Source organism: Zootoca vivipara, chromosome 10 (assembly GCF_963506605.1).
Source record: "Zootoca vivipara chromosome 10, rZooViv1.1, whole genome shotgun sequence".
Lineage (NCBI taxonomy): Eukaryota > Metazoa > Chordata > Lepidosauria > Squamata > Lacertidae > Zootoca > Zootoca vivipara.
The window spans coordinates 49,270,512-49,386,799 of record NC_083285.1 but is presented as its reverse complement, the minus strand read 5'-3'; the positions used below and the strand labels follow the sequence as shown (position 1 = coordinate 49,386,799).

The window sequence follows — 116,288 nt, the reverse complement described above, 5'->3', positions numbered from 1 at the left end:
GGCTTATAGGTTCCTTTCTCTCCACGCCAAAGTCTGTTAGGAGTTGGTCCAGCCAGGAAATCTCTCTGCACGCTTCTGTAGCCGCAACATATTCCGATTCTGTAGACGATAAAGCTATACATTTCTGTTTATAACTGCCCCATGTGATAGCTCCGCCCCCATACATAAAGACATGCCCGCTTGTGGATTTATAATCAGAATTATCACCCGCCCAGTCAGCATCAGTGTACCCAATGAGCTTAGGGTCACTGACAGCTGGTAACTTTAATTTACAATCCATTGTACCCTTAAGATATCGAACCACCCTCTTCACACCAACCCAATCATGCTCTGTGGGACTACTCACTTTCCTGCTGAGAATCCCTACTGCATTGGCTAAATCAGGTCTGCACGTGGTAACTAAATACAAAAGTTTACCAATTGCTGAACGATACTCTGTGTTGTTTGGCAGCAGCTTCGAATCCTCTTGGTTCTTTAAGAAGTCTGTAGCCATCGGGGTGTCGACGGGTTTTGCATCCTGCAATTGCATACTCTCCAACAGTTCAATTATCTTTTGCTTCTGATTGAGTAGAAATGAACCATCCTGTTCTCTTTCCACTTGAATCCCGAGGTAATACTCAACTGGTCCTAATTCCTTCACTTGCACTTCCTTGTTGAGGTGCTGGACTACATTTTTATAATCCCTGTCATTTGACGTTGCGATTAAAAGGTCGTCAACGAAGGCAAGAATATAAGAAAATTGTCCATTACTCTGCTTAGTGTACAAACACTTGTCAGCTTCACCTTGCTTGTACCCAAGTTTCACCAGCATTCCATGCAATTTCAAGTTCCAGGCTCTGGCTGCTTGTTTTAAACCATACAGTCCCTTTTGAAGCTTGCAAACCAAATGTGCCTCATTTGGCTTTATAAAACCTTTAGGCTGCTTCATGTAAATTTCTTCAGAAATTTCCCCATGCAAAAACGCAGTAGCTATATCGATGTGTTTCACCTCCATCCCTTTAGATGCTGCGATGCTTAAAAGTAATCTTACGCTACTGTATCTCACTGTCGGTGCAAAGACTTGGTCATAGTCGTGGCCATATTGCTGTGAAAAACCTTGTGCCACTAGTCTTGCTTTGTAACGTTGCACCTCCCCTTCTGAACCCCTTTTAACCTTGAACACCCATTTGCTCCCAATTGCTTTCTTACCAGCAGGTAATTCTGTGAGTGTCCAGGTCTTGTTCTTGTGCAGTGCGTCAATCTCCTCCTGCGCGGCTTTCCTCCAGAGACTGGCTTCGGTGGCTGGCATCTGCTCTACCTCTTCCCAAGTGGAAGGTTCTGGTGGAGACGCCGACCCTGCAAAGTAGGACAGTCGTAGTGGCGGAACGCCCTTGTTGGTTCTGGATGAGCATCTGACCTCTGGTTGTGCAACCGCATCAGCATCCTCATCCTCCTCCAACGCTGGCATGTCCACGTACAGCTCCTCCTCTTCGTCTCTGGTGCCGCCAGGGGTCTGGACCTCTGCGTCTTCTGGGGTGTCGCCTGTAGGGGGTGTTGTGACACTAGAAGGTATATTAGTTCCTTGTGCTAAAGGAAAACTTATAAACTCTTCATCTGGTGACTCTCTAGAACAGTCAATAACAGTGTTCTTTGTATCAAACTTTCCTAGTTCATCAAAATGAACCACATGGTATGGGTCTACTCTGCCACTCTTTGGATCTAGAACTCTATATCCCTTTCCTCCAGGAGCATATCCAACCAGGATACCTGCTTTTGCTCTGGAGTCAAGCTTGTGTCTGCGCTCTTTGGGCACGTGGTAATAACAGACACTTCCAAACACACGTATGTGCTGCAGACTTGGGACTCTCCCGTGCCAAAGTTCAAATGGTGTGCGTTCTGCACCCTTTGTAGGCAATCTGTTTTGCAAATAAATCGCCGTATTCGCCGCTTCACCCCATAGCTTCTGTGACAAGTTGGCCTCTTTTAACATGCACCTTGTCATCTCCATAATAGACCTAAACTTTCTCTCAGCAATGGAGTTCTGTTGAGGCGTGTAAGCAACTGTAGTTACATGTGCTATGCCTTCTTGTGCCATGATGGCCTTCATCTGCCGTGAGCAAAACTCTCCACCATTATCCGAAATTAAGGTGGAAGGAGCTCTCTGGAATTTGTTCTTCACCATGTTTAAGTACAGTTTGAACAATTCCGGTGTCTGACTCTTTTCTTCTAGAAAATATCCAACACAATATCTTGAGAAGTCATCTATAAATATCAGAATGTACTTATTGTTTCCTAGGGAAGGTACATTCAGCGGACCACATAGGTCAGTATGAACAGTGTCCATGACTTTTGTGCTTCTCTTCTCTGTACAACGTGGGAAGGAAGGCTTGACTGCCTTTTCAGTTATGCAAGTTGTACAGTTTGGCATTGGTGTACTGCAATTCTTTACCTGTAGACCTTTTACCAGATTTTCCTTCTGCATTTTCAGGATAAGGTTGGTATCCCTGTGTCCAAGCCTTTTGTGCCAGAGTTCCAGATCTGGTTGATCCTTTTTGCTGGGTTGTGCAACCCTTGCAGACTCATTCTCTGAAATATCAATCTCATACACATCATTGATTAGTTTGGCTTGAATAAACACTTCACCATCTTTTATCACATTGCATTGTCCATTTTTAAATATAATTTCAAAACCTTTCTTGTCCAAGCTAGACACACTTATTAGATTACAGTTCAGCTTTGGTGCATACTTAACATTACTCACTGTAGTATCAAAAGACTCATTGTTCACTTTGAAATTCAAGTTCAAAGATCCTGCACCTATTGACTTTATAACATTTCCATCAGCAATTTCAATCTCAGACTGTTTATTATTGTCTATTTCATTGAAATATTCCCTTTTATAACAGAAATGGCTGCTTGCTGCACTGTCCAGAAGCCACTTATTGCGCTTTCCTTCACAGCTTTGGAAAGCTACATTTCTTTCTTGCAATATCATTGCACGCCCATGACCCCCCTTCTTTTCGCCTTTTGGTGGAAAGGGGCGGGATTTATTCCTAGGTGCCCGGCATTCCTTTGCCATGTGCCCTTTTAAATTGCAGTTAAAGCAAATTATTTCCTTTGGCGTTTGTCTGGACCTTTGGAAATGCTTGGAAGCATAATTAGTGTCCTTTCTCCCTGTATTCCTTTCTAAAGAATCAAGGTAATCTCTGCATTCCTCTCTCAAATGATCAATCAGTTCTTCAAAAGTCAGGTCCTTTTTGTGATCCATGCAACTCTTGAATGAACTGAAGCTTGGTCCTAGAGATGCTATCAAAAATGAAACCTTTGTTTCTTCATCAAGGGCTTTAGGAGTAAGATCAATCCTCTGAACAATTTCACTAAATTTGCTGATATGGTCAGTGAATTCTTCTCTTGAATTCATCCTCAGCGCAGTTAATTTGCTCATCAAATTTCTGTAGGAGTTCTTAGTAGATGCTCCATACCTGCGCTCAATATCTTTTAAGATTTTAGCTGCATCATCTTTGCTATTAACTGATGTTAGATGCCTGTTGCGAAGTCCACTCAAAATTATGTATCTGGCCTCGCTGTTCATGCGTTTCCAAGTTGCTATCTTGGCTAAACCCTCTGCTGTTGTGCCAGTAGGCATAGGTTTTTCAATGGCATCCAAAACATTCCTTGCATCTAAAAATGCTATCAGGCGTTGTTTCCAAAATACATAATTGTCATCATCTAGAGCCATGAATCCTGGCTTAACTCCACTATCAAAATCTGCAAAAGCCATCTTGGAATCTCAAAATTCTAAAATTTTGCCAAAATTCAAAAATCAAAATCTCTAAAAATATCTCAAAATGCAAAATAATCTTCACTGCCTCTGAGTTCTCAGTGCTGTAAACTCTGAGGGAGGGGAGGGGTAGCTAATCCCCTAGGCACACTGGAGAACAATAGACCATGTGCTCACCAGGAAGTTCTAACTGAAAAAATCCTACTCAGTTCAAAATCACAATCCAAAGCAATCCTTCAAAAATACACAAAAATACGCAGTCCTGGGCCGTAATAACCCTTTATGGGAATGTTAGGGATGTGGATTAGGATATATTATTAGATAGATCCTATCCAAGCTTGTGTTAGCAAGCTTCCAATATCAGCAGAGTGACATTCCCCTTTTGTGCGCAGCAAAGCATGTGCGTTAGATTCGCTAGAATCTCTATAACAATATTACACTTTATAGTTCAATATTACACTTCCTGGCAAAGGTCCCCTTTGTCCCTCTTAAAAGAAATACACAACACAGTGTTTATAAAATAAGATAAGAGTTTACTTACAGTTTCATCCTGAGTTACAGCATAATCTCAGAAAGGCAGGCTTGCTTAGAAAAGTTACAAGTATATATACATTTAGAGACTACTTAGTAAAGTAAGACTCCATTTGGTCTCACTCTTGGCTGCAGGCCTAGAGTGAGAACCATGCTAACTGGAGATTCTCTGGAGATGTGTCCCCATCGAAGGAGGAAGTAGCTAAGAGAGAGAGTGATTGCAGGCTAGGGCTTTTGTCTAATCCAACTCATTTGCATGTCTGAGGGAATAGGAACTGACCTGTAGTCAGGTGTCCCTCCAGGTGAGTTCCTGTTAGTGGACACTCTAGGAACTGTTGTGACTTGTCTGCCCCAGTGTTCCATCCCACACTATTTTCATTGGAGCAATGTCGGAGGATATGTCATCCTCCTCCCTGAGAGTTTGGCAACAGTAGTACTAGCAGGGGAAACAGGGACATTCCGGGAACAAACCAGAAGCCGGAATGGCTTTTTGTAATTCCAGGACTGTCCCTGGAAAATAGGGACACTTGGAGGGTATGTACCGGCCCTTGGACATTTTCTCTCATTGACTGTTTCCTGGTGTTCAAAATCCAGTATGTGCAATAAATATATGGGGGTGGGGGCAGTGGGAGCAAGTCCCGCTACTCCCCTTGCTTGCAATGATTCTTTGTTTGTTTAGTAAATTTCTACCCCAACCCAGTTCTCAATGGAGACCCCATGCATGAGCTAGTTCAGGGCTGGGGAAACTGTTCTAGCCTGACTGGCTACATTTCCTCATGGGCAAGGAAGGACTTTCCAGGGGCGGGCAGGGGCATAGACAAAAGAGCCATGGGTGTACCGGTAGTCTCTCACTTGGACTCTCCTGTTTCTTTCTCCCATCAAGCGTGGGGGCCGCAAACCCGTGGGATTTGTAACCGCACCCTTCTGCAGACCCCTTTTTATTGAGATTGCTGCAACTCTCTTTCAGGAGCACTAACTGTTCGTTTTGGTCTGTTCTCGTTAAACGAGGGAAGTTGTCCCCTGCCAAAGCATTGAAGGTTCCTGATCTTTGCTGCTTGGACCCCGAATTTGTCGAAAGCCACCCAAACAGAACTGGCATAAACACAACCCAGCTAATTTGCCACGGGACAGAAGCCAGATTTCGGCGTTCCGTAGGTCAGTGAGTCCCTAATCTTTCCCTGGCAACAGAATCGCAGGCACTAATAATTCCCATCTTCGGGGGGGGGGGGAGAGAGTTCCGTGGCTTATGGGCCAAAATGGCACCACCCAGCTAGACAAGAGGGAGCTATCAGCAGACTCAGGGGAAGCCAAAAGGCTTGCAGAAGGATAAGGACACTTTAGAGAGGGGAAATCTTTAAAGCAGTGGTGGTGGTGGTGGGGGAGTGAGACCTCTTTACCTTGGCTTCTGAAACCTGAAATGTGTATCCTTATTTCTGTGTTTGTGAGTTGTTTTAAACTGCTCTTAATGTTGTGTTTTGAAACATTATTGTGTGCCTCGGTGCATAGATCCTATGCCTGTGGCCTAGTTTTGTACAAGGGTCAAGAAGAGGAGAAATTCAGGAAAAGGAGAGAGAGAGAGAGAGAGAGAGAGAGAGAGAGAGAGAGAGAGAGAGAGAGGGAGAGAGAGGGAGAGAGAGAGAGAAGGGAGAGTCCCATTAGGCAGCTGACTTATACCAAATCAAGCCACTGTTCCATCTAGCTCAATGCTGTATCTGCACTGTATGGCAGCAGTTTTCGGGGGTTTCAGATGGGGTGTCTCCCAGCCCCACCAGATGATGCCAGGGAGCTTCTGCATGAAAAGCAGGTGTTCTGCTGCTGAGTTCTGGCCCTTCCCCCTTTGGTTCCAATCCCGCTCACTTTTAGCTCTGGCCCTGCCTACCAATGGCTCCAGCCCTGCTCATTGTTGGTGTGCCCCCCTCCAACACATCACTCATCAGGTAATGTGGCCCCCAATAGAAAAATAATTCCCCCACTCCTAATTTAAATGGTGTAAGACTTAGAAATGGGAAATTATTATGAACATTCTTATTTTGCAATTTCAAACCACCACTAAAACCAGGCTTTTGGAATTTCATTTGCCTAGTAGTAGTATCCTGCCCATCTGACTGCGTTGCCCCAGCCACTCTGGGTGACTTCTAGCATATTAAAAAAGATAATGAAACATTAAACGTTTAAAACAGGGCTGCCTTCAGATGTCTCCTAAAGGTTGTATCTCCTTGACATCGGATGGGAGGGTGTTCCACAGGGTGGGCGAGATTACTGAGAAGGCCGTCGCTGATTTTAAGATGTTTGCATTTGAACTGCCATGTCTTCTGTAGTGTCGGGTTGTTTTGCAGAGCAGTGATCACATCAGCATAGAGATTTTGTGTTTTCCATAGTGCCCTAGCTGCGTGTTGTGCTTCTGGCATGAGTTGTTTCAGTGTAGTGTAGATTGCCACAAAACGTCATCACCATCACGCACACAATGCTAGGTTTCACATGGCAAAGTCAAAATGTCCAGGTAGATCAGAGATGGTTAACCTAGGTCCCTCCAAATGTTTCTTGACTCCAACTTCCATCACCCCAGACCATTAACTATGCTGGCTGGAACTGATGAACTACAGCATCTGGAGGTCCGGGGGTTAGCCACTCCTGATTTATGGGATTTCTAGCTTGATCCATCAAAAGCCTGCCTGATTTCAGAATGGCCACTTGATGTAACCAGCACATTCCATCTTTCTCTCCTTTTTAAAGGCAATCCCAATTTATATTACATGGTTGTGTTTCTGTGTATTTCTCCCATTTACACTCATTTGCCCCATGTCATTCTTACCCCGCCCTTTTAAACAAAGCAATCACCCCAAATGTATCCATTCCCTTTTATGGTGGTGTGGATGTGTGTACCGTGCAGCAGACAAAACACTCTGCAATATATTTACCATGTTTTGACGTTTATTCCTGTTTTAATTAGCATGGAACTTCTCCCACATGGATTTGCTCCAGAATACGTTCCTCTAACTGGATAATAGGCTGTCACAATTAACAAATCATGTCTTAGAGCCAGCCTACTCCTGGTTTGTCTGTTCCCAATAAAATTCTTTTTAGTTCTAATCCAAGGAGTCAAGAAAAGCCAGTAGTAACTGAGACATACTGCCCTTTCAGGACGCAGGTAAGGGAAGAATGCGATAAATTTATTTTACTGCTCTTTTTTGTTGTTATTCTCCTGGGGGCTGCACATGCTCCTTCCCCATGTCAGAAATGCTCTGCCTGGGAAAAGATGGCACATCAAGAAGGACTGCTCTAGCATCATGTCCCTGATAGGTGGTATCTGTGTGGGATAGTATTTTTTTATGTGGAAGAGCATTCAAATGTGCATTCTGATGCAAAAACCAGTTCCTTCCTTTCCTTCACTCAAATAAACAGCAGAAGGTATACCAGTGGTACTTTTAGACCTGGGTAGGAAACCTCAAGCCTAAAGGCCAAACGTGGCCCTCTGCACCCCTCCATCTGGCCCCTAGGACTCTTCCCCAGGCCACACCCCTCACAGATCCTAGTTTGCACTCCCTCTTTCCCTCTGATTATGCCCTTTGCTTGTCCACATTGTGGACAGAGGTGTTTGCAGGAACTAGTGTACTGTAGAAAGATACATTTCACATCTGTTGCTGCTCCCATTCCTGCCTTTGGCTCTGCCCACCACTGCCATGCAGCTCCCAGAAAGTTGTCAAGCAGGGAATGTAGACCCTGGACTGAGAAAGGTTCCCCATCTGTTTTAGACCCTGGACCTATTGGTCTTACAGCCAGCCAGCCTGCCTGCCTTTAGATGGTCATGTGTATTGCTTCATTTGTGAAGCCCAGGAGTGGGCGCTCTGTTCCAGTAATGCAAAAAAAGACACATTCCTGGGGTGATCATAGAATCATAGAGTTGGAAGAGACCACAAGGGCCATCCAATCCAACCCCCTGCCAAGCAGGAAACACCATCAAAGCATTTCTGACATATGGCTATCAAGACATGTGGTCTTTTCCAACTCTATGATTCTATGGTGATCTTTGTTTTGCATCCTGTGCCACTGTATTGCACCTGATTGATGAACCTCTAGGTTCTAATAAAAAGCCCAGTGGATGTACAAACCTGAAGTCTGCTCCCGCCTGGTCTAACAGATCACTCATATGTGGTCTCTCATGCACTTCTTTCAATATCAAGTTTTCAGATCAGTTGGTATATTGCTAAGACAGGGTAGAATGATCAGTTGTTTTGTTGTAACACAATGGAGACATGTGGTATAAAGTTCCCACCAATCAACTATCCATAGCTCACTAAGCTGATGCGTCTAGGATTCAATTTTCCTCTCCCTGTGCAGCTTTCTTTCTCTTTTTCTTCCAGGATGCAAACAGTTAGGAGGGTCCAGAGGGACAGCTTAATGGGGCCAGCCTTAAGGAGAACCGGACTCTTATTTTTCATGCAGAAAAGTGGGGGACAGGAAGCAAATACTAGCCCACTTCCCTTTCACTCAGTAATCCAAGTTGAACTTCTCCTATTCATAACTGGAAAATGACACAGGAGGAGCGAAAGAATGTCTTCTTTCCCGTTTGGGAGGAGGTAGAGAGGGTGAATGTTGATGTTACAGTTCCATCTTGTGGACAAAGCAGAATTATCGCCGGGATGCCAAAATAGAATACAGTGGAACCTCGGGTTACAGACGCTTCAGGTTACAGATGCTTCAGGTTACAGACTCCATTAACCCAGAAATAGTACCTTGGGTTAAGAACTTTGCTTCAGGATGAGAACAGAAATTGTGCGGCCCCATTAGCTAAAGTGGTGCTTCAGGTTAAATAAGCAGGGTTTCAGGTTAAGAACGGACCTTCAGAATGAATTAAATTCTTAACCCGATGTACCACTGTATGCACAATTGTGGAACATGCTGCCTAATCAAAGAGGCGTCTTTGTCTACATAAGTGCAGTCTCACACGAGGCTGTGGTTGCAGACATACTATATATTTAAAGCACATTCAAATCACACACACACACCTCAAAGATTTCTGGGTGCTGTAGTTTATCCCTCACAGAGTTACAATTCCCAACAAAAACTTAACTACGACACCCAGGATTCCATGAGGGGAGGAGATGTGTTTTGAACACGTTTCAAAGGTATAGTGTGTGTGCAGCCTGTGTTTTGAGCCAGGAATTCTATGAACGGAATGATCATTGTCCATAGAATCATAGAATCATAGAGTTGGAAGAGACCACAAGGGCCATCCAGTCCAACCCGCTGCCAAGCAGGAAACACCATCAAAGCATTCCTGACAGATGGCTGTCAAGCCTCCGCTTAAAGACCTCCAAAGAAGGAGACTCCACCACACTCCTTGGCAGCAAATTCCACTGTCGGCAGGTGCCAGAATGGATTATCCCTTGGTGTGATACAGCAGGGTTACACCAAAGAAGCCACAAGCAGAATGGAGTACAAGTGGCTTGTCTGTAGCCACTGCAGAGCATCTAATGTGCCTACAAAAGGTCCTCTGCTCAATCTCCAACAACTTCTGGCTGAGACCTTGGTGATCTGCTGCCAGTCAATGACAACTTTGAGCTAGATGGACCAATGGTTTGACTTGGTATAAACCAACTCTATCTGTTGTTGTTGTTGTTGTTGTTGTTGTTGTTGTTGTTGTTGTTGTTTACATTTTCTTCTAAGGAGCCCAAGGTGATGTACGTGGTCCTCCCTTCCCCCATTTTATCGTCATAGCAACCTTCTGAGGTAGGTTAGGTGGAGAGGCAGGGACCAGCCCAAGTACTTATGCTTCTGTATTGCTTTTATATTTTTTAGCGGGTGCATCTAAAATATGAATGAGTCCAAGCTGTGTTTGGAAACAAATGTATTGATACAAGCACACACTCTCTAGGATGGAACTGGCAATCTTAACACTCAGGGGACTCTTCCCCCCCCCCCTGATTATCATTTTCACAAGCCATGATTAATTACAGATTGACTACTAAGCAGGCCCGGCTCTAGGGGTAGTCTCGGTGGCGCGGGGTGCCAGGGTGCCAGGCCGACAGGAGGGCGCTGCGCAGCAAAGCTGCATGGAAGCCGTGCTGCGCGCTGCGCCCGCCCACTAGGGCGGGGGCACCGGAGCGATCTCCGCGCCAGGGCGCCCAACCAGCTTGAGACGGCCCTGCTACTAAGAATACTAACTAAAACATTTTCTCTTTGACCGAGGAAACATCAACGACTACAAATGCACTGTAAATCACATTTCTCTAAATAGTATCTTATAACTGCGATAGCTTAGGCCAACTGTTTTACGAAAGCTTTTCAAAGGCATGGCAGAGAGTTTTCAGTTCTTCTTTCAAGTGGGTAACAATTTCCTTCACTTTCTGTGGTGAGTCAAGAACCTCGACATTGCAGGTAAAGGGGTTATAACGAAGAGTAAAAGGTTTCTTGATCTTAACAGTGTATTTTCTGTATAGGGAAAAAAATGATCAAAAGAGGAGTTTTTACAAGTGAAAGCAATTTATAGGATCTGGAGAAAAGTGTGTTCTTTTCCAGTTTTATGATTGGCACCACTGGAAAATTAAATAAGCAGGGTTTCATAAATAAACTGTGGCCTTAATGTTTACCAAGTAAAAGTTTTGTATGGGGATGATCCTTCCAACAGTTGGTGCATCCCCTGTGCCAGGAGAGATCCCCATATAACACAACTCAAGACCTCAAGACCTTAAGGACCATCTCTTGTCATCTGAGCCCCTTTTCTATGTCCTCCCTCCACAAGAAGTCTGAAGGGTGGCAACATGAGAATGGGCCCTTTCTGCAGTAGCTTCTCATTTGTGAAATGCTCTCTCCAGCTGGCTTATTTATTGGTTTCTTCCCAGAGGAAAAAGAATTTACTTATTTGGCATGCAGAAAACTGGGAAATAAGACCCCCAAGAGATGGCATAGTTGTCAGTGCTGTGAAATAAGGGGTGATGCTTTGTCCCTGTGTGCCCCCACTCCACAACACCACTGCCATGACGCACACACCAAGTTAAGAACTCTGAAAGGATAACAACACCTTCTGAGATCTGTGCATGACTCCATGCTCCCATCAAAGGTGTTCTGAAGGTCAAATCATCCTCATTTGGTGATGGGCTATATCTGCTTTGAATGAGTGCCATTGCCATACTTACTGGAGCTGAGACTTCATGTCTTCAAAGTGTTCTGCTACAAAGTAGACGGGCTGGAAGGAATGGTCCTGGTAAGGCTGGACGGCCATTGCGTCTGTGTCAAAGGGTTTGTACTGTGGCTTCTTTGACAAAGCATACTATTAGTAAAGAAAAGCGACAGTGTTCATGTTCGGAAATGGCAAAAATGTAGGCTTAGAATGCAAGGAGGGGGTAGCAACCAAAGCGAAAAATTAAATGGTTGTGGGGAGGAAGAAAGGAATCTATGGGGCTTCAAAGGGGTGTGTGTGACAATGTTTAACTTTAGTAAAGAGGGGAGAGTTGTCCCTTCCCATCAAATATCAGTGTTTCCCTCACCTTCAATCACATGACCTGTTCACCTGGATTATTTAACCTTTGGAGACAATCTCGTATCTACACTTCAAGTCTGTATATTTCTAATGATGATGAACTCCTCATTGTGTGGCTTGGGACTGGGGTGAGCAAAACGTTTTCTCCCTAAAGTGGAAAGAATTGCTGCTTTTCCTTTTCCTTTTCTTTACAAAAAAAAGCTCAGTTCTGAAATTGGATTAGTAGTGCTGTCAATGAATTAGTTGTGCTACCAATGTTGTCATCATGGGTGCAGAGGGATCTGACCAACTCCCTTCCCCAAGCCCCCCTATTCCTGTCAAGAACTGCTTAACTCTGCTTCTCGTTCCCTTCCTCTTAACTAAGCCGATGGCAGTAGGACACTCGACAAACACACAATGACTTTGATATACTACATAGGAACATGTATCACTGATGAAGCCCATGAGAGCGAAACAAGGCATTATTCCGGAAATCCTTGTCAATGAACTGATCTATTGGGACTTCCGTCTATATTATTGCACTTTATGTGTTGTTTATGTGCAAGATAAACATTTGATATTGTGATAAGAATATGCAGAAGAGTATTGTTTATGCGAATGCACAGCCGGTCACGTCTTGTGTGTTGGTCAAATGTATTTCACATAACACAAGGTTTGATGTTGTTTGGCAGTAGGACACTAGCAGCAGGTCTCGGGAGCTCTGGGGAACTGCATTTCCCAGGGTCCCCGGTGCCTGGGATACTGTGGCTTCCATGTCCTTAGAAGCCAGGGAAGCCTCATGCAGAAGCCTCCAGAGAACCCTTGCATTGCTACTGCCCTGCCACTACCCTATGGGTTTGGAGGAAAGAAAAGAAAGGGGGTTTGTGATAGCTAGGTAGTGATAAGGGGAGATCCCAACATGATCTTGCATTTGGGTACAACTCTGCTGTTCGTATTCCAAATCCCCCAAGCTCTTTATTTGCCTTTGCTGCTACTTGCCATTTCTTCCAAAGATGGTGTAAGAACTAAAGGAGAAAAAACTGCTTTGACCCAAAGGACACAATTTTTTTAAAGGGGACCCAAGACTCTAGTTGCTTGATTAGCAGTGCACTCTATGTGGGAGATCCCTGTGTGAATCCTCATTGAATCTAAACCAGATGCATCAGTAAAAACATGCAGATATATTGTGTTTCAGGCCTTGGGAAAGCCAGCTGAAAGGTTTCAGAACCTCAGGCGTGAGTTTTCAGGCAGAACCCTTCATTCTTTGCTGTGGGAAGTTCTGCTTGAAAATAATCAGATGACCCGATGTGACCTGTAGGGAGCTAAGGGAGCCCTGCTTTTCTGCAAGCGAAGCATGCCAAGGGGTGAGCTCTGCCAATTGTGAAGTATGGGCCATTACATTTTACTGTACGTAGGCTAGACTCCAGCCGGGGTGTTAACATGAAATTCATTTGATTTAATGCAGAACAGCTGACAATACAGTAAAATTACAGTGCAAAACTCAGGGTCTCGGGTGCATTCTATAGCTCAGAAAGCATAAGGTTGGCCAGCAGGCAAACTCTTTCATGCTAGTTGGGGATTTGAATATCGTCGTATAGATCTCACCTCCTATTCTGAAAGGCAAAGCTAGGTTTCTAGGCCAAGTGATGGTTGAAAAATAGGATTGAAGTTTGCCTTAAGGATTCGGCTAAAAAACCAAAACAAGAGCTGTCAATTAAAAGCACATGGTATCCATTGCTTAAAACAAATACATATTTTGAAAGCCATCTTTTGAAAGCTTTGCAGAGAGACAGAATTACATACCAGGTAGTGGATAGATTGCTGGACCGGAAAGGTGCTCTGACTTCCAAAGGGTGAGTCCAAATTAGAAGAGGGTGTTAGCCGGGCGCACTGTGGTGGACCCCCATATTACTGCCCCCCTCTGCATATTTCAGCAGGTGGCTGTTCTTTACACTGCACAGGGAGTTGGGTGGGTTGGCTTACCAAGTGAGTGCCAGACTCTTCCATTATAATTGCCCACAATGCCCCAGAGCAATTGCAGTAGCAGCTGCCTGGCATTTTTATGAGATGATGTTGGACCCTGGAAGCCAAGGTCCAGCTTCAGGGCAAGCAAACCAAGCAGCAAATAAAAGTGTGGAAATAGAGGTTGTAAAACCTTTTAAATGTGCCTTTCCACTGAATCCCAAAATGCCCCAGTGTTGCCCTTGCAGTACTCAGCAGGAGGATGAAGACAAAACTAGAATTAGTTGGCTCTGCCTTCCATTGGTTCTGAGTCTGCTTATCATTGACTCTGACTCCACCTCCTGTTGGCTTGCCTTTCTGCTCTATCAGTTCCAATGGTCACCGGTCACCACTGTGCATTTCCGTCTACAGTGGTGGGCCCTGGTGCAGGAAAGCAGCACTGCAACCAGCAATGATTGGGGCACCTTAATCAGTATTGGCATTCCACCGGCTTTTGAAGACACACCTGCTTGGATCAGCATTCCCCTGGAACATCACCTTCTGATCTTATTGTTTTAATTGTTTTTAACTATTTTATGGTTATGGTTTTTAGAATCAGGGATGTTTTGATGCAGTGGTGGAACTGTTTTATTGTGCTTTTTAAAGAATGTATAGGTTTTATAATCGATTTTATAGTTGTGAACTGTTTAGAAGCCATTTTGGCATGTAAGCAGTATATAAATTTAATAGAAACAGCAACAGTTGAGTGGGAGGGGAACACACACACCACAGCAATGTTTTCAATATCCTGACCTCATCATTTTATTACACTCTGTTGGTGACTTGGTAGCTTCACCATTAATTAGAAACATGAGGGACAGATTCATTTTAAAATGAAGCACATGAACATTAGGCATAATGCTGCCCTCTAGCGATCTCAGCTTGTAAGTTTATCTAATGTTAAAATAATACTTGGGGAGAGGGGGAAACAAACTTACCATCAGCTCCCCATAGGAGGACAGGAGACCTGCTCCATAGGCTTTAATAGTTCCATTTTGTTTGCAGAGTCCAAACTCAACAGTAAACCAATAGAGCTGGTAAATACAAAGAGGAATGGGGTGGACTATGAAAACTCCTCTGAGAAGCCCCATCCCCACCAGGTTATCCTGTGATTGTATGTAGTCACTATGTCCCTGGAAATACACAGCATAAGGTGGCAAATTTTATTTATTTATCTGCATTGATGTTGCTCCTCAGAGGCAGCTGCCTGCTGGCGGCCATTTTGATTCCCCACAATGTCAAACAAATGTCAAACAAAATGGTGGTTCTTGAGGCCAACAAAACCTAGTCCTCTGGGGTGGGGAAGTTGAGGGCAAGCATCTGCTAGGCCTACCTTGGGTTCTGTTTCTTATGCTAGAAGACAGGTAGCCAATGCCGTGCCCTCCATATGTTGTTGGACTACAATTCCCATCATCCCTGACCATTGGCCGGGCTGGCTGGGGCTGATGGGAGATGGAATCCAATAATATTCAGAGGGCAACATCTTGGCTACCCCTGTGTTGAAATGTGATTATATCACATTGCAAGAATCACACAAACTTTGGGCAAACAAATCAGGATGAATGCTCCATGCATAAGTCATTGGGATGCCATCTGGGTTTGTTTGGGAATAATTGTGTATGTGTGATGTGTGTGTGTGTGTGTGTGTGTGTGTGTGTGTGTGTGTGTGTATCCATGAGGAGGGTGCAATTTGCATTTTCTACCTCAAGACACCCAAATGTCCTGACATTAAAAAATAAAATAAAAATAAAAACCAACCACTGAGCATTTTCTAGGGGAGCTTGAAATAGCTTGTATTTTGAGCCTTTGGTATTATACCTGCATTATGAAAATACTGTACATAAATATATATACTCACTGTTGACAGTTTTTCTATATCAGCATCAGATGCTCCAAGAGAGGCTAATCCAATATCCTAGATCAAGGATCAATATATTTATTGAAAGGCTGGTTTATGAGAACATACAGTCCTTTTCTGTGAATTACTATTACACTGAAGGTATGATCCTTAGCTTAAGGACAAACATCTGTGTAGTTTTGTATGCCTGTAATTTCCCCCAGTTTAATCTTAGTATATCATGTAGGTTAATAATAACAACAATGAATTCAGAGCTGAGGCTGCATATTTGGATTATGGTTTAGCCAAGTGTGCAGGATATAGGGAAGCATAACACATAAATTTCTAGTATGAAATAGTCTTTCCTGGTCCACACCCATGTGATTTGAGACACATCTGGCAACATCAGCGCAGAACTAGGAACCAGATCGCTTGCACTTAAAAAGTGATGTAATCCAACCATGCTCAGCTGAACATAGAATAGGAAAAAACTTGACCCATTTCCACCTTAATGAAACCTAGCAAAACTATGTCATGTTGAGTGCCATCATTACCATTTGTCCATTCTCAAGGAGGAAGTAATGCTCCCTTTTAGTGCAACTCTGACACTGCTTGAAGCAAAGGTTTTTGGGGGTTTTTTAAGGTAAAATAAAGGCCATCTATAACCATAGCTGCCAAGTTATCCCTTATTTTAAGGGATTTTCCCTTATGCTGAATAGGCTTCCTCGCGAGAAAAGGGAAAACTTGGCAGCTATGTCTATAACCCTCTGCCACATATCTATCAGATAAATCCCCAACTTATTTTTTTCCTCTTTAAATTGCCATGCCCCTAAAGAGCACAGGCAATTCCAGGATGCCTTTTCTGTCTCATCCAACCCCTGAAACCTTTGAAAATGGTTGGATCAAATAATTCAGCACCCCTACAATCTGGCATAAATAATTTGGAGTTGAACTGAACACTCAGGGTTGAACTGAGCTTTTCGACCAGACCAAGTAACTGTGCAACCTCCTCACACTTGCTGTTTAGAGCTCTCCAGACCCTGGTCCCATAAAAATAGGTCTAATATCTGCATTGTTCCCTTCTTTTAGAGTCCTGGAGGCTACTGCATGCCACCCCTCCTATATAATACATCCCACCTGAGTGAATCCTGTAACTCATTCTGCTTTGGGTGGGTGGAATTAGGTAGCAAGTCCAGTGGTTTCCTATCTGGCATAAATGATTCTACAGAACAGGAGTCATTCCTGACCATTGACCATGTTGGCAAGCACTGAAAGGATCTGGGGTGCACCTACATTTGGGGGACCACAAGTTCCCCACCCTCTAGATTGAGGACAATCTTTTATAGGAGACTCCTGTATATCAGACTATTTGTCCACCTGGCCCATAGTTATCTACTCTGACTTGCTGATGCTCTGCAAGGTCTCAGACTTTCCTTGTTGTTTGCTTCCTGTTCCTTTTGACTGGAGATACCTGGGACAGGTGACTTCCTGCATATAAAACAAGTGTCCTTCCACCAAGACACCTTTCCCTGTCAGAACAACAGAAACGTTACCTGAGAGAACTGGGCAAATTCTTTGTCAGCTAACATGGGAACGTGGCCCAGCAGTTCGTGGCAGCAATCACTGTGAAAACGAAAACATGTGCTGTTGTTTTTTAAGAGTCATAAGATGTGTCCCTTGCGTCTACCTGACAATCCTTGGATTGCCACATCTCAATCCAGAGAATGTACCTAAGAATGTACCTCCACAACACAGCAGGAGATAGTGACAGTAGCTTTAGTGGACTGTTCCTTTCTTAGTCCTCTTGACGAAAGAAAGAAAGAAAGAAAGAAAGAAAGAAAGAAAGAAAGAAAGAAAGAAAGAAAGAAATCAGGGGAGGGGACTGCATGTGATCAATGCCAAGTGAAGTTTGAACCTCAGACACTTTCATACAACTTCTAACGAAACAGGAATTTGGCATCTCAAATGCTGATGTTGGATCCTGATCTCAAGATTTGAAAGCCAGTGGAACGTAATAAAATACGGGCGGTGGGCGGGGTGGGGGGTGGGGAGAGATGGATAATACTGTGTGGCCAGAGAAGGGTGTTGCGTGTGAACATATCATAATAGATTGATGCTGACAGTCAAAACTATGCTCATGCCAAATGGAGTGAGAATCTTGAAGACTTCCTATAACCTTTTCCTGCTCCCATTAGCTCTCTGAGAAATAGAGTCCTCACGTCCCCGTCCCCCCCAATCCTAGCAGAACAGAAATATTGTGCCGCAGTATATGGAAGCACTGGACCAGCTTATACAGAGCCACTGCTGGCCTCCCTGGCCGCGACCTGAGAATGATTACATGATCGCCCGACTCCTACTCACGGTTCTGGGGAATGCATTGGCGAAGACGAGTGCCTTATGTATTGGGTTGTCTGAAAGACACGGAATGCCAGGCTAGCAAGGAAATCCCGAGCCGACAGAAGCCCTGCAGCTGGTCTCAGCTTGAAGCCACTTCTTTCTGCAAGGAAAATTAAAGGAGGAGTAAAATTCGGAATAGGGTTGTGGTGGAAATAAGCATTTATTTATTTATTGCATCCAAATTACTTAGGGCAACCTGCCATGCACTACTCGGTTTTCATGAATGCCATCATGCCATGGAAACATGTCTTTACCTTTCTCTGCCAGGGCTCTCCACTCTAGCTCCACTCTAGCTCATGTGTTCTTCTCACTAAATGATTCTGTAACCTTCTCGGGTTAATAATTCATTGCAAGCAACTTGCAAAATTGTGTAATATAAAATTGTAATTACAACAACACTGTTGTGTTACACTGTTGAAACAACACTGTTACAACAACATACACACGACACACAGTCGCGTTCTTAAACATGGATATCTCAAGACTTGATGGGGTGGGGTAGAGGAAGGGAGAAGGATTTAGTAAGAAGAGTAACTTGTAAAAACTTTTACTTGTGATTTATGCCTCTCCAATAAAAGTTGGGCTGCAATAAAGAATAAGGGAGGTGGGCAAAGGGCTCACTTGGACTGAATGCTTAACATCTCCTGGAAACCCAAAGAGAGTTGAAAGGAAATTCATGACCAGTTGCCCTAGAGGAACTTACAGGAACAAATTTCTACTCATAGCCTCCAAATACAGCTAAATAAAATTGTTTTCCCTTTTTGGCTATAGGTTTTGGTTCCTTGGAATAAAATCATGTCTAGTATCTGGATAGATGCATTCCAGGAACACAATATTCTCTCTCTCTCTCTCTCTCTCTCTCTCTCTCTCTCTCTCTCTCTCTCTCTCTCTCTCTCTCTCTCTCTCTTATGACTTGGAAAGCCATTCTTCAGTTTTGTACCAAGGTAGTACAAAACCAGTTGCCGTATTGTCTATCGCGGCCCCGTGACCACCCTGCTCCCTAAGGTATAAATAACTAGACACCACACAGCATATTGGTTTGGGATCAAATAAGGCCACAACTTTATTGGGTACACATGTGAGGTTTGGCCATAGACATTGTGGTAAGCAACTGCACATGTCACCCACGTTCATCCGCTGGGAGTGTTTCTAAGGGTGAAGCTGGGGGCGTCCCCCAAGCGGTCCCTGTTGAAGGAGTGGTATGGCCCTAGCCTCCATCTGGACATTGGGCAGGATCCATTTAACAGGATACCCTTACCCGTGGAGGGGCAAGCGGAGGCTACAACCTCCCCTCCAACCAAGATTATGCTTAAAGGTAAAGATAAAGGGACCCCTGACCATTAGGTCCAGTCGTGACCAACTCTGGGGTTGCAGCGCTCATATCGCTTTATTGGCCGAGGGAGCCGGCGTACAGCTTCCGGGTCATGTGGCCAGCATGACAAAGCTGCTTCTGGCGAGCCACAGCAGCGCACGGAAACACCGTTTACCTTCCCGCCAGAGTGGTACCTATTTATCTACTTGCACTTTGACGTACTTTCGAACTGCTAGGTTGGCAGGAGCTGGGACTGAGCAATGGGAGCTCACCCCATCGCGGGGATTTGAACCTCTGACCTTCTGATCGGCAAGCCCTAGGCTCTGTGGTTTAACCCACAGCGCCACCCAATGCCCATCTTCCATACAAAGTTGTTATGATTGCGATGAGGTAGGCAAAAACCCAAATAGCGGTGCCAATTAGCCAAGTGGGGGAAATTCCTGCCTGACCCCTGAAAGATTAGGTGACCCACATTGTCCATAGCGAGGTCGAACCATCCATGAAAAGCCGTAATCTGAGGGATGGAGTGTGGGAGAACTGGCACAGCAAGAGAAAGGCCAAAAGGCCATGCTGGCCAGGCATTTAAACTTCCCCTGGGCGCAACACCAAGGGCTGCAATTGGTCAGTTGGTCCTGTGCCCAAGGGAACACTCCTGCCGCCATTGGCCCATTTGGCAGCAGGAATACGATCTGGCCGGTGATAGGTCAGTTTGCTAGGAAGGCCTGGGGCCCACCCACAAAGCCACCCGCCTGAAAAGGGGGCAAATGGACTTTTAGGGTGATGCATGGAAACCAGTTGCCATATTTTAGGAGGTGGAGGATGTGATAGGTGAACTCATCCTACCTCAGTTTTGGATTTGGCTCTGAAATGGGCTTGAGCCAATTCTGAACTATTGCTGGGTGTGCCCCATTACAAACCTCCCATTTCCGGACTTCACTTCTGCCACTCATAAGAACACCCTTACTTGGCAGCAGTCCTTGTGCCTTACTGCCTTACCTGTTAGAAATGCAGAGACATCTTGCAGCTGAGGGATATGGTCTGCTTGATACCCGCAGTATTTTTCCAGCTGATGAAAGGCCTCCAGATATTGGTGGCAGGCATGACTGGGATAAAGACTGCTTAGCTTTTGGTAGACTTCTCTCCTGAAAACAATAGCAGGGTTAGCTTACAATGGACCTCTTTGCAAACAGCATATTTTAAACGATACACCACACACATAAGACACGCTGTTCTCATAACAGCGACCGGGCTGCAGGGCATGTTGACATCATGTGCACATGTTGCGGGGCATGCACAAACGGTGTGGTGACATTGTGTGGTCCTGGGCCCCCTCAGCTCCAGAGGCAATGCTCCAGTGTGCCTGCCCCTTGAATGCAGGAATCTCAACTAAAGCATCCATGACAGATGGCCATCCAACCTCTGCTTAAAAAACTCCAAGGAAGGAGAGTCCACCACCTCCTGAGGGAGTCCATTCTTACTGTGAAAAAGTTCTTACTGATGTTTAGTTGGAGTCTCCTTTCTTGTACAGTGGTACCTCGGGTTACAAACGCTTCAGGTTACAAACTCCACTAACCCAGAAATAGTACCTCGGGCTAAGAACTTTGCTTCAGGATGAGAACAGAAATTGTGCTCCGGCGGCAGCAGGAGGCCCCATTAGCTAAAGTGGCGCTTCAAGTTAAGAACAGTTTCAGGTTAAGAACGGACCTCTGGAACAAATTAAGTTCTTAACCAGAGGTACCACTGTAATTTGAAGCCATTGGTTTGGGTCTTACCCTCCAGAGCAGGAGAAAACAAGATTACTCCATCTTCCTTGTGACAGCCCTTAAGATATTTGAAGATGGCTATCAAATCTCCTTTCATTCCTCTTTTCCAGGGTAAACATACCCAGCTCCCTCAACCATTCCTCATAAGGCTTGGTTTCCAGACCCTTGATCATCCTGATTGCCCTTCCTGGATCCATGGGGGCACCAAATGGACATGTACTGGACACCTGCCACTGGTATTTCACTGTGGTGAACACCAATATGTACATGGAAAATGATTTGCCATGTAAAGCAGATATGAGGAACCTGTTGCACTCCAGATATTGTTGGACTCCAACTCTAGCAGCCCCAGCGAGCAGGGCCAGCAGTCAGGGATGATTAAAGTAACTTTCTTTAAAGGGAAGAAACATGTTTAGTTGTTGGAAAGAGAACATGTAATTATCATGCAATGGCATGGAGCCTTATGGAAGTAGGTTTTTATTCAGCTCTGGGGCTCTCACACATTTGTAAACATTGTTTTATGAAAATTGAGATCATTCTTGGAAATGCTGACTAAGCCAATAACCTTTCCTGTTTGAGTATTGTATTTCTCTCTCTCTCTCTCTCTCTCTCTCTCTCTCTCTCTCTCCTGCTCGAGTGTTGCTATGAAGGGTGAAATTCAGCATCACATAATGTTTGTCTCTATTTTCAATAAATATCAAGACTAGGGTGCAGTTTACGTTAAAGAATGAGAAACAAAAGACATCTGCTTCCAATGGTGGCTATTGTTGGTACTGTTTTTTTTTAAAAAAAACCCAAAACGCTTTATGAGCATTAGACCATTTCCACAATCAGTCAGGAAAAGTTCAGGAGAGCAAGAAACCAGACTTGTGCTTCCCACGCAGCATGGTTGAATATATTTGGTCCATTATTCTGTCCTATTCCTTCTTATCCAAAGCAGGGGTGAATAATCTGTTTCAATTCAAGAGGTGCATTCGCTTGTGGGCAACCATACCAGTGGTGAGGAGAGCCAGAGGCAAAAATGGGGAAATGCCGTGCAGGGTGTAGGGTAACACAACATCATCTAATCCTCCCTGTGAGGAAATCAGAATGATTTCTGATTTTGACACATCATCAATGGTCCCTGGAGGCATCCTGTCATGGCTAGTGGTCATGAATTTCTCTAAACCAGGCATCCCCAAACTGTGGCCCGCCAGATGTTTTGGACTACAATTCCCATCTTCCCCAACTACTGGTCCTGTTAGCTAGGGATCATGGGAGTTGTAGGCCAAAAAACTGGAGGGCCCGCAGTTTGGGGATGCCTGTTAAACCTCTTTCAAAGCCATCCATGTTGGTGGCCTCATGCAAGTATTCCTGAGAGTAGTGCAGTTACATACTGCAGTAATTAGACTCCAGACTAACTGTGGTGCCTTCCTGGTGTTTTGGTGTCCTCCAGATCCTTAGACTACAGCTCTCAACAGCTCCAGCTAGCATGGCAATGGTTAGGGATGATGGGCATTGTAGTTCAAAACATCTGGAAGGCATTATATTGTCTGCAACCAGCTCTAGACTGAGGGCTCATCCTTTTGTGCTGTGTCTTTAGGCACAGGTCTGGGATTTCTGGGTGTGACCCAGGTTTTTTTCTCTGTTGCTGCTGCTGCTTTCCACAGGGGAAACTGTGTTTTACTGCCGAATCAAAGCAAACAGCAATCGGGTTTTCATTTGCTCTGATTCAGCAATAAAAAATGAGCTTTCCCAGGGAAGGCAGCAGGACAAAACAAAAACAAAAAACCCAAAAAAAGTGGACCTGGAAATTCCAGACCTGTGCAGAAAAGCAAGTGTGGATGCCTCAGCCCTGCTGCTCATTCTGTTATGCCAGGCTTCTGCCCTAAAGACCTGCTCTGATGTCTCCATTGTATGAAAGTGGTCCCTTTGAAGTGTGTAGCTAGAACAGAGACCTATTGAATTGTTTGGAAAAAAATATCAGCCACTTTGCTGAGCTACTGAGCCGGCCAAAGAGTGTGATGTCCTGGAATCTGGAATAATAATTTGTGGTTTGTTGGAATATGGGGTGAGGGTCAGTATACCCATCTCTTCTTCAAACTGTACCCAGGCACAGACTGTAAACTTGTTTTGCATTTTGGCCACCAGCCACCTAACTGCGTCAACAGTCTACAGCTGCTTAATGCACTTTGTAAATCCCACTGGTTGGTTTTACGCTAGATGTGTACATTGCACAACCAACGTCTTTTTTATTTGTCACCTAATACAGTAATACGAAATGTCTCTAGATGACTTACAGGGGTGCCAATTTGAATAAAATATTGTGGTTGGGCCCAGGTAAGCCCCACCCCACATAATCAATCAGATGTTGCATTGCGCACACACCATTTTAATGGGAATGCCCATCAACTTTGTGGAAGCCTGGCCCCCTCTAATATTTTATTGTGGGGGCTGAAGCCCCCACAGCCCCTAGGAGTTGGCTCTTTTGATGACTTACTACAATACCACCCTCCACCGAGAAATGGCAATAAGCAGGATCATCAGTGTTCTCAAAGCCACCAACATGAGTCTGACCAAACTGCGGGAGGCAGTGGAAGACAAGAGTGCCCGGTGTGTTCTGGTCCATGGGGGTCACAAAGAGTCGGACACGACTAAATGACTAAACAACAACAACAACAACAGGATCATCATATTACCTCAAAACCTTGGAATAAGAGGCATGTCCTAACCTGGGACCCAAAGGATGTTCCTGTCAGTATCGAGCAGGCAGCCTCACTGGGATAGGCATTCTATAAAAAGGGGCCACCACTCAAAAGGCCCTCTCCCTTGTATGAATCTCTCTTTGAGAGGGGCCTCCACTTCCGATGTTGGAATCAGATGTGCAGTGTTGATATGGTTCCAGGTACCACTATTATTTTCCATGCTGGAGAATGGAAAGGTGGGAAGGAGCCATTTTACATTCTCACCTTCCTCCACATGTTATACAGTTTTTGTGGGCCATTGTGACACCAGGCACTTACCATGTAGCTGTTTCCTGGGCTGTGTACTCAACTCTTGGCAATGGGTCACCCCTGTAAAAGAGCACATGTGATTAGAAGTCCCTTACATGCTACAGGTATAGGAGATACTAAGGATCTTCTAGAAAGTGTCCCTGAGGCCTATTGTGTGTTGATCAGGGACAGAGCTACCAACTTGAATACAATAGTTTAATATATGTTATTATTAATAATAATAAAATAAGCCAAAATATTCCTAAAAATAACTACAGACGTTCACTATCTTTTAAAAGTTCTCCTTTTTCTTCCTGTTTTCCAACAGAGGAGGCCACAGATGTCTGCAGAAAACTATACTACAACTGCATGAATGTGTGAGCGGTGAAGAAAAATGAAAGAATGGTTATTGCTTTTGTTTGTTTTATTGTGCACTTACTGTCTGAAATTGAAGGCCAGGTCAGCAATAAAAGCCCTTCGCTTCCTGTATTCAGCATCGCTGAATCCCTAAAAAGGGATACCCTGTTTCTCATATTTTAAGACATACCCATAAAATAAGCCATAGCAGGATTTTTAAGCATTCAAGGAATATAAGCCATACCCCGAAAATAAGACATAGTGATAGGCGCAGCAGCAATGCCGGCCGTGGCAGGAGGAGGAGGAAAAAAATAAGACATCCCTTGAAAATAAGCCTTAGTGTGTTTTTTTGAGGAAAAAATAAATATAAGACATGTCTTATAATATGAGAAACACGGTAAGAGACAACACTTCACTGCAGTAAGCAGAATAGCCAAAATATATAATATAACAAGATCCAAATTCTTAGCGTATGAATGTAGTTCTGATAATGAGAGCCTGTCTAAATTCAATTTACTTGGCCTAGGAGGGCAAGGATCTAGCAAGACTCTGACAAACCCCAGCTACAAAGGTTGCAGTCAAACACACCACCCAGGGAATAAGCTCCAGTGAACACTGTGGAACTTCCCTCCAACTAAACATTATAGGATAGCACTGAAAGACTGCTAAGGCACCTACAATATTTTTTCACATGTTTTGATGGACATTGCTAATTGTATTTTTGTTAGCTTGCTAATGCAGATATAAAAATGTTTCTGAAATGTGTTTGATATTTTATTTATGTTTAGGACTCTGTTCATGTTGTATCTATGCTGACCATATATTTACAGTTCTGGCAAGTGCTTTGGAACACAAAGCATATAATTAAATTGGAGGAGGAGGAGGAGGAAGTGAATGTTGAAATGCAAACCTGTAGTGCAAAAATTCTGATTTAAAATTTAGGGTGGTGGCTCTCGAGCATCCTTGCAAAATGGAGTTTAATGGAGACGTGGTGAATAATCATCACAGTTCCTGGTCATATGACAAGCTGAAAATGCCCAGAGGATTGAGCAAGCGAAGTAGTTTCAATTTCAAGTTTTTGCTATATTCCTATTCCTGATTAATTAACACATGCAGACAGCATCTTCAATGTGCAGGGTGCTTTATAGAGTTGTCCTTCCTCTCAAAGTAGCTCAGGGTAATGTATAATGTATCGGGGGGGGGGGGGAATCAATGATTAAATCAGTGATTTAAAATGATTGTATATATACATATACCTAAGTCCTTCTGTTTCCATAATACAATATCACATCTACAGTAACCATTAAGTACCCATTCCCTTTTATTCCCCAAAGCCTAAGTGTATATTCAACTGGTGCTCATATGTCAACACTGAGGGGGGGGCAATGTCAATCCATAGAATTGTAGAGTTGGAAGGGACCCCAAGAGTTATCTAGACCAACCCTCTTCAATGCAGGAATCACAGCAAAAGAAATCCCGGCAGGTCCAAGTGGAGCAAATTCCACAAATGCAATTACTTTGCTGGAAGGAACTTACAGTCTACATTTCAGCAATGGTTGAGATAATAAAGAAAGGCTTCGCAGAAGAGGACAAATGAAGTTAGCAACTGTCTTCAGTTAGATCTGCAAATCATAGCGTTTATTAACTGGGCAGCACTCAGTTACCACCAGGTCTAAATAACTCACCGGATGGTCATGATCCAGATCAGGGTCAAATTTGGTGATCAGATGATGGCAGTTGTCAAGGTCTCGTATTTTCTTTGGGAACCACAGTGCTGCAGCCGAGGGTATAAACCACAGATTGTGAGTACATGATACCTCCATCATGTGGGGGTTGAACAAGAGCTGGAGTCGCTGCAGCTCATATAATTTAGATGGAACACACCAGATACACCTGTGGAACACCCCAGATTTGCTGGCCAGGGGTGATCACTCCTGGAGGGGTGAAGGATTCCCATACCCAAGACTTCTGCAATCATAAAACAGTATTTTTGGTATTACAGCTTAGTAAATATTGCACTACTGATTTTAAAAATGTTTATATGGAAAAGTGCCTGTTGTCTTTGTCCATGGAGTTTTCTTGGCAGGGATACTGGGGTGGCTTGCCAGTTCCTTCTCCAGGTAGATCACGTTTAGTCAAAACTCTCCACTATGACCTGTCCATCTTGGGTGGCCCTGCATGGCATAGCTCATAGCTTCTCTGAGTTATTCAAGCCCCTTCGCCACGACAAGGCATTGATCCATGAAGGGGTCTGGAGGAGACTCTTGAGAGTCCCATGGACTGCAAGAAGATAAAACCTATCCATTCTGATGGAAATCAGCCCTGAGTGCTCACTGGAAGGACAGATCCTGAAGCTAAGGCTCCAATACTTTGGCCACCTCATGAGAAGAGAAGACTCCCTGGAAAAGACCCTGATGTTGGGAAAGATGGAGGGAACAAGGAGAAGGGGGCGACAGAGGACGAGATGGTTGGACAGTGTTCTCGAAGCTACCAACATGAGTTTGACCAACTTGTGGGAGGCAGTGGAAGACAGGAGTGCCTGGCATGCTCTGATCCATGGGGGTCACGAAGAGTCGGACACGACTAAACGACTAAACAACAACAATGGAAAAGTGAGGCAGAAGCCCAACAGATTGCTTACCTCTCTCTTCTTGGTTGGCTTTCACATCCTCTGCCACCTTCTTTAAGGAATTAGTGAGGCTGCTGACCTCACAGTTAGGAACTTCACATCTCACGAAAAATTCAAGGTCATCTGCAGTGTTTCTAGATACTTTAGCTGGTCTGCTTTCAAGGTGATAGATTTTAGTATCAAACACCTGTAAAAGGCAGTCCTACATAAGCATGTATTTTGTGTGTGTGTGTCCAATTGCAATGCACAGGGTTGTTCACAAAAGGAACAAGCAAATCAACAAAAGTTGCAAGCAGGTAAAAGTAATAAACTACGAATTCGACTTCCCCTCCTTCCCAGCTCAATTGACTGCCGTGAGCAATCTGGAACCAAACCTCTTGTTTAACCGGAAACTGGGCTACACAATCTTATACATCTCTACTTGGGAAGTTAAGTCACATTGTATTTGAATCAGATGGGTGCACATGGGGATTGCAGCTCTAACAAAAGCACCATTAAAAGTATGGCCACTAGCCCTAATGGCCATGTTCAGAGGCAGTAAGCCTCAGAGTACCAGTTGCAGGGACCCACCAGTGGGGCGAGGGCTGTAGCTCTCGGCTCCTGTTAGTGGGCTTCCTATAGGAACCTGGCTGGCCACTGTGTGGGTACTGGAAAAGATGGGTCCTCCTTGGCCTGATCCAGCAGGAATCTTCTTCTGATAATGAGGCTCATATGTAAATATTCCTCTACCACAATCATTGGTAAGGGTGTGTTGTTAATTATCTCCACATCTCTTCATCACCCTGCTCCAAATTAACATTTGATGCACAGTTTTGGGCAAAAATGCTGGGAGTTTACTCATAAAAAAATTAATTATGTTGGTAATGATCATTGAAAACTATTATGCTGCCCCCTACAGACATTTATTATTTTTCCATTGCTAAGATCTTAAAAACATTTTCATTGCTTTCTTTTTTTAAAAAAAAAGGAAATCACTATCAAAATAAGCCTCACAAACCTGTATATAAAGCACTTTTTTAAAAGAAAGGGGGGAATCAGAGTCTTGTAGGATGAAAAGAGGCAAGGGTTCAAATCCCCACTCAGCTATAATGGCCACCTCCTGACTTTGAGCCAATCTCAGCTTAACAGGGCAGGCTAAAAATGGGGACGAATAAAACTCTCAAGCTCCTTGGAGGAAAGGTGGCATATCAATGTGATAAAGAGATGTACCTCGAACACTTTGGCCGCCCTAGAAATGCCAGCTTTTCTCCCGTTGCGGAGGGCGAAGGTTAGGGTCAGCGTGGCTATTTTCCCAGCCTCTCTTTCCCCCGCAGAAGGTTCTTTCTTGGTCGACGGCTCCATCCTCGAGGGCAACTCCTCGTCTAGGTTCGTGCGGGTCTGCCGGAGAATATGTCCTGCGTCAGCCTTTCAGTCGAGGCAAAGCAGTTGGCTCTTCCTGAGAGGAGGCGGAGAGCACCCACCTGCGAGATGCGCCCTGCGCCTTTCAGGAATGGCAGCGGCAGCGCCTTTACGCACCTGGTTCAGCTGTTCGTGGGGAGAGGGAAATCTGCCCACGACGGCTGGGGACTTGTCCTCCAGCGCTTGGGACGTGGGCTCGGGTAACCCAGAGGGGCGAGAGATGGCGGAGTCTCTGCTCACGCGTGGCCAGTCAGTCCCACCAGGAGAATTGTAGGGGGGACCAACTTGGGAAGGTACTCCAAGCAGTGCCTTAATAATAATTATCATTCAAAGCAGGGCGAGTTCCCCCCTCGACTGGATATTTTGACCTTGCCGATGGGTGAACTTTATGCTCGCTTTAATGTTGACGGGTGTTAAATTGCTAAAATGTCTGCTAAATTGTGCATTGTTGGGGGTTCTGTTTAGTTATTGGTTCTAGATTTGTATTAGGTCTCCTTGTTGTACAACTGTTTGGGGGTTTTTTCGGTTTTAAAAAACGCCCAGAGCACAGATATATTTCCTGGGAAATGGGGGATATAAATAAATGGATTATTGACTAGTATGTATGTGTTATTAGGTATAGATTACCTATTCAGAACATAAGGACGACCAGTCGAATTATTCTTTTTTTAAAAACGACAAAGAGCCAGAAGTACCGTAGCTTGGTTATAGACTCTGGCTAGGATTTGGGTTCAAATCACAACTCATCTATGAAGCTCATTGGGTGGCCACTGGCCAGTTTGTGTCTCTCCTCCTAGTCTACTTCATAGGGCTGTTGTGAGGATTAAATGAGGAAGGAGAACCACGTGCGTCTCTTGGAGCTCCTTGAGGAAAGGTTGGCTATAGATGTAACTATATGGATTTAGGTAGTGTTTTATTGCAGTGTGTTCCGCTGATTTTATGTCATGCTTTATGTTCAAGGGACTGATAAACTGAATAGAAATTAATTAATTAATTGGTCGTTTCATGTATAAAGCAGGCGTCTGAAAACAACGGAGTCCGTTTAGCTATGATAAACTTCTGCACCTTCAAATACCTGGGCTGTCTGGCGTGGTCCACACACGCACCCTACCCTTGGTATGGATCTGTGCAATTGTGTGTTGCCTTGTGAGGAAGAAAGTCCTGCTTGGATGCCAGCTGTGTATTTGTGAAATGTTTTGCGCTGCATTGGTCGCTCACCTTGACATAGGAGAGAAGGTAAGCCGCCTTGAGCCCCTGTCAGGGAAAAAGGCGGGGTATAAATAAATATAATCAGTTCGCATCCGTCTCGGGAGACGAAGAAGAAAGATTCCCCGGCCATTGAAAAATAAAGATCTGCTCTCCAAGGTACCTCCAGGAAGGCAGAGAGTGCTTCACCTAGCGCCAAGTGCCCCCAAACAAACACCATACGTATTTAGGGAAACTGTAAATGACTTCTTCTTCTGCTGCTGCTGCTGCTGCTGCTATCGGACTTTTTAATCCTGATTTTTGGAAAATCAGTGGTTGGAACGATAAAGCTGGCTGTAAGAGAAGGAGGCTGATAGCTAAAGATGGGAGGGTTAAAAAAAATAAAAACCCGTCCTTTATTTTAAATATTCTCACTTGAAAGCCAACCACAAAGGTATCTGAAGAAGTGTGCATGCACACGAAAGCTCATACCAATGACAAACTTAGTTGGTCTCTAAGGTGCTACTGGAAGGATTTTTGTTTGTTTGTTTCCACAAAGGAAAGGTTTGCAGTGTAAAAACGGACTGAGATATATTACCTCCGTTTAACTCAATGCGTTTGGATAGAGAGCGGGGCAGCTTGTTTTGTTCTGTTTAAAAGCTGTTCATTCTGCCCTCCCAATTTCGTTCTTTCTTAACTTTGTGAAGAGATGGGCAATGCAATCTCGTGTGTGTGTGTGTGTGTGTGTGTGTGTGTGTGTGTATGTGAGAGAGAGAGAGAGAGAGAGAGAGAGAGAGAGAGAGAGAGAGAGAGAGAGAGAGAGAGAGAGAGAGAGAGAGAGAGAGAGAGAATCATAGAGTTGGAAGGGATGCCGAGGGTCGCCTAGCCCAACCCCCTGAAATGCAAGCATAGATATAGATAGCAATAAATGTGGATGCTTCTTCCTTAGACAATTCTTGTCCGAGGTCCTGAAACTGGCTCCTAAAAACCCAGTACAGATTCATGCCAAGCTGGTATATTCCAGCTACCCCGATGTGAGGTGATGCTAGTTTTCCTCTCATGACCGGTTGTTAACCTCCGATATCAACCAGGATGGAGTCATTCTAAAAAATATTTTTTTAAAAAATCTATTTATCTTATTTTAAAACTATATAGGCACCTACAATTAAGCTAGGGATGGGCAAATATATCACCTGCGGGATATACCGTAAATGCCTCTAACTGGGGCTGACTCAAGACAGAATGAAAGTATTGGGTTTTTTTGGTTTTTTTTAATCTGTCCTACTACTAAAAAGACAAAGAAAGAAAGGTAAATGGCGTGGGGGGGGCGTGTTAGAGGGCTGGGCTAGGATCTGAGTGACCAGGGTTCGAATTCCCACGCAGCCATGAAGCGCATAGGACGGTGATAGTCTTCAGCCTAACCTACCTTACGGCGTTGTTGTGAGGGTAAAATGGAGAGGGGGAGAAACGTGAATGCCGCATTGAGCTTCTTCGAGGAAAGGGGGGGTATAAATGTAGTGCATATATAAGAGTTAGCGGCGAGACTCCTTTAGCTGAAATGTAAGAGGGGTTTTTTAAAAAATGTTAGTTCAGCCCTACTGCTTTGATGGTGATAAAATCAGCCACTTTTAATTTAGAACTCAGGCACGATGTAGCTGGTCATTTTTAGCATAAAAGCTATGGAAAGAATCGGTGATATTTTGTTGTTGATGTTGTTTTAAAAAAGTAAGCTGAGTGTATTTTGAAAGCTAGATAGTGGGGGGAGAGACGGAGACAAAGCGAGATGCTGTTTTTAGAAGACGTCAGTTCTAAATTAAACAAGCAAACAAAAACCCCGATGGTATATTTTTATTTCTTGCAGTGGTGTGTATTATTTTATTCCTATCAAGATCTGATTCGGTGATCCTTGAGTCTGACAGTGAGGTTTTATAAGAATAAAATACAATAAAGACAGCTATCACTTTCTTCTTCTCAGTCTCATCTTCAGAGTGGGCCACTAAAATGCCTAATAGTAATTGTGGAATACAGCCATCATGGATAATGTTAGATGTTATAGCATGTGCGCCTCCGATATTTTTTTTAACGAAAGCTCATAAGGCTTAGACGTGGGGTGGGGTTAATGACATTTTTACTGTTGATTTTATTGCTTGTTGACTTTTACTTGGATATTGTCTATCTTTTTTATTATGGTGTGAACTGCTTTGGTATTCCTTTTGTAAGCGAAAAGTGATATAAAAATCGTTTAAACTAAATGGATGAAATAAGAGGCATCCAGGAAAAGCCCAGCATTGGGAAGGTGATCTCCGCAATGAAATCGGTACGCATGTCATCGATCAAAAGACCGAGGAAGGATCTTCTATCACAGAATCTTAAATTCCATGCCTGTCCTAGCGGAACTCCAGACCCTGCGGTTTGGGGGAAAGTGGCCATTTCCACCAGAGACGAGAGTTGGTCCAGGAAATCAAGTAAACTGTAGTCCGGAGGTGCGAATTATCGCGTCTCCCAAACCATCTAATGAACTAAGCGTTTCTTTGAATCCGAGGTCCTCCCAGACTTCTACTGTACTTTAATTTTGCTGCAATAGCATTGCCCACCGAGATATAATATAGCTGATCTTTTCGGATATCCCCAAGCTTTCGCTCAAATCAAGACTTCCTCAATGTCTTTTTTGTCTTCCGCACTACAGCTTTGCACACCAGGGGCGCGGATCAGCCCAAGTTCAGCACCACCATGTTCCAGGAATTTCCGTGGATCTTAGTAAGTGGGCTGCAGCTCAACAGGACCCTGTCTACTTAGAGGTCAGCCCCATTGAGTTCAGTAGGGCTTACTCCCAGGCAGGCACCCATAGGCTGCTCTCCTTCTCTTTAAAGCCTTTGATTTAGATTGGATCCTGCCCAGTGAAATCTGTTCCATTTCCACGCGCGCGCGCACACACCCCTTGGCTTTTAGTCCCCTCGATAGCTACGATTACTCACTGCAAATGTATTATGCAAATAGGGGAAAATATTTTCCAGCAGCATCCAGACTTCAAAGCGTTGCCTTCCCCTCAGTTGTGGAATCGTCATAATACTCCCCTATGCTCAGTTTTTAGCTCCCAAGAGGCCGTTTAAAAGAACTACAGTACTGGAAACTGGTTTTAGGCGCAGAGGCTCTTCCTCTGCCCTCCTGAACGTTGGTGGCTGTTCAGGACAGACCTGCTCTCCCCACTAGGCTCAGATCTCTTTGGCTTCCACTGTGATTTCCTGTCTAGGGAGAATCCAAGGGAAGCAGCTGCCCCAGGGAGTGATATGTGCAGGGTTATACAGAATCATAGAATTGTAGACCTGGAAGGGACCACGAAGGTCATCTAGTCCAACCCCCTGTAAGATAAGATAAGATATCTTTATTGTCATTGTCCCCTTGAGGGAACAGCGAAATTACTTGGTTGCTACAACCACTCAGATAAAGCATTCTGCATAATCCAAAATTACAAAACCTAATTAAAAACAGTAAATATAATACAAAATAAGCCATGAGACTAACACAGGAATCTTGGATGCAGGGGTGCAGCCAGGATTTATGTTGGGGGGCAGGCTTCATGTTGGGGGGGGGCAGAACCTCAGTTGTTGTTGTTGTTTAGTCGTGTCCGACTCTTCGTGACCCCATGGACCATAGCACGCCAGGCACTCCTGTCTTCCAGTTAAGTATTTTTCTTGATTTACTTGATTTATGGCATCTGCGCTATGCCCAGGCTTTGATGCTTCTTCATCTCCAACAACTCATTCATGGAGAGAAACTATTTGCACCGCTCCTCTGGGAGGATCCTGGCATTCAATGAAATGCTGGCATGTGGGGTGGGGGCGGGGTGGGAGTGTTAATGTAGGAAGGTCCGAGACAGCACTAACAGGAACTTAACAGGAAGAGCAAACCATCTCTAATGCTTCATGGGTTTTTAAAAATTGTAATTTATTGATTGTTCAAAACCATATAATCAGCTTTAGCATATCATTGCAAACAGCTTTAAACGACGATATAAACAAACAAACAAGAACGCAAAGTAATTTAAAAAAGTAAAAGCTGAGAGAAATAAAAGTTGCAGGTGAGGCTATAGCTGTGTATTACCTAGCAATTTATTGATTGTCATTTCGAAGAAGAAAAATAAACTGTATGAAGCTGCAAACAGGTTAAGGACCCAAGAAGAGCCTGCTGGATCAGGACAGGAGCCCATTTAGTCCAGCATTCTGCTCTCACTGTGGTTGAGCAGATGCCCTTAGAAAGCCCACAGACAGGGCATGAGCACAACAGTGCTCTGCCCACATGCCATTCCCAGTCACTGGCCTTCACAGGCATCCTGGCTCTGAAAGTGGATGGCGGAAAATAAATTAGGAGAACACCCCCTGCCATGCTTTGTGTGTGAACTCCTGGATGGAGGTGGGCGGCACCTTAAACAACAAAACAAAGGACTTTGGGCAGGATATGTCTGGGCCTTCACTGCCAAAAGATCCACTTGCATTCCCAGCTGTGTTTCTTCCCAAGACTTTAATGTATAAATCAGATCGGTTCACAGGGAAGGCACAAGTTATAAGATGCAGTAGGTACATAAGAGGTATAGCATGACTAAGTGCATGCTAAGATGGCTGATCCAACAAGCAACATGCCCTCTGCAACTTCCTTTTGAAGAGCAGAGTGGATTCAGCTCTGAGTGTGGCAAGTGGCCAGAGTCCTGGGAATAGGGAAGCAAACAGGCTTTCCTTCCAATTGGTTGGGTCTGCAAAGTTTGTCCGTGCCACCTCAACATCTGATCTACTCTCAGTTGCCTCCCCAGGTGCAGGGGGATCCTCACTCCTAGGAGGAGGCACCTGGGGGTGGCCCCACAGCAGAAGATACCACTCTTGGAGGCAGCAATCCTTCTGAAAACCAGTCACTGGAGACCACAGGAGGGGAGAGTGCTCTTTTCCTTGAATTCTAGTTCCAGGCTTCCCAAAGGCATCTGGTTGGTTACTGTGAGAACAGGATGCTCTTATATTCTTATGTACTAGGGGTGTCCAATAGCACAGGGTGGAAGATTCTTCTGTTAACCCACTCGGCCCCTGGAGCCAGCTCTCCATTCCCTAGGCCACTGGCCCCCTTCCCAGGCTCAGACACTTCTTAGGGTCCCAGTTTCACCTCCCCCATCCTGCTAGGATCCTCTCCTAGGTTGTCCCACTCTATCTCGGAGCTCTTCCCATTTCTCTTCAGGAGCCAACCCCTCCCCCCCCCATGAAACCTCCCATGAGATTCATGGATGTGGATTTTTGTGGGGGAACTTGCTGAGACCTTTTGCACGTGCCATATGATATAAATCTAGATTACAGACATCTAAACTGTCACCTGCCTTTATTATAACTGTGATGACAAGCACATTAAATATGTATCACATTTCTACATGCTATTAATTATTGGCAGACTTTCTTCATTTGTTTTTTAAAAGTTTGATATTTGTTTCACTGTCCAGTCCCGTCCCCCGTGGCTCTTGGAGCCATCAAAAGGCATCTGAGAGCATCTTCACTTGATCTTCTGGAGAGCGTTGCAAAGAAGTCCCAACTCATCTGCAAAGAAATTAAGGAAGTCAGTCTTCTGTTTTGCTCTTTCTTTTACTACAGCTTTATATCCAACCCTTCATCCGTAGAGCACAATAGCACAATGTGTACATGGAATCATTCCCATTTTATCACCTCAATGGCACTAGGTAGACTCAGTGACACAGGTGGCTGTGCATAGATTTGAATCCTGGTCTCCTCAGTCCAAATCCTGCACTCTGCAGAAGCCAGCCTCTGATGAACAGAAGGAGCCAAGAGGGCACAAACTGAATCCACTGGCACCCAAGAAGTCTTAAAACAATGAATGTTGTTGATAATGTGATATAGGATGAAGAAGAACATTGCATTTACAAGGAGGGAGAACGCCATCATCAGGCATGACCGCAGCCTACTATTTGCTGCATTTATGTCCTGCCCTTCCTCCCCAATGAGCCCTATCTGGAATCTAGCAGAAGTCTAGCCCTCATTTCACTGTTGAAAATCCATTTGTAAGCCCATTCAACTCGGATGATTACAGAAATTTGGCACTGAATGAAATTTGTAGTGGTACGGATTTGTGGCCATATCCCAGCATACAGATATATGGCAAGGTTTGAACCAGGGAGTGGCGTTGCAGGCAACCAGATTCTGGCGAAATATTAGTTGAAACTCCCCAAGACACTTTTTGGACTGTGGAACAGATTTCCCTAGGAGTTAGCTCCTTCCACTTCTCTGACATGAAAATCTGCTGAAAAGGCAATACCTTACATGCCACAGAATTAAGCTTTTACTGATGCTGTGTTTCCAACATGTATATATTGGTGCATGGAGAAAAATCATGCAAATGATACAGCCGTCTCAGCTGTTTATTCCCCATTTTTCATTCCCACCTCTGAGTTTCAACACTTTATGAAATTCTTCAGACCACATCCATACACAACGCTCTTTCCACTGCACCTTACTATGTTTTGTTCAGAGAGGCAGATTTGTCCCCTGCAATGAGATGACCTGTTTTGACTCCCAGTCCCTGAACCACAGTAAATCTCTTAGTGTGCAGTAGGATCTGTAGGCTCCATTAAAACTAATGGGGCAAAAAGAGATGTGCAAGAGTTCTCTGCGGACACTGAGTCAGACCCATAAAGAACTCAGGGTTTGGGTATTTTCACAGGAAAATCGTTTTATATTAAAATACAGTTACTTACTGCTGATGGCATCAGCTAAATTCTTGAGCTGTTTTGTGTTGTCCAGAACTTCAATCCGTTCAGTGTACGGGTTGTAACGGACGGAGAACGGACGGGAAATTGTTGAGGCATATTTCCTAAAGGAGAAAACAGAAACTTTGTTGCATTGTTTATGGATTAATATATTGACTGAGTGAAGAATTTGCATCCTGCTCTTCAGCTAAGCAAGCCCCTTGTAGCAACACATGTCTTGAGAAGGGATCAAGGCCCCTCCCTTATTTGAGATGGAAGATTAAGACTGCAATCCTATCTAGAGTTGCCATATTTCAAAAATTAAAAACCAGGACACGTCAAAAGTTGTTGAGTTTTTTTTTCTTTCTTCTTTTTTTGTTTAGTAAAAGCTACAATTATTTGAGTTTAGGAGCTTTTAAAGATATTTTCAGCACAATTTTAGCCCCTGTTACCAGTTTTCCAGGACACATGCCCGATTTCCAAAAAATAATCCAGGACACCATTTTCGGAGGTGAATTCCAGGACATGTCCTGGAAAATCAGGATAAATGGCAGCCCTATTCTATACCCAGTTTCCTGAGCATAAGCAACACTGAACTTAGGTCTCACCTCTGAGTACACATGCATATGATTGCATTGTATATTTTCATCTCATTTTGCTATTCTACCTTCTGCCCATAGCTTTGCATTTCTAGCCCCCATCAACATGTTCTTTCTCCACCATTCCAGGTGGCATTTTCTATCAAACACCAGTTTAGATTAACTACAGATTAATGTTGATTTATTCATTTCATACAAAAGTTTTAAATTCCCAGGGTGGCCGGCAGGTGAGTTTCAAGATGTAGCACTGACCTCTGTGATATTTCTGTATTATGGACACATGGAGGGACACTGAATCATCCAAGCAAATCCTAACGGAGGTAAAATTATTACCTTAACTTTTGCTTTGCATCTTTGAAACTTTCAGCAACATAGTAAATGGGTTGGAATTCGGTGACAGGATATTTTTGAACTGCTGTCCTTTCCAAATTGAGAGGTTCAACGGCAGGCTTATTTGATAAGCAATACTAAAGAGAAAAAAGCAGATAGGTGTTACACACACACACACACACACTCCCTCATGTGGTAAAACCTTGAAGCAGTTGACATTGAAAACAAAAATCACCAATATATTATAAATATTAGTATCCTTATTATTACTGTCATACAACAGGAGGACAAGCTTTTTAATTCTAATTATTATTTCTAGCAGCAAACTCCTTGTGGTAACAAAATAAAAAAAAATCCTTCAGTAGCACCTTAAAGACCGAGTAAGGTTTTATTTTGGTATGAGCTTTCGTGTGCATGCACACTTCGTCAGATACCACACGAAAGCTCATACCAAAATAAAAACTTAGTTGGTCTTTAAGGTGCTACTGAAGGAATTTTTTTTATTTTGTTTCGACTCAGACCAACACGGCTACCTACCTCCTTGTGGTAAGTGCCACAAGTATGGTAACCAAATGGGAGGGAAATATCAGCAGGCCTGAGGTTCACAGAAGTTCAAGATATCAGAACAAAACAAAACAAAAGAAAAGAAAACAACAAAACAAAACAAAACAAGGACCAGTCTTTATAAAAATCTTCATAAAAAACAAGGACCAGTCCACCTAGGACTGAGCAGCCTTCATTCTACTTCTGCTGATAGAGGCATTGTGCCTCTGAATACCAGCTGCTGAGAATTGCAGCCGACCCACACCCAGCATGAAGGTTTCTCACAGGCATCTTGTGTGAGAACAGGCAGACAAGATGCTGGACTAGACGGGCCCTTGGTCTGATTCAGCAAGGCGCTTCTTGGGTTCTTGTGTTCAGAGACATGGAATGTAGAGAAGGGAAAAACAGGAGAGGGGGCCCCTGGTTGCCATGTTCTACTGCCACTGCTGGAGATAATATACTTTTGAATTCCAGGGGCTGGAAATCGTAGGAGGAGAGAGAGAGAGCTGTTGTGCTCAAATCCTGTTTATGTAGGCCAGGGGTTCCCAACAAAATTTTCTCGAGGACCCCTCATCGAGCCGCTATTGTGACAAGGACCCCCATTAATTCCTAATCCTAAAATTAAAAAGTGAGAGCCAAATTAAGAGTCTTTTTATATTTTATATGCATACGTTTTTTACAGTTACAACAGAGTACTCCATCAGTATACAGTTTGTTTTAATTTTCAGTTCTTAATGAGATGAACCACATTTTAACCAACGGTCCATTTTTAACTACGCGAACTGTAGCTTCCGCGAAAAACAACGCTTTGTTTACAAACACTACTGTTTTGCAAAGAGGCAGCGCGCGCCAGGGAGGAGGGAGGGGAATGGAGAAGACAGGGTACCGGCGCAGTAGCGCACAAATGAAGCCGACGCGCGCAAAGCATCTTGGGGAAGTGAGCGTTAGTAGAATGCGCGCGCTGCCTCTTTGCAAAACAGTAGTGTTTGTAAAGCGCCACCTAACGGCATACAGCAGAACTACTGCCTCTATCTAATTCTAGTTTTGCGCTAGACTCTGCTCATGCAGGAAGCGGCCAAAACAAAAAATCTGTTATCATACGAAATATATTTAATATATTTTTTATTCTAATAGCATCTTGAGGACCCCTCTGGCATAGCTCGCGGACCCCTGGGGGTCCCCGGACCACCTGTTGGGAACCACTGATGTAGGCAATCTGGTTGGCCACTGTGAGAACAGGATGCTTGACTAGATGTGTGCCCCCTGGTGGCCTCATCCAGCAAGCTCTTCTGATGTTCTCACTGCAATGTTTAGTTGCAGGCCCTGCTTACTCTTTCCACTAACAAGGGTTATATTCTCTTTCTTACTGATACCCCTTAACGCCGGAAGCAGGACAGGGTCCCTATTATATGCTATACACACAGGTCCTAATCTAGCTCCATTCACATGCAACTAGCATGGAACACACTCAAAGGGCCCAACTTATTTGCTGAGTGGGTGCAGGGCTGCTTGCCCATTTCTGGAAGATTATAAGACTTAGAATCATGATCTTGGAGTTGGAAAGGACTTGGGTTTGGAAAGGACTTTGGCCCATCCCCTGCCATTTAGGGATCTTTTTGACCAATGTGGGGGTTCAAAACCACAACCCTGAGATTAAGAGTCTCATGCTTTACTGACCAAGATACATACAAAGCAGACCTACATAAGTACCTTTATACGTATTTTTAATTTTTTTAAAAAAATAGAAGATTTGATTTGCAGAAATAGGACTGTGGATTCGTACCTGTAATTCTCCAAATGACGACAGAAGCCCTGCTCCGTATGCCTTTATCTCATTGCCTTCTTTACACAGTCCAAATTCCACAGTAAACCAATAAACCTGGCATAAAGGAAAGTGCAAAGATTATATTTCTTGTGCACGAACTCCCAGATGATCCCATTAATGTGGCTATGAGCTAAATAAAGGGGGGGGGAGGTACCATGATGGAAAACTACAGGGGTGGCCACATTTAAGCCAGGGCTGGCATAACCAATATGGTGCTCTGCAGAAGTTGCTGGACTACAACTCTTATCTTTGGCCATCGACCATGCTAGCTAGGGCTAATGGCATTTGTAGTTTAGCAACATCTGGAAGTTGCCACATTGACTAACGGGAGATGGAAGAGAGAGGCCACACAGCAGCAACAGAGCACATGCTCTACATCTGGCCAAAGGACCCAGGTCTTGGGTTCTGATCTGCATGCAGAAGGGTTCAGAGTTCAAATGCTTGGCATTTTCTGTTTGTATAAGATTTTGGCCTTAAACTGGATCAATATAATAGTCCATATTTTAAACATTTTCTCTAAATGAAACTAATATTTTACAGGGGGATTTCAAGAGCATTCTTCATCCACTGAGCCTGGAGCTGTCATTCTGAATCTGGTGCTGCTGGATCAAACTGGGAGGCGGGGGGCGGGGGGGAGGCAGATGGCACCTGAATTCTAGAGTTACCGTAGCAAGTTTCTCAATGTATTCATCTGGAGCACCCAGGGAAGCCAATCCGATTTCCTGTAAAAATGAAAGATGGTTGTTTTCGGTTGTTCTTTTTTCTAAAAAGCATTCCCCACCCCCAGTTTTCTTTTCTTTTCTTTTCTTTTCTGTTGTGTGTGAAGCACAAGAGCTAAAATTAATTTGGGCAAAAAATTTAAGGAAACTTTCTTCCTTACTTAGTTATTAATGAATAATTCCACCACTCCCCTCCTGATTATGAATCGTTATGAGTTCATATAGGTAGGTGGGTTTTAGGAAGAAGAAAACTCAAAGTGTAAAAGTATGTAGTTTTCATACCTGATGGCATTACGACCAATTTCAAGGTGTTAGTACTAACATATAAGGTCCTATACAGCTCGCGACCAGGTTATCTGAGAGACTGCCTTACCCCTTCTGAGAGTTTCTCCTATTGACGGGGCTTGTGTTTTTAACTGTTTCAATGTACATTGCCTTGAGATGGTTGTATAGCAGGTGGTTAATAAATCAGTGACAATGATGATGATAACAACAACATAACATTAATGAGGCAACTTTTAAAGATCGAGCAAAAATTCAAATTAAAAAAAATCTAAATTCTGAAAAGTTACTGAATCTCAAAGTCATGCAAAATGTGATTTTAGGTCTAAGTGACACAATCAAAGAAGATCGTTTGAGTCTCTATTCAGGAGCATACCCACCACAAAAAACAGTAGTGAACATAGTGTGCCAAGTTCATTAAGGCACAATCCACAAACAGAACATTTCATTTCAGAAGCAAATGAAAAGTTATTTTGCTGTGTGTCCCCCTGGGGGAAGTGTGTACTATATTGGATTTCAGTCTTAATCAAGGCTTTTTTTTCATCCAGAACTCAGTTCCAGCACCTCTCAGGTGGGCACCATTGGCATTATAAGAAAACAAGGCAGGTGTTCATGGTGAGTTCCAGCACCTCTTTTTCTAGAAAAACAGCACTGGTTTTAATCCTAGAAACTCAATCCTTTGGCAGCCATATCTGGAGTGTTTGTGCTTAATCTCGATCCTGTATGATGCTTTTTGATTATTTTCTGAAAGGTGTTGTCTGTCAGTTGACATCTCTCTTTTTTAAGGGTTTTACTTACTTGAGAAAACTGAGCAAAGCTGGGGTCAGCAAACAGAGGGACATGTCCTAGGAGTTCGTGGCAAACATCACTAGAAGAGAAGCAGTATGAATAAACCTAGAGTGTGAAAAGCACACTGCTCACACTTTGAACACAAGGAGGACAGGCAGGGGGTCAATCACAGCCAATCACAGACTGCAGATCGAGCAGGTATACAGCTCACCTATCCCCAGCCTTTCCCACTACTGTGAGATGGGTTGTGCTTCTATTTCAATCACAGCCATTCTTTCTAAACCTGCATCTCTACATAAAAATTAGCACATGTAAATGTTACGCAAACCAGCACCTTCTTTTGTACCCGATATAGTTCTTCCTTTACTGACCCACCCTGATTTCATAAGGTGCTTTGCACATTTTAAAAAACCAAACAAACCACAAAACCAAAACTTGGCCTTTCACTTCATTGGCCAAATACTTACGGTTCTGGCGTGTACATTGGCCGCGATGAATGGCGGATGTATTGAGTAGAGTGAAACACCCTGAAAGCCAAGCCAGCCAAAAAATCCCGAGAAGACAGCAGGCCAGCTACAGGGCGCAGGCGGAATCCAGTGCAGCCTTTAAAGAAGAGCGGAGCTCTGCGTTACAAACTGGTTGGGTGGCCATCTGTCATGGATGCATTAGCTGAGATTCCTGCATTGCAGGAGGTTCGACTAGATGACTCTACAGTTCTTCGGTTCTGTGGTTGAAATCACTTTTGCACTTGTACAAAATGCAAGAAGCTGCCTTTTACTGAGTCTTAGCATTAGTCCATCTAGCTCACACCAGGGGAAGACAATGTAGTGCCCTCCAAATGTTGGTGGACTACAAATCCCATCATCCCTGGGCACTGGTGGTGTTGGCTGAGGCTGATGGGAGTTGTAGTCCAATAACATCTGAAGGGGAATCACATGGGCTACCTCTGGTCTACACCAATTGGCAGTGGTTTTCCAGGATTTCAGACAGAGGTCTGTCTCTCCAAGGCCCTTCCTGGAGATGCTAAGGATTGAATCTGAGGCCTTTTGGGTGCAAACCACATGCTCTACCACTGAGCTAAAGCCCTTTTCATTTATGGATCATTTATGCAATAAAATCCTATGCATGTTTACACAGAAGTTAAGTCCCATTGAGATTCCAGAACTGTGGGAATCGTTGGATTTAATGTGGATAGGATTGCAGCCTTAGTACATTCAAATATTAGGAACACAGTTATAGCAATTGTGTTGACAATGTCGTATCTTGGATCTTCACACCTTTACTTACTTTTCAAGAAGTTTGAGACATCTTCCAGCTGCGGGATGTTGTCTTCCTCATAGCCACAGTATTTCTCCAGGAGAGGGAAGACATGATTGTGTTCATAACAAGCGTGGGTGGGATACAGGGTCTTCAGCTCCCTGAAGACTGTGCCCCATGTTCTCTTCTCTTCCTCAGTGTATGTCACTCTGGGAATTGGCTGCCCACTAGAAAAAAAGAGGAAAAGGCAGCTAGCTTAAAGCTACTGCATGAATGCACCCCATTCCTGTTAACACCACCACCAAATAAGGTGCCTTTAATCACTGTATAGAAGAGGGGATTTCCTCCAAAGCCCTCAAGGAAACGTATCTGACTCCCTTGGATCAGCACAACAACTCAGTGAGGGAGGTGCCAGTGTGCTCACTGATACTTCCTATAGTGCCCACAAAAGGTCTCAGCAAATATACATTTCGTGATATGCCTCGCCTCCACAGCAGCCATTTTGTGTTTAGCCACATCCCGGTGGCAGCCATTTTGTGCATGGCACCCACAACGCTTCCTCAAAATTCCAAATGTGACTCAAAAAGATGGGCCACCTCAACCATGAGGTAACTCTTTCTTGTAGAAAACAGCACTGACTTTATGCACAAATAAACAAGCAAGCATAGCTTGGAGTCAAGTAATAGTGAGGCAAGGTGACACACAGGGGGCAGCAGATCAGACTTCCAAGAAATGCTCCCGCTGCTACGTCGTGCTCCTTTGAGGTAAGTTCTGCTGCCTCCTTAGCAACCCCCCACCCCGATAGCAGCCTCTCAGGGAAGAAGAGGTGCTGCTGGTGTCCTTCCACCCCTATGAAGGAAATGGCAATGGCTGTCCTCGGTGGTCTCCTCAGGATTGCACCCACCTGGTGTGATTCAGAGTGGTCCCCTTTCCCTTCACAACAGAGGCATTGTGGGAAATTCTAATGGCAGCTGGATTTGGCTACCTGTTGCTGCCTGGAGTTGCCAAGCTGGGGAAATACATTTAAAGGGGGGGGGGCTGGGTGGACCTTAAAAGGCTGCTGGGCCCCTGGCCAGTATTGTGGGTGCTGATGCCAAGCGTGGCCCCACCCTGGCTTCCGGTCAAGCAATAACAGTATCCCTCAAAAGACAGCTTGTTACCAGCAGAGAAAGTGTGCACAACACAGACATGGACACAGCCAACTCCAAGAGGCCGAGATCCCTCCGAGGCCCCCAATAACAGATGTGAGGGGGCTGCCCTCCCCTGAAAAGCTGGTAGCCATTGCATGGTGTGTCTTGTGACTGAATATGTGGGGTGGGGTTTACCTGCCCCCCATATTTTGGCTCTCCTGAGCATTGACCCTTCTTACCAAGCACATTCAGCTCCGAAAACCACAGCGACATGCACCCCCATCTCCCGCCTCATTTTTCTTTCTACAGGCAGAAAGGCTGGGCCTTTTGCCCTGTTCTCGCTCCACACAGCTCTCGTAATCTGGATAAGCGCTGGTCTCATGTATATAAGCCACACTACAGCCACAGAGGACTGGCCATAGGATAACTCTCCCCTCAGATCTCCCCTGGCCCTAAAATTCTGCGGCCCTCTGAGTCAGCTGAGGTAATGGCTCAGCAGGAACAGCAAATCTGTCTCTGCCCTCCATGCAGTTCGCGCGCTGTCAGTCTGGCTCTGCCTTGAACGAGAAGGGAGTCCTTTGGCCTGCTTCACTTTATTGCCTTGACATTAAAACAGAGGGAGGCTGATTCTTCAGAAAATAATTTCAAAAATGGACAGGCAGCTCTCTCCCCACCCCCGCGCGCGGGGGGGGGGAGAGTTCACCACCCCCCTCCCCAAATCAAAGAGTCTTTTCCAGCAATTTAATAGGGTTTTGTGGCACTGCTGGGATAATGCGAGGGATTTCTAGAGCCCCAGGCTCTTTGTCGAAATACAAGCGATACCCCACCATCCCCCACCCCCTTCGTTTTAGCCGGGGCCTGATGGCAGCCCCCCAATAATTGTGCAATTTTCTGTGTCTCTGCACCAGTCCTCCTTGATCTCTGGAGCTTTAAACGTGATTGTGAATTAGAGGGAGGGGGAACCGGGACCACTGTGGTTTCTATAGCATTGACCTTTTCTAATTAATCCTTAGGCCACCTTCATGGGCCCAGAGAATAGAGTAGAGGCTTAAGGCACTGCCAGACACCAATTCGAAAGCTGCCAAGATCAATAGACTAGTGCTCAGGGTGGCAGGTGAGGTGGGGAAGGGGAAGGGGGGAAACTGGGATGCAAGAGGGGAGGAGATAAGCATGAATGCCTGAGGGTGGTGGGGGAAAATGGGGCTTGCACAGCACCACCCTAAATTGCCCATCCTTTTCTGTGTGGGCCTTGGGAATGCTACCATTTCACTTTCACAACTTCTACCATATCTTGCTTTAATCTATCCTATCTTATCTATCTATCTAGAGATATCTATGCTGCTTTTCGCCACAAATGGTCCACTGGGGCAATTTACAGCAAAATAAGGCAGTATAAAACATAATAACATAATAAACAAGCACACTATGAATGATTCTCATAATATACATTCCTTGGTTGTGCAGAGATAAATTTTCAAAAGGAGGGGGGAAGCAGGGTAGGGTTGAAGGGGGGAAATCATTCCTGCCCATGTTAATTGCTACCTGATCTGCTGCCTCTTTTAAGGCTCAACGAGAAAACATGGTGTATCAGCTGGGGCTCATGGCAGCTATAGTCACAGCCATGCTATACATTTAAAGCACACTGAAAACACACATGACTTCCCCCAAAGAATCCTGGGAACTGTAGCTTACCCCTTCACAAAGTACTCAGCTCAGTCAGTAGAACAGGAGACTCTTAATTTCAAGGTTGTAGGTTCAAGCCCCATGTTGGGCAAAAAGATTCCTGCATTGCAGGCAGTCAAACTATATGACCCTTGTGGTCCCTTCCAACTCCACAATTCTATAGTTCTACAGTTCCCAGAATTCCTTGAGGGAGGCCATCTGCTTTAAATGTATGCTGTCCGTGTGGCCTTAGTCCAAACCACCTGGGGGGGCATCCAGTTGGTGAAGGCAGGTGTAGATGTATCCCGCTCTAGAGTTTGCAAGGTCCATTCGCATCGCCCTTCACAATGGTCAGAGGAGTTGGGTATCGGTGAGGAACTCACACCCATCCGCCACTCTCAAGGGGCTTGGAATCAGCAACAGACTCGCACAGGTAGGTCACTGGGCCCTGGCATTTACCTGCCTTGGCCGATTTCTTAGGTGTGGTCCTGGAGTCCTGCTCTTGGGAGCAGCCAAGGGATGGGGCAGAACCAGTGTGCCTGTTGGCTTCCACATCTGATGAGAAAGGTGGCTGGAGGGCATCTTTACGAATAAAATCCTAACCTAAGGAAACCTGCAAACCAGGACAGGAGTGCCTGTGGCTCTCATGAACAGCAGAGAAGGGTAAAGGGATGGTGGAAGCAGGACAGAGGTTTGCAAGGACCCCTTAGAGAGGTGTTGCGTAAAATCAGTTCTAGATGAATATGGCCTCTTCAGCCCCGCCCCCCAATACCATGCAAAACAGTGGAGGGGAAGCAAGCCATTAAAAAATTCACAATGCAGCTGGGCCAGGAATGACAGTCACAGAGTATGAGATCAAGACCACGAGTGATGAATTATTCCAATGCTGTTTACAGCTTCTACTTTAATGTACATTGTGCGCATTCCCCATCTCTCCCCTGTTTAATGGCAGGAGCATAAGAGGCGCTGCTTCATTTGGCACTCGATGCTTTGTAGTTGCCTCTGATGTGCCATTAAATAACAAAGCTTTGCGAGGCCAGAGCTTGGTCCTCATCTGAATCCAATTGATTTCCGGTAAGATGCAATTTTAGGATAAATGCAGTCAAAGGAGGATTTAAGCACAGAGAGGAAAGGAAAGCCAGCAAGGGAAAATAAACACTTTGGGGGAAAGAATTGGTTTGATGAAAAGGTCCCTGGCCAGTTTTATCTGGACTGTCAGGCAGTTCAGATTTGGTGCTGTGACTGAGCCCTGAGTCCACATGGCAGTGCTCCAGTTTCCCCATCTCACTTTTAATTTAGCAGCAAACCATTCACCTAGGTCCTAAGAACATTGCAGGTTTGATCCCTGTATGGGGCAGCTGCATATTCCTGTATTGCAGGGGGTTGGACTAGATGATCCTCAAGGTCTCTTCCAGCTCTACCATTCTATGATTCTGTGTGTTCAAGTAGGTTGCCTTCAACCTCTTATATATGCTACCAGTAGAAAATAAGTTGCCTTTCTACTCGAAGACAGCCAGCGAGTGATGGCACAGGTTAAACAGAGTCATTTTATCCATCACGGTCCTTCTTTGGATAGTTCACAAAGTACATTAAAGTTAGCATATAGTTATGAAACACACTTGAACAGGGGTGTGAATCTCTGCCTGTGCACCCACCAAACAGATGGCTAACTATGCTTATTTGTTGTTCATTTGGAAGTGAGTTGGGAAATGCTTTATATATATATCATGAACACAGGGCTCATCTATGAGGCATCAAGCCACACTTTGGTGTTCAGAGAATTACAGAAATGTAGAAATGTTGGAAGGGAGCCCAAGGGTCACCTGGCAATGCAGGAATCCCAACTAAAGCATCCATGACAGATGGCCACCCAACTTTTGCTGAGGGAGTCCGTTCCACTATCAAACAACTCTTACGGTCAGAAAGTTCTTGCTGACATTTATCTGGTATCTCCTTTCTGGCAACTTGAAGCCATTGGTTTGGGCCCTACCCTTCAGAGCAGGAGAAAACAAGCATGCCCCATCCTCCGTGTGACAGCCCTTTAGATATTTGAAGATGGCTATCACATCTCCTTTCAGTCTCCTCTTCCCCAGGCTAAACATTACTCTCTACGCAGCCATTTCCTCTCCATCTTCTTCCCCTTCCTTCCTGGTCCTCAGCCTTTAAGCTTCCCTTGAGGACAGGGTCAGATGCCTGTCCCCCTCATTCGCACCCAAGCCCCAATATAACTTTTGTACTCATCCCATGAGAACTGGAGAAGAACCAGCAGGAACTCAAGGACTATGCAACACTCTCATTCACCATTTCTAGGATACATTTTGTCCCTTGCTGTCTTTTGCACACTTACTGTCTATAGTTGTAAGCTATATCAGCAAACTCCTTTCTTCTGGCGCGGTAAACAGGATCTTTGAAACCCTGGGGGGGGGGAGAGAATAATAAAAAGCACTGGTTTGTGAGTGTCAAAACAGAAACACAGTTTTAACAAGAAGTGCAGAAGCAACAAAGAGTCTTGTGCGCATTTTAAAAATGAAGGAAAGCGTAACTTTTTGTGGACTAGAATCTATTTCATCAAATGCATGAAGATTATCCTAAACTGACAGGTCCACATGGAGTGAGGGAGAGAGGAAGAAATGTTGGCAGTGAGGTCGGAGGGAAATAATATACAAGAAATATAGATGGTACCCATTGTGCTAAACCATAAATGCATGTAGAATAATGGCAGTGATACTTCACAACGCTTTGTTGATGGTAACACAGCCTATAGCATTGGGGAAGTTACAGGTGCCCAGTGAGGAAGAGGAAGAGCTTTGGCCCATAAGCCTGTGGGTTTTCTCCACTGCAGTCACCCCAGACAATGTAATGTTTCCAGATTCGCTTGCTTCTTCACATCCTAAATTACCTAATTGCAGCTTGGTTCCCCACCCCCCAAAAAATCCCGGAGGAAAGTCTCATTATCTAATTAATACTAGCTCATGCATGCAGGATACAGCTTTCATGTCAGTGCACTGAGGTTTTGTTTTGCTGATGATTTTGTCCTGCTTTCAACTACTGCGCCGTTTTTTTTATCCTGACCGAAGCTCTGAGAGGATTCTTTGATTCACTCATTCAGAGCAATTGAGTCTCCATTCACCCTGCTTTTCTTCTAGGACTCTGCCAAATATTTGTGTGCCAAGTGACTGTACAGAATACATAGCTCATTTCGGATTAAACTACATCTAGTGAAAGACAAATCACACTGCCCCAATTAATGTAATAGCTGCAATTTTATTTTATTTTTTAAAAAATTGCTGCATTGCGTGTAATTTATTTGCAAGTATCCTGCATTTGTTGAATTAATAGCAGTAAATCCTGGCTGCTGAGCTTCGTCTCCTGACATCAGAACAAGGTGCTATTAGCCTGAAAGGATAAGGCAAGTTGTTTACTTGCTTTGGGGTTGTGTGTTTCATTCTTTTTTCAAAAAAAAATTACCTGCCAGAGAGTCACATCCATAGGCTTAGAGTAAATTATAGCCTTTGGAGTGGCTCCAAGTTGTTGTTTTATAAATTGTACGAATTTGGGATTGTACCATTTCAGACTACTGGGGGGGGCATGTATTTGAACGGCTCCCACACATTACCCACACATTACCAAACGCTGAATTATTTCCTATAAGTAAATCCAAACAAGTGACCTATACATCATGGGTTCGTTTTGAAAATATTTGTCCCAAGTTTTTAGGAACATAGGAAGTTGCCTTAAACCAAATCATACCATTGGTGCATCTAATTCACTGTTGTCTGCACTGGCTGGTAGAAGCTCTATAGGGTTTTTGAATAGAGCTGTAATCATCATCAACAAAAGAAAACCTCAACAGTATCCAAGATAAAAAGATTCAGAATCCATAGCAGGGCATTACCTTTATTAGGCCAAGAAAAAATGTCACAAAACAGTGAAGTAGCTTTCAAGTTCTTCAGAATTCTCCATTAGGCTGAATGCTAAGCAAAGGCAGGGAGGGGGAGAAAAGGGTTCTCTGTGCTCATGAGGACTAGAAACATCATTTTTTAAAAAGTATGTAAACAGAAAGACTTTTTTTTTGCCTTACGGGGTGGTCGGCATCCAGTTCTGCTCCGTAGCTGAGAATTTGATTGGCAAATCTATCCAGTTCTTTAATAGTTCTTGGGAACCATGGAACTAGACAGTGGGAAAGAAAACATGAATAGTGTTTAGCTTCTTGTTGCTGGCTCCCTTCAGTGACTTTCTGTCACTGAGCTACGGTCTTTGCCATCTTCGCCAAATATAAATCAGCGAAGTGTTAGCCCTTATTTAATGTTAATGCTAGGTAATAATAATACTTGCATTCAAAGCATTGACAATACCAAGTCTTATGGCATTTAAGAACTAGCATATTTATTGATGGCACAAGGAATCAGTTAGTGTTTATGGAGTCACAAGGCTACTTTTTTTGATGTAACAGTCTAACTTACAGCTGTGCTGACTGTGACTGATACTTGTAGCCAAAAATATCTGGAGGGCACCAGTTTGATGAAAACTGCCTAGGATGACATTTTTTGAATTTAGCATTTACATGGCATATAAGAAAAGCTTTGTGCGCTGAATTTCTGTCTCTTACATAGCCTCTGTCCATTAAAACACGACACTTCATATACAGCAATAAAGCAAGAAGGATATTAAAACGTGTTTCCCCTAAAAGCTAAGAAATATTATGAATTGTACCACTAGAGGGCAGCAGAAGCAAAATATTACTGCCTCAATCACACACCCTTTCTCTTAGAGTTCTGTTTACTAAAGCAGTGTTTCTCAACCACTGTTCCGCGGCACACTAGAGATGTTGCCTGGTGTGCCGTGGGAGAATTACTTTATATATAGTCAATATAGGCACAGAGTTAATTTTTTTAACATTTTCTAATGGTGGTGTGCCTTGTGATTTTTTTCATGAAACAAGTGTGCCTTTGCCCAAAAAAGGTTGAGAAACACTGTACTAAAGACATTTAACAACAAGCTTGTCCACACACTACAAAGAACACAGACACAAGCTGGCTTGACACGCATACAAGTGTTTGCATGAAAGAGCCAATTATTTGTTGGTTTGAACAGCTCGGCGTACACAAGCACACAGATTGCACACCCCTTAAATGCAATGGGTGGATACCTCTAACATAATAAGCACAACCAACTCAGATTTCCACCTGTGCAAGGAGATTTATGGGTGGAAAAATTAAAAAGAGCAAACTTTCTCTCCTGCTGTTAATAATAGCATTGTGGAGGAGTGTGATTGTGTTGCTAACCAGCTCGCCAACATGCCCAATCCTCATGCACGGCTCAGAGGTACATCCCACAGAGTGGTCTGAACGCACAGGCCAGACAGGTCTGGGTCTGGGCAGTGACTGGATGGGAGGCCACCTGCAAACCCCACAGAGCACATTTCAGTGATGGAAGGAAGCTGGAAGACTACGGTTTGAAATAAATAGGTGCCTTGTGTGCAAGCCACTTTTAGCCACATTGCACACATTCTAGCACATGGAGGCTGGATGCGAAGAGGGATTCCCACAGTTCCAGGGACTACATTCCTAGAACCATAGAATTGTAGACCCTGAGGATCATCTAGGCCAGTGGTTCCCAACAGGTGGTCCGCGGACCCCCAGGGGTCCGCGAGCTATGCCAGAGGGGTCCGCAAGATGCTATTAGAATAAAAAATATATTAAATATATTTCGTATGATAACAGATTTTTTTGTTTTGGCCGCTTCCTGCATGAGCAGAGTCTAGCGCAAAACTAGAATTAGATAGAGGCAGTAGTTCTGCTGTATGCCGTTAGGTGGCGCTTTACAAACACTACTGTTTTGCAAAGAGGCGGCGCGGGCATTCTACTAACGCTCACCTCCCCAAGATGCTTTGCGCGCGCCGGCTTCATTTGTGCGCTACTGCACAGGTACCCTGTCTTCTCCATTCCCCTCCCTCCTCCCTGGCGCGCGCTGCCTCTTTGCAAAACAGTAGTGTTTGTAAACAAAGCGTTGTTTTTCGTGGAAGCTACAGTTCACGTAGTTAAAAATGGACCGTTGGTTAAAAAGTGGTTCGTTAAAACAACAAAGGCCTACAGATGAAGAGGAAGATAATGCATTTGATGTTCAAGCAAGTAAGTCAGTGACTCTCGAACCGATCTTGTCAGTGTCCATTGAACCTAAATCGTCGGCGTCCCTTGAACCTAACCCTTCCAAGATCAGTGTTAGGCTTACTGGAAAAATTAGATTAGGAATTAGGAATTAGATTTAGGATTAGGAATTAATGGGGGTCCTTGTCACAATAGCAGCTTGATGAGGGGTCCTCGAGAAAATTTTGTTGGGAACCCCTGATCTAGACCAACCCCCTGCGATGCAGAGAGATGCAGCTGACAAATACAGGGATCGAACCTGCAACCTTGGCATCATCAGCACCACGCTCTAACCAACTGAGCTATCCACTTCGAAAGAATGAACTTCTGGAGTTCTTTTATGTGCTTCTGTCAGTGCTGAGGCATAGAACCGTTGGTTTGTCCTGCCCAGATGGACAAATGGGCTCTTGATAAAGCAGAGATGCTAAGGACTGAATCTGCTCGAGACATTCTGCATGCAATGCATCTGCTCTGCCCTTGAGCTAGGAGACCTCTCTTTATTGGATGCAATAATACTGCAATCACAGTAAGGTAAAAGGAAAAGGACCCCTGGATAGTTAAATCCAGCCAAAGGTGACTATGGGGTTGCAGCACTCATCTTGCTTTTAGGCCAAGTTTGTCTGCAGACAGATTTCCAGGTCATGTGGCCAGCATGACCAAGCCGCTACTGGTGCAACAGGACACCGTGACAGAAGCCAGCGTGCATGGAAATGCCATTTACCTTCCCGCTGCAGTGATACCTATATATCTACTTGCACTGATGTGCTTTCAAACTGCTAGGTTGGCAGGAGCTGGGACAGAGCAACAGGAGCTCACCCCGTCACGGGGATTCGAACCATTGACCTTCTGATTGGCAAGCCCAAGAGGCTCATTGGATGGCCATTGATTTTTTCCAAGAATGTCTTAAGGGCCATGGGGTCTTCAACCCCGGTCCACTTAAAATTAAGTGGGGGCTTACAGTCAGGTAAGAAGGTACAGGATTGCAAACTAAGGCTGTGCTTGAAAAGCCTTCCCTATTCTCATGTCCTCCAAATGTTGCTGGATTGCAGTTCCCATTAGCTCCAGCCAGCATGACCAATGGGGTGATGGGAGTTGGAGTCCAACCACATCTGGGGGGCACTAGGTTCCCCACCCCAGGACTAGGTGGGGCTTTGGGCAAATAAATTGTTACAAGGGCTAATTTGGGCTCAACTGCCCAGCTTATGCCAGAACCATTGGCCACAAAGAGCAAACAACAACAGCATTCCAAGAGATCCTTTTTAAAAATAGAAAATCACATTATCCGCTTGCTGAGATGTTCTTTGGCCCATTCGATGGGCCCTCTCCTCCTGCCCCAGTTAGCCAGACATGTTGTCTCTTCCTGCTGCCATTAATGAATGGCCAGAGCAAGCTGTTGCAACACTGACCCTCTGTGAAGCTCTGCAGAGCAAATGCAGGCTGATCAGTAATAAATATTGATTTGTCTGCAGGAGAAACAGCAGAGTTTTATGGTCCTGCGGTGAACACCCAAGTAGTGACCAATTTAACATGGGGTCAGATGCTTAATAGGATGCTAATCAGCTATTTATATGAAGGGGCAACAAAACCGCTTCAGAGGTTCTGTGGAACTCTGCCCATTCTGGGGAGGGGTCAGAGACAGGGCTTTAAAATTTATTGTCGGTCCTAGGCACAGGTTGGAGCCTTTTAAAACATAGCCAACTGCTCAGCTCAGCCCCAGGGTCCTAACAAACAAGGCTTCTACAGACTCTAAGCCTCTAGCTTGTCTCCGGACAGCAAAGCATTGTCTTTACTCACCCCCACCCCCCCAAACTCCCACTGAAACAGAATCATATTTAATTCTTAGATTCAAGGCTACTGGGGGGGCGGTGTTCTAAACTTTTTGCCCATATTAAAAAGGCTTGTGAACAAATGGCACCATGGCTTAGTTGGACAATAACAAATCCTGAGTACAGCTCATGGCTAGTCTTTTCCCTCTAGACTGGAAGAGCTCCATTTTTAAAATGGCACACAGATTGGAGACAGGGAAGTGGTGACATCCTGTTTGAAAGCTGCTCCTCAAAGCACCTTTGTCTGCATTGCTTCATGGGAAGGTTGGCTGCTTATGATAACTTTGCAATATACAAGATTGCTGTGTAAATCAGCTTTCTGTAAACCCCAATCCTAACTGCATCGACTTGAAACTAAGACCCAACAGCTTCAATGGGTCTTACGTTTAAGGGAACATGCCATAAGATGCTAAAAAATGACAGAGAAGTAGAACCCTCTTCTCTTTCTTTTTTGGGCCAAATTATAATTAAGAAAGATGAAGCAAGATAACCTCCCCCCCCCCACACACACACAGTCCCCAAAGTAATTAAACCTTCACTTTTAAGTGATTGTGATTCCCTGCCAAGCCATAACATTTTGCCCCTTTCCTGAATGGAGGGCTCCAAATATTTTCCTTTTTCTCAATGCAATGTCATGGACAGGACACAAAGGGAAGGGTAAGGAGATTATAAGGATTTATTCCAGGAAGATATTACTACCCTTTCATGTTGCTCCCGGGAAGGAAGAAGAGGCAGCAGACCTAAAGCATTTTAAGCCAGCCTTAACTGAAATCCTATTAAGATCACATCTGCTGCTTGAGAAGCCAGGAGGGCATTAAGATTTGGATACGTGTACATGTGTATGAGACATAGAGAAGGGTCTCTATGTGGACACTCATGGAATACTGCACTGGTCATTGAAAAGATACCTCCAGGTGACTGTCTTACTCCTGTGTGGTGGGGTCTGCATATTTATTTCTATATACTGTAATGGATAAGGAATCCATAAGTGACGAATTCTGAATGCAAACAGGCACCATGATGGGACTCATGTTCTGATTGTGGGATTCTCTGAGTGCCTACTCTTGGGAACAGGAATTTTGACTACATGGTCCTCTGGTCTGATTAGGTTATGTCTTTGTGAATATCACACATAGCTGAACCATTTGGCACAGTGATTGTGGGGAAATGTTCGCCACTTAATTTGTAGACTCTGCACCCCCCTCTATACCTTTAATTTCCCTATTTCTCCTTATATTTTGAAGCAATGTTTCTAATGTCAAAATGAACAACAATGGAGATAAGGGGCAGCCCTGTCTAGTAGCTTTTCTTATTTGCCATTTGTCAGAGAGAATATTGTTTATTAGTATATTATTAGTATATTTGCAGATTGATCAGTATAACTTACCTTAATTCCCGCTTAGAAAGAATTATAGAAAGAATTATACCTATCTCCATCTTCTCTAACACCTTGCTCATAAATGACCAAGAGATCTTATCAAAAGCTTTCTCAGCATCTAAGAAAATTAAAGCTGCTTGTTTTTCATTTCTTATTTCCAGGTACTCAATTAAATTAATTATATTTCTTATGATGTCTTTCATTTGTTGACCTGGTAGAAAACCTGCTTGATCCCTATGGACACATTTAAAACTTTTTTTTCAACCTGTTAAGGCTAAAATTGCAACAAATAATTTATAGTCACAGTTAAGTAGTGAAATTGGTCTGTAATTTTTAGTCTTTGTTAAGTCACAGTTTTGTTTAGGAATCAGGGTAATAAATGCATCTTTCCAGGAAGCCGGAACCACTCCAGTTGCTAAAATTCTATTCATAGTGTCTTTAAGTGGTTCGATCAAAGCCTCCAGATGTCTTCTAAAGGTTATATAGTTACTCATCTCCTTGACATCTGATGGGAGGGTGTTCCACAGGGTGGGTGCTACCACTGAGAAGGCCCTCTGCCTGGTTCCTTGTAGCATCACTTCTCACAGTGAGGGAACTGCCAGAAAGCCCTTAGAGTTGGACCTCAGTGTCCGGGTTGAACAATGGGGGTAGAGATGCTCTTTCAGGTATACAATAGGGCTGGCAGTTAACATCTTTGCTGTAGGGAAGGAATGTTGTTATTCTGAACAATATCTCCTTACCAGCATCCTTCCTCTTTTCACGCGAAAGCTCGTGGACATTTGCTCCAATGTCGTCTCTCAGTGTATGGATGATTCCCTCAAGAGCTGGGATGTTCTTGCTTTCCAGATTGATGAAAAATTCGTACTCATCTTTGTTCAGCCGGGAAGGTCTGGATTCAATGTGGATCAGGTTTATCCCCTTCTCCTGGAACAAAGATGGTAACACAGTGAAGAATGAAGCACGATTTTGGCTGGTGGCCTAGAAAGTGGCTGGGGTCACTGGGTAGTTCACGGTGCATTAAAAAAAAATCAAACTATGTTTATGAAGACTGAGCAGGCACACAAGTCCCCTGGTGTCTTCCCCACTATGGCAATATGCATCATATTTTCTAAATATGAATCCTATTTTCATCAACGAAAGTAATAGTACCACTCTATTCTGCCGTGGTCAGATACCACACCACCAGGAATACCATGTCCAGTTCTGGGCACCGCAATTTAAGAAGGTTGTTGACAAGCTGGAATGTGTGCAGAGGAGGGCAACTAAGATGATCAAGGGTCTGGAACCTAAGCCTTATGAGGAATGGTTGAAAAAGCTGGGTATGTTTAGCCTGGAAAAGAGGAGACTGAGAGGAGATATGATAGCCATCTTCAAATATCTTAAGGGCTATCACATGGAGGAGGGACCATCCTTGTTTTCTCCTGCTCTGGAGGGTAGGACCCGAACCAATGGCTTCAAGTTGCAAGAAAAGAGATTCCAGCTAAACATTCAGGAAAGTTTTCTGACAGCAAGAGCTGTTCAGCAGTGGAACAGACTCCGACAAGAGGTGGCGGACTCTCCTTCCTTGGAAGTTTTAAAACAGTGGTTGGATGGTCATTTGTCATGGATGCTTTAGCTGATATTCCTGCATTGCAGGGGGTTGGACTAGATGACCCTTGGGTCCCTTCCAACTCTATGATTCAAAGCGATGGACTGGATATGGATAGGACACCCTTATTTTCATTTTTGGAAATGTTGGAGGATATGTTTGCCTAAATTACCATATGCAACTTTTATGCCCATTCTCTCCTTGTTGTCATGCAAATCCTCTTTTTCGGTAATGCCTAGCTGGCCACCTGAGCAACTTCTTCTTTCTATCAAGTGACTATTGTAAGCAATTAAATGGACCGGTATCCTCACCGCATGCCAGAAGCACAAATTCTTTTCTTTCTTTGTTAAAAGAAAGAGGACTGCTTGGTCTGTGTTGAAAACACTGCTATGGTCATTATAGAAAACAGTCACCTCCAAGAATAGTCATGATAAATGCTGGGGTGTGTTTTTTTTTGGTACTTTAACCTTAAATAAATTCAAGAGCAGACCTCTGAAGTGGCTCCCCACCATCGCTTGCCATGAGCATTGCTGTATGTGCCTTTCTCTGAGTTCTTAGCAGATGAACTTAAATTGTTTGACCAGATACCAACACAATAAGTTGAAAAGGTCAGAAGTGCATTCAAATCCTGCAGCTCAGGAAAGATGTTCTCCTAATTGAGCTGGTCTCCATGCAAATAATGCATTTAACTAGGCTGGTCCCCGAGGTCAAGTTGTTTTAGTTCTCTAAAGGTCTGTATCACACACAGACAATGCTTTGTGTTTGCTATTTAATTAGGCGCTCGCAAATCATTAGAGGGCTCCAGCAGTAGGAAAACTTAAAATTACTCCCAGCAAGATTGATTATGATTGAGACCAGGCTCAAAAAGTCACAGCCTGCTCTCAGAAAGGAACCTTCCTTGGATCATCTTTGATATTAAGGCTTTATATCGGAGATGTATTTGTCTTCACTGCAAAAGGGCTATGGAGCATCGCACTCAGTTGTATCGCATCTTAAGAGCCACAGCAGCCAGAAATGTTACAGCATCTCCACCACTTAGGGTTTGGTGCCAGAGTAAAGTTTCAGCACCCATCACCAAGGAGGCCAAAGTAGAGGGCAGAATGAAACTCTTTTTGACCCTTCTTATGTGAGAGTCCCTGGACTCGCTGCAGAGCAGAATGAATGACTGCAGGGCGCCAGGAAGGGACAGATGGCTGAAGCTGTGGAAATAGAGAGATTAAAGGAGTGCCTATTACTGTTCTAAAAGCCACAAGGCCACACAAGGAGGAGGTTGCAAAGGGTGCTGAGAGTTGTTGGGAGAACAACACTCTCTTCCCCTTCCCATAGCTACAATTCCCAGATTTCCCTGTGATGAGGGACAGAATGTCAAAACCACTCTGAAAATTGCACCACCAGAGTCCCCTATCAACTCTTAACAACTTTAGCAAACTACAACTCTCAGAATTCTTTGCGGGAAGCCATGACTCTTCAAAGTGGTATCATAGTCATTTAAATGTAGGGCATAAATGTGGCCGTAGTCACAACTAATTTGCTGGTCTGTATCCATTATGTGTTGCTTTGGGCTCATCCAGATTTTCTTTTGTGCTGTGTTTCTTCTAGGCACAGGTCCTAGAAAGTGTCTGAGCATGGGTGGACATTTCCCTGCAGAAACCCGATCTTTGCCAGTGAATCAGAGCAAAAAGCAATTCGTGGAAAACCTGAATTTGTTTGTTCTGATTCAGAATTAAAGAGTGGGTTTTCGAAGGGAAAGTGCCAGGGCTAATAATAATAATATCACTAGAACATGGTACTTTAAAGCACAGTCTTGTGCCTAGAAAGCATGGGGCAAAAGCTAAGTGTGATAAGCCCTTTGAGGTTCGCTCAAAGATTCACTGGGCAACCCCATACTTCTTATGCAGATATAAACCCCATCAACTTCAGTGGCAGTTACTCCAAGGTAAGTGCACTAACTCCAAGTTAAGTGTGTACAGGATTGCAGTCTAAGGATGTAATGCAGTACTCACTCATGAGTCCCACTGAACACACTGGAATTAATTCCAAGTAGACATGTACAGAACTGAGCTACAAAAATGGTTTTGGGGCTTCCTTAACAACATTTAGTAACATTCAATTAAATCCGCAGGGTTGTTATAATTCTGTGGTTATTCTGTGAGCCATCCTGAGATTTTATGATGAAGGGTAGTATATAAATTTAATAAACAAACAAATAAACGTGATCTTTCTGTTACTAGTAATTGGTTTAATTCAAAATATTTATAGCTGTTTAGAGCTAGATAAATTTTTGAAATCCTAATAGCATTTCAGTACTCATACTCCACCTAGTGCCTACTGCGAAACTTGCAACTAATTGTATATAAATTCATTTCAAAGTGCTTACAATTATAAAATAAAAGAGAGTGTTTTCCATTATAAAATAAAAGAGAGTGTTTTCCATTATAAAATAGTGTTTATAGTGTTTACTCCAGGGTTCTTTGGATGCATTATTCTGTAAACCAAGTAAAAGAAGCAGAAGGAGTCATACAGGCCTGTTGAACCACTGCACTATTTTTACCTATTTTTTTCTTTAAAAAGCCTAGGTGACCTATTTATGGAGCATTCATCCCAATTTGTTTGCACATTTTCAGGGTGGTTAGACAATGTCGACTATTTACAGAGAATCCATTCTCATTTGTTTATGGGGAAGTTATACAATATTGCATCAAGCAATTGTTACCCCATACTTCTTCCCAGTGCATTTCCCTAACCTTTTCTTTATTGTGGGGGGGGGGGGGAGAGAATGATGGGGAGAGAGGAGCAAGTTGTGCAAGTGCTCCATTATCAGCTTTAACTGAACTCAAATTTGCTAGCATGTTATTGAATCCAACTTGGAAATACTGAGAGTCTAGAAGCACCCTGAATCTATGTTCACCAGCTAAAGTAAAACAGACATGAAGTTGAGAATTGTCCCCTCCCATACCCTGTACAACAATATGTCAATGAACAAAGCTCTCTCCCCCCCCCAACATTATATTAGCACCAACATCTGTTTCCAGGATGCTCTGGAAAGTGGGTGAATTTCCTGAGTCAACACTTTCTCTCGTCTGGAATGACCCTGATTCCCAGCTAGTGAAATGGAAGGGGACGAGCTATAAAACCCATCTGTAGCTCCTTCGCTATTAAAATGTCTTCTTTCACATCCATCATGGTAAACCTCTTCAAGGTTTTCTCAAGGAATGGTAACCAAGTGTAGTGCTGAGCAGAGTTGTCTCTGTGTCCTTAATGATAGTGATATTAAGCACCGTTGTTTGAACCTTTTGCCACCTCATAAGAGCATAGGAAACTGCCTCATGCTGAACATTGGTCCATGTAGCTCAGCACTGACTGACAGCAGCTCTCCAGAGATTCAGGCAGGGATCATTCCCAGCCCTACCTGGAGATGCCAGGAATTGTACCTGGGACCTTCTGCATGTAGAGCAGATGCTCTGCCTATGAGCTATGGCTCTTTTGCAATTATAAAACACATTCATCTTCTACTGAAGACAACGAAAAGACTGCCCTCAAAACCATTGGTTCCTCCCCATTTACTTATAGCACCTGAGGCCCTACACAATTCCATAACTGAATTTTTAGCAATAGGTACTCCACCCATCTGTTTCCATCCCTGATGAAAATGCATCACTTTTAACAATGAGTTTATTCCCGCATTCCCCTCATCAGAGTAATGGATGGGTTAATTTTTATCTGGGCTGAACAGATCTCCTGCAGCAAATGGCTATTCCAGTTGCATCAATACACAAACACCACTCCCCTCCGAAAATGATGTGACCATCCACTCGGTTGCCAAATGTGCAGACGTGACTCTTTCAAGGTAGCTAGGATAGTTTCACTGACCAAAGTAAATATTGCTTTTTATAAGCACATCCAAAATACTGAGAAAGATAACTGTTTTAAAGTTCTGTTTGCTCAGCAGAAGGGAGAGACGGCAGAGAAATCTTTGTTAAGAGTTACATATCTGACGACTCTATACGTACATTTTGCCCATCGCATATAGCAGGTGTGGGGAACCTTTGGTCCTCCAGATGCTGCTGAACTACAACTCCCATCATCCCTGACCATTGGTCAAGCTTGCTGGAGTGGATGGGAGTTGTAGTTCAATTAACATCTGGAGGTTCCCCAATGCAGTTTGGGCAATTGCTCATTGCCTAGCACTAAAGGAGCTGGCAAAAATTCAGTTTTTCAACTCAGAACCAACTGCATCTTCTTTCTGGGATGCTTGATGGACAGGTGAGTTCTGAGTAAGCTGCATCAACTGTGGGGGAACCAGTTCTGGAATTATTACACACACAAACTTTTACTTTGCTAGATAGGGATTTATGGTTCCCATTCTTCTGGGTAATCCTGATTTTTTTCCCTGGGTTAACAAACAGAAGTGGTCTTGGGACATATAACTTTTTCTACTTGTATTTCCCCTCCATATTTCCCTTTCACTTGCTAGGTAATTTAATTTCCCCCCAGACACAAAACAAGTTGCCAGTAGTTTATTACACAACAGTTTCTCTTTTCAGAACTGTTCTTCTCAAATGAGCTGCTTTTAAGAGGAGACTCGATGTTCTTTAAAGGAAACAAATGAAACCACAGAGGCTGGGCTTTTAACATGAGATGCTCACCCCAGTGAGTCATGCCTGGCTCGCCAGCATTGGCATCTTTTTGGCATCAGGTTAATACTTTCCTCTTCTCTTAAGCATCAGATGAAATATGATCCAGCTGTGCCAAGGCTTTGTTAGTGCTCTCTCTGGGTTGTTGATAGGTCTTTTCCTCCTCGCCTGCCCCTGCGTAGGCTGGTTTTATGCTTTTATGCCTTGTGTGTTCAATTTTGATGGTGATTTTTGTACGTTTTAAAACAATTTTGTCTATTTTAAAACTTGATTGTAAGTCGCCTAGAGACTGCCCTGTGTCACGTTACCAGCAATTCAAAAAGAGCTGTTAATAAAGGCTCGATAACGCCCTCTGTTTTGTGAACAATCTGACTTCCATAAATAGTGCTTCCCCCAAGAAAAATTATTTGGGGACACTCCCACCACATGTGCCAGAACTGTATGCAGTATCCCAAGGGCGGTCATTCAATGTACGAAAGCATTATAGTATTGGCAGTTTTATTTTCTGATGATCTCTAACATGAAATTTGACTCCTTAAAAAAAAAAAGAAATAAGTTGCCTCCCACAGGAGTAACCTTTTTATCAAGCTATCCACCGCAACCCTGTGATTGCTGTAGTGGTCAGTCACTGCCAATTCCTCTGGTGTAAGTGTGGTGTTAGGTCTGTGTTTACTCAAATAAATAACAATTAAATACTAGAAATTGTCTCCAGCAACACAAGGATAATGAAGTCATTGATTCCTCCATTGATAGGGGGTTGGACAAGATGACCCCTCGGGTCCCTTCCAACTCTCTAATTCTATGATTCTGCTGTCACCTGCATGGTTTTTTTTAAAACACATACAAATTCGATATCAGCAAAGTTTTATACATGATCCTCTGTACTTGGAAATACGCCCCATATTGAAGAAGTTCCTTTCTTCCCAAAGAGATGGGAAATGGACGGGACCCATGGACATGGCAGCAAGGGCATGGCTGTTACTAAAAACAGCAGCTTTGCATCTAGTTCCAGCATCTGCAATATCTAGAAGAATTTGCCTTGTGCTGTGGTGACGTCACGGCATTCCACTTTTCTCAGCCAATGATATAAATTGGGAGTGGGGAAATGAAGAATGATATGATGGCATAATGCAAGAGCTTTCCCCAGAGGTTTTTAACATGCATGCAATGAATACATGGGGTGTGGGTTGCAGAGGTGGTGTTGCAGTAGCGCTGGACTCAGCAGCTAAGGATAATGCATCAGGATTGCAGTTTTGACAGCCAGATGTTGGTTCTGAAATTTCAGTCGTGTTTCTCTTGCCATGCAGGCTTAGCAAAGCACATACCTCAAATATGCGTAGCACTTTAGCCAAAGCTCCAACTTCTTCTTTGAGGGAGAAAATCAAGGAGATTGCATCGTTCTGGGCCTTGCTTTCTTCAATGTAGCTGGATTCCTGCATGATACATAACACAAATGTTGACCATAAGTCTTTTCTCATAAACATGTGTTACAAGAGAGAAAAAAATGGGACAAACTCAAACCATCTGGGCCAAAGTCTACATTCTGGAAAGTCTGCTGTGTGGTCAAGAAATCTTGGAGGCAGGGGTTTCTTGTGTCTTGGCACAAGAAGCTAATAAAAGCCATTCACTACGAACAATCTTGCTAATGAGGAAATGGTGAAGACAAAGAGATCCAAAGACTGCTGGTAGGTTGCACAATTTTATGAGGAAAATCTTGAATAGATCCATGATAGTGTTGTTTGCAAATCTAAGCAACCCATGAGGATTTGATTTTAAAAAAACAAAACAAAACACCAGTTAATTTTATCCCTAGAAGAGCCAGGAATCCATCACTCAGAAGATGCTTTTAACTTCAGCACATCAATTTAGTCCACGAGGGCGAGGGAAGCTGCTCCTCAAAATAGGCCACAGCTAAACAAAAGAGAGGGGGACGCAGGTGGTGCTGTGAGTTAAACCAGAGAGCCTAGGGCTTGCTGATCTGAAGGTCGGTGGTTTGAATCCCTGCGACAGGGTGAGCTTCCGTTGCTCGGTCCCAGCTCCTGCCAACCTAGCAGTTCAAAAGCACGTCAAAGTGCAAGTAGATAAATAGGTACCGCTCCAAGCAGGAAGGTAAATGGCATTTCCGTGTGCTGCTCTAGTTCGCCAGAAGCGGCTTTGTCATGCTGGCCACATGACCTGGAAGCTGTACGCCGGCTCCCTCGGCCAATAATGCGAGATGAGCCCCACAACCCCAGAGTCAGTCACGACTGGACCTAATGGTCAGGGGTCCCTTTGCCTTTTTAAACAAAAGAGAACTTCACCTGTAGAAGTCTGTTTGGACATTGAAAATGTTTGAAGAACAGAAACTACTCAGGGCAAATTTATATGTACTGTATTACAAATTTATATTCAGAAGTCCCCCAATGTTGGCTTGGCATGATAGTCTCAAACAAACCTGACCTACTCCCTCCTGACTTAGGGAAGGGGAATGGTCTTAACCAATGTCATGCTGAGCTCCAGGACAGCTTAGAACCAGGGACGACTCACTGCTTCAACAGGTATGACTGAAGGGAAGAGCATCCAGCTTTTATCCAAAGTTCCACATCCAGGACAGGGTTCTGCACCCAGGACTCATCCCTCTAGCCTCACTGACCTTCAGAAGTCTCGCTGCTTTCAAGTGCATCCAGCAGGCATTAGGCCAAGGCAAGCACTGGGGCAGGCAGTTGCCAGATTAAAGGATATGGTCACCATTGGAAACCTGGCGAGTGTGTTTGTGGAACCCGGCTTACATGCAAAATCTGGCATGTAAGTAGGAAAAGAAACACCTTGATTTGAATTCTGACTTTTGTGACTCTAGAGCACTTGATTTTGTTGCCGGGGTGGGGGTGTCACAACAGATAATAACTGAATATTATTTACTTTGCTTGTATGTGGCTCTCATGATGTCTCCATAGTCTCCCCCTCCCGGCCTTCAGACCTGGACTGCAGGCTGGGGGTACCATTTTTGAAGTCTTCCCATTGTTAAAAAAAACAAAAAACTGCACACAACTAAGATGGCAACTAACGCATTAGGAATGTGCTAGCTTGTCTTGCCAACTGAGAGGCAAAAAGTTTAAAAATATATATTATGATTATTACTATTATTTTTGGAGCAGTCCAGAAATTTGTCACCCACCTGCAGTCTGAGGTGATACCACCTCATTCTGCTGCACCTTCATTCCATGACAAAATTACAGATTCAGCTGATTTGGAGCAGTATAATAGAATCAGCTCCTCCCAGGCTTGATATCTAAAGTATGAGCAATTTTGAGGGTATTCCTCCTCAAGGAAAATGCCTAGGGAATTCAGAGGACAGATCCTGAAGCTGAGGCTCCAATACTTTGGCCACCTCGTGAGAAGAGAAGACTCCCTGCAAAAGACCCTCATGTTGGGAAAGAGGAGAAGGGGACGACAGAGGACGAGATGGTTGGACAGTGTTCTTGAAGCTACCAACATGAGTCTGACCAAACTGCGGGAGGCAGTGCAAGACAGGAGTGCCTGGCATGCTCTGGTCCATGGGGTCACGAAGAGTCGGATACGACTAAACGACTAAACAACAACAACAAAATTACTCAGGAGAATTTCACCCACCCCTTCCTTCTACTATTCCTTCTAACTATTATAGTGAATTAATTCTTTCCTCATTGAAGCTATTTACTAAAATAATTCTGTGAGACTGGCTAACTTTGGCCAGCTCCACAGGAACAAGTGTATGGACTACAGTCAGCTATAGACATCTGGACTCCTGCAGGAAATAATTGATCCTACGCCTACATTTGCTCACAGCAAATGTATGACATGGATGTCATACACAAGCACAAATTGCATCTTTAAACACTAGTGCATAAGCATTTCACCTATATATGCACCTATATATGGGTAGCAACCACACAGTGGTGCTATCAGGGCAAGATTTTGAGGCAGAAATCCAGGACCCCCACTCAACTGAAGGAGCACGAGGATCCTAAAAAAAAACAAGGCAGACTAAGCACATTTTAAAGTGATGTAATACAACCCAAAGGGGTGAAGAACCCTTAAGACCAAGAAGTCTAGAGTCTAAAATTACCCTGCTGCATAACTGCACCCACACATTATGTGTTCACCCAAATCTTTCCACTGCAGTCCCAAAGTATATAACTCCTCCACCCAGTGCTTTTTTTTCTTTAGAAAAATGTTTAGGGGTACTCTCATTTTCCTACTCATATTGAAATACTGCCCTTGAACTTAGATTCACAAAATGTTTAGGGATATGCGTACCCCTGCGTACCTACCCCCAGGGGGAAAAAGCACCGCCTCTACCAATTCAGACTACTAATACCAAGAACCTGTGGCACTGCATATTTGGAATGGGGAAGTGCTGTGCTCATGAGCTCTGCTCCCCAGTCCCATTAAAGTCCACAGAACTGGGCAGCGCTTCCAACTTTCCAACCAGCTTCTGGAACTCTGCATTTAACCAGAGTTTCATAGGCGAAAATTAGCAGGTAAAGCACCGGACAGAGAAAAAGGCTGTTGCCTGTGAATTTCTGCAAAGGTCAAGCCATTGTTGAAGTCATATTGAAGCTGGTCGGAAAGTGGCCAGTCCTAAAATCAGAAACTAGTAAAGTGCTTATTATAATGGACTTACCTGAGAGGGATCTCCGTTCATATGGTTAAAGAATTTATTATCCATTTCCACCCTCCAGCACTAGTGATCAGGAAGTTTCTTACAGGGAGGAAAGATGGGTGACCTTACTGTGTTTGCAGGAACGTCCGAGTATAATGTGCACAGATATTTCACGTTTAGTTTATAATTGAAGGGTCAGCCCTCTTCCTTTGATCCTTCCCTTCTCTGGGGTAGGCGGGGCGCTCTGCACCACCACCCCCTGCGCCACCTCCTTCAGGCTCAAGAGGCACACACTGTTTACCCACGTCCAACGAAAGCCACAAAGCTGGAACACCTTTTAGCTTTGCCATGTGGCTTCTGTGTGGACGGATGGAAAGAATCAAGAGTCTTCTCATGCGGTTTCGTACTGTCTGCTGTGTTTAAATTCCAGCTCTGAAAAGCTTCTTCTTTTGCCACCCATGTGAGGAGAAAACAATAACAGAATTTCAGCATCTGACAACATGCAATGCTCCCATCTATGCTTAACTTATTTGCCTGTGTAAGGAAGACTGGCGGGAAAGTGACATAGTTCTCTCATCTGTTGCCTCATTATAATTTTGTATCGCTGTGGACAGAGGTTGCCCATGTAGATATAGGACTGTTGTGTCTAACGGGAGTTTTAATGGGTTGCATCTGTTTAACAAATGTTTAAGGGAAAGGCAACTTAAGGAGGCAGAAAAGGGCATTTTAAATAAAAAACCACTAAGGGCAATGTATTTAGTGGGAAGGCCAAAACTCATCTACTTTGCATGCAGAAAGTCATTGGTTCAATCCTTGGCGTCTCTAGATATTCCTGGGAGTGAGTCCTGTCTGAAACCCATGTGAAATATTGTGGGATCTTAAAATGATCACTAATCTTACCCATCCACAGCACTGCTTTTAGTCTTGGGTCAGAAGAAGTATTTTAATGGAGGGCTCAGGCCCCAGGAGCTACCAGTAGATGCCAGAGGTTGATGCCAGCCTGACATTTTCATAGTGGTGCCCCTACCACTGGATTCCTTTTGGTGCCAGCTGAGCCCTTTTAGCAAATAAATAAATAAATAAATTACTAAAACTTTTTATTTCTGGTTTTATTTTTATTTTTTCCCTGTCCTGGCATTTGTCGTCTGCGGTGCTCACCTGTGATGTAAACCACTCTGCAGACCCTACTGGATTGAAGAGGCAAGGTATTAAAGTCTAAGGGAATTGCAGCCTCTCCTTCTGCTTCATCCTCCCCCCGCAGAGCACTCTCTGTGAACTGCCTCCAAGGACTTTTATCATCTCAGTCGCATGTAGAGGGAGGCACAGATTTGCTTCAAGGCATGGGGTGTGTGGCTGGGGGGTTTGTATGCCCAATTCCCTGCATTCACAGAAGTGAGAGTGAAGGACAGCCGGGCTCTGTTGTCACCAACCCTGGAACAGAGGGCTGAGCCAGGATATTTTTCTGCCTCCGATGGAATAGCAAATGGCCTGCTGCTGAAAGTTTTCTCTTTCCTTCGAGCAGTAAATATTTTTTTGTTAAATAAATAAATACTCCCTCCCTCAATTCAAGGCACAGAGCACCCCAGGCTGACCAAATCATTTTGACGCCTGAGGCAGAAAGTTCCACAAACCCACTCACCCCTTTATGTTGCAGGAAGGTGCTCCTCCTGCCCTCCGTGATTCCAGTGTTGGAGGCCCCCGCCTTCCATCCCACTTCCTAGGCAGCAAAGGATGTTCCTGGAATGAGCTTGCTGCCCAAGAAGTGGATTCAGCCTGCTTTCACAACTGGCCAATCACGAGCAGGCTTGGGGCCAGACCCAGCTGGGCCTGTTGGCTTTTTTCGGGTCTGCTCCCAAGGGATTTAAAGAGGGCCCATGGCTGGCCTTGGCAGCCACTGTCGCTTGATCACACATCCGCCCTCTCGGTTTTTCAGATGTGGGTTGCATTGAACAGCCTTGCTATGGACCTTGTCGGTCGCCATATTCAGGACCAGGCTGGAATATTCCCGTATGGCTAACTGGCTCCTCCCATCTGATTTTCACCATCCTCCTAGCAATCATCACAACTTTGGCAGTTTGGGCATTGGGTAGGCGTAGTCTTGGACAGAGGGGAGGTTGTAGCCTCTGCCTGCCTCTCCTGAAAATGGCGTATCCTATTAAAGGGATCCAGGGGAGATGCTTCTGTCGGGATGCCCAGGTAGGGCCTAGGACCACAGCACTCCCCAAGTGCAACCTAGAGGGGGAGCTACTCTTTGATGTAGGTCAAGAACTCCCTCTCTTCCGGCTGACCCCATATTAAATATTTCCAGCAAGTGGGCCAGAAGGGATGTGGTCTACACAATGTCTATGCCAAACCTCTTACATCTGTAGTCAATAAAATTGTCTACCAAAATAAACGGCTGTTTATGTATGCAACGATGGCAGCAAGGATGCTTCTGGCCCAGAGATGGAAAGAAGGAGAAGTACCGGCCAGAGAAGAGTGGCAGACCAAGCTGATGGAATACGCAGAAATGGCGAGACTGACAGCAAAAATCAGAAACCAGGAAGACCAAGTATTTTTAAAAGACTGGAGTAACTTTTTAATATATTTGAAAGACCACTGTGGACAGCTGAAATCATTGGCAGGAACACAACGACACATGTAAAGTAACACGAACTTTGGTTACCATGATTATGTAATAGACGGATTACAGTAAAAGATGCAGGAATAACATTTAGAAATGGAATTCATGGAGAGAGGGAAGGAGGTCTGAAGGTTTGAAAGAACCTCTTTTTATTTTTTGGAACGGTTATTTTTGCTGCATTATGTAAAACTACAGAAATTATATATATATAAGAAAAGTTGTGGCCTGGCCCAAATTTGAACTTGCCATGTCTCATTATTTTGACAGTCCGTTGGGCAGGGGACGCCATCGCCTAGGCATGCAAGTGCCTTTCCCTGAGAGTACAAAATCCACAATAATAAATTAAATAACTAACCATTTGCTGCCCTTACATAACACTCCAAAGGCAATGCCTCACTCTGCCTAATGGGAGGGCCAGTGCTGACTTCTGGGAGATCACACACACCCCACCCTCCCAGGAAGAACACCAGTGAGGGTTTGGGCTTTTTTTTATTGGTAGTATTGAATAAACTTGCATTTTGTTTTTCAAGAAAAATTAAATTATTTACAGAGCGTATTATTAACTGCATATCAAACGTACAATGAAATACAATTCAAGACCATATGAAGCACCAACAAATGAATTTAATACATTCAAAACACTATTTCCAGATGTTATTGGAAGCCAAGAGGACCAACACAAATCCAGAATTGAAATGATCAAAACCAGGCAAAAATTGGAGTGTTCTGAATCTCAGATCAAACTAGTTACTAAAGGCTGTGGTAAAGAGGTGGGTCTTTAAGGCCTGTTTGAAACCCACAGTAAACGAGACACATTTGTGATGGTTTAGTGGAACTGCATCCCACACTTGTGGGTTACTCCACTGCCCGGAGCAGGGAGCCAACTCCTGCACTACCCTTCAGAATGAACTCTGCTGCAAAGGTCAATTGCCCTAGAGGGCAATAACTAGCTTGGACGTGTGCCTTCTTTAAAAGGAAATTTCAATTTCTTTTCGTTTTTTTCTTTTTTCAAAAAAGTTTTGAAACATTAAATAATGTGTAACCTTCCCAGACCCTTTAGGATGAAGCAAGATATCAAGCAAGCAAAACATTTTAGCTACTCACCATACTGGTTCAAACACTCCCTTTCCCCCCAGAAATTTTATGGCTGATGTTAGACAACCTGATGCAATAGGCACACAAGGCATTCACTTTGTGAGAGGCTCTGATTGGCAGCAGCAGGGGGACTGGCTTTCAGCGACGTTGCCAGCAGTGTAAACAGAACTGTTAGCACATCAAGCATTAACTCTCCTGTGGGGAAAGTCTGCCCCGTGAAAGTTTCATCCTTTTTTATCATCTACAAGCACAAACTCCAAAACATATTAGTCACCATATTGAATGAGGTCCATGTAGAACAGCCACAGTACAAAATAGGCCCTACATGTTATGACAAGCAACATTTTTTTAAACCATTGCTCACACTGAATGATTTTATTTTGAAGAAATGCCATGGGCTCCCAGTCCTAACTCAGTGGTAGAGCATCTGCTTTACATACAGAAGGTCCTACGTTCAATTCCAAGTAGGGCTGGGAGAGATTCCTGTCTGAAAGCCAAGAGAGCTGCTGCCAGTCAGTGCAGGCAGAACTAAGCTAGATGGACCACTGGTCTGACTTGGTGTAACTCTATAAATAAATTCTCCATTGAGGACTGAGACCTCCTGATGACTGAAGATCCAGATGAATAGGTAGAGCCCCCTGACACCATCACTGAAGATGCTCCCTAGGTCTGCCTTCAGGAAGGACCCTTGGGGTGGGCTCCTGGCAGTGGAGCCCCTGACCAAGCCACCCCTGTTTCTCCCTTAAGAGCATCAGCATCAGCATTAGAAGATTCAATGATGGTGTGCACACTTGGGAGGCCATTAGTACCATGCCTGACTCCATCGCCGTCGTCATCATCATCATCATCATGTGGGTAAGCCTAACCTTACAGTGGATTCTGTTGAGAGGGAGGGAGGGAGAAAGTAGGGCAGTTAACACAGAGAGAGAGGGAGCTTTATACTGCAAATTCCGCCTATGTTTGGCTCTGGCTTCACTTAACATTGGCTCCAATTGGAGATAGAGGAGAAAGTCAATTCAGTTTGCATTTAAAGCTGAATTTTTCAAATTTGCGTTTCGGGGGGGGGGGAATATGCAAATCTAAACACAGCTATCCTTCAAAATTCACACTTATCTGAATTTTGCCATGCAGTTCTCCAACCAACGCTTACATGTATATATTTGGGAAAGTGTGCATAAAAATGAAGATATTGGTGAAAATAACATACAAAACTGCATTGCATTAGGGGAAAGTGCTTGCAAAAATTGTACATTAGTTAAAACCGCATATAAAAATGTTTATTGGGAGAAATTCTCACTAAAACGCTGGTACATTTTCATGAGGGTTTGGATTTTTATTTTTATTTAATTGCAAATTGTCGCAAAATGTGGAGGGCTGAATGTAAGATTGGGAAAAGGAGAAACTGGGAGAACCAAAACTGACAGAACCTTCCAGCCCTAGAGCCTGCCCTCAGTTGAATGTTCCTGTGGCCAACAGCCCATATATGTTTTAGGTGGCTGTTTGAAAGACAGGGACTTAATGCTGCTGTTGGGTCATTCACATATCAAAAGGCTTAATGGTAACTGGTATCTCAAACTTATCAGGTTTTCCATGGAAAGAATAAAGCTAGATTAAATTGGGGGGAGAGGTAGATGGGTTGGCATTTTTATGACATACACGACACTGTATGGGCAGGCAGCACAAAAAACTTGGGTGCAAGAGGCACACCAACTCCACAATAACCACCCAGCTGGAAGCATCCTCAGAAACCTTTCAAGTTGTGATGGGTTAATTGCGACATCCATGCACTTCTTCCATCTGTGACGGATGCTCTGTAGGGCTGAGAACACTTTTGGGGTGAGGCAGAGATTGATCCTTCATCCCCAACTGTTATTGCTTCCCACCAGAGAAAATATTGTGTCTCCTCCACCCCCCAACTTCCAAATCAGGAAGCCCATGGAAACACTGATCTCCCATGTAACATGCAATTTGAGAGTGAGATAGTGGGCTTAGAGCAGGAGTTGGCAAACTTTTTCAGCAGGGGGCCGGTCCACTGTCCCTCAGACCTTGTGGGGTGCCGGACAATATTTTTTGGGGGGGGAAATATGAACGAATTCCTATGCCCTGCAAATAACCCAGAGATGCATTTTAAATAAAAGCACACATTCTACACATGTAAAAACACGCTGATTCCCAGACTGTCCGCGGGCCGGATTCAGAAGGCGATTGGGCTGGATCCGGCCCCCGGGCCTTAGTTTGCCTACCCATGGCTTAAAGCCTGTGACGGGAGACAGTTTGTGTTCCACTTCCAAATATGATCACTGGCCAGTAGGTGGTGATCTTTCCACATGAGATTATGGACTTCCTGTTTCTGTCCGTCCTCGTCCCCGTCCCCGTTCCCCCCCCCCCGGTCGCCCTTTGCTTCTTAACGCACATCAGTAAAAGGGAGAAAGGGTAGGTCGAACTTAATTAAGGTAAGGCAGTTTCTGCAAAGAACCCCATCTCCTGTGCACCTGAATCGGCACCTGCCCCTCGTTTCACTCCAGTTAATTGAGTCAGTAAGCGGAGATACTGTTTCCTAGCAACCTCCAAGTGTTGCCACTCCCCAGGAATTTTGGTCGACGCACAAACGATTTTGCCTTCTTTTTACCACTTCGCCAAACTTTTGTTCAAAGGAGTATAATCACATTATAAAACACTGAGCCAAAATGAGCAACCTTTTTTTAAATGAACCTCTTCCACTTCTGCAGGATAAAAAAGGGGGGGCCGCTAACGCACACTGTTGACATTTTTGGACAAAGCGGTTAAGTGTTCACAATGGGGCGTTTGCAACGGGGCAAATGTTGGGAAGGAGAGGGAGCATGCACCCACATGTGGATCGGAGTCAATCTGCACCACACTACCGTATCAGCAGAAGGTGCATTTGGTTGCACATCCTCATTGACACACAACTAGGGACACAGGAAACTGCCTTAAACTGATCCAGACCATTCGTCCATCAAGTTAGTACTGTTTATGCTAGTAGCAAACGTCTTTCTCAGTCCTCCATTAAGATGCTAGGGATTAGATTGAAGAGGTTTTTGCCTGCTAAGCATGTGCTCTACCACCGGGCTATGACACCACTCCAATGTACTCATGACTGAAGCTGTATCAGGATTATTTAAACAAAAAACCTTGCATGCAGTGTTGGTGGGCGGGCAATGATATTTCCACACTGAGACTCTGAGTCAGGCAAATAAGAAAGCAAAATTTAAAGAAAACGCATGCTCGATAGGAAAGGTCTTAGTTCTAACTTAGGCAGAGGTAGGTACAAAGAGCCATGCTTCTTAGCAAAAGAGATGAACAAAGATGTCTTGTTTCCCAAGGAAATACGGAAAGTGGTCAGCAACCCAGAGTATCAGTCCAGCACAGGTTAAAGGACAGTATGAGAAGCTTGGAGGTTTCTCCACCTACTCTTTCCCATCAGCCTCCCATGCAAACTTCCATGTTCCCCCTTTTCTCCCCAAATGACCAGAAGCACACTTGACTCCATTTTCTCCTATGAAAGCATTTGATCAGAAATTAGTTGCAACTCAAGTCCTTTCAGTAAAGTGAATAGAAAGTTCTTTGTTTTGGTTTTTTAGTTGTTTTTATTAAAGGGTTTTCATAGTTAACAAGCGTACATACAACGTCTCTGTTTTCAATTTATGGGGTCCTTTATTACAGGTCAGTTACATTCGGTGTGACACTCTGCTCTCACAGACATTGTGAGGTTGTAGGGGAGAGAAAGAAGGGGGTAGTGATTTTTCATTCTTTTGCTTAGTGTATGTGCAGAGTTTCTGAGTCAGCATTGCCAGTATAGGTTCCTTATTTATCTGTTTGTTTGTTTTTGTTTTGTTGAGAGCCATCCAAGACAGGATCCTGAGTGCCGTCTACTTCACCTCCCTTGTAAGACCAGCATTGGCTGGTGTTGCCAAGTAGACACAATTTTTTAATCAACAGTCTGCCTGTTTAACAGAGTTTTACAGTAGGTGGCTATTTCCTGGGCATGGGAGCTAAATCTTATCACCTGCTAACTGCTGCAGATCAAATTGCAGCTCAGGAGATAGTAACAAGGCCAGATCAAAAACAGACCAACTCATTTTACATTTTTTAATCGAAAGCTGTGGTGTCACTGCCAACGGCCACCTGTGCTGAGAATGTCAGTAAGGAAGTTTAAAATCTGACATGAGGGAGAGTTGCTTTTCTATTTTCCTGCCTCACCTTAACTAAGAAATAGAAGCCTCAAACTTGTATATAGATGTATCAGTAGTCTGCTGTGTGCCGGCTTACAGCCTATGGGAATATCAGTGTTTCTTCACTAATGTCATAGGCCACCTGATATGACCAAGCTGACATGGACAGTTTGTCACCAGCAGGCAGGCTATTTCCCAGCATGGCTATTTTCTCTATAGCTTCTCCTAAGAACATTTAAAGAGCCCTGCAGGACCGGACCAAAGGCTTATCCAGCCTCTCATTTGCTTCCCACAGTGACCAAGCAGGTGCTTCGGGGAGCCCTCAAGCAGGACATGAACATGGCAGTCCTCTCCCACTGTTCCCCGGAAACTGGTGTTACGCTGATGGTGATCCAACAAGAAGCATCTACAATTCTATGATCATGGCAGGAGGCCCCCTTTCTTGATGCTTAATTCTTGGGGATTTGGAAGGGAATGCAGGGCTCCACTCCTTCCTCTCCTCCTCCTTTCAAACATAAAGGCCAGATCAAGGCAGGGATTGAGAACCTCAAGGATGGGGAACCATCTACCTGTCCTCAGGACACACCTATTTCCTAGGCCACACCCCTACTGTGTCCTTGAACACTTGCCTGTGTGGGGAGTAGAAAGGGATGCAAAAAGCAGCCTGGTGCATGAAGTCAGGATCCACATTTGTTGACTCTGGCCCCATCCGTCACTGCCATATGGCCCCCAGAAGGCTATTCAAAAGCCTTTGGGCTCTCAGATTTTGTCAGTACAACACTAAAATTTTGTGCCCCCTGCCTCTTGTGCTGTGTTCTACAGCATTGTTTTGGCCCCCCTGCAGGACAGCACCAGTCGCGCTACCCTAAAACCGCCCCTGCTCTTGCTCACAGAGACTAGTCAGAAGCCTATGGGAAACACACAATGAGGGCCTCCACCCCAATGTCTGCCAGTGACTGGTGTTCACAGGTATGGGCTGCATTCAAAAAAAGCATACGTGGATGTTCCGTCAGCACAAAGATTTCAGCTTGCACAACACAATGTCACACACACCCTTCCTCCCATGCACTCCCATGTTCTCCAGAGCAGGGGGCAGGGGGCACACATTGGGGAAGGAAGGGGGGAGTTCCATTGAGAAACAGTAAATCTGTGCACTAATGGAACAAGTGCATTTGATCCTGCCCTATCTTGCCTCTAACCGTGGAGATCGCACACAGCCACCCTGACCAGTACTCATAGCATGAAGTTCTCTACTCCCATTTTAAAGCCATCTAAACTGGGCCATTACCCCCAAATTGGACAACCAAATTACACTGTTTAACTGTGCATTGTGTGAATAAGTACTTCTTGCTGTGTGTATCCTGGAATTCACTTTTATTAGATGATTCCAGGTTCTGGTACTATCAAGGAGGGAAAAAATCACTGTTTTATCAACTGTCCCCAGACTGTGCGTAGATTTATACAAGTTGCCAAGTCCGTCCTTCCTTGACTCCACCCCAGTGATAGACCACATGCTGCATGTGCAAAAGGTCCCAGATCAGGCTCAATCGCCCTGTGCCTCCAGGTAGGACAGGGAATCACAGAAAACCATAGAATCATAGAGTGGGGAGGTTCCCTAAGGCTACCTCAAGTCCAACCCTCTGCAATGCAACCATGCCCAAAACTCTGGAAAGCTGTTGGCAATACTGGTCAGACATGGTATAAAACAACTTCCCATGTTCCAAAACCAAAGGAGAGGAACCTGTGACCATCTCAATATAGTTAGATCTACAATTCCCATCTTCCTTGACCATTGCCCACACATGTTGAGGCTGATGGTGGCTGGGAGCCCAAACCTCTTCAGTTTCTCACCTGTTCCTAACTTTTAAGGAAGTCTGATCTGGAAAAAGCCTGCCAATGCTAATAGAGAGGGTGAGCTTTGAACCTCGGGATGGAGACATTTAAGGAACCAGCACCCTTGCGTACCAGGTGCAAGGCAAGGAAGAAAGCTCCCAAACTCTGCAGATCAATTTATCCTATTTAGACTAATATTGCAGCATCACAGTGCAAGTCACACTTTGCCTGCATTGAAGGGAAGCAAGCAACACAGCTGCGGACGATGCATGGGCACAACTTGATTTACTATTATATTTGACTTATTGGTCCACAGGAAATTGCACACGTCTGAATAGAGGGGAAAGTCTGCTTCTTAGAGTCTGTGAATACTGGACAGATAATGTGCTTTTTGCCCAGTGGATCTGCACGCCCAACCATCCGATTTCCCTAGCAAACCTGGCTGGGAATCCTTCGACTTGATTCCTCGGGCCGAGCTCCCATCGCCGTCAGTGCAGCAAGGAGCCTCGCCGCCTTGGCAGCTGATGGACGCGGGACACGTGGCCGCACAATGGGGACACACGACTGACCTCAGCCAAGTCGGCAAACTGCCCCCCGACCTGATCCCGGCGTCCTTTGCGCGGGGAAGGTTCCTCGGGGGGGGGGAGTAGAAAGGGGAGGGGCGAGTTTTCAGAGACAACACCCCCCAAAAAAATATTCCACCCATGTTCCAAGACGTGGGCTGCATCTGCGACGCAGTCTCGAAACGGCTGTTCAATTTAGAGTTGCGATAGTGGCAGCAGCCGAGGAATGCGGTTTGATCCAGAAGTCGACGTTTGCAAACGGCTCTCTGCAGCGTGTTCACCCCACTTCTCAACTCATATGTTGCAAAAAAGAGTGAGGGATGGGAGCTTTGAATATCTCTATCTCGCTCTCCTCCTGTTAAATGCAACAAACCTGTCACTTCGGGTTAGTTTGAGACCCGAGGCCGCTGATTAGCATGAGCTGTAGCTAATATGCTTAAGGCTCCCTAATTATTTATTATGCCCTTAATGGCTGGGGGGGAGCATCGTAACTACGTTCTTTTCAATTAATTTTTTTAAAAAAGAATCATGGTAAATTAATAAAAAGAGTCTCGAAAACAACGGCGACGATTGATTTAGGGCTGGGCCACGGGGGGGGGTGATTGTCCATCGTGGCCGGACGGAGGTCAATGTCACGGTCATCCGATTTGGAAAGTGAAAACTCGGAAAGAGTGAAATACTGACCTCGCTGAAGTCCCGTGTTTGTGTGTGTGTTGGTGGGGAGGGAGGGAGGGAGGGAGGGAGGCGGGAGGTCCGACTGGCCATCGTTTCCTCGAAAGATCGCCTCCCCTCCTTCCGCCGCGCCCCCCCCAAAAGACGGAGTTTCAGCCCTGAAGGGAAACTTTGAATCAGAAAAAACAAACGCAATACTCCCATTTAGAATTACTGGTGTGTGGTTTGTTTGTTTGTTTGGGCATTCCTTGCCACGAAGGAAGCTTTCTGCAGAAGTTCCGCGTCTCTTCCCATTTTGGAGGAAATCTCAAACAATTTCCCCCTCTTTCCCCTTAATTCACAACATTTCAGGATCCAGAGTTATAGTCAGAAAACCGTTTTTTAAGTTAACTTCTCTGTGCTCTCCCCCTTTCCCTCCCCCTTCTCCCTTTTCAAACTCCTTTTCTCTCTCCAGCTCGCTTTATCTTCCTGCGGGTTGTGCCAACTATTTATTTATCTTTATTATTCCTTCTCCTTTCTTTTCTTTGCATTCCTTCTTTTCTCCCTCTCTCTCTCTCCCTGCGCCTGGACAGTGTGATCCTTAGCTTGTTACCACCCACTGCACGCTCCCTCTCTCTGCTGTTGCCGAGGTGTTTCTATACAAACTTCAGCGTCCAGTTGTCATATTAATTATTACACGGAGTAATGACTGAAATCGTCAAAATAAGAGGGAGACTTGAGCAGAGTCCTCCCCACCCCACCCCCTCCGCCTCCTCTTTCTCCTCCTCCTCCTCCTTTTTTTCCTGCCTCCTCAAAGATTCAGCAAAAGACCCTTTGCAGCACAAAGCGCTAATTGGGCTCCAGCAAATACCCTGACAAGGCATGGAAGATAGGGTTCATAAAGCCCCACAATTGTGAAGGGGGGAAAGATCCCTGAATAGACCCCACGCTTCTTTTCTAAACTCTCTTGCTGAGCAAAAAATGGACTGATTCTTGAATACTGGACTGATCTTGAATGCTATACCCAGCAGAGAGAGAGAGAGGAGATGGAAATTGTAAGGGTGCCCCCTCCTCCTCTTTCCCCCGCCCTCCCAGCTATTCATGTCTTCTATGCCGAGAATAAGCTGGTTTTTTGTTTTGTTTTTTTGTTTACTATGAAAGACCTTTTACTTTATTTTCGCTCTTAGAGATGGAAGGTTTGGGGAGGGGGAGGCAGAGACATGTGCCTAAGACCCTAAGCTAGCTTGCCTACTGTAACAAAACAGAGTGTAACAAATCGGACCCTCCTTCCCCCCCCAAAAAAAGTTCCAAATGTATTGGGTCTTTTGAAGAACTAGGTAGAATTAATGACTTTCGTTATGCTTCTCCAAAGGACGGGCATTTTATCATCGCGCACGCCGGGGAAAGCTTTAAAGCAATATTGGTTTTTTTTAAGCAGAGGAAAGTTTTTAAAAAGAAAAATGGAGAGGGGAGTGGGAGGAACGTCAAAAGACCCCGGGCCTGTGGCTGCCTGCAGTTCACAACCAGAAAACAAGGGCAAAATAATGACGGGAGTTTCTTGAAGGGGAGCAGAAAAGGAATATTTATTATTATGGGGAAATTGAGGACTCTTAACTGCAGGTGCAGATCTAGTGAAAGGAGGCTGTGTGAGAGAGAGAAATCACATTTGGTACCTATAACTCTTCACTTCAATAGCTATTTTACTCCGATCAGTAATTTGAGAAGAAAGCCTGATAACAAAACTAATTCATAAGCTCTGTGTGTGTGTGTGTGTGTGTGTGTGTGTGTGTGTGAGAGAGAGAGAGAGAGAGAGAGAGAGAGAGAGAGAGAGAGAGAGAGAGAGAGAGAGAGAGAGAAGGTGAAGGTGTATCATTAAAATGTATCATTAAGCAAAGCCTACAAGAGATCCGGAGCAATGTAGAAGTTTAGAAACCTCACCTGGCTGATAAAACTAATGTTGCATTTTCTCCAGGAACAAAACATCCCTGGGTAGACCTGCCTCCGTTATGGTCATGCAGGGGAGGCATGGACCTACTGGGTCCCATGTACCAATGGCTTGCTGTTTCTTGCCCTTTTTTAGACACTTTCATTTGTGGCAGGGGCAGAAACCTGAAGCTCCCCAGCTGTTATTGGATTCCAGCTCCTCTCAACTAGCATGGCCAATGGGCCAAGGATGATGATAGTCTAGGAACCCAGAAAGCTACCATTTTGAGTTAAACTGCTGATCCATCTCACTCAGTATTGTCTACACTTATTGGCAGTGGTTCTCAGAGGCGGATTTAGGGGAGCACAACTGGTTCGGTCACACTGGGCACTGAGCGGCACAGGGGGCGCCGCAACTATGATTTAGAACGGAGCATGGGGGGGGGCAAGGACAGGCACTATTCTCCTCCCTGTTGAGTTCTACCAGGGCTGAGTTCCTAGTTTTCAGACTATGGAAAAGAAAGAAGCTAACAGCCAGTGCCACACACACACACACAGCTGGCCTGGACTAAGTAAGAAGGCAGGTGGGTGGCTGGGTGGTTGAGGATAGAAAGAGTTTCATGGGGCCTTCACCAATCAAACATCACATGGCCCAGGTTGCCTTAAACCTCTAGCTGTCCCTGCCATGAAAAGCTGGGCTTGAAACACCTTCTCAATCAGAGATGACCATTCTGGGCAAGACAGGTGCGTTGTAAGTGTGGGATGCAAAGGGTTAAGTGCAGTCAAGTCACAACAATCCCTAGATAGTCCACTTGGAGGACTGAGGAGGAGGATATGACTAAGCGTAGTTTCCTCTTCCTTCACATGCAAATGAGTTGAGGAAGTGGCAGATAAATCCTGAAGGAAACAGCCATTTTCCCTCTCTTGGACCAGACCTCTTGGACTACACACATCTTAGTGAGTCTCTCCCTCAAGGCCTCCAGCCTAGAGAGAGAGATGAGATGGAGTCTCACTTCTTATAAGTGAACTTCACAATGTATATATTACCTTTTAACTAAGCAAGTCTACCTCTTGAGTGTGCTGTACCTCGAGATGCTTGTAAGTAAACATCTTTTATACTTTTAAGAGCATTGTGTTGTGTCTTTTCTTTTAAGAGGGAAAAAGGGGAAATACCAGGAAAATACACTTTATTTTAGTGGCTTAAATCAAGCCTGCGCAAACGTTCTTCTGCTGTGTATTTTGCAAAAGGGGAATGTTTTACTCTGCTAAAGTTTTGTGCTTGCTAGCGCAAGCGGGGATAGGATATATTAAACAATATCTCCTCATCCACATTCCTGAACATTCCCACAAAGGGTTATTGCGGCCCAGAGTTGCGTATTTTGTGTATTTTTGAAGGATTGATTTGGATTGTGATTTTGAACTCTGTAGGATTTTTCCAGTTAGGATTTCCTGGTTGAGCACATGGTCTCTTTGTTCTGCAGTGTGCTTGGGGGATTAACTACCCCTCCCCTCCCTCAGAGTTTACAGCACTGAGAAAGCTCAGAGGTAGTGAAGATATTTTTGAGATTTTGAATTTGATTTTTGAAAGATTTTTGAATTTTGGAAATTTTTGAAGTTTTAAGATGGCAAGCTCCAGTTTTGATAGTGAGGCAAGACCAAGTTTTATGCTGCTGGATGACAATAATTTTGTGCAGTGGAAGCAGCGCGTTTTAGTTTATCTTGCTGCTAGGCGTGTTCTGCAGGCCATTAAGGAAGAAAAGCCTACAGGAACCGATGCAGAAGCTTTAGCTAAGATAGAAGCTTGGAGTATTAAAAATGATGAAGCCAAGCACATAATTTTGAGCAGTTTGAGGAATGAGCATCTATCAATGATAAATTTTGAAGATGATGCATCTAAGATCCTAGAGGACATTGAACGCATTTATGCACAATCTACAGAGAGTTCCTATAGATACTTGTTGGATAAGTTACTCAAGTTGAAGATGAATTCTAGAGAAGAGTTTACAGAGCATTTTAAGAATTTTTCTGAGATTGTTCAAAGAATTGCCCTTACTCCCAGAGCCTTTGATGATGTGACTAAAGTAACGTTTATGCTTGCATCATTGGGACCTACGTTTGCTCCATTTAAAAGTATAATGGATCACACAAAGGATTTAACTTTTAATGAGCTTATCAACCATTTAAGAGAGGAATGCAGAGATAGCCTTGATTCTCAAGAAAGGAATCCAAGGAGGAAGGATAGCAGCTATGCATCCAAGCATTTTGGAAAGTCCAGACAGACATCTAGAGAAATAATTTGTTTTAAATGCAATGGGAAAAACCACATAGCAAGGAACTGCAAGAGTCAAAATGGGGATAAAGTTGAATCCCACCCCTCAAAACCACAAGGTGTTAAGAAGGGGAGTCATGAGCAAACCATGTTGATGCAGGAGAGGAGTTTAGCTGTCCAGGATTGTGAAAATAAGCGCAATAAGTGGATTCTTGACAGTGGAGCGAGTTCTCATTTCTGTTATGAAAAGGAGTATTTTAATGAGATTAATGGGGATGAAACCTCTGAAATTGAGATTGCTGATGGCAACATTGTAAAGGCAATTGGTTCAGGAACTGTGAATTTGAAATTCAACGTAGATCATGAAACAATTAATACTAAGATAACTGAAGTTAAGTTTGCACCAAAGCTTAATTGCAACTTACTCAGCGTGTCCAGTTTGGACAGGAAAGGTTTTAAAATTACATTTGAAAAAGGACAATGTATTGTGACTAAGCATGATGAAGTTTATGTTCAAGGCACACTAAAGGATGGTGTATATGAGCTTAATGTTTCAGAGAACCAGCAGAACCAGTCTGCAAAGGTGGCGCAACCAAGTCAAAAGGATGAAGGAAGTCTGGAACTCTGGCACAAGAGACTTGGACACAGAGACACCAACGTTATTCTGGAACTACAGAAAGGTGATCTTGTGAGAGGTCTGCAGGTAAAGCAAAGCAACACAAATACACCAACATCAAAATGTATAACTTGTGTTAGTGAGAAAGCAACTAAACCTTCTTTCCCACGTTGTGCAGAGAAGAGAAGCACTAAAGTATTGGACATTGTCCATACAGATCTATGTGGACCAATGAATGTGTCTTCTCTAGGAGGTAATAAATATATTTTGATATTTTTGGACGATTTCTCGAGATTCTGCGTAGCCTACTTTATCAAGGAGAAGAGTGAGACAGTGGAATTGTTCAGGGACTATCTTAACATGGTCAAGAACAAGTTCCAGCGAGCCCCTTCCATTTTAATGTCCGATAATGGTGGGGAATTTTGTTCACATGAGATGCAGGCCGTCATGGCTAGAGAAGGCATATCACACGTGACCACAGTTGCCTACACACCCCAACAAAACTCAATTGCAGAGAGGAAATTTAGATCCATTTTGGAAATGACAAGGTGCATGCTAAAGGAAGCTAACTTGTCACACAGGCTGTGGGGTGAAGCGGCTCGTTGCTCAGTCTATCTTCAGAACAGACTGCCCACAAAAGGCGCAGAGCGCACACCATTTGAACTTTGGCATGGAAAAGCCCCAAATTTGTCACATATACGTGTATTTGGAAGTTTGTGCTACTATCATGTGCCCAAGGAGCACAGACACAAACTTGATTCCAGAGCGAAGGCAGGGATCCTAGTTGGGTACGCTTCTGGAGGAAAAGGATATAGAGTCTTGGATCCGCAAACTGGCAAGACAAGTTCGCAGCATGTAATTTACTTCGATGAGCAAGGCAAAGTTGATACAAAGGACACTGCCATTGATTGTTCCAAGGAGCCACAGGATGAGGAATTTGTGATTTTTCCTTTTGAACCAATACAAAGTACTAATCCAACTTCTAGTGTCGTAGCACCCCCTATAGGTGACACCCGAGAAGACGTGGAGGTCCAGGCCCCTGGCAGCACCAGAGACGAAGATGATGACGAGCAGCTGTATGGGGATATGCCACTGCTGGAGGAGGATGAGGAAGCTGATGCGGTCGAAAGACCAGAGGTCAGACGCTCATCCAGAACCAACAGAGGTGTTCCACCATTACGGCTGTCCTACCTTACAAGGTCGGCGTCTCCACAGGAACCTTCCAAATGGGAAGAGATAGAGAGGATGCCACCAGATGAAGCCAGTCTCTGGAGGAAAGCTGCTCAGGAGGAGATAGATGCACTTCATCGGAACAGGACCTGGACACTCACAGAACTACCTCCTGGTAAGGAAGCAATTGGAAGTAAATGGGTGTTCAAGGTTAAAAAGGGTTCAGAAGGGGAGGTGCAACGCTACAAAGCTAGGCTTGTGGCACAAGGTTTTTCCCAGAAGTATGGAGAGGATTACGATCAAGTGTTTGCACCGACAGTTCGATACAGCAGTGTCAGACTACTTTTAAGTATTGCAGCATCTAAGCAAATGTCAGTTTACCATATTGACATTGCGACAGCCTTTCTTCACGGCGAAATTTCTGAGCAGATTTATATGAAGCAGCCCAAAGGTTTCATTAAACCAAATGAGGCACATCTAGTGTGCAAGCTGCAGAAAGGACTTTATGGTTTGAAGCAAGCAGCGAGGGCTTGGAACCAGAAACTCCATGAGATGCTGGTGCAGCTTGGGTACAAGCAAGGGACTGCTGATAAGTGCTTGTACACCAAACAAAGGAATGGACAGTTTTCGTACATTTTAGCCTTTGTTGACGACCTTTTAATTTCTACGTCAAATGAGAAAGACTATAAAGACATAGTCAAACACCTCAACAGGGAAGTAGAGGTCAAGGAACTTGGAAAAGTGAAATACTACTTGGGAATTCAAGTTGAGAGAGAAGAGGATGGATCGTTCTTACTCAGCCAAAGGCAAAAGATAACTGAACTGATTGAAAGCATGCAGATGCAGGACGCACACCCAGTTGCGACACCGATGGCCACAGACTTCTTGAAGAATCAACAAGGTTCGAAGTTGCTGCCAAACAACACGCAATACAGGTCAGCGGTCGGCAAACTTTTGTATTTGGTTACCACATGCAGACCTGACCTGGCAAGTGCAGTGGGGATCCTAAGTAGGAAAGTAAGTTGTCCCACTGAGCATGATTGGGCTGGAGTTAAGAGGGTTGTTCGTTATCTAAAGGGAACCATGGACTGTAAATTAAAACTGCCAGCTGTCAGAGACCCTAAACTGCTTGGGTACACTGATGCGGATTGGGCTGGGGACAATAAGGATTATAAATCCACAAGTGGCTATGTTTTTATGTATGGGGACGGAGCTATTGCATGGGGCAGCTATAAACAGAAATGTGTAGCTTTATCGTCCACAGAATCTGAGTACATTGCGGCTTCGGAAGCTTGCAGAGAGATCCCCTGGCTGGATCAGCTCCTGAAGGACTTTGGCGTGCCAAGAACGGGACCTGTCAGCTTGATGGAGGACAATCAGAGCAGTATGAAGCTGACACAAAGTGAAAAGTTCCTTGCACGCACCAAACACATTGGGGTCAGGTACCACTACATACGCCAGGTGATCGAGGATGGACTTGTTGAAATGTGTTACTGCAACACTGACCAGATGACTGCAGATGTCCTAACAAAGCCCCTGCCAAGAGAGAAGTTCCAGGATCTTCGTGGCAAGCTGGGACTCTTGGGTGGTTGATTAAAGTTATTTATGTATGTTTTTGTGTATGTTGTGAATTGCCTGAGAAGGGGTTTGTGGGATGCAAAGGGTTAAGTGCAGTCAAGTCACAACAATCCCTAGATAGTCCACTTGGAGGACTGAGGAGGAGGATATGACTAAGCGTAGTTTCCTCTTCCTTCACATGCAAATGAGTTGAGGAAGTGGCAGATAAATCCTGAAGGAAACAGCCATTTTCCCTCTCTTGGACCAGACCTCTTGGACTACACACATCTTAGTGAGTCTCTCCCTCAAGGCCTCCAGCCTAGAGAGAGAGATGAGATGGAGTCTCACTTCTTATAAGTGAACTTCACAATGTATATATTACCTTTTAACTAAGCAAGTCTACCTCTTGAGTGTGCTGTACCTCGAGATGCTTGTAAGTAAACATCTTTTATACTTTTAAGAGCATTGTGTTGTGTCTTTTCTTTTAAGAGGGAAAAAGGGGAAATACCAGGAAAATACACTTTATTTTAGTGGCTTAAATCAAGCCTGCGCAAACGTTCTTCTGCTGTGTATTTTGCAAAAGGGGAATGTTTTACTCTGCTAAAGTTTTGTGCTTGCTAGCGCAAGCGGGGATAGGATATATTAAACAATATCTCCTCATCCACATTCCTGAACATTCCCACAGTAAGAGGCTTTGTTTCCAAATATTTGGGAAATAACAGCCCCCTCCCCACCTAATCAAAAGAGCACACATGCAATTATGGGGCATATTTATAAAGTTGTCTGCCTATGGTTGAGTAGGTTGTGGGAATCTCTCATCAGTTGCTTCTATTGAGCAGAGGCTAGCCGCTATCAACAGGCATGCCATGGACTAAGTGGACTTTTCTACAAACTCATTGCTGTATACAAATATACCAAGGTGAGTCATTGTAATGCACTTTGGGGTTTATTTCATTGCACATCTAAGTCTGGAATATATATTGGGGATTATTGGGCCTTAGAGCCACACGACATGTGGACACAAGAGGCCTCTGATTGAATCTGACTTAAATTTCCTTGATGGGCTTTACCAATTTGCTCAAGATGCAGTGAAGTGAGCTGGATGCTATGGCCCTCTGTGCTGTTTTCTTGATCTAAAATTGCCCCCTGAAACTGATGGTAGGCCTGGGCAGGGGGGCATAAAAACGCAGCACCTGTCTAAGTGCTTTCAGCAGCATCAATATTCTTATGTTAAAAATAAGAGCTAGAGAAAGCCAAGATGTCTGGTTGAAGAGGCTTCTAGAAGTATAATGCTGGTACCCAGGACTGTTGACATTTAACAGGGATGGAGCATCTTTTTTGGTCCAAAGGCTGCAGACCCTCATAGGAAACCTTCCAGGGGCTGCATGCCATTGATTGGTGGGGCAAGCATAGGGGCTGACTTTGCTAATCTTTCGTTATATGGAGCCCTGTGAGAGGCCAAAATTTGGCACTCCCAAAGAAACTTCTCGGTTATGGATCTTCTCAATTTTGTGTCCCCTCAGCTTGGAGCCCTTTGCAGGGGAACTGCCTGCATCACCCTAAATCCAGCACTGGGGTTGGAGCAAAAAGGGTCTAGGAAAAGAGGCTTCACATTTCTCCATCCAGGAAAGGAAGAAGCATTATTACAAAAGTCCTTGAGGAGGCACTAGGCAAAAGCACTTTAAAGGAGCACGACCAGGGCTGGTGAGGGGCATGGCCTGGCATTCAGGACCAGGCAGATCCCCGGAGGGCTGCATTTTAAACAGCCATATGCAGGGCTAGCACTTAAATCTTGCCACTACATCCCGGCACGTCTTTTTATGAACCTTACATTATGTTTGCAGATCTGACCAGAGCTCTTCCTTATAAAAAAGCTATGCACTCATGAATATTTGGTGGGGTATGCAAAGTGAAGCATCTTCATATGCCTGAATTGGTTTCAGATTTGTGGTTGCTGCTCCTGAGGGGCATTTCACACTTGTCACAGTAGCAAATCCAAGTTTGCCATCAGCTGCACACATGGCAGGGAACTGGAGCAATCCCAGCTCCCTGGCAAGTGGGATACGACTAGGCGTGCATTTGGCAGGTCTTGTTTGTTGTATTCATGTACTACGGAAGCCCCCCTTCGTTCGGAAGCCCGCCGCCTGACAGCATTCTCCAAGCGGTCGCTACGTCCTCTCCGTCTCGCAGGAAGGACTGGTGCTTCTCGATTCTCCGCTGCCCCCGCCCCGCTCACTCGTGGTGGCCATGCCGTTGTCACCTCGCTGCTCCTCGCAGGGGTCTCCCAAGAAGCGCCCCCAGCCATGACCCTCCACCCAACTCGCCGCCTCAGAAAGCGGCTCCTGAGAGGAAAGCTCGCGGTAGGCGCTGCGCCCCCCCCCCCCGCTTCTGTGAGGAGCCCGGGGAACCCCTCCCCCTCGCCCTTTCTCGACAGCCCCCCTCCCTCTTTCATTACCGCCTCGGCTTCAACTCAGCCAATCAGCGCTCGCTTTGCCGCCTGGGCCCCCTCCCTCCTTCCCCCCACATGCGGTGGCCCAGCCCAATTGTTTATTCAGCGGCTGGGCCAACGGCACGCGCCGGGCGCACGCACTTGCAACAACAAACCTTGCAAGCGGAGCGGGGGGGGGGAGCGGGAGAGGAGGCGGAGTTGGGTCCAGCGCGCGTGCACGCGTGTGTGCGGGGGTTTGCTCGTGTGTGTGTGTGCGCGCGCGCGCCCCTGTGTGTTGTGCTTTTTTTCCCATCTAATTCTTACACACCAACACCAATTCCGGTCATGAAAAGACGGGCAGCACTTCCACGACTCGCGGCCACTCATTGCAAAGTCGGGGAGTGTGGAAGGCGCAAGGTGCACAGAGCGAGCGTGCGAGCGTGTGTGTGTGTGTGTAGAGGCAGCGATAGGAGGCGGCGCGAGCGAGCGAGCGCGCGGGGGTGGGGGGAGGGTGTGAAGAGAAAAGGCGGCGGCCGTGGGGCGAGCGGGGGGGGGCGCAACAGCGAGCCCAGCTCCGGCCGCCCCTTATAAGAGACACAATCTCTGGACGTTTTTGGCAAAAGAGGTTTGGCGAAGCGGGCTGAGCACACGCGAGCGCCACGAGCCTCCCTCGGTTCCAAAGAAAGGGGAGGAGGCAAAGCCAGCGGTGCCATCTGAGCTCGTTCGCGCTCTCTACACCCGCAAGCCTTTTCCCCCTTCTTTTTCTTTTCCCTTTCTTTTCTTTCTTTTTTTTTTAAAAAAAAGAAACCAAATTCTCCTTCCCGCGCCTCAAGCCAGCAAAAGCCTCGCGCCTTTCCTCGTCCCTGCGGCCGCCCAATGGCCAGCGCCAGCCCCACCAAGATGGACAGCATCGCCAGCCAGCCGCCGCCTACCGCGCCTTTCCTGCAGCCCGCCTGCTTCTTCGCGGCGGCCGCAGCGGCGGCTGCAGTTGCGGCTTCACAGAGCGTGCAGCAGCAGCAGCAGCAGCAGCAGCAGCAGCAGCAGCAGCAGCAGCAGCAGCAGCAGCAGCAGCAGCTCAGCCCGGCGTCGGCGGGCCACCCGCAGCACCAGTCCTCTCCCGGCGGCGTCAAAGCGCCTGTTGCGGCTGCGCCGAAGCCCCTGTCGCAGCCGCAGGTGAAGCGCCCTCGCTCGTCGTCGCCGGAGTTGATGCGCTGCAAGCGGCGCCTCAACTTCAGCGGCTTCGGCTACAGCCTCCCTCAGCAGCAGCCGGCGGCGGTGGCGCGGCGAAACGAGCGCGAGAGGAACCGCGTGAAGCTGGTCAACCTGGGCTTCGCCACGCTGCGCGAGCACGTCCCCAACGGCGCCGCCAACAAGAAGATGAGCAAAGTGGAGACGCTGCGCTCGGCCGTCGAGTATATCCGGGCCCTGCAGCAGCTGCTCGACGAGCACGACGCCGTCAGCGCCGCCTTCCAGGCGGGCGTCCTCTCGCCCACCATCTCCCCCAATTACCCCAACGACATGAACTCCATGGCGGGCTCGCCCGTCTCCTCCTACTCCTCGGACGAAGGGTCCTACGATCCCCTCAGCCCCGAAGAGCAGGAGCTCCTAGACTTCACCAACTGGTTCTGAGAGGCCCCGGAGGCCCTCTTGGCGCTGGCTTGGCAGCAGGTGGGTTTGGCTGAAGCAGCTTCTCCGGGGGGGGGAGTGGGGAGGGGGTCGTGGCGGGGCTCCGTTGCTGGCAGGTTGTAAAGGAAGAAGGGTTTGTTCTTTTCTAGAACCTTAGAGCTGGACGAGACCCCAAGGGTCATTAGTGCAACCCCCTGCATAGAACCATAGAGTTGGAAGGGGGACCCAGAGGGTCATCTAGCCCAACCCGCCTCTGCACTGCAGGGATCGTTTTGCCCAAGGTGGGACTTGAACCCACAATCCTGTGATTAAGAGCCTCATGCTTTATACTGACTATTTTTCCATTACAATCAGTGCACGTGGCACTCGTCGGAGTGAGGAAAGGCAAGGCCGCTGCCCCAAGGAGGTTACAATCAAAACAAATTTGACAGGGGAAGGACAAGCATGTGCAAATGCACCTAACAAGCGCTTAGGAGTGGAGGACACAGTCTCATTAAAATTGATGGGAGTTGAGTGACCTGTGTCCCACTGAGCTCAGTGGCTTATCTCCAGAGTGGTAGGTTGCAGTCCATGGACCACTTGCCCTACTTGGGCACCAGGTGAAAAAAGAGCCCTCTTGGTCCATGGCAAATGGAGTGTAGGGTGCCTATGCTTCTCTTTTCTTTTTCTCTCTTTATTCAATGTTCAATACTGAGATACATTCTGAGTGCCCTATTGGGGGGTGGGGAGGTGGAATCTACTTTGGACTGGCCCTATTTACGGTAATTACAAAACTGCAAATAACCAAGTGCTCCAGAAGTACTTCTGGAAGTCAGTGTAGTGGTCAACTTTAGTAGGATCTGCCAGTGAGACAACACTGGCCTAAGTGGCTTGTGTATTACATAGTCTGATTCCAAGTTTGGGCTTCTGTAGTCAACAAAATGCCTAATATGCAGTAGGCCTGGAAAACGGTTTGTAGCCTTCAACTGGGATCTCACTGAGCAGCTAGGTCAATACTGCCCTTAACTTTTATTTATTTATTTATTTCCCATTCACCATCTGATGTATATCACAATGATATTTTGTCTATATGAATCAAAACACTAAAGAGCAGCAACAAAACCATGATAAACCGTAAGCCAGCACACTTGGATTGCTGCCAATTGGTACTCAAAATAATAATAGCTCAGAAGAATATTCCATTGGTTTAACTTCCTGCTATGTCCCATGAGAGGGCCAATAGACCTATATTATGATATAAAACTCTTAATGGGGCTTCATTCCAAATATGTCTGGATGCCAGTTCTGTGGAAGCTAACAGGACTAGGACTGTGGTCAAGGGACACTGTGTGAGATCACCTAGATCCCATGTCTAGCCAGTGCCTGGATGGGAGACTGCTTGGGCAGTACTATGTACACTGCCTTGAGGTCCATCACGCCAGTGTGACTGTGATTACTAAATCTTAAATGCAGTCCAGTCTAGTGGGATCTGTGCCACTGTTCAGTGGGACTTTCTCTCTAGTAAGATTTAGGACTGAAGCCTTACGCACACTTTCTGGGGAAGAAGCCCCATTTATCATAATGGGACTTTTTGTGAGTTAATATGCACTACTGTAAGCGTGTTCAGGACTTGGGAATTGTACCCATTGAAGTCACTGGGATCTACACTGCAGTCCCGAATAATTTACTCAGAAGCATCTTTGAGTTAAATCCAAATAATTCAACGTAACAGAATTGTAGGCCTTGCTGTGAAGCGGGTGTGCCTTTCTGAGCAGAATGATCACTTAATGGAGCTGGCATGCCAAAAGCAATTGTGTCCTTGTCACAAACTTGGATTAAGCCTTAATGCTGACCTCTCTCTCCTTATGTTGTTACAGGACTTGCTGGAAAACGGTTGCATCTGTTTTCTTCCCATTATGGAAAGGAAGAAAAGTCAAGACAGTGAAGCACAGAATGAGTTTGACTGCATTTGCAAGAAACCGGAAGCACTCCCTGATTCTGCCTTTGCACTCCAGGCTGTTTTGAAGAGACATGCAGCCCAATTCTATGTATGTTTACTTGGAAGTTAGCCCCATTTAACAGAATGGGACTCAACTACTCCCAGATAAGCGTGCAGCCTTAGTGACATTCACATGCATAGGATCAGGCTGCACAATGGGCTTGGTAGCAACAGGAGGCCCAAGAGCAACAATCTGCCTATTCAGTACCCCCAAAGTTAAACAACACTGCCTATATACATCATATACATCTTCAACAGAGCAATGAGCTTCCCGTTTTGTTGAAATAATACAGTATTGCTTCTTTTGGAAAGACTGTTTCACTTGCAGCTTTCTGGATACAAAACACAGTGCAATCCTAGCATACTTACTCAGAAGGAAGCCCCACAGCATTCAGTGGGACTTCTTCCCAAGTATATGGCTTTAGGACTGCAGCTGTTCAGACGAATCCTGTGTATGCTTACTAGATTCAGTGGGACTTGCTCTTAAATAAGTATGCAAAGGACACTCCTGTTGCCTAGTACTTGTGGAGATTTTGAAAATCAAAACTATGCTGTATTCAAAGAATCCTCTGACGTCTCTCTCTCCTTCATCCACTTCCTTCCTACCATCCCCATCATAAGATGCTTCCAATTTTTTCTTGTGAACTTTTTATTATATAAAAAAATATCTATTTGTATCAATCCTAACCAGTTTTGGGGATATATTAAGCTATTTTTGTATATAAGAGACAGAGAAATTTATAGACTTTTTTGTACAAATGGTTTAAAATGTGTATATCTTGATAACTTTTTAAAGGATATGTAATGCTTATTACCTCTTCATATCTAAATGCGTAGTCAAAATGACCTTACAACTGCCATGTTTTTGTCATGTGGTTTTGTAAAGGACTTGGAAATGCCTCCGGATGTACTTTAGCACCGACGTGTCTTACTTTTTTATAGAAACTTCGCTAATGTATTAATAATGTTATTAAACAATTGTTCAAAGTGAACAAAGTTTATGCAGCTATTGTCCAAACGCAAAAGGGTAGCTATTTATTTTACAAGCTGCTGCCTTTTGAAGAAAAAGAAAACTTTTACTACTGCCTTTTCACATTGTTTTATTACAAACTTACAAAAATCATGTATAACTGTGTTTTATACAAACTAGTTTGGTAATAAAACTTTTTGTTTCAATTAAAGCAACGTCTTCCTGGTTCTACTGCATATCTTGATTTTCTTTTCTGCTCTATGCTTTCCATGTATAAGAAGAGTCAGGTGTTCACAGAGGGGGATATTACACTTCTGGGGGTCAATCTGTGTGTATATATAGATGCATGTAAGGATTCAAAATAAGCAGGCCTACAAGGATATTGCAGCAGTTGCTCTTCTGCTGCTGGGTTTTCCAAATGTGTATTAAATAGGGAGAGGTCTGCCTGCTTAGTTTCCCTTTCTGCATCTACACAAATCATACCCCACCAAAGAATGAATCCTAGCAGGGAGGGAGCTCTTTTTAAAAATCTGACATCTCTGTTCTTCACTTTCTAATACTATATAACAGGGTGTACACAAGAAAATCAAAGAGGGTTTAGAGGGCTGGTGGAAAAGGGGACACAACAGCTTAATTGCCATATAGATAGATAAATAGATAGATAGATGAATGGATAGATAGATAGTCTGTGTTTATCAGGCAATAAACCTTGAAATCATGTTAGAGAAGCGCTGGCTTATGGAAAACATGAAATGGGATGGCGGGCAGCAAAGCCACAGAAAGTGCGCGCCTGAGATTCAATACGCAGATCTAGATGGCCTGTTTTTTACGTTCCCCCAACAGCGTGATCTGCGTGTAAAAGTGCCCAATTACCAAGATTCAAAAAGAAATTGGGTCTCTTCCCCCCTCCCCGCTTTTTTTTCTTTTTGGCTAGTCTCCTTGTTGTCAGTTAGCAAAGACGTGACTAGAATCCGCCTCGGGTTCATTCTCTCACCCTCGTCCCTTTCCACCTCCCCGTTTCTTGCTTAGCTCCTCCCGCCTTGCTTGCAAATTCAGTTTGCGTGCGCCAAGCCAAGCGGAAAGCCAAGCGCAAAACGCATCTAATAAAATAAAAAAGGAGGTAGCAAAATGTTTCAAAAAATAAATAAATCTATCCTGCTTTTTAAAAAAAAACGGAAGAAAGAGAGATAGAGAGAAACAATGCTACGCGAATAAATGAATACAGAAAGTATTCAAGCACTGGACTATAACGGAATTTTATTTAATTTGGCAGCATTGCATTGCCATACATGCGGCCTCCTTCCCCTCCTCCCCTCGTCCATTAATATGCTGCGGGAGGGGGAGGCAGGAGTAAAGAAACCATTGGATTGCCCATTCAGTACAAGCACTCGTTGTTTTAACCGATCTTGCAACTTTTGTTTGATTAGGAAAATAATAACGGTTACATTCTCTTCTGCCGCTTTTTTATGTTATTTAAAAGGTGGCTCCGTTTTTCGTTTGTTTACCCACCTTTACAAGGCTGTAGAGATAAGGTATGCAAATGAAGTTTAGCAAGTAATTTATGGCTGTGTGTATCCCATTACAATGTCTCATTCTGATACTCCAAGACCAAATTTTCTGTTCCTTATGGAGACAGGTGTTTTCTTTTTTTCCCTCCCTCTCTCTTCCCCCACCCCCGCCCTTTTCTTCTTCTCTGAATAGTCAATATCCAGACTCGTGAAATCAAGAGGCAAAGTTACGGCGCTCCTTGTAACGAAGTCAGAAGCGGGCAGGAACACAAACCTTTCGCCCCCCGCCCCCCCAAAGACCCACACCATTTCGCTGGAGATAGGAAAGCGCAGGGCAGGCTGGAGCGAAATCTCATTACATCTGCTCTAATCGCTTAGCAACACAAAGCCTTTTCTTGTGCTGGGAGGCAAAGCTATTCAGGGGCTCTGACAAGACGGATTCAGCCTTAGTAAACTCCATAAATCAGGGAGCATCTATTTTATGGTACTCTCAAGTTTTCAAGCTACTCAGCTAGCGCTATATGGAGGGAAAGGGGGGGCGGAGGGCGCGTTAGGGGCGAAACCAACCAGAGATACCGGCGGAAATTGTTAGGCATTGTTAGAAGAATGGGATTCGTAGAAATCGAGCCTTATCTGCCAATTACACCTCAACCACTTTTCCATGTTCTTTCCCAAAGTCGAATAACTGCGCGAACGAAACGGGGCGATTCAATAAACGCTCTTTAGAAAGCAGGGTGAGCACACGCTGCTGGGCAGGTTGGTTCGTTAGGTTGAAGTCGCTGGCATTATAGGCAAAAAGACCCGCCGACCCAACCGGAGTAGTCGCGCGTTGCATGTGGGAGAGAGAAAAAGAGAAACCACCCAATTTGTTATGTCTGTGCAGCCAACATTGTTTTGGCGAGTGTGTGTGTTGGGACACAATGAAGGGAGGTAACAGAAATTGTGCGCAGAGATAGATGCGCGTGCACCATCTCGCAGAAGGCGGCAAGGTGATCGATACCGTTCCGGGTGCCCAGAAAAAGAAAGAAAGAGAGTTCGATTCAGTTTTTCTGTGGATCCTGCTTTAATGGCCTTTTACCTCCACCGCCTTTTTTTTTTTTAAAGCTACCGTAAATCAGGACAGAACGGAGCTCGGTGCCAGCAAGATGACCATCACGTTAAGAAAAGAAAACTCCCAGTGACCAAAGCTCGCCCCCTCGACTCTTCTTCAACTGATCGGGAAGAAGTTGGCGCATCGATTCCCATATTGCATGCGGACTTCATGTAACACCCAGCCGAAGCGTTTAAAGGCCTAGGCCTCACTCTTTCGCCATCTACTGACAGCCGTCGATCAATATCCAAGGTGCGGGCGTAATATACGTCACGCCCACCATCAGGGAATTAGCTTTCGCTTCCATTGAGCAAGGGCCCGAGGAGGAAGAAATAATGCTATCAATTTAAACTTTTAATGCAGGCATCCCCAAACTCGGTCCTCCAGATGTTTTGAGACTACAGTACAACTCCCATCATCCCTAGCTAACAGGACCAGTGGTCAGGGATGATGGGAATGGTAGTCCAAAAACATCTGGAGGGCCGAGTTTAGGGGTGCCTGCTTTAATGCTAAACTTACAACGCTTACTGACAGGGGTGCCAACTTGAATAAAATATTGAGGGCGGAGCCAGATAAGCCCCGCCCCACACAATCGATCACAAGATGTAGAGCGCGCACACTATTGGAATGGCAATGCCCATCAACTGGGAAGAGGGTGCCCCCCCTCAAATATCTTATTGAGGGACCAAGGGACCTCGCCTGGCCACCTAGGCCACCCTGAATCAAAAATGGTGTTTGATTCAGGGTTGAATATATATATTCAACCCTGAATCAAACACCATTTTTGTCGCGTTTTCAGCAAACCGTCGCAACCCTGAATCAAACACCATTTTTGTCGTGTTTTCAGCAAACCGTCGCTGTTATCCCGCGCAGATAGCAACTTTCCTAACCTCTCCCACCATCTCACCGTCCCTGACTATTCTAATTCCCCGTGCCTGAAAAGATTTCAGGACCTTGTGATCCTACTTCGATCCCCGGTAAACCAGCTGAGGCTCGGGCTGCTGGCGCTGCAAGGCGAGCAGTCTTTGGGGGGTCCCGATCCCCCCTTCCCCTCCCCACCACCACCTTTGACGCGCAGGTGGAAGTTTACAGGACAGCCTTCCCTTTTGTTTGCAGCCTCGCCGAGAGGCACAGCGGAGCCCAGCCCGGGGAGACTGAGGCGCGCGTGTCAAGCTTAATGATTTATTCAGGCTCTCGGGCCGTCCCAGTTTGTTCCCGGCGCTGATTGGCTGCAGGCATGCGCCCTCTGTCATCCGCGCGCGCGCCCCGGGCCCCTCCCGCGCGGGCGCCGCCATTCAGGGAACAGCCGCCGGAAGGGGCGCTCCGCCCGCCCATTGAAAGCGGAGGTGGCGGGTGCGGCGGGGCAGGCCAGGCCGGGGAGCCAGAGGGAGGCGCCGAGGAAAGGGGAACGCCGCCGGCGCCAAGCTTCTGCATTCTTGCCGCCGCCTCCTTGCTCAGCCTGCAGTTTGGAAGGGCCGCCCAACTTGGAGAGGATGGCCCTCTTGCGACGTGTTTCTTTTCCCGGGTGGGCGAGGGGAGGCGAGAGCACGTGGTCTGCCAAATGAGAAAAGAAAAGTCTCAAGTGTAGGAAGAAATCTTCTTTCAATCAGGCATCTCCGGGAGGAGGCCCCGATCCTAGCGCATGTTTGGGAAGGGAGTCACGTCCATTTCAGGCGCTGCATACAGGATCGCAGCTATCGGGTGTATTAAGAAAGCATGGCTTTCAGGATGCCTGGGGAAACCTTTTAAAGCTGCAGTTCTCTGCATGCTTACACGGATTGGGAGAAAGCCCCCTTTGAACTCGGCAGGGGTGTCTTCGGAGTAAATGTGCATAGGATTGCACTTCAAGGCTACAGTCCTGTGCACACTACCTTGGGAACAAGCTCAACAGAACATGGTGTTGCTTGCAACTGCGTCGATGTGTCCAGGATTACAGCCTATTAGGATTGATATTACTATTTTATGTGCAGGGGAGAAAGTGGGCTTTATTTCACCCAGGTCCAAGACCCAGTTTGGCACACACACACCCCATGCACATTTGCGTACACACACACACAAGCTGGGAGCCGCAATGCTGCTCCTCTGGAAGCTGCACCCAGGGCAAAAAACCTGGCTAGCCCCCCACCCCACCAAGTGAGAGCAAGGTAGAAGCAAAATGTGAAGTAGGACTAATACAGATTTCAAATAGAGTAGTCTGGTGGTTGCTATGATGCACCAGCTCTCTACTGCAAAAGCCTAGTATTTCGTCCTAACCCTACATGAAGAAGGGGACATGTACACCACCTTGACTTCCAGGGAGGAATGCTGGGCTATACATGTAACTAGAAATAAATGCTACTTTGCTTTCTGGGTGTGCGCTTGTGAGGATGTATCCCCCCCCTCCATGCTGGCAACTGGCTGGGTAGTTGCTTAGGTTCTCAGAATCAAGGGATGGTTTCTTAAGGAGCAGTCTTATCACTGCCTTCTTCAAGCAGGTGGGAACAACCCCCTCTTATAAAAAGGCATTGATTACCTCCCTGGCCCAGACAGCTGTCTTCTTTCTGCTGGATTTTATTAGCCAAGAAGGGCACAGATCTGGAGCGCAAGTAGTCGCCCAAACTGATCCAAGCGCTTTGTCCACATCCTCGAGCTGAACCAACTGAAACTCAAACAACAGGACTAGACTGTGCTCTGGATGTCTTTTGAGATTCAACAGCTATACAGTGGTACCTTGATTTACGAACTTAATCCGTTCTGGAAGTCCGTTCTTAGACCAAAGCGTTCCTAAACCAAGGCGTGCTTTCCCATAGCAGCGGGGTACTCAATTTACAAATGGAACACACTAAACAGGAAGCAAAGCATGTTCTTATTCCAAGGCAAAGTTCACAAACCCAAACTTCCAGGTTTGCAGCGTTCTTAATCCAAGTTGTTCATAAACTAAGCTGTTCTTAAACCAAGGTGCCACTGTAATAGAGTCAAGGTCCCAAGAAATGCAAGCGATTTTATCCTCGAAGTGCTTGGCAAACAAGTCACACCAAGCTACCATTGGTTCTACCACCTCTTTCGGGCCAGTTTGCAAGAGGCCCTGAACAACTTGGAAAAGATCTGTCAGCATAGAGATGATGAAATGCAGTATGCCTTTGCGGCCTGCCACCAAGTAAGCTCAAATGCACAGTCACCAGTGTTTAGTTTAATTTGTCTCAAGTTTTCCTCCGCTTGTGTTCAAGCTGTCTCCCAGCTTGTTTCTTTGCCCTAAGCTCTGGAGGAGCCAAACGAGCTCAGTGAAGCAGGAGAGGGTGCTCAGAGGTGGTTTTGTCAATGGCGCGAGCCATCCTGATGTTCCACAGATTGGCCAGGGCGTTGACAGGACTGCCAGTCATATCAGCTGAAAAATCCCCTGGAAACCAATTGGATCCCTCAACCTCCAACTCGCTGGACCATCTAAATGGGTCCCTTGCCTCCACAGAGGGGGAAAGGTGCTGAAAGCCTAAAGCTCAACAGGAATTGCTCTGACTATGACAAGGGACTGATGCCAATATCCCCCACTTTTAGATCACCTTCTCCCCACCCAATCGAAAAGACAAGTTCATGTATATTGTATACCTGGAATATACATGAAGCCGATGGGATGCTGGGACAGCCCCATGGTTGTCATGGCAGCCATGAATCCCTGAACCTCCCCAGAGCCAATTGCCTAGCCATGGATGTTGAAGTCCCTCAGAACCAACAATCTGGGAACCCTTGACACGGCCACCTTTGACCAGGTCTACCAGCTCAGGCAGGAAGACTGCTGGGCACCAGAATCCCTAATCTGTCCCGATTACCCAACACCAAGAACAAACACACTAGATCTCCATTCAGCTGGACAGAAAGCTTGGAGAGAGAAAGAGAATTTCTATAGACCACAACGACTCTCCCTCCTCGGCCCTCAAGTCTACCCTGATGCTGTGCCAAATACCCAGGTGGGCACAGCTGGGTGAGCAACTCCACCCTGCTCCCCCACCCAGGCCTCAGTAATGGAGACCAGACAATCAAGTCATGGATGAGTAAAACTTTATTCATGGCGGATCTGGCACTCAACAACAACAGCCATAGACTTGAGAACTGGCTAATATAAATTGCAAGGCATATTTACACACATGGCGCAGGAGGATATAGAAAGGTCAGAGGGAAATACAGTGGTACCTCTACTTACGAATAACTCTATTTACAAATGTTTCTACTTACGAACGGAGCTCCGTCCACCATCTTGGATGCGATTTAGATAGAATTTTTTCTACTTACGAATTTTTAGATAGGTTGCTTAGACTTACGAATTTTTAATCCCAATGCATTCCCATGGGATTCAACTTACAATTTTTTTGACTTACAAATGTGGGTTCGGAATGCATTAAATTTGTAAGTAGAGGTACCACGGTAATGTAAAAACAAAAAATATATGGCAATAATAATGTAAAACCCTAATAGTTAAAAGTGCAGTTTTGGTGATTGCACAAAGATTCTGACATTGGTGAGCCAAGTAATGCATCTATTGTGATTAGAAAACCACTCTAATCTCAATTCAAACCATAGGCAATAGAATTAAATTCCCTGGAAAACTAATTCAGCAGTTTCATGCTGGAATGCGTCTCTTTTTGAGGTTCTTCTGTTCAAGGACAACCAGCTTAAGGTCAGGAACAGAACGTCCTGGTATGCTGAAATGTTCTACTGCTTTCTCAATAGTGCCATTTCTGATGTTTGACTTGTGTGCACTTATTTATTTACTGCCCAGAACAGGGATGAAGGACTTGTCACCCTCCAGATGTTGCTTGACTGCAGTTCCTATCCTGTCTGACCACTAGCCTTGGTCATTGGGTGTCAGAGTGCAAAAAGATCTGGAAGGCACCAGGGTGGATCTGAGCTTTGTCAAATGCTGCCACTACCATCATTTAAGCCAGAGTAAGGTATATGATAAAGTGGAGATATTAAGCCTGTTGAGGTTGCACTGATTTCAATAAGAGAATTAAGAACATGCTTCCCGACTGCCTGTTTTTATATCTGCTATTGCTTTGGCCAATACACACACACATATACATACAGAGTTTTAGGCACATTTTTGTTGTATTGTGAAATTGCTTGGGGATGCTTCACAGGAAGCAATTCACAAATGAAATATAAGAAGATAATAAATAAATAAAATAACTTGTTTTTCCACCTTGTCAGCTGCCCTGAGATCCTCAGATAAAGGGTGGTATATTATTATTATTATTATTATTATTATTATTATTATTATTATTATTATTTCAAAAAAGTCATACTTTGTCAGTAGCAAGTTTTAGGTTTTAAGACCAACCAACCGCCCCCTGGGGCTATGTTCCCTGTCATAATACACATCCTATGCTTTGGTGTTGCGCTGCATCTTTTAAATGTGCAAGACTTTATTTTAAATTCCGCCCCCCGCCTGCCACTAGAGGCCTCCATTATGTGTTGACTGTCACGGCACTTTCCAGTGCAGGATTATTAATAATCCCATGGAGGCAATTCCCAAACAAAAGTGCGAAGCCATCATTGATACAGGCCCGAAGATTAATTTTCCTCATGTTCAACTCAACAGCATAGTTATCTCTTGAACAGGGTAAAACAGTTTGGCTCCATTGTCCCCTTGGCAGCTCCGCCTTCGCAGAGAAAGGGAGCCCAGCCAGTCTTCTCATCCAACTCGAAGGTTGGTTAAAAGGAAGAGAGGGGAAAAAACCAGCTGAAAAATCTTCATGAATAATGCCATTCCCCTTCCCTCAGTGGGGGAAAGAGGAGAGCAGGTAGGCATTTCAATGGCGGAGCATTTTGTTATGCTGCTCCTCGCCTAAGTCAGAATTTCACAGAAAAGGCCACAGAAAAGAAGAAAAGCTGCAACAATTAGGGGTCGCCTGTCAGAAAACATTAACGCCTTCCTTTCCCTGCCTGTCAGGCGCCCCTGGAAATCTTAAAAAAGAAAAAGGGAAAAAAAGACAACTGCCATAGCAAATCGCACCTCCACCCCTTGTGGAAATACTGGAAGGGAAAGAGGAGGGGGAGCTTTGAGTGTGTGGGTAGTGATGCAGTTAGATCATTTTAGACTTATGAACCACCACAAGCACCCCTCTAGATGGTAATGTGCATTATTTCACTTCAATATGTGGGAATCCAACCCTCCTGCACTTTGGGGTCCTCAAATCCTGAATGGGGGCCCCTGCTTCTGCAGTCTCCCTGAGTATCTATCTACCTGTTAGCTAACTGTGCAAACAATGTTTAATTGGGTTAAACCACAGAGCCTAGGGCAGGCATCCCCAAACTGCGGCCCTCCAGATGTTTTGACCTACAACTCCCATGATCCCTAGCTAACAGGACCAGTGGTCGGGGAAGATGGGAATTATAGTCCAAAACATCTGGAGGGGCGAAGTTTGGGGATGCCTGGACTAGGGCTTGCCATTCAGAAGGTCGGCTGTTTGAATCCCCGTGACGGGGTGAGCTCGGTTGGGATTTTTGTACACCGATCTGCTCAAGCAGTGAGGAATAGTATGGACTGTGTGTCTGACTTTCCTGTGTGAAAGGAAGCTGTATTTATCTTCCTTTCTCCCCAAGTGATGTTATTGTACTCACTTCACTTTCGCTTCTGTCTCTTGATGTGACTGGAAACAAACATGCCGAGCTCCGGATTTTACTTTGTACATAACCCTAAATAAAGTAGTAATAAATCTACTTTATGGCTCTTTATCTGTGTGTACTCTACTCACTCTGAGCAGGGTCGCATATCACCATACCGGCGTGGCTGGGGGCAGACTCACCGCTAGCCCCCGCCCGAAATGCCGACATATGGTAGCAGTGGGCTGGTTTCTGAGACATCGGACCCATTGCTCGGTCCCTGCTCCTGCCAACCTAGCAGTTCGAAAGCATGAAGTGCAAGTAGATAAATAGGTACTGCTCCGATGGGAAGGTAAACGGCGTTTCCGTGTGCTGCTCTGGTTCGCCAGAAGTGGCTTAGTCATGCTGGCCACATGACCCGGAAGCTGTATGCCGGCTCCCTCGGCCTGTAAAGCGAGATGAGCGCTGCAACCCCAGAGTCGTCCGCGACTGGACCTAATGGTCAGGGGTCCCTTTACCTTTACCCTAGGCCTCATATCTGTTGGCTCTGGCTTTTGCCTACGGTGCAATCATAGTGATGCTGTTTTAGAGATGATGATGATGTCCCATGGAAGGGGAACATGTGGCCCTACGGATGTTGTTGGACTCCTCCAATTTCCCATCAGACAGAACGGTCAAGGGTCAGAGATGATGGAAGTTGTAGCCCAGGAACATCTGGAGGGCTGTAGGTTCTCCCTCCCTAAATCAGAGTCCAGTCCTTTCTTGGTGAATCTTTCTGTGCTTTTCAAAGGGACAGGTGGGGAATAATATACCTGCATACTTTTCATAACAGATTGCTCCATTCTGCAGGTGCCATCCTATCAGGAAGTCCATTCCACACAATGTTGGACTCAGCACTACCCTTTGGAACCCTAACCCATTGCATATTACACAAGCACCTTCTCTGTTACAGTCTTTCTGGCACTTACTAAAGATGTTCCCCTTACAACAAACCTTTAAAACACTATCCAAGTTAGTATCTACCTTGGATGTGAGTTGATTTAATGTACATTATATGTTGTTGTTTTAAACTACATTTATATTTATAATGGTTTTTAAATAGTTGCTTATATGCAACTCTTTTATATCTTACTATACTTCAGCTGCTGCCAGGTTGCTCATGGGGAAGAGACAGTTTGAGCATACAGTGGTGCCTCGCAGGGCGAATTTAATTCGTTCCACGAGTCAATTCGTTTTGCGAAAAATTGGTCTTGCGAATCGTGGTTTCCCATAGGAATGCATTGAAATTTCATTTTTTGCCCATAGGAACACATTAATTAAATTTCAATGCATTCCTATGGGAAACCGTGATTCGCAAGATGAATTTTTCACAAAACGAATTTGTCTTGCGAGTCACCATCAGATCGCAAGACGCATTCGTCTTGTGAAAAATTCATCTTGCAGGGCATTCGTCTTGCGAGGTACCACTGTATTACACTGATCCTGGCCTAACTGCACTGGATGCCAATTAGTTTTGGGGCCCAATTCAAAGTGCTGGTTTTGACCTATAACATCTTAAATGGCTCAAGGACTACGTCTCTCCATATGAACTTACCCAGACCCTACAATCATCATCTCAGGCCCTTCTTCATGTGCCTCCTTGAGGAGAGGTCTGGAGAGTGGCAATACAAGAATGGGCCTTTCCTGCAGTGGCTCCCCGTTTGAGGAATGCTCCTCATTATACACCTTTAGGTGCCAGGTGAAAGCATTCCTCTTCAACCAGGCCTTTGGCTGATAAATATCCTATACCCTTTTAAATGTGGTTACAGGTAGGTAGCCGTGTTGGTCTGGATCGAAGTAAAATAAAAAAATTCCTTCAGTAGCACCTTAAAGACCAACTAAGTTTTTATTTTGGTATGAGCTTTCGTGTGCATGCACACTTCTTCAGGTATCTGAAGAAGTGTGCATGCACACGAAAGCTCATACCAAAATAAAAACTTAGTTGGCCTTTTAAATGTGTTTGTGGGAGGAAGGAGGGAGGGGGGTTTATTGGTTCATGTTTTTGTTGCCTTCGTTCTTGTTTTTATTATGTATTTTGTGTTTTTATATTGTATTTTTATGTTGTGAACCACCCTGAGTTCTATGGATGAAGCGTGGCATACTAATTAAACAAATACACAAATTTAAGAAATAATTTGGGTGAGGGGGTATCAGTAGAGTGGGTTGGGCAGGAAAGTCTGGGGGGGGGGAGTCAAGGATGGACCTGTGTAGATTACAAAAGATTGTACTATAGAAATGAATCTTGACAAAGGGTTGAGAAAGAAAACAAGTAAGTTTTTCTACATAACACTAGAACTTGTGGGCATCCAATGAAATGGAATGCTGGGAGTTTTTGAACAGATCAAAGTGCTTCTTAACACAGTGAAAAATTAAACTATGGGAGTTGCTCTCATAAGATTTAGTGGCATAGGTGGCTTTAAAAGGGGATTGGACAAATGCATGAATGATAAGGTTATCTGTGGCTCATAGGTGCTGGATCCCTGGGTGCCTGAGCACCCACCAATTTCCCCATGAAGAGGCCGGGCACCCACAAAATCCGGCACCAGGGCTGTGCATGCTGCATGGCACCCACGGCCCTGGGCACCCATGGTGGCAGGGCCCCGCTGGCACTCCTGCCGTGTCTACTAGCCATGATGGCTATGTTTTCCTACCACTGGAGGCAGTACACTCTGAATATCAGCTGCTCAGAATCAGGTCCTGCTTGCTATTCAGGTCCTGCTTGCAGGCTTCCCATATGCACCTGGTTGGGCACTGTGAGAATAAGATCCTGGACTAGATTGGTCTTTTCTCTGATCCAAAAATCCTCTTCTTATGTTCTTACATCTATGTACACGGTTCAACTTTTATCCTATCTGATTAAGTAGTGGCATTGAAAGTGGGAAGTAGACTGTACTACCTCAGCTCAGGTGGGAGTTATCATTTCTGAAAGCTCCCTCCAATCTATTTATAGATAGATGGATAGATAGATAGATAGATAGATAGATGATAGATAGATTTGGAATATGTTTTTAAAGCCTGCAAATATAAACTAAGCCCACCAGGGAGAAAGATTGTAGACCAGCTCCTTACCTGCTGTGCTGATTTTCTGTTTCCAAGAGAGTATGGTAATTTGCTTCTCACCTGTGCAGTCCATTCTGCCATCTAATTCTGCACGGTTACCCCCAAAAAGGGCTGTGCAGGGGGTCCACAAATACACTACTGTTCCTAACCAATCTTTATCCTGATTTCCCCCTCTGAGCAGCTAATTAGTCCTCCTCTCCTATTCTTTTAATTAGCGTTGGTTGCACAGTGATTTATGTTTCTTCAGGGATAAAAATCCGGAAAAAGGCCTTGTATTGATGTAAGGCGTGAAATAATGCAATTGAAAAGAGAAGCCATTTTGTCGGGATTATATCTCAGCAGAGTAGATTAAAATGCTGCCATATGGCCTTGGCTTGTCTGATTATACTTTCAGGTCACAATGTATTGCTAATTAAATGGCAGTGACATTTCAAAAGAAAGGCGAGGCTACCTGTATGTGCAATAAAATGAGAGGAGAAGGAAAAACAAGTGATAGCATTAACAAAGCTGGAGATCCAGGCTTCCTTATCCTTGTGACGTGTTTGGCTTAGAAGGCAACAATTCAGAATTCATTCACACATGCAGATCCAGACCCTCCAAGTGTACCTATTTTCCAGGGACATCCCTGATTTAGAGGAACTGTCCCAGTTTCTTATTTGATCCCGGAATGTCCCTATTTTCATTGGAGAAATGTTGGGGGGGGGGGTATGGAGTTATCCGACACATGAGCTGCCTGAAGGCAATCCTCTATAGGGAAGTGTTTGGGTTTTTTTTAATAAAAAAAGTTTAATGTTTCAATATGTTTTATATATGTTTTACTTGGGCAACCCAGTAAGATGTGAGTGGTATAAATAGTAAAATTATTATTATGGAACGGGACGTCCCTGTTTTCACTGGAGAAATGTTGGAGGGTATGCACTGTTTCTGGGGTTGGCTTTTTTTTTTACCCTCGGACAGACCCAGAATGCTTCTACATTGATTTCTGACCCCCAGCATGGAATCTGAACTGAGCCACCAATTGCCAGGGGCGAGAGAAACTGCCTCCTCTCTCTCTGCCACACAGAACATGGTCCCGTTTAAAGCAGTATGATAGAATCATTGAATTGGAAGGGAGCCTGAGGATCATCTAGTCCAGGCATCCCCAAACTTCGGCCCTCCAGATGTTTTGGACTACAATTCCCATCTTCCCCAACCACTGGTCCTGTTGGCTAGGGATCATGGGAGTTGTAGGCCAAAACATCTGGAGGGCCGCAGTTTGGGGATGCCTGATCTAGTCCAAGCCCTTGCCATGCAGGAATATGCTGCTTTCCCACACGGGGATCAAACTGGCAACCTTGGCGTTTTCAGCACCACACTCTAACTGACTGAGCTATTCAGGCTGACTATGATACCACTTTAAACAGTCATGGCTTCCCCCAAGAATCTGAAGTTGGTAAAGGGCACTAAGAATTCTTAGGAACCCTATTCCCCTCACATAACCAAGATTCTCAGAGTGGTTTAACTGTCAATCCCCGGGAACTGCAACTCTGTGAAGGGCATAAGGGTTTCCAAAAAATGCACAGCACCCTTAAAAAAAAAGTACAGTTCCCAGGTCCTAGTCTAACACCCGAAACACAGCACCACAAATGAAGTTTGAGCATGCTCAGCGGACACAAGAGTGCGGACTTACTGTTGAAGAAGTGGCAATGGTAGAGTCAGGGAAAGAATGAAATATCATGGGAGAGGGAGTGTTTGAACACCGATCAGGAACTCTCTTAAGCTGCAATATCTTGATCCAGCGGGCCCCACTTGTCTGTTTATCTCCTCTTGGACCCAGGTGGCGCTGTGGTTAAAACCACTGAGCCTAGGGCTTGCTGATCAGAAGGTCGGCGGTTCGAATCCCTGTGACGGGGTGAGCTCCCGTTGCTTGGTCCCAGCTCCTGCCAACCTAGCAGTTTGAAAGCACGTCAAAATGCAAGTAGATAAATAGGAACCGCTACAGCGGGAAGGTAAACGGCGTTTCCATGTGCTGCTCTGGTTTGCCAGAAGCGGCTTTGTCATGCTGGCCACATGACCCGGAAGCTATACGCCGGCTCCCTCAACCAATAATGCGAGATGAGCGCGCAACCCCAGAGTCGGTCATGACTGGACCTAATGGTCAGGAGCCCCTTTACCTTTACCTTATACATTATATTTCAACAGACACATCCTTCCCAAGCCCTACTTTTGTGCACTTGATTTATATTCTATATTAGCAACTCTGCAGTTACTGACAAAGCTCTTTTCATGCATTTTGCATCACCATTTCCTTTTTTTATTCCCGACAACAGGTATCAAAGGACTCAGCTGGCACCCACACCCATATATACCTATATATCTACAGTACATCTCGGTACCTCGGTTTACGAACTCAATCCATTCCGGAAGTCCGTTCTTAAACCAAAGCCACTCTTAAACCGAGGCATGCTTTCCCTAATGAGGCCTCCCGCCGCTGGTGCCCTTCCACCATTCGGATTCCATTCGTAGACCGAGGTAAAGTTCACAACCAGAACACGACTTCTGGTTTTGCAGTTCTTATACCGAATACCGGTAGTTCGTAAACAGGGCTGTTCTGAAACCGAGGTAGCACTGTATCTGTATCTGGATGACACAGGGTTTCTGTTTTCCCCTGTATTATTTTTTTTAAAAAAGACTTTCATGAAATATGTTAAAAAATAAATCTCACACAGGGTGTCCCCGCCCCCACCCTGCCTGCCTTCCTGAAAACTCAGCGTCCCCCGTGCATATGGGTTTTGGGTGGCCTATGGAAATTGATTTACGAGTCAACCACTTTCCTCTTTTCTTGCTATCTCTCGCTTGAGTGGTTTGTAGGCCTTGGCCCTTTCGTTCACTCGAGGAGAATAAGGTTGTCTATGGAAGAGGTCAGCGTTTCAAATTGGTAGAGTTCAACGGCACAAATGACACAGAACTGACAAGAAAAGACAGACAGTTTGTGGCAGCCGTGTGTGTGTGTGTGTGTGTGTGTGTGTGTGTGTGTGTGTGTGTACCATTGCTGGTCATGGACTGCACAGGGCTTGCCTTGGGTTTTTTTTTGCTTTGTAATGGGAACTTGGCACCAAAATGAATTAAATAACAGGCTTAAAGACTATTGAGGGAAGGGCTGAATGCAAATCAAAGATAAGTAGAAGTTTTCTTTCCTAAAAGAGGGATGATTTCCTCCCCCTTCCCTCTCCCCTCCCCTCCCATTCCATATCTTCGCAGGCAGGGTCTGCATGTTAAACATGATTTAGAAGGCATTATTCCGGGATCCTTTTCATCAGGTTTCTGCAGCGATTGCCTATCTTGGCCTATGATTAATGATCTGCTGTGCAATTTGGAGCCTATAATGACTCAACAATCCACACACAAAACTATATAGTTGCATTCCTTTTGCAGATTTGCCAAGCTGTTACCAAGGGGCCCACAACCCAGACGGATTGTTGGAGAGATAGCAAAGCATTTCGGCAAATGCCATTCTGCCCTTATCTTGCCGTGGAGTGTGTTGGGCAGCAAGCTCATTTACAAAATTCAAAGCCCAGATTTCAGTGGCTTCTATTCTTTTACTTTTTCACTCTTCCTCCCCCTGCATCCCACCCCCTGCTACCCTGTCCAAAAAAAGGGGGGGACACCACCCACCCGCCCCACACAAACCCAACAAAATCAGGACTTGAAATAATTGTTTAAAAAGGCTGGTTAGAAAAGAGCCCAGCGTATGGCCCCTTAGTGATTATGCCGACAAAATACTCCCTTTGTTTCCAAATTTCAAATCTGATTAATTGAGGCCTAATGCTTTTAATGCCATTTGAAAGAGAAAAGTTAATCTTGCAAAGCCCAGGGCATAAACATAATCTGAAAATCTCAACAGATTTCAAAACATACAGGCCTTATTATAATTTCACTTGTAATTCTTGAGTAGATGGTAACAATTTCATTAAAACACTCATTTAAATATATATCTGCAGGGAGTCAAAATGCTTACACAATTTGCTGCTTTTAAAATAAAGAAAAGGAACCCTGAGAGAGGATTGTGCAATAAAGCTACCATAATTGTGTGTGTGTGTGTTAGATTAAAATATTTTGAAAATATTTGAAGATCATATCTGGGAGAAAAGGATCTTGTGCAGCCAAAAATGGGGGGGGGAGTGGAGGCAGTGTTAAAGATTCTTTCTTCCAGTACTCCCTACCCCAAAGTGTCCACACACACACACTCCATCAATGTTTAAAAAGTTTGAAATTTTAAAATATCATAATGCTTGTCTCATCTTAGTATTTCTGGAAGATATTTAGAGAGACTTCTAACATTAAGCATTAGTATTATTGTGCATGCTCACTGCTTTGAATGCATGAATATATTTATGTATCAATCTATAGGAGAGCACGTGATTGCTTAGATGTTGTGCAACTGTGAAAAATGTGAAGAATTTGCTCCTGTGTTTGTCTCACTGTAAGATCCATCTGCTTTTGAGACTTGGGATGAGCAAATCCTGGTGGGGAACATAAGATGGACAATGGGTCCATCCAGCTCAGTATTCAGCACCACCATCACTCCACGGTTTCAGACTATAGTCTTTTCTATCCTGGATATATCAAGATGCTCTATGGCTGAACACAGGGGGCATTTGCAGACCATCAATATTTTCAGCTAGGACTCAATCACACACAATTCAGGCTGTGCAACTGTAATGGATTAGGAGGTTTTTGCACAAGAACACCACTCCCCCCCCAAAAAAACCCTGACTTTCTGCAATAAGGAAAGTGAGGCAAGAATGACTGGAAAGTGTGGGATAACACTTTGGTGCCACATCCTCTAACCTCCCTGCAAAAGAAAAAATAAGACCAAATGCTCAATAAATAGCTGACTTCACTTCATCTCCCCACAAACCAGTCAGGATGAATGCTCATCTGGAAGCAACCAGGGAAGCTTTGATAGCCACAGGAGATAGAAGGGAGCAATGCTAAGTTTGCCTGACAAAAAACACAAAGACCTAAGAACTGCGAGCATGGAGCTGTCCAGCCACAGCCACTGAGCCATCCAGTGACCAAACCAGACTCCTGAGGAACAGGTTTCTATCAAGCACAGATGCTGCTGAATTCACAACTGAGGGGACTCCTCCAACACAAAATGTTGCACATCATCTTTAGCCAGGCCAAGCCCTCTCAGAATTTGGGCCTGGCTTGAAATGGGGTTTGCTCCTTTCCCCGAAGCCAGTCTACCCTTCCTGCATGGATGTAGCAAAGATAGATGTGCATGGGGAGGCTTCCCTGAAATCTGCAAGCCTCGACAACGAGGGCTGCAGATTCCAGGGAAACTTTCAGACGCATGTGTCTATGTGCAAGGGCCTCCTGCCTTCAGATGTTCATGTTGTATGCATGGGTGTCTGGGGAGGCACATCCCGTGTAAGAGCCAAGCCGTCCTTTTGAACAACACGGGAGTGAATAATGTCTGAACTGGGCTAATGTTGACTATGGTAGGCAACCAGCGTCAATGGATTTCACTTTATTTTGTATTCTTCAAATGGCACAGTGTCACCTGCTGTTATTTAAGGAGGTCACTGTCAAGTGTGGTGAGTTTTATGCTGGCTGCAGAGGCAGTAGTTCCTGGACCAATAGCAGCAGAGGGGGCAGCGGAAGGGGCAATTCCTGCAGTGGCTGAAAACCTAGTGCATTCCGAGACTGGTGCGCAAAAGAACTGCAACATTAAAAAAACAACAACCAGGTGGCAGCATAGTTGGTGAAAATTTCTGCCTCCCCTCGAATGGTTTCCGGGGCGGGGGTGGCATCTGTGTGTGGAGGGGTTCAACATACACAAAAGTTCAGCTCAACCCTCTTATTTTTACAGGAAAGACATTGGCAGAGCATGCTGCCAGAAATACCTCATTCACCCAGCTTCCTTTTCTTCCACCACATTCTAAATTCCTATACTTAATATGTCACATGTACAAGGGTATCTATTGACTCTCCATCCGATAACATGACTCTAACAGGTACACAGTAATGGAAATCAATCAATTTGAATCGATAAAGAAGCCTCTTTCCTTTAAGGACCCCCTCCCCCCAAAAAATACATATTGAGAACACCAAGAAAGGCTCAGCAAAGTGTTCCTTCCCCATACCGTTATTGCTACCCACCCTGATCCTCCTGGGCTCCCAGACTTAAGAGATGGGCGATAGAGAGAAAAAGGGGAACAGGGGCAAAGCTTTTGCTGCAATTGTTTGGGCTACAGATCCTAGGTAAATGACAAGGATTTTTTTTTCTTTTAGAAAAAGAACACTCCCAACACACATATTTCAACTAAGCGAAAGCCCAGCGGCTAATGCCCCCTCCCTTTTGTGTGCCTGTTTGAAGCGTATTCTCTTGAGTTGACAAGCACGTGTTTTGGAAACCATTGAAAAGTTTGGGTCATAAATAGAGGAGACCGTTTGGCTTAAATGTTGCTAGGGAATACCTGGCAACAAGCAACAATAGTTCTTTTAGAAGGTCCAGGGCAAACAGTGACCGTGGTAATGGGGTGGGCTTAAGGGAGGCTGCTTGCCCAAAGCCCCTCCACTCACACAGAGCCTTCAGCATTGGTCTGTGTTCCGGAAATTCCACACACAAAGCCCCCCATTCAAGGGGAGGTGGGACAATGCATGTGCTTTTTAGGGGGGAGGAGGAGGCCTTGATGAGGGTGGGTGCTTTTTTGCTTTTTTTAAAAAAAGCAAAGTTTTTTTTTTTGCAAAGAACTAAGGGAGGCCCAGAAAGTGCTAAGTTTGTAAAAGAAGCTGAAAAGATTCAGAAGGGGAGCATAAAGGAGCCAGGGAATGCCCTGTGAATTTTGAACAGAGAGCAGAAAAGGGACTCTAAAAAGCAATTAGTGATGCTGCTCATAGATGAAGAGGGAGTTTGGAGGGAGTGGGGAGGCATTAAGGGGCAGGGGGAAATTACACTCATTTAGTAAAGTACTAAAGAGAAAGAAGGAGGGAGATTGACGTCTCCTGGAATTTGTATAGCGAAAGCAGACACACAAATAGCAATGCACAGCATCTAAGTACAGGAGGCCGCACTGAAGCTAAAGACGCATGCCAAGATGGGCCTTTGGATATGTTGCCAGGGCCCTCACTTGTTCCTGAAAAGCACCATGGAGCAGCTAGACGGGAGGGAAACGAGGCTTCTTTGGCCTCAACGCAGCTATTCTGGCTCAATATAAATGTCAGTGGCCGAGATCTGAAGCAGACCTGCTTGATGAATTGGAGCAGTGGCAGATTCATCAGTGCAGTTCATGATAGTCACAGTCATGCCCTCTCACAGCCACACCCCATCTAAGATTATACAATCATCTTATAATCAGACAATAATAATATTGAGGGATGCTTTGCAACAGTCAATGCCGATCTCCATGGGTTGTGTTTCAGCTATATCTGTGATGCTCTGCACACACTTGGGAAATGATCTGGGTGCTCCAATATCTCCTACGTTTTCTGCGAGGTTCCATTGTATGTAACAAAACTTGCACATTGTTCTCTTGAAACACCTGGTGTTTTCAGTGTTCCTAAATGCTTAGCTCTGGATCAGACTGTGACTAAAAATCCCCCCCCCTTCATGCTGATTGGGTGGTTCTAGGACACTGGTGACCGGGATCCTGCAGGGACTCTGTTGCAGAAATAGGTAACAGGTCTTCAACCTTCCAAGACCCTGGACACTACACCACTTAGCAGGAGTAAGTTCCATTTCCAAGTCATTAGCCAAACGCAAACCTTCAAAGGGACTCTGAGCTGCTAAATGTGTCAGGGCCAGCTATGCACATATGATGGTAGTCTGGGTGCAGAACTGCCACAATAGAGAAACAAATGCTAATGTTGTTCACTTACATGGGGTGGGGTTGTGCCTATCAATGCTATTTTGAATGGAAAGAGGCTACTAACACAGATAGGGTGCTTTATAAGGGATGCAGGAAGGTAAACGGTGTTTCCGTGCACTCTGGTTTCCGTCACGGTGTTCAGTTGCGCCAGAAGTGGTGTAGTCATGCTGCCCGCATGACCTGGAAAGCTGTCCGTGGACAAATGCCAGCTCCCTCGGCCTGAAAATGAGATGAGTGCTGCAACCCCATAGTCACCTTTGACTGGACTTAACCGTCCAGGGGTCCTTTTTACTAACATGGACAGGGTGTTTCAGGCTGGATAAGCAGCATACACAATTGTTCTTCAAAAGGGCTCCTCACACAACCTTTCATAAGAACATGATAATTTCCATGGATTGTTACAAGAGAACACCAGATGTCTTTGGGAAATTCACAAGCAAGACACGAAGGTGATGGCCACATCACAGTGCCCCCAGAATCTAGAATACAGAGGTATATTGTTCCCAAACATGGAAGCTGTGTCCGAGAGAAAGGTCAAGTGCCTGTTCTGGATGCAGGTCTGGAGCAGGTATGTAGTCTGAGGATACCTCTTGATCCAGCTTTGTTATGTGACTTACCACTGAACTATGGCCCTTCCCGGTAGCATTTCAGTATTTTTAGGAAGCACTGGAATACCTTTCCATTGATCTGTCTTTGGAGGACTGGGATTAAGTCAGTAAAATTAGGCTGCTGATGTATTTTTAGCAGTTTACATAAATGTTACGACTTTTCATTATGTTTTAGCGGGCTTTTTGTATTTCCTTTCTAGCTCTTAGGTTGTGGAGGAATAAAAGAGTAAACAAAATATGATTGACCACACCAAACCAAAAATGTCACACATGCAGAACTAGCTAAATCAGGAGTTGCTACCTGCTCAGTTATCTGAAGTGCATACAGTTGGCAGTATCTGGCCATGTAAGCTCCAGAAGGATCAGTCCCTTGCATAGCATTATACTGTTTTGTTCTAAATAATGGCAATGGCTCCACATGTGCATGCTTGGCCTCAGGTTTTCAATGGAATTGCCTCATTCAAGCAAGAAGGATCCTTTGCTTGGAAGATGGCTTCTGTGCATGCGGAGGCACATTTCCATCTCAATGTGCATTGGCAGTCACATGATAATCCCGATCTAAGCTTGGGAAGGACCGCAGCTCAATGGCAGAGCATCTGCCTTGCATGCAAAAGATCCCAGGCATAGTTCTTAGTGTCGCCAGGTAGTGCAAGGTGAAATTTCTGCTTGAAGCCTTGAGGAGTCACTGCTAGTCAGAGTAGGCAATATTGAGCTAGATGGGCCAGCTAGTGGAGGCAGTTTTCTATGTTCCTCCACTGACTTGGCGGGATGTGTCTTTTGATGTGTTGGGGGGGGTATTTAACTCATGCTGGAATCACTCATTTTTGAATGTGACTAACTCCATATGACGAGAACTAGACTGAAGCCAATGTATACATGACCAGTCCATCCCTTCTTGATTGCACTGTTATTAATGGTCACAAGACACAATGTCATGGGAACATAGGAAGCTGCCTTATACCGAGTCGCACAATTGGTCCATCTGGCTCACTGTTCTCTTTGATGACTGGCTGCAGCTGTCCAGGGTTCCAGGCAGGAGTCTCTCCCAGTGCTACCTTGGGAACTTCTGCTTGCAAGGCAGACACTCTATGACTCAGTTAGGGACCTTCCTCTGTCAGGAACAGTGGTTGGTTTGTTTTTTTCACATTCTCATTTAGTTCCCCAACCTCCCCTCTCCGTTTCCTTCAACTTTGTCTTTCCAATATCACTAGTCTGAAAAACTTCTTCCTTATTAAACACTTGGAGTCTAAGGAATGAAAATTTCAGTACCATAGACAGCACTGGACACAGTCCTTTTTTCCTTTTCCTTTTTGGTACACTCTAATTTCGGAAAGGGAGGGAGGGAAACTTCATACATTATGGAAAGTGCTTTTCAAAAAGAGAAAATGCATGACCAAATAACACTCAGATGGCTCCATAACAGTCTCATCAAACGTTAGCAGAATGGACACCAGACTGCTTTGGGCTACTATTTGTCTTACTAAAGAATCACCTGAATGACCTTGAAAACAGCATTCTAGAGGAGGTAGTTTGAGTCTTGATCTTAAAAAGAGGGGAAGGGATTGTTGTCTGCTTTGCAAGACTAACATTGAATATAATGCAAAGATCCTAGAGCAGTGCATAATAAATTATGGTATTGTACAGATAAGGCTAAGTACCCAGGATGCTGTACTGGTACAGCAATGCTGCACAGCCAATTGTGCCAGAGGACCATGTGTGGGTTTGTACAAGCCAAAAAGAGGAAGAGAGGGAATGTGGTGGGACAAATAGAAACAGCCTGAGAACAATCACATGCAACTGTATTCCACAGTCAGAGATTGCTTGTAATAGAAAAAATATTGTGTAGTAGCACCTTAGAGACTAACTAAGTTTGTTCTGGGTATAAGCTTTTGTGTGCTTTCACGATACCTGAAGGTATCTGAAGAAGTGTGCATGCACACAAAAGCTTATACCCGGAACAAACTTAGTTGGTCTCTAAGGTGCTACTAGACTGTTTGTTTGTTTGTTTGTTTGTTTGTCTGTCTGTTTGTTTGTTTGTTTGACTGTGTCAGACCAACACGGCTACCTACCTGAATGCTTGTAATACAATGATACTTTGTAAATTATTGGGGATAATGTAAATAGTAGAAAGAGAAATGTGTTTGTATTAGTATGGGTGTTTGAATTTGTATGTTTTGTGATTGTATATGTGTATGCATGTTTACTTTACTCTTTTCTTATCTTTTCCTTTTTTCCTTGATTGCTTTTTTGTAAATCTTCATTTTAATCATTTTAATCAATAAAGACTTTATAAAAAAAAGATACTTTGTAAATTACTGGAATGATAAGATTCAAGATGTGGTGCCACCTTACTTTTTACTAGTAATAGTCTGAGCAGCCACTATTTATACTGAACTTGACTTTAAAACATTTAGAAGAAGTAGCAGCACTGGATACTCTGTATTCTTCTTGTATCATTTATTCTGCAGTATTGTACTTATTTCTGTATTTCTACATGATGGTTCAAATGAAAATAAATCTAATAAACAAATGGAGAATAATGAGCTATTCAAGCGTACAGTATATTAAAAACTGGGTTATGATTACAATTTTCAGAGACATCTCTGTTTCTGATGTGGTTGATGGTGATTGTGGAGCTCCCACCTCTTCAGCCTTAGCAAAACTGCCCTGTCCACCAAATAAAAACTGGTGAAACTAACAAGTGTCCGTCACACACCCACACCCACACCCACACCCACACCCTCAGTGAGTCTGGAGAAACCAACTGAAACTTAAAAGGCTCTGTGTGTGCCATTTCAACAATGCTTTAAAAAAATACTACCATATGGTCCAGTGCTACTCTGCACAATTCCCCCTTTGAAAGCAAACATTAGTGAAATTGACTTAAGATTTTCTCCATCTGTGCAGACGAACTCCTGAAGTGGTGTGTGTATGCGCATGCGCGCATGCAGGCACATGTGAGCGAGATACATGATTCATATCACATGCACATCTATCAATGCTGGATACATTTCCCACATGAAATCTGCTTTGCAAACAGCATCCCCATGTGTTCTTTCCCTTCCTTTGGGTAACGAAAGAGCAAGTAACAACTTGTAGGACAGGTGACCTAGCCATTTATATAGTGCAGCAGAGATAAGCATTTTTCACTACAAGCAGAGTAGGGCGTGGTGAACTAGGGAGATGGAAGGACTGCTCCAATCGTGGCTGTTGCCGCCTTCTCCATTTTCTGCTGCTAAGGGGAATCATTAGTGCTTAGGAGAGCTGGCTCTTGGCTATCTCTAATACATTGCCTGGATCCACATTTTTGTTTCTTTCTTCCTCACTGCGACTACAGAATTTGCCCACATCTGCAACTGACTATAAACAAAAGAAGCTACCTTGTACCAGGTCAGGCTAACATTGACTGGCAGCAGCTCTCCATAAAGGGGTCTTTCACATCATCTTATTTTTAAAAAGCTATTTATTTATTATTATACTTAAGAAGCCATCGTGCCATCTTACGAAAAACCCAACAACATACAAAAGACAATTTACAAATGCAAATATAAGAAATGCTATGTGTGTCATGGGGTGCTGAATCATATTCAAGATGGGAACTAATAACCACATTTTTTCATATTCAATTTAAAAAATATTGCATTACAGGTGAAACTCGGAAAATTAGAATATTGTCGAAAAGTGCATTTATTTCAGTAATGCAACTTAAAAGGTGAAACCAATATATGAGATAGATGCATGACATGCAAAACATGATATGTCAAGCCTTTATTTGTTGTAATTATAATTATTTGTCGTTAGGCGGGTCAATTATAAATGGAATGTAATTAATGAAATGTAATAGCGATGTTTATTTTTGTATTATTGTAACTATTTGTTTTATTACTGTGGAATTTCCAAAAGAAAGCCTTTGTAAAAAATTAAAAGAAAAATTAAAAATAATAAGTTGCATTACTGAAATAAATGCACTTTTCGACGATATTCTAATTTTCTGAGTTTCACCTGTATTTAAAACAAACTATTCTGGGTACAACATTCTAGTTATGATTTCCAGATGTTTACCAAAAATAAAACACCTTCCTTAAAATAAAAAACAACAACTGGAGACGCAAGGGGTTGAAGTTGAAATTGGGATAATCTGTGTGTAGAGCTATGTCACTCCCCAAGGACAGTGACTAGAACATGTGCTCTGCACACAGATTGTCCCAGATTCAACTTCCATCTCTCCTAATCAACTGCAGTCACTATATTGACTCATCAATATAGCCACTGGTCTCTGGACCACAGTTGACTGGAGTCCGACTTACCAGTCAGAACCACAATCTCAAATTGGTAGAAAAAACACACCTGTTTGTTGGGACGGTAGGGAAATGATTATATGGCCCAAAGTTTCCCT

General features: G+C 44.6%; 3 protein-coding genes across 4 annotated transcripts; 1 reads left to right on the top strand and 2 right to left on the bottom strand.

The window, feature by feature from the left end:
• Positions 1-10,521: 10,521 nt before the first annotated feature.
• LOC118091167 (tyrosine 3-monooxygenase-like) lies at positions 10,522-28,359 on the bottom strand. Its single transcript, XM_035127836.2, has 12 exons — positions 28,228-28,359; positions 27,031-27,205; positions 26,075-26,163; positions 24,472-24,539; positions 24,063-24,113; positions 20,294-20,439; positions 17,950-18,085; positions 17,142-17,211; positions 15,610-15,666; positions 14,690-14,785; positions 11,428-11,561; positions 10,522-10,723 (listed from the first exon to the last, which is right to left on the bottom strand). Exons 1-12 carry the CDS (start codon positions 28,357-28,359, stop codon positions 10,564-10,566), a joined length of 1,314 nt encoding a protein of 437 aa, XP_034983727.1. The 3' UTR covers positions 10,522-10,563.
• A 5,151-nt stretch (positions 28,360-33,510) lies between these two features.
• PAH (phenylalanine hydroxylase) lies at positions 33,511-69,435 on the bottom strand. Of its 2 annotated transcripts, none has more exons than XM_060279903.1 (13): positions 69,388-69,435; positions 62,365-62,472; positions 55,558-55,741; positions 49,549-49,637; positions 47,815-47,882; positions 42,706-42,902; positions 41,886-42,021; positions 41,428-41,497; positions 40,294-40,350; positions 39,587-39,682; positions 37,264-37,397; positions 36,341-36,456; positions 33,511-35,168 (listed from the first exon to the last, which is right to left on the bottom strand). In XM_060279903.1, exons 1-13 carry the CDS (start codon positions 69,388-69,390, stop codon positions 35,125-35,127), a joined length of 1,302 nt encoding a protein of 433 aa, XP_060135886.1. In that variant the 5' UTR covers positions 69,391-69,435; the 3' UTR covers positions 33,511-35,124. The 2 variants fall into 2 exon arrangements, with proteins under 2 accessions (XP_060135886.1, XP_034983879.1); XM_035127988.2 differs by lacking the exon at positions 69,388-69,435 and adding an exon at positions 65,682-65,836 and having other exon boundaries at positions 33,512-35,168.
• Positions 69,436-87,303: 17,868 nt separating this feature from the next.
• Positions 87,304-91,369, top strand: ASCL1 (achaete-scute family bHLH transcription factor 1). Its single transcript, XM_035127835.2, has 2 exons — positions 87,304-88,249; positions 90,064-91,369. The coding sequence occupies exon 1, from the start codon at positions 87,458-87,460 to the stop codon at positions 88,208-88,210; it is 753 nt and encodes a 250-aa protein (XP_034983726.2). The 5' UTR covers positions 87,304-87,457; the 3' UTR covers positions 88,211-88,249; positions 90,064-91,369.
• The last annotated feature ends 24,919 nt before the right edge of the window (positions 91,370-116,288 follow it).

What these genes read in the sequence shown, in the direction of transcription:
- ASCL1 (XM_035127835.2), top strand. Translation starts at nt 87,458, where the DNA reads ATGGCCAGCGCCAGCCCCACCAAGATGGACAGCATCGCCAGCCAGCCG.
- PAH (XM_035127988.2), bottom strand. Translation starts at nt 65,726, where the DNA reads ATGGATAATAAATTCTTTAACCATATGAACGGAGATCCCTCTCAG. An exon ending in AACTGGATGCCGACCACCCC is followed by an intron (nt 47,883 to 49,548) that starts GTAAGGCAAAAA and finishes CCCCCCCCCCAG; the next exon opens with GGTTTCAAAGATCCTGTTTA. An exon ending in TTTAGCTGATGCCATCAGCA is followed by an intron (nt 35,169 to 36,340) that starts GTAAGTAACTGT and finishes ATTTCTTTGCAG; the next exon opens with ATGAGTTGGGACTTCTTTGC.
- LOC118091167 (XM_035127836.2), bottom strand. Translation starts at nt 28,359, where the DNA reads ATGGAGCCGTCGACCAAGAAAGAACCTTCTGCGGGGGAAAGAGAGGCT. An exon ending in GGGCGGCCAAAGTGTTCGAG is followed by an intron (nt 27,206 to 28,227) that starts GTACATCTCTTT and finishes TGCCTTTTACAG; the next exon opens with GTGTTTGATACTAAAATCTA. An exon ending in GCCCAGGAAACAGCTACATG is followed by an intron (nt 20,440 to 24,062) that starts GTAAGTGCCTGG and finishes TATTGTTTTCAG; the next exon opens with GAGAGAAGTCTACCAAAAGC.